Source organism: Embiotoca jacksoni, unplaced genomic scaffold (genome assembly GCF_022577435.1).
Source record: "Embiotoca jacksoni isolate LCO1_2020_lvr unplaced genomic scaffold, fEmbJac1.0.p SCAF_9, whole genome shotgun sequence".
Taxonomy (NCBI): domain Eukaryota; kingdom Metazoa; phylum Chordata; class Actinopteri; family Embiotocidae; genus Embiotoca; species Embiotoca jacksoni.
The window spans coordinates 9623792-9746062 of NW_027185447.1; the positions used below are offsets into that span (position 1 = coordinate 9623792).

The window sequence follows — 122271 nt, forward strand, 5'->3', positions numbered from 1 at the left end:
GGACGGAGTCATCCTGTTAAGTGAAACGTGGAAACGTTTCAGTTTCAGTGCAGCAAGTCAGCACTGGAGATGTGCTCTCTTCTGCTGAGGCTTTTCAGTGCCATCACCAACATCATGTCATCATCCTCACCATCACCTCCCCACATGGCACAGATATTGATAATACATGCGTCTTCTTATTTTCATGTGAGGGTTGTGACAGCCTCATTACCTGGTCGGGATCTTGACCCTAAGATAGCGATCAATTGCAATAGCCAGGAGGGCCAGGATGGAACTTTGCGTCAGCACCAGCACCGTGCACGCCACGAGCAGGCAACTGTAAAAGTGAGTCTGAAGTCCGATGCTGATAGTAATGGCCAAAGGGATGACGAGCGCTCCCACTGCAATATCCGCCAAGGCCAGGGAGACGATGAAACAAAACGTAGTATCTCGCAGCGATTTATTAATGTTCACCGCCCAAACCACCATCACGTTCCCGATCACAGACGCGACAGCGATCAGCACCTCCATCCCTATGTAGAGAGACTGCGTAGATAAAAGTGCCCGTGGCATCCTTGCAGATGATTATGTCCTTGGTAAGAACAAGATTAATTTCACTGAAGCCAACAGAGTCGTCCTTCCCCCCCCCCCTTTTGTCACCACAGTATTTTCCAAATGAGCTGTGCGTTCGCCAGTTTCACGGCGCCCTTATTGTCCTGGTTACCAAAAAGTTGTGGGGAAAAAAAAAAAATCCAGTTATTTTAAAGAGAAGAAGCGCGTTGACCAGAGGCATGCGAGGTTTTTCCTTTGGAGCAGCCGTTATGGTCCAGCGGCTGTTGTGCGCCGATCCTGCTCTGCACCTTGTGTCTCCACTTGGCATACACCTGCTTCTCGTGACAGCAGCATTCTCTCCATGCGCTCCGATTTATCCAAGAGGGTGCCTCGCGTTCATCAGCCTACATTTTTCAGTTTAAAAAAAGCTGCTTATAAAGCTCAGAAATAGAAAGTATCTTCTGAAGAAAAGCGCGCACATTTACAGCTCCTGCGCAGGCGGACTGTGTCTCACTCTTTTTGTCCCTCGATGTGCTTTCAACACGAGCAATAATGCAGCTCCTGGAAATAGCTGTGTGATTTTTCTCGCCTTTTTAGTTCCATTTAGATCTATTGTCTTTGTTTCAGTGGTAAATACAGTAAAACCCTGAGGGTTTCACGCAGCGTCCATTTCGTTTGTTGGGTGCATGCTTAATTTTCCATGCGTAAATAAATAAATGGCAGTCCTGCAGGACCGTCCCAAGGAAGTAGAGCGGAGGTGATTTGAACTCCCTTGATATCTATATAACCATGCACGTATTACTCCCACGCCCTTTAAAATGTTAATGGACCTTGCTCAGTTGCCAGTTGTTTTGATAAAAGGTGAGGCAGTATAAGCTATACAGATGACAATAAAGACACAGATAAAGCTACTAAAAATTGCACCATGTCCCCAAGCGATAGACTGAACATAAACAGTGTTATAAATATGGTAGCACATAATACAAAGCCCATATACGGTATGTTTGCCTCAGACTTCAAGGACCTCCTCTCTTAGTCCAAGGCCAGCTCTGCAAACTAATGAACCCTAAAAAGTCAGGCATGGCAAACATAAAGGAGTAAACTGCAGGCATCTTGTGATCACTCGTTGGAGTTCAAAGATCAATAGCGGTCTGAGCTCTGACCGTGGCAGGATCAGAGCAGGCAGGAAAGACTGTTTAGATGGGATATGCAGGAGTCACTGATTGTGCTCCGTGCGCAATCATTCTAACTTGTGTAATATGGAAGAAAGCAGGGAGAAAGCCCTGGATTTTAATGGAAAGTGGGCATGTGATTCATAGTGATAAAGGCAAAGCAGGGCAACACTGTGGTCAGCATTCACACCGAGCAACCGTGACGCCAGGAGGGCCATCAGTCAGCAGGAGCTTCACTGAAGACAATTTCAATCTGTGACCAGAATTGTGGTGAAAGCATGAGGCGCAGATGAGAGGTCGCCTAATACACACCAAGGAAGAGAGCAGCCATATGGTCACAGGCGGCAATGATTGGCATCCGACCCACTGGGGACATTTTAATGAGCCCATGCATGGTGGTAATTCATGGGAAATCATTATGGAGCGTGTGAAAAATCACACTTGGGTCGAAATAGCTGACCTGCAGAATTCTGAATGTTTTCATTTTGAAATAACCCTCTACTGAGGCTGTTTTTTTCCAATTACATTAATCTGTAGAAAGGCTGTTGTGGTGTGACAGGCCTCAGTTAGGAGCAGCAAAGTGACCCAGACACAATCAATCCAGGTTGTTTTTCTTCCTCTTGTGTTTCTCCTTTAGAGACTCAAAGCAGAGTGGAGTCATGCTTAACATGGCCAACACACACCTCAATACTGTTTGTTCTTGTTCACTGTCAGCGCCCTCACAGAGGACATTACTGCAACCTGACAATATGTGATGTAAAACATTCCGTTTCTCACACAAACTAACTCAAAAAGTCAGAGTTTTCACACTATTAAGGTCTTTCAGTGACACATTTCAGCAACCTTAAAGTACTTTGACAGACAATTGAGTTAAACTAATGGTCATGTCCACACAGTCTGGTAATGAGGAAATGTGTCAGTAAACGTTTGTCCGATTTTTGCCATTTTGGGGATGTGTGACCAGTGAAGTGCGGTGTGCTTCAGTTGGAGGAGACAGACTCCACAGCTCAATGCACTTTTCCTGTGTTACTGTTACAAAAGTCCACGGTATATATACAGTGTATATGTTACAGGTCTCCGTCAGGGACAGATTTGTGCTGAGAAAACAGGGAAAATGATGAGACAGGCAGACGTGTGGCTTCTCATTCAATGTCCTCTCGAGCTATATATTTATTCAACGATATCAACAAATTTCAAATGTAAACAATAACAATTTAATGTACAAAATTATTCTCTAATGTACTGTGTTCCCTGTGTTTCCACTGTTTCTTATTGCCCATGTTTAGAACATGTCTCACAATAGTAAATATTCATCATAACAAAAATACTTGTATCAAACATATAATGTGGGAAATGTCTCTAAACTAAATTAAATCAAAAGTTATCAAAATTAAACTATACAGATTCACACTGTCCTATTTCACTCATTCCTATACGTTGTAATAATTAACTTAAACCCCCCTATTTGATGTGATAAATTGTTTGTTTTTTTTAACCCATACTAGCTGTTTACAGACTTGCAAAATGAACAGATATCTACTGAGAGAATGACTCATACATTTGGCAGCAAATTAGATTTACAATTTATGAATCCCACAGTGGGGAAATTTGGTCGTCAAAAAGGTGCACACAATAAGAAACAATTTACAAATACGTATACATAAATAAGATGGATTAAAAAAATATATATATTTTAGAAAAAAAAGAAAAAGGCGAATGTATATACTTTAGCTGACAGGCCTAACAGAGACTAAAGAACACGTAACTCATTTTTGCTTCACGTAAACGTAAGACATAACATGAAATCAGTCCTTTAAACATATTGAGATGATTCACTTCTTTATGATAAAACAATAAAATGTACAGGAGCCAGAAATCCACCCAGGAATACTCCACTATTATGCTTGAGCTTGCGGCTAGCACTGGACGAGACACAAACGCACTGGCTACTAATACGACTAAAACACAACACAGAATCATTTCAACCAACGTAATTTGTAAACATTCATCTTGAAGTGATCCATAAGGCGCTTTGTGGATTTCACACATCATTAACCTCGTCATCGAGGTAGTGGTTTCTCAGAGCACGAGGCGAACACACACAGCCGGTCGCGAGGCGAAACCACAGCGCTGCACTGCCATCTACTGGCCATAGGTTAGGGCAGACTTTTAAGTAGGCTCATGTTAAATCGCTGCTCTTAATACGTTCATTTCAAAAGTTAGAGATGCAATCAATATAAAACGAAAGAAAACATAGAGGGCTATTTCAAAAACCCAGCTCTAAATGTTTTGATTGGTGTTTCGGGGGATGTTCAGGTTCACTGCTTTTAACCAGACTTCTTCATTAAAACGTCCTGGACGATGATAGAGACCACTAATGGGCACAGGCTCACTGTGTTGCCCTCACAGCTTATACAGTGCATCAACCTTTTTGTTCTGATGTAAAAAAAAAAAAGAAAAAAAATCAAATGAAGGCTTCAGCTGCTTGGATGAAGAACCAAGCAACGGGCCATGTTCATATTCAGATAAGAAAATATCACATGGCATCCTCCTACCCAGTATCTTGTCTGCTCAGCTGGGTTCAAAAACAATATTGCTCAGTCATTAAAAAAAAAAAAGCGCCAGCAATAAACTGCTGTGGCCTTCTCAGTGGACTGCTGAACCAGACAGCAGGAATATTACTAACATACTTGGGATTTCATCCTATTAGCCGAGACTTCTTACAGGAAAACAGTTTAGCCAGTTCAAACAAGACGGGAGCCATCGAGGAATAAAATTGCAGGGTTGGACACTTCAGGAAAGAAGATGGATGGCCCTGACTCTGCTGATCAGAGGACCTTTAAAGAATATCTCAGGAGACAATACGAGACTAAACACTTACATGTATCCCTGGACAATAGAACAGCCACCAGAAGAGCCTCTAAACTATTACAGCCACTGGGAATAGATGTGACTCTGTAATTTACATGGAAATTCTAGTGAAAGTGGTGCCTCTGAAATCACAGAAAAAAAATGTACTCAGGTGTAATAATCTGCTTTACAGAAGCCCTCTATTTTCATACAAATAGTTGCCTGCAAACCTGTTTCCCCTAATAAATATAAATGTGAGAGGTCACAAAAGCAGCTGTACACTACAGAGCGAGGAAATCCACAGAGGGATGATTTTACTACCTCGGGAATAATATATTTGAAAGCATCAAACAGGTGATTTTATGGATAGAAAGACTGCACATTTGATATTAGGACAAATGCATTTGCCATTATTAAATTCTACAATATCCATGCGACCCAGATTTTGGGTTACATTTCACAAAAACATTTAAGCTGGTTTGAGTCAGGACTGTTGAGTCTACGGCTCAGCTGGAGTACATAATCACACACTATACTGTGAATAAAAGTATGTTATTATGTTTTGATTTCCTTTGTGACGTTAAGATTTTAGTGTTAGAGCTCCTGTTAGAGCTGGCTGCGCCACATCATCTCATCTGCTCCTGATCCAGAAATCTACCACTTCTACTCCCAGCTTGAGCTGACAGGGTGAAAATTAAAAGTGTCAACAGCTAACTTGGCTGCTCACTGTCTGGTATCATAAACATGTGGGGTGTCCCCGGAGATAATCCACAGTACTAAATCCTCACCATTTAGAAAATGTGTCTAGCTGGGGACAAAGATTATCCCCACTCTGGGATTACTTTGTAACCTTTTCCAACCTCATATAAACAAACAATTCTTGATTCATTTCTGCTTCCACATGTCTGCAGGGGTCAGTGTGATGTAAATATCGTCATCTCTCTATTTTTTGTAAATCCAAGTAGCCTTAACCCCCACCTCTAATCTTGTTTCACTGTTTGTTAACTCCGGGGAGTTGTTTATGTCATTTGCCAAAACCTTTTCTAGCTTACACTGTGAATGTTTGAATAAAGTGTTCATTATGAATAAGGACAATGATGAGCATGTTTGTGAAAAAAGAATGGGACTATATTTCAAGACAATTTATTCATAAATGGAGATCGTTTCAAGGAGTTTGCTTACTTCCTTTTGCTATATGCTGCCAGCAGCATGTTAATTTAGCACTGGTAGCCAAATCTACCTTTCAGCATCTCGACAGCTCACCAACAACCTCATCACATTTCATTTTCCTCCATACAAAAACCACAGTAGTATTTATACGGGGCAGTACTTGACTGCACAGTGCATTTTGGATTTTGTATGAAATATATAAGCAAGTGTTAAATAGTGCGCTTTAGAGGAGCTGGAGGGCAGATTGTGTTAGCTTTAGACAGAGCCAGGCTCGATGTTTTACTGTTTCAGTCTTTGCTGAAATGCTATAGCTAACATTAATTAATCCTCACATTCCTTTAACAATATCTTCCTCAATATTTGTAAGGGAAATTATGCTTGTTTGTAATGTATGTGTTCAGGTAGGTTGCTTTGAGATTATTTGTTCCTTTTTTGGTCATATCCTTTTAGCTGAAGCATCACAGGGGATTCCCCAGTGTGTATTTGTTTCCTATGTGTTTGGAAGTATAGTAAAGTGTGTGGAGGAGGTCCACTCCAACAACAACAAAAAAAAGAAGCTATACCTAAACCACAGGCTCCCTAATGCTCTCTGGTGAAAGCATCTCCCTGCCATCCAACACCAGCCCCAAATAAGATTACGATGCAGAAAATACTGAGCCTCTCAGAGGCTCTGCTGCATCTCCCACTGCTCTCCACACCATCCGTCTACACATGAACAAAAAAAAACAACAAAAAAACAGACTGCAGTGAGTGTCGCTCTCTGCTCCTCTCAAAATATCAAGGTTAAAAATGTAATTCATGCTGCATGTTGACACTTTTAATATTCATTAACCCTGCTCACTGATGAGCAGCTGATATGAATGGAAACGTTACAGTCAAATGTTCCCCACCAATCACTGAATTACATGGAGAGCTATTTGCAGACGTGTAGAAAAAAATGTGACTGAAGAACCCACATCCTGTCTTCATAAAGGATGGTGAGTTGGCTTTGCGGCGTTGTGCTATTTTTACTTAAATTAGCCACCATGAGCCTGATAACCTAAAGCCAATGCTAACAATGCAGAAAAGACTTTGGATTTGTAAAAAAATTCTCCTTGTGGTTGTGCACATATCGAAGGGTTCTGAAATTGAGAAGGAATAGAGATTGTTTCCCCCCCTATACGTGCTCCTATTACTGCTGCATAACAATAATGTGAAGCACTCTGACAGCAGCATGTAGCCTGCAGTGGGTTTCACATGAAATACTCATTTTTGCATTATATCAGCTGTTGACTGCAAATTTCTAATTAGTCAACAAAGGTGATCATTTGAGCAATACAACATGTAAAGGCTGTGTGTGCTTTGACAGAGTAAACAAGTCTCACAGCATACAATTATAATCACTGCACATTTAGATAACGTGAGAAGAATAAATAACACCTAAATAATTATAGCTTTCACACCACAAGTCAGCACTTCCCTTTGAAATCGGGCTCTCATTCTTGTTTGCCTCAACAGCACTGAGCACTCTCTCAGTTCGGCACATAAAGGCAACACAGAGGAAAGTGGTGGAGCAGCAGTGAAATAAAATTAGATAGAGAAGTAGGATAGAGGCATCAGTCAGGGATCTGTGCAGCTTCTAGATAGATGAGCGAAAAGATTTAAAAAAAAAAAATGGAGGGAGAGGTGGAAAAAATGTGCAGGTTAAAGACAAAATTCTGAACCTAATATTTTCAAGGGGTGTGGTCAAATCCCCAATCTAAGGACTTGATGTGGCCTCTTGTGCATTTATCACTTCAAAATGTGTCTTTTAAGTCAGCCCATTTTGCCGCATGGCTCCTTTGAAAAGGAAAAGCAGGTCCTGATGAGGAAATTAAAACTGGGTCAAACATAGTTTTGGCTCTCTGTGGGAGAGGACGTTGCGCTCCAGCTTTGGCTTCTTTGATGTCGGCTCACTGATATTTGCAGGTTGTCAAGATCCAGTGTAGCGAGAGAAAGAATTAATAATCATGCCTAATTCTATAGCAGGACACATCAAGAAGCAGCAGTATTGAGTGTGCACAGCTTGCTTACTACTAAAGACTGTGTGTTTGAATTCTGGCTGTTCATTTTCATCACTGTTGCACACAATGAAATTGGGTTGGGACTGTGGAATGGGTCCTGCTCTAATGTGAACAACAATTTGAATGCCAATAACCACACTCCAACACACTTTGGGGAATGATGCATCACACACAGACATAGATGCTGCGGTGTATATGGAAGAGGCATTTCCTTTCCTAATTTATTCTAATCTCTCTAATGTTTGTGCCTCAGTGTTTGTCTTATTGACTATCAAGTCTGTCATGCATAATTTATTGTTGTTTCAATTTTAGCTAAAAATATACAGTTAATTGTTCTGGTAATTCTCAAACCTGCACTGTTTGTTAAATGGACTCTGGTGAGGACACCATGTGGTTGCCTTGGTAACAGTCATTTGTTTTTCTTTGGAAATAACTACTGCCAATGCATGACACTTGCCTCGCAGATTCACACCCACATAAGAAAAACACGCTTATCAATTTCGATAGACTAGTGACTTTTTGTTTAGAGCCTTAACATTTTCCAAACTAGGAGCGACATAATATTTGTGACATTCCCAGTGCAAAACCTAGAGAGACCTATTGACCCACACGGCCTCCTTGTGATAAGAGAAGGGTTCCAATGAGTAACTATTCTGTCGGCCGGCAGCTATACTGAATGCAAAAATGGAAGGATAATTCTCCCATATCCTCCAGAAATTATTGACTTTTTCATTCCAGTACTCACATCAGAAACATGACTGAACATGACCAGTTGACATTCAAGTCACAAATCCTTCTCCTGCCCGTAGGACATATTTCCTTCCAAAAGTCAACACTGGTTTCTTTGAACCATGACTGTTTTTAACACTTTAATCAAGTGGTTATTGTTGTAACCATGATAACCAAGGTACTCAAACCTTAAAAGATTAGCAATTTCAACACAAACCACCCAGTTTTCTTAGCCTTCACTAATTCTCTAACTGAAATTACAATCTTTCTCTAACCCTAATCAATATTTAACCATAGCAGTGTGACGTCCTGTAAATAGCGGCATTGGATCAGAAAACATATTGTACTGGGACACGGTCAATTGGTGGATCTTGTCAATTAAATTGATGGACCTTGAGGCCAAGGTACAGCTAAAACAGCCTTCCAGTAAATCTAACCCTAATAAAGGTAATCATTTCCATTTTGTTTAAGAGAGGTGTTGTAGGCTGCAGTATGTATTATGTGATATACTTGTGAGGTGTTTCTCATATTTAGTCTGTTTTCATTGATATAAAAATAAATCCACTACAATTCTGCATTCTTTGTTCGTGTGGAGGTAGCATGTGTGTTCTGTAATTGCTCCTTACTGTATCTGTCAGGCAGCTGTGCTTAAAGAAAACGTGCTCCCCAGTCTCCATAAAACAAAACCCACCAACAACAACCCTTGAGGGTTCGTTGGCGTATAGAAGGCCGACCTTAAGGCCAACATCTGCTCCTCCCACAGAAGAAAAAATAAGCATGCATACTTTTGCTTCACGAGATTGTGCTACATTCCAGCCGGATTGGTTTGCTGCAGCATTTTCTTTCTGGTCAGCACCTCTCAGTAATAAGAATCCCTTGACTAAAATGTGGAGAGGGAGATATGTAAGAGGGAGTTATGTGGGTCCTCTGAAGCTTTAGAAATATCCAGCACGTGTTGTAAACACAGTGGGAAGGACACCATTTTCTTACCTATACTGCCTCCAGCAATGACACATCTCTATGAATAAGAATCACTCCTCAGCTTGGCAGAAACAGTTTATATGGAGGAACTTCAGAAACAAAAACTCTCTTCAGCCTCTTTATTAAAGATTGACAACCGCAGGACCAAAATATTATGATCTGTAATACTTGAAATCAAACAACCACTTCAGTCACAGAGGAGGAGGGACATGAGATTGTTGCAAATTATTTTACCAAAAGAGACATCTCTGTTAGTGTTTTATACCACAGTCAACTGCTTTGCACTCCCTGACAGAGAAACTGAAAATTAATTTTAAAGGCCTCCTGCCTCTCGCTTCCCCGAGTTCCTTTCAAATCATGTGAGGCCTGAGAGGAGGCGTGATAGTTTATTAATGAGATAAATCCCTGCACTCCATGGCCACTTGCCATTTCAGTATAAGAGCAAGATTGCTTACGTAGGAAATTGTTGGTAAAAGGTCTGTGTGTGTGTGTGTGTGTGTGTGTGTGTGTGCTTCCACAAATGAGGGGAGGGCTAAATATTGGTGCAACTACGGGAAATAATTATAGTAATGAGAAATGCATGATTCTTGCTTGTGTTCAAATGCTGGAAAGCACAAAGCAATAAAAGGAGTAGATCAAATCCCACAGAAATATGAGGATGCATTATTGATAATTAGAGGATAATGAGCAGGGACCATTGTATTTTGTCATTTGGATTTTCATAATTAAATTATCAAGGCAATCATCAATGCAGTGCAATTTCCCCTCCATCTTTGAACTGGAAAAGACTTCACTAGATTTAGGTTTCATGGATTTGCTGCAAGGAGGTTTTCATGACCTTTTAAATCACAGAGCAGTTTGATTGGGGAGACTAAAACGTCCAGTCGTTGGCCCTGTTATTTTAATTCACATTTTACTGATGCTGTATTAGATGTTGCTGATACTGTAGCCACCCTTCCTCTTTTAATCATCCATTCATCCTTTCTTTATTCCTTTTATCTGTCATTTCACCCATCCATCCGTCCGTCCGTCCGTCCGTCCGTCCGTCCGTAATATCCTTGAGTTCTCAGTCAGATCGGATTAGATCCACTGCTAGCTCCTTCCCAGCTTGTCTAAAGTTGGTCACTTCTGTCTGAAAAAGCCAAGATGGCAACAGACGAAATTCTGAACTCGTGGCTTCAAAATGGAAGTTCACAAACCAATGGGTGCCACTTCTAAAAAATCTGACCCATTTGGTTTACTGGTCACAGTTTGGGATATATCTCTATTGTTTGATTCTATTTGGAAATAGGCTATGAGCTACGTGCATAAAAAAAAAAAATCAAACAGCTATGGGGGAAAAAAAAAAAAAGCCTTGCACCGATAACCCAGTGAAACTCCCGGCAGCATTGTTTCTATCTGCTGTATGGGAGCATTATTGGTTAAGTGTTACCTATGATGATGAAAAAAAAAATGGAGAAAGCGGCAAACCATCACATGCAGCTTCTACTAGCAGTATTACTTCCATTACGATGAACCATTTACAAAGACATCACCCCAGTGTGTCCTTTGACAGTGCAAGGAGGAGAGAATCGGGTAGGAAAGAGCAGCTCCTTCTCCCTGCAGCATCTGAACAGCCTCTTCATGCAGATTCAGACCAGGCAAAGTCCAGAACTAAAGCAAGGGGGGTGTTTATAGAAAAAGATATGCAGCCCTATAGAAGACCCGGGATGAGCATATGATAAGGAACGTGAGCTGCGGCGTATTATCCCTTCCCGACAACATTCAGCATCACAGTCATTCCTAAACTGTATGACCAGACACAACAACAATTTTCAAAGGATTGTCCAACAAAGCACTCAAAGCTCTTACGACAGAGGGATGGAGCTCCAGGGCTGCTGGAAGTTACCTAACTGACTGCACATGGCATCACTTTGGAGAAGGAGCTAAAAAGCTCCAATTTGCAGATACTACCCCCTAATGAAAAACACAAACTCTTAATGTTGATGGCCTTTACGTGTTTGTTGTGGACATTTTTATTTAAACATGACAACCGTGTTTTTTGTTTGCAATAATTAGAAAACACATTATTTAAATTAATATTTGACAATAAAGAATGTTTCTGTTGTTTTAGCCACTATCCTGCTATTCACAATCCAGGAGTCACAATCTGTATCCCTCCCTCCACCTACCCACATCCCTGTCTATACACCCATCAAGCTATTTCCTGTTCATTCAGCCAGCCAACAATTTATCCATCCAACCACCCATGCACCCTTCTATCATTTCAATTACCCATCAATCCACCCATATATACATCCCTCATCCATTTTTACTCCATCTAGTCATCCTTCCCTTTACCCACCTATCCTGCTTTTCTTCATCCATAAACCAACCTGTATCAATCTATCGATCCAAAAACCTACCCACATTTTTGTGTTTTTGTGTTAGTTTTATATCTAAACTAGTATGAATTGAGCCTACATACTTTTCTCAAAGCCATAAGTTCATACCTGTACACATGACCACCAATACCATTCTTATTCTTATTCTTATTATCCAGTTCTTATTGACTATTGATTGACATCGGTTTTGGTTGATTTGCTCACAAATTGTTTTTTTATTCATTCTTATTGGCAGCTCTGTTACAACAGAGTGGCAACAGATATCAGTGTAGGAACTAATGCATTCACAAATTTTCATTGGCAAGAACATTGCTTTGTGTTAGAATCACTCATATTGACTCAGACAGACAAACACACATACTTATTATTTGTGGTGAAGACAAAGCGGATGTTAGGTTTTTTTTGTGGAATGGGTAATGGGAGGTAAACACCTAGAAAAACAGATGTGACTGCTTTTGCAAAACCACCCAGTGAGCAGTTTCCACTCATTTGCCTCAAATCCATTTCACCCAGGTCTCTGAACCATGGCTGCAAACAACTGAAATGTTTTACGCCTCGGCAATCCGTGTCAATTTACACGGCACTGGAGAGACTAATGCTTGTGACAAATAAAATGAGGTGGTGGTCCTCGGGGATCAGGCCCTCCTATTTGCAGGTGTACAGTATATGGGCCCATTAAAAACCGGTTGAAAAATGGATGTAGGAAAAAAGATACCAGATCAGTGGGGTCATATGAGGACTGCCGGGTTCTGGGGTAAGAAAGATTGAAGAAGTTGTCAATAAATGTGATGTGGTGTGGAAAGAAAAATACATTTTTAACAACTCAGGATTTTGTCGTTAAGAAGAATTACTCAGGGATTTTCTTCACCTTGCAGTTGCTTTTTCCGGTGGCTATTGGAGAACCCATGCTTCATTACACCGAGACCGAGAGAGAGTTTATCAGTCACCACAAAGATCTGCTGGAATGCATTAAGGACACTCCTGGCCTCTAACGAATCACTGCCAATGCTGGGAGCTCACAAACTGCTGACTGACTCTGTGCTACTAAAGCTGAGGTGTAACAAGACTGTGAAACAGCCACTGGCATCTTCCTCCTCTATTAGCATATTCATGTTCATGGATTGATTCTGTATGACACAACTGAACACGGGCAAGCTACAGATGCAGCCTGAGGCTTTGCGTTACCGTATATGAAAGTACTAAACAGAAAGAAAGGTTGTGTTTGCTGGCTACAGAAGCCCTAAAACACACCTTCAGAAAACTGTAAAATGTTTTGCTTGTTGAGATAAAACATTATGCATAGGCTAGGTGAGACAAAATTCATAGTATTACTACTTTAAAAAGTGGCGTATAAAAAAAAAAAAAGAAGAAAAAAGCCCATATGTAATAAGCTTTATCTGAAATATTAAGTTACAAATTTCTGTACAGAAGAAACACATTTTCAGCCCCAAACTGTAAATATTTTAGTACAGGTTGGCTTCAGTCTACAACTCACAATCAGAAAAGAGATCTGAGATAATATATTTATTCATAGAGACGTATGGGTCAAGCAGTTTCTCCTTTTTGTTAAAACCTTGAAGTCACATCTAAAATAAATCGGAAACCAGAGTAACTTACTGCAGGTACCGTAAAGGAGTAGGAGGAGTTAAAATTATCAAAAGTATGAATAATTTGTTTCCGTGGATTGTAAATTTCATTGAGACTCCTACTGATTTATGGCTGCTTTCAGAATGAGAAGGCGGTTTCCGGAAGCAGCGGCATCCGGAGAACAATTTACAGATGAACTGAGGTTGCATCAGAGCAGCTCAAAGTTCCCAAGTCCTGATAACACGTCAATTCAGGGATGTGGACCACTAATCATTTGCTACAGTTACATTTTTACACTCTTCAGTGTAATAATAGGCGGCTTCTCTAAGCACCATGTAATAAATACACTGCAGAGATGATATGTAATTCTTTTAAATTTATGATACACCACCACAGAGAAAGTATGCACATACAATTAAAATCAAATGACCATTTGATAACAAACACTGGCCCGCAGTCATGGTTCATGAAGGCAAATATGCAAACTGGACAGTATTCCTACAAATAGTTTACAGGTAGCATGTGCAGAGACAAAAACATTCATGTTGCAAGCTGTAATCAGTTTTCCCATTTCTTTACTTCCCCCTGATTCTGCTTTGCTGGACTTATTTGTATTATTCTATCAGAAATAAGTTTGAAAGGTGTGTGGGGGTGTTGTGTTACTGTGATAGTCATTAAAAAAAAATTTAAATGTTAATTTTCCCAAATAGGTAAGGGGTTGGAACATACTTGTGTGCAAGGCGGTAAAAAAGTTTATGCTTCAAGATTATGTAGGGATGACTAAAGATTTACGATATGAGCAGAATTATTATAGGTCCGCTGTTTAAAATCCTAATGACTTCCACACAATCTCCAAAGAGCCAACTATTTTCAAGTCCAATTATGCAATTATGACTTTATGTAGTTTATGACCAGTCAATATGTTTAATTACAGTATGTCAGAGTATTTCACTAAATCCTTCAATAATTTTGAGGCATTAGTTTGTGGCATTGTAGTTTGTTGTGTTGCTATAAATGACTGCATTATACCTTAACACATTTCTAATATTTAGTGTTTTTCCTTGAGGTAAAATTTACTGGGCCGTTGTTAAATGGATTAAATTAAAGGGTGGAAGAGTTTTAAGTATTCTTGTTACTCTTTGCATCTTAATTATTGTAGACAATCTTCTTTAATTTGCTGGATTTTACTATTTGCCGTGCCTAATTTTTTTCATTTTATTTTTCCAGTGTGAAACCCAAAGTTGATATTCTACAAAACATTTGTATTGTGGTTTGTATTGGGGTGTGATAAATATTTAAGCCTCTTTAAGCCTCAGGTAGGGTTTTACTCCTCTGGCCTTGTTCAGATATTGTTGTTTGTTGATTCCTGCCTCAAGGTCATGACACAGATTGTGATCTCGTTTCTTTTATGTGCTTTTCTTTACTTTGTAAGGTATAGGTATTTGAGAGTCATATTTCTGCCAAACAGAAAAAAATAAAGATGCTCTCCGTTTTATCGATACTCATTCATCTCATGGGAAGCATATGAACCAGCACACACCATGTTATATATCACCCTCATATATTTTCTTATTATCATTTATACAATTTTCTGTGGCATTGCACACCGTGCAGAGCCCTGCGAGGAGGAAGCAGCCTGTCTTGGCAGGATCAATGCTGTATGTCTTACCAACAAATGAGGGCCCAGATTAAAACACACACACACACACACACACACACACACACACACACACACACACACACACACACACACACACACACAGATGTCATGATGCTGGGATCCAGATAATCCCATTGTGGTTAAAGTAGCAGCTGAGTTTCTTTGATCTGGTCAAGTCTACGTAAGCTGTCTTTACATTAACATCCTCCACTGTTACCCTGTTTTTAAACCAACTGGCTTTAGAGGAAGGCATTTAAATCTCACATTATATCATGTACATAATTATAATGATATATATTTCCCTACTCTTTGTGCTTCATTCAATTATTTGCCCTCAAGTTACAATGGCATTGAGTTTTAAAAGTGCTCTTTATTACCTCTGTAAATGTACATGAATAATACATGACAAGGTCAAGGTCTTCTATCAATTTTCTATAAAGGATCTACTGGAGTGTCGAGGTGCTTACCCAAGGGCAGGACATGAGGATCTTGCTTTCTACGCATACTGATTACTCACAGACCTTTCACAAACAAACTCAGTGACATGAATGTGGAACATCTCTCGTCAGGGACAATCTCAATACTTCAGCTTCACTCAGATTTAAACGCTGCTCAGCTGGCTCGGTGAGTACAGCTGTAAATCTAGGTCTGTTAACCTGCACTGACTCATTAACATAAGGGGTAAACATGCACGTGCTGGTTGCTACAGTGTGGAAAGGGTAAAAGATTTATCCACCTCATCAGAAAATTTTGACGATATTCAGAACCATAATAATGCAGATTTTGGTCAGTTGTAAATTACTGTTTAATTACTGTTTCATATCTTTTTAAAAAATATTCCTTATCTAGACAAATCCAACAGTCTGCAGGCTTAGTACCTGACTTCAATACCCAAAGGTCAAATTGAGTTGATTAAGCAGGCCACCACAGCACTTGCGGAAACATCCTGATTATAACACAGATAAAGACACCAAATGCTCAAAAGCAACCAACTCCATGGGATAAACCTGCTAAATTATAAATCACCTGGACAACTGAAAGTGCCAGTTCTAGTAATGGAAAACTTTTTAGGTAACGCCGATTGAAGGGGAGAGGAAGAACGCTCTTTTTTAAGAAGGAAGCTCTGCATCTCAGTGGAGAGAGGTTTGGAATAAATATTTCATCCTTCTCTCCCTCCATCTTGCACTCACCAGCCTCCTCTATCACTCCCTTTTTCTGACAGAACGAGTTCTGCTCCAACAGTGTTGTCTGTCTATGCCGAGGCGTTTCATGGCCTTGGCTATAGCCTCAATCTCAGCCACTCGTTCCCACTGAGACCAATCACAGGTCATGCCTGCCTTCAAGTCCTAACAGTCCTACGCTGACAGCCAGCTGGTTGAATTCAAGATTTAGCAAGGTAGAGATGTCTTGCCATCCAGTTGTACAATCTCTTCTTCATCACACTACTGCATTCCCCATCTTTATTTAAACTATTTAACCATTTTTATTTTTCCCCCTGCTGTTTTCTCGCATGTGTATATCGGCTTTTCTCATGTAGTCGGTCCAGCCGTGGGATTTTTCTCAAACACCTCTACTTCAGATCTCCTTTACTTTTCGCTCTTCACTTTGAATCCGCAGCACCCTTCTTCCCACGCCAGCTGCCCACAGACTCACGCATTTGCACTCTTGCAACCCTATGTTGTATATTTCACCAGCTGCTGCTATGCAGTTTGAGCTTTACACTTACATGAGGCTAAGCGCCATTTCAAACAGAATACAATACAAGAAGACACTCAGTTCAACCATGAATCTACTCCCAACATCTTTGGAGGTTTCCATTTCAAATTGCCACGAGTTCACGTACTATAATACCGTGGATGTGTGTGGACGTGTGTGTGTGCCCTTTATTTGCTTCCAACATTTGCCCATAATGTCATGTCACTTGCTGATAGGTGTTAAATGGCCAAACTAACATCTTCAACCCTGACATGGTGACACCTGTAACGAGCAGTTCAGTATTCCTCGGAGAGTGTTTTCTGTCTCACCTCCCTCGCTAACAGCTCTTCAGTGTCACTGGGTTGCTCTATGAGGAGCGCTCGGCTCACTAACCTGGAGGAACCTTGTGTTACAAAGTGGATGTGTTTCCCCAAAGAAAAGAAGACATCCACAGGCTGACCGCATGTCATCGCCTCATTCTGCTGGTCTTTTCCCCTGCGCACGATACACACTGGATCAGGTGACCAGCAGTTGCAGAGGCGGTTGGGAAAGTTTCTGCACATTAAACTTAATGTACTGAAGTAATATTTGCTGCAGGAGGAGCACATAAAGTCAGTAAAAACTAAGACATAGTTCAACTTCAAGTTATATATATTTTGTGAGCCTTAAACAACAATTATTGTTTTAAAATCTGACACATGCTGCACAGCTACAAACGTGAAGAATATATATAAAATGCATAAATTGCTCTTGATCACATGAATAATGAATGGCCTCTCATACTGCTCTCAAAATAGTCTACTGTCAACATGGCAGCGTGGCATGACAGAAGGCAGATATTGAATATTGGATTACGTCTCTCATTCCTGCAATCAATAGCTGGCAGGTCAATGTTTCTTCAGTGGAAGAATCCAACACAAAAGGATATCTAAGGTTAAACAAAGACTGGACTGCACATTTCACAGCTCTGACCCACCTCAGAGGGAAAAAAATTACTTAAAGCTGATGAAAGAGAAGAAATCATAAGGAAAAAAAATATAAAACAAAAGAAATGAAAAGCAGAGTACTAATTTTTTTTTTTTTTTAAGAAAACATGTTCTGCTCTCTCACTGCTGCTCTTTAGCTTTTACTCACAACGAGAAAATCTGGCCTCAAGGAAAACATTCAAGCAAAAAGCAGATTCCTGATTAAATATGATTGCAGTCCTCTCTCGTGGGCTCGCTTTGCCGTGACATTAATTGCGCAGAACTCCTTAATGAGTCAAATGGTGTGAGGGTAGATGTTGGAGTTTGGGAGTTTTGCACAGTAAGCTCTTAGAGATTTTCTTTTCAGATGCTACTCTGCAAACAGTGTTGGAGAGAAAAATTAGGAGGTATTTGCCTGAAACAGTCTAAAGGTGAGGATCGGAGAGAGTTCTGCTTCACATCCTCACCCTCAACAAACCGTGATCAAGTCACATCTGGAAATGTTTCCTTCAAACTGAATCTCCCCTTCCTGAAAAGCTGATTCTCCATTACTCCTGTTTGCACACAACTCTCAGCCTCCGTCAGTCTGCATGATTACCGCCTCAGTGAATTTCAAACAATCCACCAACATTCATGGACACGGAGATAAGGTTAACAGCCGTTTGAAATAGCTGAGGTGCTGAGTTCTCAAGCTGTCATTTCTCCCGGTCTTTCCCTCTTTGTTCAGTGGACTTATCTTTTCCAGCAAAGTAAACAAGTAACAGTAAGTGATATGCTTAAAGCTGCTGCTGATTTTTAAAGAAAGAATCTCACTGGCATGAGTTGTCTCAGTGCTGTGAGTAATTCATCCAAGTAAACAACATGATAATAACAACTCTGAGCTAGAACTCGATACCAAACAAGACAATAATGGTGTGCAGCATCGCAGCATGCCAGGACTTATTAACTTATTAAAAAATAAGTTCTAGTAATTTAGATACTGGGCTTCAGTTTCAAACTTGTATTGATTCTATGGAGTGAGATATAATGAGTGTAGGATGGAAGTTTTGGTTCATCTGAGAGGAGAAGTAAATCAAAGTAAGAGTCAATGAATCCAACTTTTTAAACCTGAGCTGTTATCAGCTCTGCAGAAAAGGTCCCAGCTCAGATTTCTACTTTTTCCAGCGGAGTTCTGGACATTGGGTTCGTGCGGCCACAGCCTGATATGATACTAAAAATATTCTCAGGCCAATGCCTGAATCCTATTTTAAATGAATTCACTCCAACAGTATTCTTAGGCGTACAGCACTCCGCCAAACACTCTCTGCCAACCGGACTTCATAAAATGGTAATGAGAACGCTGCTGTCTGCTGACAATGAAATAGACTCAGCCAACACAGATGCACTGGCAGCAGAATGAGATTGTTTGCTTATTTCACAGCTTTGAAAATATATTTATGATAGCTCGGCTTTGTCTCACTGCCTCACTGTCTACAATAGCAAAAACACTCAGCAGCTTCTTTCGCTGACACTGCGGTCTGGAAAGCTATAGAACTGTATGTCCTACTTTTTATGTTGTCACTCCTGACAGTGGTTCATATTTGACAGTGCGAAATCAAAGCAGCAAATGAATTTGTCATAACCTCTCTATTAGGGAATAGGGCTTTAAAAACTCAAGCGCAAGAGCTCTGTTAGCTCCAAAGCATGCTGGCTGCTATTTCTGTGATCTGGCTGCGCTTTGCTGCAGTCCCCGGTGAATAGCAAACATCTTTTGTTAACACTTCGAGCCCTCTCGAAGACCTGAAGTCTCTGTGGGCTTCTGAAGGTATTAATATTTCACTCTCTGTACATAAGATGGAAGTTAAAAGACCTTCAAACTGACAGAGTGTGTTTATTGAAAGGGTCAGCTGACACAATAGATGGAGGGAGATGAATGTGGATCCAAACCTTTTCGATCTCAGTGGAGGACAGTATGGAAATCTGACTTTCCCTCTTGTGCAGCAAGATGCAAAGAATTACATGTCTCCTACTGTGTGAACTACAGCGGAGAAGCTACTGTGCGTGAGCTAAGCCAATGTAGCGCAAGAGCAGGATTTCACAACTACTTAATTCATATCTGACCAGAGACCAGTGATGGCCTCCATGGTCTGTTAAATTAAGCAGCGATAATCAATCATTTTAAAACCGATATTAACAAAGGATCACATGGCTACTTGTATGTTAAATTGGTCATTTGTAGTGATTAACCCACAAAGAATTATTAACCTACAGTGCCGGTTCCTTCAGCCTTACAGAGCTCTTCATAACTTTACGGTTTTGTTTTGCTCTCATCTGCCATCTGTTGTTATCTGCCACAGCAGGTGGCTGCTTCCAATGAAGAAGCTCTAAAAAGGAGACAGATATTTCCTTCAGAGGAGAGCTTAATGGAGAGAGAGCATTTTACTTCTATTCATCAGCTGGTGTGTAAATCAACAGCGAGTTCAGATCATCCTAAATGGTGATATGTATTTGAAGTATTTACAAAAATGTAGTTGTTAATGCAGGTTTAATTAATTTCACAATTTGTTTAATTAATGTTTTTTCTTCCATTTTTCTTCAATAATTTTCCTAATTGTATGGTCCTTTCTTGTCCCTCATTTGTTTCATCATTTTGTGAGAGATTCTATTGTAGAGTATTATCAGAAGTCATTTCATCCATGTATCATCTTGTTCTTATAGTCTGTGTCTATTATGTAATTCTAGAAGGAATATTTATGTCCTAAACCTAATGACTTCAGTGGTTGTAACCCAGACATGCTCTATATCTCTCTTGATTTGAGAGTTTTAAACCGTAACGTAGAAATGTCAAAACATCGGCCTCTCGGGAGCTACAGCAGAGTGTGGTTTGAGCTTCTTTGACCGTAACTTGTCCAGTCTGCTGTCATGTTATCAAACTGCTGAATGCTGCGATGCCTCTGTGGATTTTTTTTTTTTACTTGACTTCAGTCTTTGAAGTCTGTTTAACCAGACAAGAGCTAATGAAGACAAATGAAGGCTCATTGTTGAGCCTCATTATTACCACTCTTTTGTATAAATTTGCAACAGGGAGTGTCTGGAGTTTTTTTATTCACATAATGTACAGCGATTTTTCTTCATGGTTAAGTCATATTGGGAATTTGAGTCCATGTGAAAGACAGGCTGAGTTTAACAGCTATGGATATACCTATATAGTGTATTGCAATCCCATGCAATAGACCAGGGGTGTCAAACTCATTTTAGTTAAGGGGCCACATACTGCCCACTTTGATCTCAAGTGGGCCAGACCAGTAAAATCGTAGCATAATAACGCATACATAGCGACAATATTTCTCTTTGTTTAAATCATTGGTGAAGGTTTTTGGATGATAAACCCTATTTTAAGGTATTTCTACAATAAACTAGAAACATAAAGACCAAAAACTCAGACATCAGCCGACTGTTTATCTGCCCCGGCTCTCCTCTGCAGATTCCCTCGCTTTGTGACGCGTTTGACGTCAAACGCGTCACAAAGCGAGCAGCGAGCGCGGCTGCCTGTGGCACCGAGCGCTTCTTCCTCCGGAGCAGACGTCGCATTTACGCTGTTTTTGAAGCAATTACTGGATCGATTAAAAAAAAAAAAAAAAAAACGTTTGTACTCATAAACCTCCATATTCTCATAGAAATGCAATTTATGTCTTTCTGTAATTTTCACACTTAGCAAAGTCATCTGGCGGGCCGAGCTGGACCCCCTGGCGGGCCGGATCCGGCCCGCGGGCCGTATGTTTGACACCCCTGCAATAGACCTTTCATAAAAACAACTTTTTAGGGCTCATAATCCTGAAAGGAGTTGACTCATCGACACAGCTATCGGTGTTCTGTTGTTGTACTAAACTGCATTACATTTAAAGACATTTAATGTTTTCTTCAGCCCTGTTTATACATGGATGGATGATGAGGGGGAAAGAGCAGTAGACGGGCGTTGCAAACGAGCTGAGGTTATAAATGCTGTGGTATGTGGCATTGGTCAGTACCAATAAACGTTCATTAAATTAGAAAACACTTTTCAATACAGTGCAGTCCACAGCAGCACCACTAACTAGAGCTTTAAAATGACCATAGAGATGAATCACCATGTCTCTGCACAGACTGAACACGCCACAAAGATCAGGCACTTCACATTTATATCTAATAAACTGGTCAGTCAGTCTGATTCTGGAGGTTCAGGTCAGCAGGATCACTGCTGTCATGTAAACTGTCCAGTACTTTCTGTATGCTGGGAGCTACCCTCCAACCTAATTTACTTTCTCTGCCCCTGCCTGTGTCAGATGAAGACTTTGCTGCATGACCTTTAAAACTGTTGTATCAGCTCTCTCGGCCCTTTATAGCCATAACATGTGCAGCGATTCACCTCAGTTTAAACGGGCTATTATTGATGCTGATGCCCATCCATAAGCATTCAATATTAGCATCTGGCTGGTGCAGGGACAGGGGGTGAGGGTATGGGGAGTTGCGGTGAGATAAAAGAGCATTTTTCATTCACTCCTCTCTCTGTGGTGGAGGAACTCTGGATGTTTACCTGAGCATTTCTCTTTTTTTCATGTGTGCACATCTGGCTCTTTTAAGTTTCACCAATGCCATTTTCGGCAGATTTAAAAAGGGGAGAAATCCAGTGAACAAAATTCAACACATATACATTAATATGTCATGCTAAAATATGATCTGCAGTACAATATACAATTGCTTCAGAAAGTATACAGAACCCTGCACTTTTTTACACTCCTTGTGTTGTATATTTAATTTCAATTGAATGAAACTGGCAATTTCCCATCAATCAACACTCGCTAATCAATAATTAAAAACATGGTCACTGAGGTTTTTTGCAAACATTTTAAAAAACAATTTTAACCCTTAATTCAATACTTTGTAGAAGCTTCTTTGACAGCAATTACAGCTTCAACTACAGTCTCAACAGGCTTTGCGCACCTGGATTTGGGTAGTTTATCCCATTTTTCCTGACAGATCCTCTCAAGCGCCATCCGACTGGATATGAAGCATATGTGAGATGCCATTTCAGGTCTCTCCACAGCTGTTCTGTGGGGTTTAACTCTGGGCTTTGGCGGGACTATTCAAGAACAGTCAGACACTCATTTTGAAGCCACTTCAGCGTTGTCAGCAGTAACTTTGAGATTTGATTCACTGGTGTGCTGACAGGTAAGCCATCATCCTAGTTTCAAGTGTGCAAAAAGTGAAGGGGTCTGAACACTTTCTGAAACAGCTGTATGCGTGTATATGTACCTCCACGTGATTTGTCCGGTTCACTAATCGCAGAACTGTAGGTATTGTAAACTTCTACTCAATATAATCACAGTCAAACTCTATTTGTGTATATTTTAAGCACAAAAGGCAAGAGGCGCTTAAAACCATCTGCTAAAGTACCTAATAAGAGACATTATAATTCTTTGCTTGTGTTTTCATCTTATCAGTTAATTCAATCAATCAAATCATGTTACCACTCTCATGATACAATCATATGAGGATGTGGAGATACTGTATCAAGTAAAGTCTGGTTTTTTTTTAAAAAGAATAATACAAAAAAAAAAAAGAAAGAAGCTGAAGTCAGATGAAGAAGGTTGCAGTTGGAAAAGACGACAGAGACATCTAAAAAAAAAAAGAAAAAAAAAGAACAATAGAAGCATCCTGGGGAGAAAAAAACGGGCGAGATGCCATTAAAGTTTTCTTTTATGTCAGCTCAACTGGAGCTGCATAAATAATTTCGACCATTTTTGAATCCACAATTTTGTAAAATGATAACAAGAGCAGAACAGAAGTGGGTTAGCCAGAAAGCCAACTAAGAGGAAAACCGGATGAATCATCTTATTTTTGTGCTGAAAAAACTGCCATCACTCATTTGAATTTGCCTTCAGTTATCTCATAACACCCAAACACATCTCCACTATGGAGCTAAAAGAAGTGTAGCATCAATGTGATGACAACAGCCAACATTAACACTGACTGAACTCATTATTTTCACATCTATTGTCCAGCTGACATGTCTTACATAAAACATACTCTCACATATTCCATAACTGACTTGCTCTCTTGTTCTCTTTCTTTCTGTGCAAATATCCTTAGATACTTCATCCTATAGAGGGAGATAAGACTTAAACTGCTATCAAAGTGGGTGGCACTGCTCTCATATTTGATATTTACTGATGCTGCTTTTAAGTAATTGCAAGACAAAACTCATTGCTACAGTGGCCGACATTCCAAATAAATGGCTGTGAATATCCAGAGCCTGAAATGGCCGTGACTTCACTGCTCGCTTTTGCAGTAAGATGTTCCTTCATTGATTATATACAGAATAAACATGATTGTGATGCCTGCTTTAATACAGTAAATTGATATTACAGAGATAGTATATTGATTATCTCGCAGTCCCATGAGAGTACAGCGCCCATTTAATTTACTGAAAATCAATCTGTAGTTGCAAGTACATGGGAGTGTCCACGAGAATGGTTGTATTACCACATGGTGGTTATAATGAGCCAGCTAATGAAGAGTTGTTGCCCATGGGCTTATATAGATTGACACACTAACACCTGGATTTTCACCAACCTGCTGTTCTGCCCTGATAATAAACTGTAGACTAAGCCCCTTTCACAGGGATACACACAACGTAACACGGTTGAATGAGCTTCAGGTCTGCAGTGTGTTTGTACGCCCTGGTGCTTCATTAGCGGCGACACAAACTATTGTTTGTCTGCTTTACCAAGCAGGCAGCATTAGGCATTTACAAGGTCACCCCCATATTCCGGCAGCTGCTCGGTGCCAATCCCTTTAACGTTGCTGTAGGCAGCTAACCAACACTACACACCACACCTCCACACACAGTTACCCACAAACAGAGTATTTCTCCTGCCTATCCCCATCAGGCAGTGTGACTGTGAACGTGTGAAACGAGAAGGGAAGCACTCACAGTCAAGTTGTCTTGCGGCCTTATGGGTGCTGTAACAATGTTGGAAAATAATCGAGTTGTTGTTCTGCAGTAAATGGAGCTCTTTGCGATCCTGTTCTATACATGCATTGTGCACATGGGGAGCACTTTGGTAAATCATGAGCAAATGCATAATTTGGGGCCATTATGATCAATTATCCATCAGGTCTTTTATTACGGTTTAGTGTACAGGGTGCCATTGCCACGAATAAGCACGTCTTTAGATCCGAGACCTCTGTTAAGAGTAAACGAAAATTAAAGTGGTAACATCCAGAAAATTGGAATCATATACATTTCAACTTGTGGTCTATGAATTTCCCTTAGACAAGGATTTTCTTTGACATGTCCACCTCACATGAAGTTTTCTTGATCATTGTCACTCATTTTGTACTTTCACCTGAACCAGGAGCAAGCAGACTACTTGAAAACCTATCTATTCCAACTGAGTAGCAGTAAATGATGCTCTGACTAAACCATCCAATCTCAGAGCCATTTCAGTAATATACCTGCAATATTAGTTCTCTGCTGGGGAGAGACAAAAAGTGTTTCTAAGAAGCCTCTTTGTGATGAATTCTTTATATTGCTGGGACAATTTAATCCAAGTACCAAATCACTCCTGCAAAATATTGTCCTGTTACATGCAAGAGACAACAGAAGTGACATGAAAGCAATTGGAAATCTGCCATCACAGCAGCAAACCAGTCGAGCAAAACATGCTACATGCACAGACTGAGACAACGTATATAAATTGGACTATTGTATGATCACGTTCCTCATAGTTCATGTTGAAAAATAAAGCTTGCTCTTGTTGACGATACAATTGTGAGGTGTCAACAAGCTGTCGGAGATAGTCATGTGGGGGACAAGAGGAGCTTACTGTAACAAACAAACTTGTCAACTTCAGCAAAACTGCAACAAATTTCAGGACTCCACTAAAATCTTCTTTTTTTTTTTTCTTTTTTTTTTACATGAAAGCTTTCACCCTCTGGTTAGGGAATGAATCGTAAATGTCTGTGCCAGACAGAAACAGATTATTGCACACAACATTACACAAATTCAATGCAGCACGAGAAACAAATTTGCAGCATCAGTGAAGTAAAAATTGCTTGAGTCACCTTTAAAGACCACAGCCTTCAACCACTCAAATATTAAGTTCAATGCATGAGGAGGCAGCGCACAACAAAATGATGTCCGGGTACAATTTCTAACGTTTAAACCTGAAGGGCAGAACTTCCGCACTCCCCTTTGGCTACTGTTGCAGCTGTTAAACGGTGCACAGTCTGTTAATAATTTTAATAAAATGCATCACAACCTCCCCAAAGTGACTTGTTTCAGTGTCAGAATTTTATCCAGTCAAACCGATAATACTTGAAAAGTCTCTAGAGGCAGCATGATTTGATTATTCTATCATCATTTAAGTTAGCATCTCTGCTAAACTGGAAGTTGGCCAGCAAACCCGGTTGAAGTATCTAATGCTCTGCCCATTGAGCACACTTAGTTTGCATTCATCTGGCTGGCAGTCCCTGCAAACACCCGATCTAAAAACGTTGTATACTGTGACATACAAAGAGATTGATCTGTTGGTGACAGGTTTAATCAGCTCTGTGTGAACTCATTTGGCACAGGCTTAAATGTAGTAGACGTTCGTTTACAACTCAGGCATGATAGCTTTTGGCAAAGACACCATCAATCAAAGCTATTACAGCATGTTTCTTATGCACTTTTCATAAAGCTCATTGTGCTATGTTACCTTGAAGGCTGAAGATCAATATCAATTTGTTTACTTTCCCCTTCAAGAGCAAAGGTTCAATCTGTTTTGATTAAAGATTAGTATGGTTGATAAATTGACGAGGACTCAGCTTCCACCCAGATGGAGAGAATTAATAACTGTCAGTCTCCAGCTGCTCAGCTCCTATATGATGCTTATTAGGATAGCACGGTCCATGAGAGCTAACATTCCTCGCCTACGATTCCCCCCCACTCCCGCATCCTAATAATTTCAAAAACATTTTAAGCCCTCCAGGAAGTCAATCAGAGCCATCTTTGTCTCAGTGTGCAGCGTTGCTGTGACAATCAGCAACAAGCTCTTTGCTATACATAATGCAGCCTCTAAAACTGCACCCTTTCCTGGTCCGTGGGGGATCTTCGCCATGGTGACTGCATGCCACAACAATCAGCTCACTCCTGAAAGTCTAATGAACAAACGAATGAATCAGATGAGAGGGGGAGTCAACTAGCTCTTGTAAACCACAGTATTTGGCACCGCAACATGGTTTGAAGCCTGGCTAGAAATAGCAGCTGCTCCACCTCTGACATGAGGTTTTACCGCAGCGTTGGAGGAGGGGGTGGTCACCAAGGCTGGCAATAAGGGGGGTTAAGACAGAAGTCATGCTGCCTTGCTGGGGTATTGTACGAGTGCCAGCGTGTCAAAAACGACAAATAGCAAAAGCACAAAAAGAGAGATCACTGAAAACCTACTGGGCTTGACAGAGTGCAAGAGGATGAAGTCAAGAAAATGAAACAAAGACACATCAATACAGAGACAGAGTGGAGAAACAAGAAACTGACAGTGAGATAAACAGAGAGAAAGACAGATAAGTGAGAGCGCCTGCCAAAATGAGGATATGGATTCACCAGCTTGTGTTCGCCAGAACCTTGCTCTCGGCCTCCAAGGTAAATTTTCAGCTTCTCACACATGTCCATAAATATCTCTGCAGCAGCACCACTGCGTCATCCTAAGACATAAGCTGCCATCACCTCTGACTGTATAAATTTGTTGACTCAGATAAATGGAGGCAATGGTAATAGCTCACATTGCTTTTTATTCATGTTGGATCGATAAAAAGTGAAGCCAGGCATAAGGGAACTCAGAGAAAGCCTCGGATGGAACAGTTTTAAGATTCTAAAAGGGACATCTCCGGATCAACAAATTTAATTTTCTCATTAATGCCATTGCTGGAAACATTACAGCATTTGATACCCAAAAATACTTATCAACACTTTAAACAAAATTGATCTACCAGCATATGAGAACGTATATGGTCACATTGACATATTAAGGTCAGTAAAAGTGTATTTGGAGGATTTAAAGCCTTGCTTTTATCACCATCACTGGGAGATCACAAACTGTGCAGCCATCTGCTTTTCTAGCGTCACTGCTGGTGTCTGACAGCGCTTTTGTTTTTCTCTGCATAACAACAAGACAGAAAAGACAATTCATCCTCCCGACCTAAGCAACCTTTGTCTTGACGCATGGAAACAGCGCTGCTGATTTTATTCTCTTGTCATCGTGCTTATATTCTTATCATTCCAGAGAATAAGAAAGTGCACCTTGGTTTTGTGTATGTAATGTGCTGTGTCTGGAAACGAAAATTTGTTTTTAATCATTTGTGGAACTCATATTGATTGATAATAGTTATTCTATGTAATAATTGAATGTGTATTTCCATTTATTCAGGTATACATTAGAAATATTTGCTATATTAGAAATATCTTACTCAAATCAGGGCACTGATGTAGGTGTTATAGTAGGGTCATTTTTCTTCTAAGAAGTTATGTATCATCATTTTAAAATAAATGTGAATTTGAACACTCAGAATAACATTTTGATTAATTACTTGCCACCTTGTCGTTTGACTACTTAAAGTAACCCTTGTACAGTGTGCTATAATCTCAAGGGCTCCCAGCAATATAATTTATCACACATAAAATGTGAATAGTAACAGGGATGCAGAGACCTGAGTGTGTGTGTGATGAGAGAGATAATTAACTGTAAAGCAGGGTGTGATTAATGTGCTTCTAGGTACAGAGAGAGGGCACATGCAATGTGATAAGAGAGGAGTGTGCTGCAATCCCAGGTATAATCTTGAAAAGTGAGCGGTGTGCAAGTGTATGGGTGCGAGGGTGTGGGGTATGGATTCATACATGTGACAGTGATATTTTTGTTGTTTGTTGAGAAAATAATGTATAACCTGTTAGAATATCTTGTATTGTGGGCAGCCACTGATGTTTGCTCTCTGTTGGCGCCATCATGTGGATATAGTGGAACATAATTAAGCCATTTTTTTTTTATTGTATTTAATCAGGTACTTCAATCGTAGAGCGAAGTAGTTTAAATCTATTGAAGAGTGATTGTTATTTATAAAGTAATATCCACCTTCACTAGTTCCTCACTTCAGGATCATTGTGTTTATGTTTATGTGTGCTCATTTCTTCTTTTTTTAAAAAATTTTGTGTCTTTTTTTTCATTCCTGTCAAATTTAGCATATTAATAAAAACTATTGGTGGTGAAAATGGCCTTTCTATAAATATATAATCATTATTACGCGAGCACTCACTGTTATTACTAGTTCATTGCATCCTGTAAAGCAGCTCTCCACCTTGAGCAGGGAACCACCGAGAGCCACAAAAGCGCAACCTCTAGGTGGCAGTACGGTGCAACAAAACAGGATAGACGTTGCAATGTAAAACGAAAGAAGAAGAAAAACAGGAAGAGGCGTTGAACGTTAAAATTGAAAACAAAAATGGCGGGGTAATGAAGCTGCTGTTAGCACCGTAACTGTGAAAATATAACGTCTGACCAGCTGCTTATTAACCTGAAGGTTGGGTAGAAGATTTGAAAACGCGAATCCAGACCGCCGCCGGGCCGAATAAAATAGTTTGTAGCCCGATAATGATAACTGGCGTCAAAGCTGTATTTAACGTAGTTAGCTCCCACTGAAGTGTCTTTTTTTTTTTTTCTGACTGCGCATCATATTTCTACAGATGTTACTTCAGCGGATCTGTTTATTATTCTTAATCATTTTAAAATGAGTAGCTAGCGACAGTACGGTACGAGCCTGACAGTTGTCAACCTTGCACACAGGTGCACAAACGACGATGACCGTGAATGGGAAAGTCATCCCGCACACCCCGCTGGCCGTGGACTTCTGGTATGTGCGGAAGTGTCCGGGCACCCGGTTGTTTTTTCTGTCCCACATGCACGGCGACCACACGATGGGTTTGACCTCCACTTGGAGCAACCGGCCCATCTACTGCTCACCGACCACCGCCACTCTGCTCAGACTCAAACTGCAGGTGAGGAGAGACACAGGAAAAAGACACATGCTGAGCTGGTAACATAATCGTGTCTCAGTCTGGATGTAACATGTGGAGGGTGGTGAGCCTCACCCAGGACCGTCCCCTCAAGTGTACTGGGTGGGTTATGTGAGCTCATTAGAGCTTGAACCTGACCTAACATACAATCACTGGGGTGTAGAAATAACAACCATCTGCATTTAAAAACTAGAAGGCATTGGTCTCTCACGCCGTCTACAAAGACACTTTTTTCCACTTTAGACACGTTGGAGTTTCCCTGCAGCAGGAAAGACACAGTTATAAATAATGAAATGAATAATAATGCCCGACTTCCATTTAGCTGCTTCCGTTGGAGGGTTCTGGTGTCAGTGACGCTGTCACACTGCTAGGGCTCACTGGGACACCTGAACAGAAGAGAGCCATCCTTACTGTCATGAGTGACACCTGTGCTTCACCTGGTATCACAAGTCAAAATGTCTGCTCTGAAAAAGGTGTGTTGCAGAAACCTACAGACATTTATAGTGCAGTTGGGATCCCACCATGTTATGTAATATTATTTACCATGTCAACATTTGTTGGTGGCTTATGCAACAAGAGGCATAGATAGATAGATAGATCCACTCGATAGATATTAACTACGTCAGTAGAAAACACATGTTGAAGTCATGCTAAATAGGTGGTCAATAAATGTTCCATTTCTTTTCATGAAGCATCCATTAAAGGCATACAAAATAATGTTTTAAATGTCTCATCTGCTTCTTTATAGATTATTCAAGACTGTTGAACTCTGTTGGAGGCCACTGTTCGTCCAAAACAAATCGGCTCCGATGTGCTTTAGCCAACTCTCTTTGGTTTTCTTTGGTTGGGTGGAACTCTGTTGATTATGAAGGCCACATCATATGATAATCATTTTCATACTCCTCAAACCATTCAGTGACCTTGTGCTTGTATACAAAATATATTCATGTGCTGTTCTGTGTCACAGATTTTTTTTTTGTGTAACTCTGAAAGTGTTTCATAGGATTTATGAGATCATTGGAGTGAAGTGGAGGGATAGATGTATTTTTTTGTGTGATTTTATTATCCTCCATTGATCATTTCTATTTCTGCTCAGGTGAAAGAACAGTGGATCCATCCTCTAGAGCTGGGTGAGCCGCACCTGCTCCAATTGGACGACATCGGCAAGGAGAGGCTCTCGGTCACACTGATATGTGCCAACCACTGTCCAGGGGCTGTCATGTTTCTCTTTGAGGCCTATTTTGGCTCCATCCTGTACACTGGTTAGTTTTTCTGATGCTTCTCGGATGATGTTTCTTAAACTGTGTCTTGTTAAAAACTCCTTCCTGTTTAATTTTTTCTTTTGCCTTCTAAGATCATATGGTACGATGTTGAGCACACTATCATGAAAATCAACATTGAGCTCTGACACATTCTGAATTTCAGGTGACTTCAGATATACTCCTTCAATGCTGCGTGAGCCATGCTTTAGGACCAACGCCACTATAGATGTCCTGTACCTGGACAACACCAACTGTGACCCCAACCGCACTCTGCCGTCCCGACAGCAAGCCACTCAACAAATTAAAGAGATCATTCGTCGTCACCCCAACCACAATGTGGTCATTGGTGAGTTTGTTTGGATACAGCTTTGAACTCAACACAACTGCACATTTTACAAAGAGGCGACTTAAAAGAGGGTTTTATTAAGCTCAAACAAACCAGAATCTGATCTTGTATACCCAATTAGGATTTTTACATATTTATATCGGTGCATTCATCCGACATAAAGACAGAAACAGGCAAAAGGTTTAGTTTCTAGTACATACTGGGAATTTATATATGAAAAAAAAAAATCATCAATTTACTGTAGCTTCTCAAAAAACATGTACTGATTTCTCGGGAGTAAGATTGGGCTTAATTTTAGTAGCTAAACTACACAGTCATCACAATTTGGAAAACTGCAAAACACACCCAGCAAATAATAACAGCCTCATGCTGCTTTAAACAAGGAATCAAATGACAGTGTGAAAACATGATAGTGCTGAACTCAGATCTGTTAGAGGCCTCAATAGTCGGTTTCAACTCATTATTTAGCCCTCGGGCGAGCAACTGCGCTGTACATGTTTACATACTCAACACTATCACAGCATCATTTTTGGCCTGAGCAGGCATCTGTTTTAAGTTAAAAGGATTTAAAAAGCACCAAACAGCAGACAAAGTGAGCAACCAGCAAGTAAACATCAAGACCGAAGTATTTCCTTCAAGAACTGGCAGAAAATCAAAACAGTTCTAAAAGAGTGAACTTAGATTCACAAGGTGGTCACAAACACGACGCCTTACCTGCTGGCAGTGTAGATAAGTAACTGATTGCTAACAAATTCATACCGTTAACGTTGAAGGTGATGATGCTGAATGTGAGTGCTGTGTTCACAACTTGTTTCTGCTGCCTCTGAAGTGGCCAAAATATCTTGTTTTTGCAGGATTGAAGTCTTAATTCCTTCTGGTTGCTCACTGCCCTCAGCAGAGACTCAGACTCATTCTGTCCTGCGCTGTCTTACAGGCCTGTATGCACTGGGAAAGGAGTCCCTGCTGGTGGACCTGGCGATGGAGTTTAAAACCTGGGTTGAGGTGAGCTTTGAGAGGATGGAGACCCTCAACGCTCTGAAGCTGCTTGACGTCTTCACTACTGAGTCAGGGGCCGGCCGTTTCCGAGTCGTGAACCAGTCAGAGATTTGTTCTGCCGCTTTGCACCAATGGAACAAAGAACAACCCACTTTGGCCATCTTGCCCACCAGCAGGCCCCTGGTTTCCTTCCACCCCGACGTCCATGTAGTGCCATATTCAGACCACTCCTCCTACCAAGAGCTGGAGGATTTTGTTTCTGCACTTAAACCTACCTCCCTCGTACCCATTGTAGGAAACTGTGTACCTGGAAGTCTTTCTGCCTTACTGCCAACCAAGAAGCACCGTGAAATCCTGGTACCTGAGTCAGTCCGAGACTACATGTTGAGTCAGCCCGAGAGGCAGCTCGCCTCAACAGCAAACACTGGCCTTCGTCGCAAACACTTCCACCCACTTGTTCCCAAAGGGGTGGTATTTGAGTCTCCTGTAAGGGGATCCAAGGGGTCATGTGAAGAAGCCTGGGGGGCAGAGTGCCTGGAGCCGGATGCATCAGAAGAAGAGATGGACACAGAAAGTGGTGAAAACGACTCTAACTGTATCCTTATGGACCTAAGCCAAAATCTCACCCCTCGCAAAAACAGAAGAGGGACTGGAGACACGTGGGATCTCAACATCGTTCAGACAGTCTCTGAAGAAATGGTGATGGCAGAGTCAGTGCCACTCAATCAACTCACACACAGCATCCTTGTGCCAATGGAGATTGTGACAAACACCAAGGCCTGCTTGAAGCCTGTCAGGACAAGAAATCTTTTTGAACCTAATGCCAAACTAATCAATAATAAGCAGAATGGACATGGAAATGCTCAGAACAACCACGCATTGTCAGATAAGGATAGCATGAGTCAGTACAGTGGGATTGATGTGAATGACAGCGTGATAACATTACTGAACAGACCCGATAATCTTTCCTGCGCTTCATCCAGCTCCTTCACTGAGCTGCAGCATGTGGAGGAGCTTGAAAACAGACTTTTAAATAGTCTCCCCTTCTCAGAGGAGGATATTAAGAGCTTTGGCCTCCCGCTGAAGAGTTTTGTGCAAGGATTTTCTCTCAAACCATTTCATGGTTCAAAGGAGGATGACGACTTCTAAAACAGATAATGTCATTTTAAAGTCAAGCTTTTACCTTCTGTTAGAGCCTTCTTGTTTTCCTGTGTGTGTGAACATAAGCACTTTAAAGCACTTTTCTCATTTGTACCTTCTCATTTTATTTATTTTTCCTTGTAAAGCTTCTATTTTGTGATCAAAAGTTCATTGGACTGGAAGGGTGAAGTGATCGATTGATCTCTGGTCAAGTGATTGACTAATCTCAGCCCTTACTTCAGCTGCCTGTATAAATAAATCATGGGCAGAAAATCATTTTCATAACTCATTAAAAAAAAAAAAGTAATTTGTTGTGGTGGAAAAAACTAATCGCTGACTTTGTTTATGGACTACGGATGAAGCTGATGCACAGCTTTCAGTGTTCAGTGATTGATTTGTAAAGTCACATTTATGGTTTTTCCACAAGCCTAGTGTGGCTCACTATAGCCACACTGAACCATAATGTCATGCGTTTTCACTGTGGACTTACAGCAGGAGATCACCACGATGCGCCGTGGTCCTGCTCCGCAGGAGGGCCGACCTCAGCCATCTGTCCTCAGCTCCTAAACGGTGCCGGAGACTACGGAGAAATCTGTAAAAGCCTCTGTGTTCTTAATATTCTTTTAGCTTTTCTCTGGATCATTGTAGTTTGGAATTCAATTTCAGTTCCCGTGTCCTTGTTTGTACATTCAGCCTTATTTGACTGATTTCTGATCATTCAGCTTTATCAGCGCTGCGTTAGGTTGTAGCTCGTGGATGTTGGTGGAACAGGTTGGCGGGACTAACCACAATATACAGTAGATACATACGCTCCTTACTGCTTTTGTCTTGACAGCCATCTTGAAAAGTTCATTATTGTTTTTTCTTTTTACCTTGATCGTTCAAAAGTTGGGGACGGTGGGTTTTGTCGAGCTTTGAATTATCAGTGAAAGGAGTTTTTGTAGCAAACTGAGTTAAAAGCAAACAAAATCTACAGTATTTAATTTAGCTTGGGCCTAAAATGTATGTGATTAGAGGGCTCATCAGTAGTTTTTGCCAAATGCCAGATCAGCCTTTTTAATTTAAACTGCAATTTTTATGTTTTCACTGTGTGAGGATCAGCCTTTTAAATCAAATTAAAAAAATTCCCAACTGGTGTCTGATTTAAATGCATTTACATTACATTACATTAAATGCAAATAGCATTAATAAAGATCGGCAGTGGTTTTGGTATCATCTGTTTTTTCTTCAAGAGGAGGTTGTTACGCTCATTATTTATGTGAAGAAAGAAAACTCATCGTTTCTGTAATTGCCTTTGTAACTCTGTTTATCTAAAGGTTCTCCAAAATAAAGCATTTTACCAACACATTATGTTTCCACTATTGGAGTCTTCTTATCATTGTTAGTCCACTACTGTAGACAAAGTTGTGTGAAACATTGCTCAGTAGAGTACAAACAATTTCACCATGACATTGTAGGAACTGATAATTCTAAAGTAACACTGCAAGTGAGGGACTATGCAATTGGCACTATTGCCTCAGTATTTTTTACCTACTCCAGCTTAATGTGTTTCCTGGTTTTTTGTTCACCATATTCATGACCTTTGCCAACTCCAAAAAGAAGTTACTGCAATCCTTTTAAAAAAAAACAAAAAAATGAATTCGAGGTGACATAAACCAGCAGTGCGCACTACGGCTGCCCCCCTGTGGGAGTTTAGTACTTCACTCTGACAGTGAAGTGTCCCTGAGGAGCACAGGAGGTGTTGGAGGCCTCTACGAATGATAATGATGACTCCCATTACGCAGGCAAAAAACAATTACATGAACTGACCTCATGGTGTTGCTATAATATTGTTTGCATTTTTGCCATTAACTTCTAAACCACACAAAGTAGAAAGTTTTTCTTTCTCTGAATTTTGTTATTTCATTTTTGAGCAGGAACCAACCTTTTCTGATTTGAACTTTGAAAAGTCTTCTAAGGCATCAAATTTAACCGTCACAACATTTCACACACAAGAAGTTCAAGCCACCCAAAGGGTGTCACTTTCTATTTTGATATGCTGTTCTGTTTTGAAGTTTGAACTTTTCAAACGCGTGTTGGGATATTTTGATTTTAGGAGGCGCCAAATAAAAATGAAAAACATTAACTGATGAAATGGTTTCTGAAATGACATGTAATGATCTCTTGTAGTTTGGTTGTCAGTAGGGGAAATCTGACTTTGATTGATCAATGTGGGCTGGATTTATATAGGAGTACAAATTCTAGCAATATAATACTTGAAGAAATTGTGGAAAAATAAGTCACCAGTAGAATCTAGAGACTTGAGTTCTTTTGGAACATGTCCTGTTAAATATGACGAAGCTTTGCTTCACTGACACCTATGATGAATTACCTGTTGAATAATATTCATATCCTAACTCTGTCTCCCCTGACTTCCTGTCAGTTCTTTACTAGAAACTTGGTAATAAAGACATGAAATACCCCTCACATAATTCCCCTTCTTCCAAACTCACTTTAACATACTGATTACCTGTGAATAAAACATACGGATAAAGTTTTACAGGTAATCAGTAAATTACTGCATTGTGATCAATGACAGTCAATGTTAACACTCAGTGTATACTGTTCTGTTGTTATAAAGGTTGTTTTGAATGCTGACTGTTTGTGTGTGCATCCTTTTGTTTCAACTGTGTTGTAAAATCTGTTCATACAAGGGGTCTGTTGATCTTTAAAAATTGATCAGCAGTATATTATCAAAGTATACAACATCACTTATTGCTGCTGGTGGCTATTAATTCTATAAATCTGTAAGCACTGAAGCTTCTTAGAATTTTTATTAGGGAAACAAATAACACATTTCTGTGTATTTTAATCAAATAACTAAAATCCAACCTACACAACATAACATTTCTGTAAATGTATTTAGGTTACTAATAGACAATACATTCTTATTGTAATGAATTACTGCATGAAGTATTTACCTTTAAGAGCAAAGCAGTATTGTTTGTTTGGTAAAGGAAAGCGTTCATCTTCAGAAAGATGCATTTCAAGTGAAAGGAAACAAAATCCACACTCTAATACATGTGAATATGCATGTTGAATACAGGCTGCTTAATTATTATTTGTTTCTTCAGTAAGTTACAGTAAATATATTTTCAGATTAATTTGATTCACAGCTGTTTCCGGTTGTAATGCTATTATTCTCCCCTAAGATGGCAGTAGCTTGTTAAAAAAAAAATCAGCAGATGTTTTACCTCATGTCTCATTTAATTTGAGTTTTTGGTTTTTGCAGTTGATGCTAATCCTGTGAAAAAAAATTTAAAACATGTCTTTGAACAAAATTCCCTCTACAGTTTTACATTAGGATGATTATTATTATATTATAATTTAATATACAAATAAAAATGTTGTATGACAGCAGTAAGCACAAACAGACCATGGCAAATCATCAGATATCTGCAGTGCTCTTATTTCAAAAACCATGTTCATACAAAGACTGGGTTATTGTACGGGAACAATACTAAAGCTACTAAATGCTGCTCTGGCTGAAAACACAGCAGAATCTGTGCTCTTAACCACCACAAATAGGTAGTTTGGAGCTTTGCGTGCTTTCTGCTGCACTAATAACAAAGACAGAGAAGCTTGTCCAACATCCATCAACATTTGAGAGACCAAAATCCACATTCCAACAGAGTGGCGTCCGCTAGACTGACAACTCAGTAATGTTTTGACAGACACCAGAAGAACAAAATTCCTCAAAAACAGCAGGACACAGTATGTGAAAGCAGCAAAGTGAGCATTGAAACAGCTCTACTCAAACAGCAACACCAGTGCAGCTCTAAACACGTTTTTGTTGTCTCTGATCCGACCATGTCCCACTAGGCTGCGCTTTGAAAAAGTGCCTCATGAAAAGTCGTCTCCGTGTGAAGTCCAGAAACCTCAGAGGTGTCATGCTGCGACTTCATAAAGTCACCATCAGTGGGTTGTCAGACTGGCATGAGCTGCCAACAGGAGGCTCCTCATGGGCTCATAAAGGATGAATGACCGGCTCCTGCAAGATGTTTCACTGCATGTGGGAGGAGGGAGAGATGGAGAAACTGTCAGCTCGGGGCTCACAGGCGACTGTGTGCAGGGAGATGATGACTGCTGGTGGAGGAAGTACTCACATCCTTTACTTAAGTAGAAGTACGAAAGCACTAAGATACTCATCATTACAATACTGTAATATACAATCGAGCCTGTGAGTATTTCAACAGCTACACATTTTTTGTTGAAGACTTAAAGTATTCACTGATTGACAAGGATTATATTGGAATATCATGATTTTGTTTGACTGCATGTTTATCAGTTCAGTTTTTACTGAACCCCTAACCTTTGGGCACAATGGGTTAATAATCTCTCTACAATATTGTAAACCTACTCAAATGAAACCTGGGACTTAGTTGGCACTTTAATGCAGCATCCATTATTTCATTTAAATGGATTTAGCTGAAGCAGAGAAATAAAAAGAGTGTAACCATCCAAAGTTTCTGGGCTGTATTGTATCATCAGATTATAATTAGCTCGACCGCAGAGATATTGTTTTCTGTGCTGTTTGTTTGTTTGTTTGTTTGTCTGCAGAATAACAGAAAAACTACCAGCCTGATTTGGTGGAAGGGCAAAGGATGAGCAGAGGAAGAGCCCATAAACTTTGTAGCAGATCCAAATTAAATGGCAGATGAACAAATTACTTTACACTTTCATAAACATTGCAAGGTTATATTTCGCATGTTAATAAATGACATGTTAATCCTGGATCCCGTGTGTCACTTATGATGTATAGTAAGTATAGTATGTAAGTATAATGTGTCACTTCCTGTATATGACATGATGTACAATTCTGCTGCTCACAGATCTATCATAGCTCATGAGTCATAGCTCACCAACAATAAATCTCTCTGCACAGGAGTTAATTTTGATTTATCACACATGCTTTCTTTACTCAGGCACTTGTGTTGCTAAACTTCTTGCTAATTCCATACTGAATGTGCGATTAAACAACCTGTAAAACGTTTTTTTATAGGTTGTTGTTTTTACATCTTAAATCTGTAAAATAACCAAAGAAGGAGTTAAAAAGTCCAATATTTCTAGAGTAGGAGTGTATAGTGGCAAATAAAGAAAATACTCAAGTCAAGTACAAGTACCTAAAAACTTTAGTTTAGTACTGTACTTGAGCAAATGTACACGCAGTGGTCACATACCACGTCGAAGCCGACTCCACAGGACTCTCACAGAATGCAAGATGTTAAAGATTGCAGGACAAAAGGACCACATAGATGGATCGTTTCAGTGTGCTTATTCAGTATTTCAGATTATAGCCATTTGTAATCTGTTCTGGCAGCGAAGGGGGCAAACTCTTGTCCTCCTGAGGTCATTTGAATTGCAATCAGGACAACACCCGAGATTGAATTTGCATTGAGATTCCTGCATATTTAACACAGACCTGCTTTTTCCCTGCAGGCCCAAATGCTATTTGCAGTGTACTTGTATTGTAGAAACAGAAAACATGTTTGTGACTAAAATAATAACAACAATCATTTGGGGGATGCAGCATTTTCTTTGTTTACACTAAGAGAATATGAAGCTCTGGCAGTGTGGCCAGGAAATGAAAGGAAATGGTGTGTCACATGCCCCCACATACATCACAGCAGGGTTTTAGGGCTAAAGTAATGGATTCCTCACACACGCCATTACTTCAAAGTGGAAATCATGAGGACACCGCCACCTGCGAGGCCAAGTTCTCTTACTAGGAGTAAAACTGCTCAGTGAATGACGAGACTGTTGCAATTCACTCAACTCTCCCTTCAAATCAATATTTCCGATGTTTATCGTTATTTTCCAAGGATGATGGAAATACTGATGAACTTCATCGTGTGTCCGATAATTATAGTTTAACAAAAATAAATAATTACTGCGCGAGATATATCAAACAAAATTGACCCAGAATCACAGTGTAGCTTTTCTTTATGTGTTGTAAAGAAGCTGTGTAATTTATGGCTCTGCCCCAGTAAGAGCTCTCTGTATACTCTTAGGCTGTTAGTAGGGGCTAAAATTCAATTTCCCTCAAGACCCATAAATTAAAAAAAAAGTTATGGCACATGACAAGCTAGCACACCCAACTTCTGTTGTAAGTATCAAAGCACTAAATCACTGGGAGTATCAGACTGCGGCCTGCAGACTAACGGCTGCTGTTGTACAGTGACGTCTTTGAACAGGACAGAAATATGATTTGTTGTTTCTTAATTTATTTTTGTTTTGAGAGTCACAATGGCTGCATTGTTTTGTTTTACTTTTTGTTTTTCCTGTCCCTGTTTGTTATTTGAATTGATTTTTAACTGGATGATATTCATTGCTTTGTATTAAATACAAATGGATATATATATATATATATATATATATATATATACATTGGGTTTTCATACACTTGAACTATCAATGTCTCAGTAGCGGGAGTAGGATGTTTACACTATTTATCCATTTGTTTACCATTTTCTTCATAAAAAGCACCAAACCATTTGTACTGCTTATTCAGTAATTTGATCTACTTAAACAGCTTATTCAGTTTTAGCTATTTATTTCAATCATTCAGCTATTCTTTTGGTTGATCATTAAATACTTGTCATGTAACAACACGAAAGCTTCAAGTGCTACAGCTGATTCAAGATATGGATATAGTTTTTGACAATTGCACAAGTACCCCTGGGGTGCAACTACCTCAGATTGGTCATCACTGTCTGAGATAATTCTATTATGTATGATAGTTTTCAGCAACATGGACAGCACCCAGTGAACTCCAAAACCACAAATCTTCTCTGAATGGAAGAATCAGCCTTTAATTACTATAATATGAGGCACTTTTTTTTTCAAGTTTATTGGGGGGGGGGGGGGGGGGGGGGGGTGTCAGGATCGAAAATATTGCCAACATGGAAATGACTGTATTTCCAACAAGGATGGGTTTGGGAGGTTAAGAAAAACATCCATCCGTGATGAGTCCTCACCCCCCAGTGAAGCCCACATCTCAACTGCAGCGGTCTGAAGCAGAGGACAGAAAAGTTGAACCAAACGTGTCAACTTGACAGACCGCTTAACTCGACACTGTACTTTCCTGGAGTCAAAACCAATGAGCCACAGAACGGCCTTTTAACTCACAGCTCAGAGAAAATCTTATTTCTTATTTCATTTCAACTTTACTGTCTCAAAATGCTGAGTCATTACATTTTTCGTGGCTCTTCAAAAACAAAGCCTCTCTGGCGGAGCTGTATGGGAGACAAGCGCCGGCCCAGAGCTCAACATAGGTGACATCAGAAGAGCAGCACAAGTTTTTCAGCAGGGTGCGACAGACAATAAGAAAAAGACACTGGTTTCTGCACTTTGTAGTGATTTCTCTCAGTCCCCTTTTTCCCAGACTGCCGCAGAGAGTTGGAACGATGAAGCTGAGCTGTGTCACACCTACACAGCAGCAGAGGCTGTTATCTTTTTGCTCACAGCCTATTTCTGCTGCCTCTGCCAGTGTATTTGTGTGCGGGAACCTACACACACGTTTATGGCAATGCATGTGTTTGTGTGTCTTCTCAGGGGGTAAACACACAAGGATGAGCAGGAGTAAGACGGATGAGACTGAGCGCGGTAGTCACAAAACATCTCCGTTGACTGGAGAGACGGCAGAAAAGAAGGATTTGGGGGAGCAGAGGTACGAGTTGCCAAACTCAAGCAAAAAAACAAAGCAAAAAAAAAAAGGCAATTATTTTCTGAAATGTAGCTATAGTTGTGTGACTTTCAAAGATTCTTTTTCCGACAAACCATCATTAAAACTGGGAGTTCTCCACAGCCTAATACTGGAAACACATCAAGAGGTGTGCTAATGGATATCATTAAATGCTCTTCGGGATAGTCTGCATGTATCAAGCTTTTGAGCATCACAAGAAGCTATAGCCCTGCAGTGTACAGTCTGATTCATTCATGGCTTTCCTTCACATCAAAGGGCCTCAATCAGGCAGCCTTCAATTTACTAAGAGAGATCCCCCCCCCCCCCCCCCCCCCCCCCCTTCATCCAAGGAGCAGTCACTCGTTACTCTCTCTTTGTTAACAACCCACAAGGCAATAGTAGGGAGTATCTCTGGTTTGCACAGGCCCAGAGCCAGCTGCTTGTGGATGACTCATAGGACAGTGCTTCCCTCTGGGGGGCTCCGTTTTCTCCTCCTCACTGCTACTGTACCTCTCTACTCTCTCCCGCTGTCTCGCCTCCTCGCTCCACTCGTTCTCCCTCCTGTGTGCTCTCTTTAATCTCCTTTACTTCACACTACAGCCCCTCCTCCCTCAGTCCTCTCTCCACCTGTCAGCTCTTTCTCATCTTTAAAGTCACCCCTCGCCTGCCTCTCCTTGATTATCTCGACATATTCTCTCTTCTTCTTTCCTTCCAGCCACGCAGATGATACTGGCTCCAGGTCACTGAGGAGGTAATCCGAGGTGTGAAGTAAATACATGCGGCGGGCACAGCGCAGAGTAAATAGAGCAGTGTAGGACGTGTTATCCGAGCACGACGTGAAAGTAACACCTGCTTTCATTTATTTAAAATCGTAGAGAAATTTTAAAAAGCAGAGCATTATGTGAACTTTTCAGTTTGATACTAAATGGCACACATCAACCGGGGACAAGGTTCTCACTGCTGAAATGGTTTATCGCTGCTGGCAGCACTTGCAGATGTTACAGTTTTTTGATTTGCATGAGATAAAAATAGTGACACCAAAATGTGAGTAATGAGTGCAATGATACAGCTGCAAGTTATGAATCTGATCAATTCTCCAGATGCATTTTCAATCCATGAGCAGTTTGATGACGAGTCCTCAGAAATGAATGACTAGAGGCATTTTCACTCTTGAAAATCCGAACTGAGCTTGATGTTTTTGTTATATTTTATCAGGTTTGTTTCACCTTCATCTTGCAATTTTCCAAGTGCACTACAGAACTTTACATGACATACCTACGTCCCTGTAGGGCGTTTGGTCAATTCAGCCGATAGTCTTTTCAGTTTGAATGGAGAAAAATGAACAGATCCATTCCTTTGCCACCATATTATTCATTGGTCTGGAACCTTGGTCCGGGGCTCCTTTCACACCTGCTATTTTGGTTTCGATCAAACTGAGAAGTCCAAAGGTCTGAACCATAAAAGCTCATTTTAAAAGCAGCCTTTTCTCTGTTGTTTAGCAATTTTTCTCTTATCTGATTTTTATCTTATCTGTGAGCAGGGCAGCCTCATTTGTCTGTGCCTTGCAAAGCTTTTCCCACACCACAAAGATAAGTCTTATTTCTGATTAAAATGTAGCTCTTTAAGGTTTCAAGGTTCAGGAATAAAAGCGTCTTTGTAGGTTTTTGTGCCGGGTTTAAGGTTATTAATGGACAATCAGAATTGTTGAGACTACAAGCACTTCTATCTCTTATTATGTTTTGAAGCAATTTAGACTGTGGTCTTTTTCACGTGCAGGCAATTAAAACATAAACATTCAGCTTTTTAGTTTCAGACTGGGCTATTTACCTCTACAATCTTCCTGTTTTGTGCTGGCATATTAAATCAGACAAAACCCCTAAAATGTTTGTGTTGTTTTTGTGCCTTTTTATGGTGTACAAGCTGTTCCAGCATGCAACAAATAGTAAATAAGGCTCCCTCTGCCAGGATGTAATGATATTCAGTACATCAGACTGCTCTCTGAGAAGTCAGCACCTTCATACTGTGGCTACTCAGCTCCTCTCCATTGCCTATTTGTTGATATTAATGTACATGGCCATTGCTTTAACGACTGATTTTTATATATTTTCCCCTTCAAGGCAGAAGAATATTTATCTCAAGGTTACTGCAAACATAATATCTCCGCTGTGTCCTTTGGTTTAAATGTAAATTGAAAAGGTAAAAGAAATATGGAATTATTGTGTTTCTTTTCAGTAAATATGACCTGATAATTGCGGTGATTCATCACAGTTATTTTCTGAGTGGAGGGCTATCCCAGCTGACAAATCTCCAACACATTATCTCCTATGGGTGGTAATGGGAACACCCACTGCTCCACTCTGACTCCATTACAGTGCACTGAAAACTCACTCATTTTTAAAATATCATTCCTTATCGGTAGCCTAATGAGGATTTATAGGCAATACAAATGCAGCTAGTGAATTGTGGTGGTGAGTGGGTTTGTGCTACTGAGCGAGACCTGTGCTGTAGCCCCAAGGTGAGAGGGGTTCGTTTCGACCAGCTGAGCACAAAGCTTACAAAAGAGAAGTGTACCACATAGTTAACGATCCTTCTTACCAACTCAAAATCCCAATCTGCAAAGCAATAGCGTTATGTTTTCAATTGACCTGAGCTCTACAAATTGATGGCTGCCGTTACACCGACCAAAACCAGACATGAGGCAGCTTACCTTGCTGCTGGAGAACCTGCAGGCTGCTTTAATTGGGCAATGAGCCAGTACAGTGACATACCACGAAGACATCGGGTTCTGGTAGGTTTCCAGGTCAATACTGAAACAGCAGTCTGCCCTGATCTCTGATTAGAGTGGGGAAGGCTCCTGCACGCCTCTATCCTCACCCTGTTGAGCAGATCAAAAACAGACATTGACTCCTGATTATCTTTTGTTAACTGTTGACCACACTGACTGCTGGCCTTATTAATGAAGGTGTAATTTGTTAGTTACAAATTAACTGTTATTGTTGCTCAAATTACAAGTTACCAGCTTTAATCTATATCTGTAGTTATTTGTCTTCAGTTTTATATTCTAGATACAGAAAAATATGTTGAAGTATTTCGATTTGATACATTTGATAACTTACTGCATTACTATACAGACATAATTCATAGCGTACTGGCATTGTGCCGTATTGACAAACCAAAGAATCAAGTTAAATAGATTATAGATTTTTCCAATTTAAAGTTTTAACATTTAAAGGAATAGTTCCACATTTTGGATAATTTGTTTATCGGCTTACTTGTCTGTATGGTAATTATGAAGCTCAGCTAAGCATAAAGAGGAGAGAAAGGAGCCTTTTCTAGTGATAACTGGTCTCCAAGAAGTTAGTGAGCCCTGCCAAGTGGAGGCATTACCCTCTGTAAAAACCATGTCATTTTTACACACTTCAGTTTTTTTAATGAATTAAATAAACATGATGTGATAATTAGTGCGTGTTAGAGGTGCCAATGGGTCGATTTTGTTACCTTCTGTTTCCAGTCTTTATGCTAAACTAAGCTAACCATCTGCTTCACATTTAACAGACAGATACAAGACTGTATCAATCTTCTCATTTAACTCTTGGTAGAAAAGTGAAGAAGTGTATTTTCTTGAACTAGTCCTTTAAATGTACCAGCCCATAAACTATGTATAAAAAAGGTTGCCACGTGGACCAGACAGGTTTTTTTGCAGCATTTATTTTGAATCATAAAATTTTGCCTGTCAGAACTTCAGTGCAATATGTTCTGAGCAAAACTCTGTGGTAAATAATTTTTTTATGCATATTATACATGTTATATACAGTATAAATAGGTTGTAATTCTACGTCATTAGCTGTTGATTTTCTTCCTGGCTGCCAGTCGGTGGTTATTGTTCAAGCAGCATGTGGGTTGGGGCAAGGGAGGTGTTGACTCTATCTTAGGCTGGTAATTTATGGCTCTAGCTGCTGTCTCCCCCTCCCCAGGTGGACATATTGATTCCTCAGCAGTGCATCTAATTAGGGGGTGAAAAACAAATTCCTAAGGGAGACACGCTGTGAGGGGACAGCGCTTGCTGTGATTGGACACCAGTTTCCAAGGGGAATAAATGAGTGGCTACAAATCAACCAACGTGTTAAAATATACAAAGATAAAAAAAAGACTCCAATACAAATTTAATGAGATTAGTTTTTCTAATGCGTGATCCTACAATGACAGTTGTATTTAGTAAACAAGGGAAATGCACTGAAGACAGGTGACCTTAAGGGACTTCCACAGATTTTACAGTTTGTTTACAGGTGTTAGGGAAAACTACTGTAATATATTTTGACTACAGAGGAAGCTGTGTAAAGTATGATGCATATTGGGGTCAGAAAACTATGAGTTTAGAAATAAATGTAAAAAAAAAAATATCTGGGTGTTTGGGCTCAGAAAGACACGTGTATCTGTAGCCAGCTCCTCAATCTTGCTTGAGGTTAGCAGCTTGAGGCTAAATTAGCCAGTACTAGCGTAACACTGGAGGGGGAAGTTGGCCTTCAGGGCTTTCTGCCAGAAGGCCTTTTTAACAGAAAACCAACCCCTTTCCTCTTTGTTATAACCCCATCTCTTTCTGACAGAAAGCCCTGAAGCCAAACTTCTCCCAAAACCACCACAGACCCAGACAGACCTGTCAGTGGTAGAGCTGCAGTAATGCGGTAATGTTGGTGCCATGTTTTGACAAGAAAGAAGAAACAAATATTCTAACATTTATATTTTGTTAATATATCTGGATCTGTCGCATCAATTTTATGCTTTCTTCCATACACTGTCATTGGTGACTCCAATAATGTTGTATGAGCACTAGGCTGAATGGATGGAGTACTCTACAGTGAGGATTGAAAGTTGAAGCAGGTCCATAATTTTATAATAGCAATGTACAAAATGGAAATGTGAAAACAATAACAGAGGGGTCATAATGGTGATGAACTTACACAGAATCTAAAACACCTTCATCTTTTTGGAGCTTCAAAATGACATCCACGTCTCATTTTTAGCTGTGAAGGCCACGTTTTGGTTCCCTCTCACTGCTCTCGTTGCTATTTTCATGCACAGCAGGCAGCTGTTTTCAGCACAGCTCTAAAGAGCCGCTATTATCCAGTAGCATAGCCAGAGGTGACATTGTGAGTGGGCATAGAGGAAATCAGGTGGACCTAAACCTTCAAGACCCTTTGGCACAGTACTGGCAAAAAAAAACATGGCATGGAAGGGAACATAAAACACCAGCAGAGGAACCTGAACAAACCAGTGGTGTAAAGAAACCAAGTACATTTAATCAAGAACTGTACAGTGTTTGATGCTACGTCATACTTCCACTACATTTATTTGACAGCTTTAGTTACTTTTAGATGAAGATTTAACACAATGGATATAATAAGAATCTTTAAAAATACAACACATTGATTAAGATTAAACCAGTGGTTTCCAACCTTTTTATTTTCACTCTGACATCTTACAAAAGTCATTGTGTTGTCAGGGTCACATTTCAGATGTCTATTAATGTTAACAGCTTCAACAAATAGTGATTTTTCCCCTCGAAAACTTCTCAAACGGTATCATTTCAATAAATGTATGAATGATCCAATATCTCACCAAAAATAAAAGATTAGAGAAATCCAAAAAATAAAGAGATTTGTTCATCAGGATTTTCTGTTTTCTTCTTTCCTGTCCTAGTAATAATCTGACGATCCCTCACATGGATCTGCTGGTCATGTAAATAAACCTATATAAAGTAGTTCAAGCTAGCTCCACCTGCAGCAGCTGCAACAGTAATAAGGTGCTTACACAGTGATGCTTCAGTATCAATGGTCTAATGATATATAATAATATATCAGTCAGAGAGACCAAACCAGAACTTTTACTTTAATACTTCAACTACATTTTTCTGCAAATACACAATGTAGTTATATTTAAGTAGGATTTTGTTTCATGCAGGACTTTTACTCGTAATGGAGTATTTGTACATTGTTGTACTAATACTTTTAGAGTGTAGGATCTGAATACTTCTTCCATCATGGGGCAAACAAACACAAGAAATGAATTACACCTGTTGGAGGCCATAGCCTGGCCAGAAAAAAAACCACATAAAGTCACACACCTGGAGAAATGCATCCACTTATGTCAGGGCACAGAAAGAGCAGGATAAAATCTTTGTTACAATAAAAATAAACAGGAAACCCACCAAGGGGACACAGAAAACAGCTTACCTGGAATGACTGAACTGTTGGTTGGTTGGTTGGTTGAAAGCATGAAGAAGATTCAGTTTGCGCTTCACCACCGACACTGTGACGTCTGGAAGTTGAGTGGAGGGACATCACTGCACAGTTTGTCTTGTGAAGTTACCGGGGTCAAGCAGCCTACTTTTCCGGAGAAAGGTAACTCATGGCCAGGTTGGGTTGGGCTGAGTTATCATCCTCATTCAACGAGCTAATTACCGTTTGACGGCGCTCATGCTCAAGACATTACGAAATGTCAAATAACTACAGGGATACCAGCCTCGGCACGGGGACAGTGTTGGCATCTGCCTTGCACAAGTGACACAGATGTCAACTTATTCACAATGGTTTGTTTATGCCTTTTCATAAATCAGTTTCTCAACTTCTTGACGAGTGTAGAGGCTGTACCCCATGAATACTGTACACATGGAATTTACGTAGCTCTGGTTGGTCATGTGACAAGACGTCACTGCTCTCAACTATAAAAGCTTACCTGTCTTTAGGTAGCATTATTTTTAACTAGACCTGGCTTTGTATAAGAATTATGGCTCAATACATTATTATTATTTCTAAGTTTGAATGTAATAACAAACTTTTGGATACATGACAATTATTAAACTTGTAAATGGAAAATTCCACAAACACAAGATTCTCTTAGTCCTTCCCAAGCATTAATATGTTTTGGTAGAATTAAATTTGTCCATAGATACCTGAACCTTTATGGCAAACCAAAGTGAATGCATTGCTATATTTTAAATCATTATTTTCCGAGGCCTCTGATTAAGCTCTACTGACCCTCACTGAAATTGTTGTCTATTCTTTATGTTTACATTTTATTTAACAAGCCTATGGCAAACTTACTAGTGTTAATATTACTTCATTCAGTCCATCCATCATCTATACCCGTTTTATCCTGAACAGGGTTACGGGGGAGCCCGGAGCCTATCCCGCTTAACTTTGGGCAAAGGCAGGGTTCACCCTGGACAGATCGCAAGTTTATCACAGGGCCAACACTTATAGACAAACAGAAACAAAGACCATTCACACCTAAGGGCAATTTGTAGATCCATGGTACCTGGAGAGAACCCACGCAGGCACAGGGAGAACATACAAACTCCACACAGAAAGGCCCAAGCCCAGATTTGAACCCAGAACCTTTTCCCTGCGAGGTGACAATGCTAACCACTGCACCACAGGGACAGTATAATATCACATAATTTGTATATGTAATTAATTTTTTTACTTTCTTATATTTCTATTTATTGATACATAATTATTTTTTCCACTCTAAATTCATGCATTGCACGAGTGACGGTCTTAAGCTAAATGTTCATAATGTTAAGTCAAGAGGAAAAAAAAAAACCTCATGGTCCAGCTTTGAGAATAACAACTAAATATTATTCTTTTCTGTTCCTCATAATAAGTAGCATGCTTCGTCTCTGATTTTTAGACTGGAGGTTAACTACAAGCTCCCTTTCCTCTGAGCAGAGCAGCAGGCAGACACAGGAGGAAGATGGACAGATTTGTTGCAGAAGTGTTGCTTCTGACATTCGGCAGTGGTAAACAAGACAGTCTCATTTCTAGCTCTTACATAATCTGGAGATCATTTAAAAAGATTTGACTTTGAAGCCGAGTGAGGTCCACCCATGGTGACGATTCATCTCATAAAACAGCAGAAAGACAGAGTTGGCCACTATTTAATGAACACGGTGGAGCATTTAGACGCTACCAAGTCAGACATTTTCTTCCAGGAGTTGGTAGAGATAAAAAACAGAGCTTAAAGGAGAATCAATATTGGACTTCCATTGTCAGATTTTTGTTGATGTGTTAACTATTTTCACACAAGTTCACCATAATCAATGTGAGACACTAAAAACCCAGATTGCATTCTGCCAAAGTTGTCAATATTTTATTAATCTTCATTTAAGGCAATCCATTACAAAGCATTTCACAAACCACAGTTTGACGACAATATCATGTCCAACACCTGGTTTGGAAATTATTCAGCATGCAAGTCAGAGACCAAGAGAGGTATGTAAACAACCTGGGATCAAACAGGAGCAGTGGCAAGAAGAACCCATACAGTATGCGTCTCCTAGGAACAGAATGGAACGAAAGCAGAGATGCAACATGCTGGAGGTGGCTGGTAAATGCACTAATCAGGTGAAATGAAGGCAGACTATCACACTTCCTGCCACTTTGGCACAAACATGCACATTGTCTAAAGAGGCCAAGTTCAACAACTGAACACATATGAATAATCTTAAATGGGGCTTATGTACATACAGTAATAAGAGATCAGGCCCAAATACAATTTAAAAAGAAGGGACAAACAATGAAATTTACCCCGAGAGAAAGGAAATAATTCTGTTGTTGGAAAAAAGCATCTTTTATCCTAAAAAAAAAAATTGAATTCACAATAATTTCATGTTTCACAGTTGCATAATTGTCATTGCTGTGTCCACTTCATATTTAGAGATTATTTATTAAATACCGAGGATAATGGTGTCCTAATTTCTCTGAGGGGTCACAGAGTTTACAGGCCTCAGCAAAAAAGACTAGCTGGTTATAATATGAGGAGAAAAGCCTCATACTACTACTACTTTAATCGAGTTACGCGTCATAATAATTAAATGAAATATGTTGGAAAAGTGCACGCAACACCTCAACTTCACGTTTTTGTTTCCTTTTTCCTCAGACATTTTCAATCACACTTTGTGTATGAGCTGCATATCGACGCTGATTTAACGAGCATCACCTCTGCTAAATGTACTTTTCAACAATAAATATCTGTGAGCAATGAAGAAAATCCAACTTACATTTGCTAATATGAATGAAGTTCATGATGCATATTAGCTAAATAATTTATAATACTGAAAAATATTTTATGAGAAATGTATTTGATGTATATTATTCATTTTCTTTTGGATTGAACGTCTTTCTGCAGAGGTATACTGGTATTTATGAGTGTTATGTAACGGAACTTAACAGATTCAAGTGAATTTGGCAGCAGATTAAACTCTGCTTTGTCTTTCGAGGGAGAAATGTCATCACTAATGAAAAATTCAGACAGAAAAAAAAAAGTCTATTGTGGATCTGGACTTGTGACAGAAGGAGCTCAGTGTCTCTGGACTGAGTTTCTGCAGTATCCCAAGACACTGCAGCAGTGGGAGTCAGAAGAACAGTAAAGCGGCTAACAAAGACTGTAAACACAAAATAAAATACAACAGAGCTTTATATTCTCAGAGAACAACACGACAAATCTTTGTAAACGTTGGTTCTCCGGTGTCATTCAAGGAAACACTGTTTAGACATAAAATAAGAACAAATAATGCACAAACAAAACAGATCCAAAATACACTAATTTTTTTAATGGAACCCATGAATGTTTACTTTCTCCTTGAGGCAATGTAAATAGCCACAGTTGAATTGTAAACAAGTCTTGACTGAATATTGTACAACAAGGCTCGGTGACACTGCTTACTTTCATTACTTCAAAGATCATTCGTGAAGCGCTGCAAGTATAAAAAGTACAGAACACTGGTGGAGAGTGCGTATCAGCTACTGGGGCTGAAAAAAGTCCGAATCTTGCAACAGTTTATCATCTCCAACATTTTCTGTGTACATCTTGAACATGAGACCTGCGGCTGCCGGCAGAGTAACACCTGGGTCACTGAATTTGGATATGTTTCCATATAATAGGCACATTTGGATCGTGATATTGAGTGACCGAGAGATACTCGTGAAAAAAATGGCCTTTATATATAGATAACTTATGATGTGCACAACTGAGCCACAATGGCTGTATCTGTCTTTAGAAACATGTATACAGTGACGAAAAATAAAACACCATGAACAAATGTGTATCAACAACTGGCTTGAATTAGATTATAAAAAGAATTGTGCAATTGAATCTTGGCTATTTAATGGGTTATGAGTTATAAAAGGGGCTGTTGTGCATTAGTGTAAAACAATGTTGTCTGGGAACAATCAATGTTATTTGGAGAAAAGTAATATACGGAAGAACAACAAAAAAGAGATGGGCTGGTTTTGTTTTGTGCAATCAATTGTTTTCTTCTGATCACTTTTAAAAATGAAAAGTTCAACATAAATATCTCAAACTCTGTTGAAAGATTTGTGATTGTTCAATCTTCATTCTGGGAAATCAAACAATCAAATCCAATTAGGGAGAAAAAAGTGATAGTTGACATCAGTCTTTCAAAAGTATATTTAAAGGTTCCTTTAAAAGTACTGAAGAGAATCCCAGATAATAAACTGTAACCACAACAGATATAATGGAAAGAAACACAAACAGCAAGATGGCAAATGAGATATGCCAACAAAAACTGTACAATGTACCTCTTTGTATACTAATGGAGAAAGCGAGCAAATGCTTTGAGTTATTCTTCTATTTAGCAACTAAAAAATACAGATTTTTATGATAAATATAATCTTAATATTTCAGTATAATAGTTATTTTATAAACACTCTTCCTGTTGTCATCCTGTTTGAAAAGATGCTGGAAGAGAATGTTAAAGCCATGTTGAAAACATAATGTGGTCTCCTTTCCATTATCTTCATTGTGGTCGGTTTTCTCAAAATAATGGTCATCAGCTTATTAACCTTTGTGCTTTGTATTTGGACAGTAATTAGTGCATTTTGTTAATATAAATATAAGAAATACGTCAAGACATGGTGCTGAAAGATCAGTATGGCAACAGCTCACAGGAGGTCCTCTACATTACAGCTTGCAATCTAAAATTATCCTTCAGTGAAAATGATCCATAAACTGCTGAATAGATTTTTATCACATGCTTTTATATTACAGTCCTTATCAAAGTAGAAATGGGGGTTGTTTTTATTACACTGGTCACAAAATATAAGATGGAAAACTACAGAGGAAATATTACTTTAATCCCCACCTTTTAAAACCCCCTAAAAGGAATACATTATTTCTCAAATAAATAAATAAATTAGTAGACACATGATTTCATAGTTTAACACATATTGATTCCAAAAGGTATCACCAACTGGCACATCCTAATATATGTATGCTTTCAAACAGCCCCTTTTTACAGGTTCACTTGCTATCCATTACATCACCACTTTGACAGGTTTGACAGCAAACAACTAAAACCTCCTTTTACACCAGTCTCCTCTCAGCGCTTTCATCCTCAAGCACCCAGAGAGAAAAAACTCCCCGATCATCACAGTCGGTTCCCTCTCCAAGCAGTGTCACTGCTCCAAACAAAATGGAGTGTCATCATCTTGTTCTTTAGCTAGAATAATATACAAAAGGGCCTTGAAAGGGGGGTGGGGTGGCTGCTAGACAGGGTTGGTCTGGGGGTGGTTGTCTGCTGAGTAAGTTGGAGGGACGGGGTTGGGTTTAATGGCTCTGCTCTTCATGTAGGAGATCAGCTGGTCAGGGATCTCAGCCAGCACGTCTTTAGCCAGCCGCGCCATGCTCAGTACATGGTTACCTGTGCGGTCCATGTAGTCTCTGAATGGGACAAACTGTTGCAACATGGGAGAGAAGATGAATGACTTGTATATGAGTCTGTAAGGTATTAGTCTAAAAGGTTAAAGCTGTTCCTAGTTTTGGACCGAGCAATTTACAGAGGATTTAGTTTTTCCAAACCTGGATTTATACATAAGGCCTACATGTTCACCTCATTACTGAATAGGAGAGGTGTTCATGCTGTGATAGAAACTGGGGATCCTGGTGAACAAAACACTTTCCCTGAATACTAAGGAGGATAAATGCACAAGATGTGTTTCTATGCCATATCCCCTCAATGTAAAAACAGAAATCAAGTTTTGGAGTCTCACAGTTGTGAGGCTACACATGTAAATGAATGTGGTCGTTTTTCTTGTGGTGGCACTAAAGGAGAGGCTGAGAAATCATTCAAATCTGAAGAGGTTACCCTCTTTTGTGCAGGTGTGAATGAGACTGTGTTAGGAGTTTACATTTTAGCCTCAATAAGAGGAAAACAACAGGACAAGTGTCTACCAAAAATGCTGGGGTTCATCATCAAGGGAACATTCAGAGTACATTTCATAGAAAGCCATTGCTCAGTTGCTGATAACTTGTAAACAAAGTTGACATATTGGGAAGAGTAGTCACTGTGGATTAAAAAAACAAAAAAGTCTGAAAGTAGCCAAAATGGAAAGGCTGCACAATTGATGAATGTGTTTAGTAAATTGTTGTGGTAATGTGCTGATTTCATTTTTATATTTTATTTGTACAAGTAAATGGCAGCAGTACATGAAAGACCAGGGTGTCAGCAAAATGACCAGAAATGAATTTCGCAGAAACTTGACAATCCATACTATGTATGCTATGTATGATATCTCACACTGGAATAAAATAAAGAAGTAAAATTGCCATCTACGGTCCAGGCATGGCCACTAATGGGAAAAAAAAGATATACTTCTCATAGATTGTGCCATGGAGAAATGAGCCATTTCCTTCCCATAAAGAGCTGAGAGGGAAACACAACATTAGAAACGTCTCACCTGTACAATGTCTCTCTCTGCCAACTTCCCCCGCGAGGAGATTCTGATGTCATCACCATCCAGCTCGACCATGGCTACAGAGAAAAAAAAGAAATCTCTGGTATGACTTAATATACACGTTTGTTTCTAGTGAATCAAGAAACCAGCCAGGGAAAACATATTTTCATACTGTTAACTGATCATTTCTGAGAATGAACGATTGTTTCTGCTCTTGTGTTGAAAGTCTGAACTGGTTTAATAAAAAATAAAAAAAACATTCCGCATATGAAGAGACAACAAATAGTTTTTTTTTCCCCCTGAAGAAGTTTAATTAATATTCTCACCATCAAACTCAGCTTGGCCAACTCCAACTATGATGATCGACATGGGAAGTTTGGCTGCCTGTCGTTAACAAGAACAAACAGTCGGTTGTCACTCACATGCATGGAATACAATCATTTCTGGAAAAAGGCCCGGCATGTTTTGTAATAAAATACACATTCCAATTATGTGTAATTTTCCCCCAACACACATCTCATCGCACAAAGGCACTATTAACCTGCGAGCACAGTTCTCCAGAGAAGTCACGGATAAAAACAATTATGGATAAATGATCAAATAGACAAATAAAAATGCTACACAGTTTTTTGCTCCCATTATGTTGCATGGTTTCGGGTTGTCCGGGAGAAAACATAAAATACATGATTCAACTCTGGGGCTTTAAGGTTGATACGACAGCCAACATGTAATAGAATATGTTAAGCCAAACACTATGCAGAATACACATTTGTTTTAACAAAGTGGAATATCATACAAACGGTTAAACACTGTTCTTGTAGTTTATATAAATCCTACACACATCACTCAGTGTAACATAATTTTTTCATGACGTTGCATATAGAAAGGTTTCAAACACTGTTAACATTGAACATAAAAGTCCCGTGTCCTGCCTATTTAACTCCTGTCTGAACAAATCTTAAACCGAATTGATGCAGGATTAATAAGGGTTCTCCTCTACACAGTTTGTGGTGTAGAGGTTACTGCACTGCATGAATTTAGACCACAGCCTTGATGTTGAGTTCTGAAAGCTGTGGCATGAATGAATGATATATGCTTGTGGTAGAAATGCATTTACAGGGATAAAAGTAGGTCAGCTTTCCTGGAAAAGCTCCCAAGGGGAGAGGGCCTGTCACAGATAGGAGTGAGGACCACCCCCTTCATGGTCTCTATCATTATTCTCCCTCTATCTCCTTTGCCATTTTATCTTTTCCCTCCATTAAGCCCATTTCTCATGATCTCTCGCTGTCGCCCAAAAATACATATTCTGTTTGCCGTATGCTTGTAGGCCAGACCATACACCAATAAATGCCAGATCAGATTCTGGATGCAGAGTTGAATTATTTAGTCTACACCATTTGTTACTCTGCCCGTGCTGTAAAGTCACTCGGGGGATCTCACACCATCAGTTGGTCTCAACTCGTATTCCCTCCTCTCAGTGCAAATAACTACAATGAATGTACAGAGGCGCAGCAGATACCTGTTCTGGTGATAAGCATCATGCTATAATGCAAGAAATCTGTCTGTATGTATGTTTGTTAGCTTGTTCCTCACATATCTCGACAACCGTTCGTCCCATCGGCTTTACATTTGATGAATGCATTGCTGGGGACTTGAGGTTGTGCATTCCTGATAAAAAAAAAAACAAACAAACAGGCAATCTCAGCACCGTGCAGCAGCAAAGTTGGAATTATGCTGAACAGCTGCAGTTCCAGAGAGCATTGAAGTGGAAGTAGTCGAGTCTTCACCTACATCCACAGCAAACTGTTCTCAAGAAAACTGCACAACAATGCAAGAAGCCAGGCAATCATACTGCCAAACAGGCTATCATGAATAGGCACGGTACTTGTTACTTTTACTATTGAATAACTATACAGACACTTGAGGCGTTTGATCCTTTAATGAAAAAACAACAGGATTGTGGAACTAAAATCATGTCTGTGTCTCCCAGCATCCAAATTGTCCAGCAAATTTAATTAACTTGTTCAAATCCAATTTAGTTTTTTAAAGGAAAGCTTTTTGGCGGAGAATTACTGCATATATGAAAAGTGTTGTATACATCTACAACTACAAGTTTGAAAATGAAAAAACCTGCAGGGTGAGGAGTTGGAAAGAAGAGAGCGTACTAGACCTCTGTAGCCGGCTCTTTAACTCTGTTTGAGGTTAGAGGCACAAAATGACATTCAGTATCTACTAGCAAAGCTCACCTGAACCTCTGATCCGATCTGTCAATAGTCAAATTGCATTGGGGCAATGTAGGTGCCAAAATTTCACTAGAAGGAGAGCAAGTTGATGGTTCTGCAGCATTGATTTTGATCTTTTTGGAAAAAAAATTACATCTTTAGTGACGTCTGAGAGTTAAAGCAGTAAGAGGCACTCAAAACTAAATCTATAGAGTATTTATTTAATTTGCAGTAACTTTATGGATGATGAATTATGTTTTTCTGTCAAACAGCATGGCATATTCTGTATCAACTTGTTCCATCTCTTCACTGACGCTATAAGAACTTTACACTGAGTGAAATACTCAGAAGCCAAGAATCCATGATTTTATAGGTGCACCACTCCATCAAATGCAAACATTTCAGATGTCTTTTGGATTATTTTGTACAGATTTCATCTAAATCATGGCCGGCATATTGGACATCTTTGGAGATTCTGGGCACTTTAGGGTTCAAATGAAGTTTGGTTGTGCAGCGTGAGTTTGTACTGAGGGTAATTATGAAAGCAGTTAAAGCAACATCAAGACATTTTTAATAGCATAATTTAAACCTGCTGACTTGATTTTGTAAAATGTGACAGAATAAGTACTTTCTCTCACAGAGTTCTGATGCCAATGTATACAGATCATGTAGGATATTTTAAACATCCAAATTGTCCATGCAGGTAACACTTTTGCTTCTCTGATGCAGAATGTTTTCGATGGAAAGATAAACTAAATTAAGTCCTTTAAATGCCCCGCAACATGTAAAATATTCATGGATTTTATGATGTTACTGGTTGAGCAAGTCTCCCATCCAGACACGAAATTGACAGCAGTAATTTAATACCTGCACACAAATGAATTTATGTTTTCAGGTTAGAGAGAGACTCTCTTTTATAATTTATAATCCTAAAATGAAATTTGGAGCTTAAATGAAGATAACAAAGGAAAGAGATGCAGTTTTGAATTTACCCCAGAGGCTGTAAGATATGTGGACATGTTAGTCCACTGAAGGCTCAGCTGTGCTGCTTTGGGAGAAAAAAAGAATAAACATTCAAGCAGTTTGGTCATTTGCAGCAGTTTACCAGCCAATAACTGCTGTGTGTATTCTTTAACATTTGCTCAGAAAAATGCAGCACTGAGAAATCATAACTGCAGAGATGAGCTTTGCACAAAACTCCTCGTTAATGATTTAAACCTCCAGGGCTGAGGCTGAAAGTGAAACAGGACATTCAGTCTTCTGCTCTGTAGGCAGAGAAGAGAGCAGCCGCCAGGTCCAGGTGGCAGCAGGAGGTGGCAGGTTCAGGCTGAGCAGAGCGCAGAGCAGCAGACAAGATCTTAAAAGGAAGGTGTGGCTGTTCGAATGGTTTGATTAACAGTCGCAAATTCCCTTTAAACCCAGTCTGCTGGGGGTCAGACCACTGTGTCGCTGTGATGGTCTACCTGGTTGACGATGACTCACTGAGTGCCAGTCTTACTCCAGTGGACAGATTCTAACTACAGGTGAGCTGCAGTGTTGTCAAGACACAACAAAAATGCAGCAGGCAGTAAAGGCATTAGACAAATACAATCAATCCTTTAAAAAAAAAAAAAAAAAAAAAAAAAAAAAAGGGGCAAAACAGGTGCCTCAATTAGTGCGCTGGTTGAGGATCTTGCCTCTGTTAAAGTGAACTTGTTGACCTAAGAGGGAGTCTCAGCTGAGCCTCGCAGCACCTTGAGCTTCTCAGTAAGAAGGAAAAAATATTGGACAAACAGAGCATCTGAGCACAGGGGCTGAAACAAGTGGAGCAGAAAACATCCCATAAATCCTCAAATCTAGTGCTACTGGCTTATAAAGCCTCAAAGTAACAGAAAGCCTGAGAGCAGCGGCAAAGTAAGCTAAAAGCACCTGCAATGCCCTGCAGAGCCAAAGGGAGGGGGGAGGGAGAGGTTATAACATCCTCCTGCTTGTGTTAGAGCAGCACTTACATTCACTATGGCCTCCTTGGTTTGAGCCATGTCTGATATCACACCATCAGTGATGATGAGCAGGACAAAGTACTGAGATCCATCCTCCACTGCTGCTGCATAGCTGGGAGAAAGAAACCATCAGTTAAAAATGTTGGAAAAGATTCAGCATACATGTTCATGGGTTTACATAAGACTTTTAAATTGACTTGAACAACCAGAGACAAACTCTGAGCAGCAAAGTAACCACTGTGTCAGAGATGAAGAAAATATATTAAAAGAACACGTTAGGCAAACTCCCCCTCTACCTACATTGTGACACAAAGGCTTAATATTGCCCTGTAAAGCAGTGAAGCATGTTGTTTAGCTGTTCGTGTCTGAGAGGTCTATCAAGACACTATTATGATATCCATCAGACACCACAGTGAGTGTGTCCTAGTTTCCCGCCCATCGCTGTCTGCTCTATGAATAATTTATTAAACTGTTTATGCAAGTGCAGCAGTCATATTCTTTCAGAACATTATTGATTGCCGAGCACTTATTTGACCAGACTTGATGAGCGAGAGGAAGGAAAAAAAACAAAAACGTGGCAGATCATCGTGAGAGCCAAGGACAGGTCGTTGGTGAGCTCTGCTCTCGCCCTCATATTGGTGAATTTAACTGAGGTGCTGACGTTTTAATCAAAGAGCATGCCCAGTCAGTGACAAGAGCAAGAGCGATGACTGGTGTTTAGGGGATTGAAGAGACATTTGCCTTCCTCAGCTGCCTTACAATAATGTGGGCCATGCTCACTGGAGACAGTTGAACATATTTAGAGCATACTAATTGTAGCACCGAAGTCAATCCCGTGTGACAGACTCCTACACAGGTGAGAGCATGGAACAAGCACAGTGGATACATTAACCATTTAACATCCTTCTGTACATTTAGTGTTCGGTATGCAGCTTTCAACCCTTCAACAGCATCGCCTGCTTTCATTAAATGATCAGCTTTCTGCTTGTGATGCATGTAAAATCAAAACCGAATGCGAGCTTCAAAACCATCTACTTATAAGAACTGCTAGTTCTGCTCAGACTGGAATATTAAGATCGGTTTCTGGTCATGTGAATAGTCATTTTAATCTTTTCATCACTTTTTTGGATGACCTACTTCACTTGTTATAGCAGCGTCTCCCTGCAACATCTTTGTGAATAACTATTTCACTGCACCCAGAGTTATACTGCACACTGGGCAGAGAGAGACTAAAAATGTGATCAATACGTCTCCAGCTGTTTTCAGCCGGTACAATTCACAAAAGGTGGGTCATTAATATTCAAGTCCACGCCAAGTAATGGGTAACAGCTTGAGTCTAAGAGTCCAATATTAAAACAGAGGACAGAGGAGACACATTGTACACCTATGCTTTTAATATAATAACTTCACCACTGTTTGAACCATGTGATGACCATTTTCAACAAAGGATGTCTGCTGTGCATTTAATGTTTTACAGACTTTTAATTTACTTTGTGTACTTATTCTATTTGCAATGACAGGAAGTTTATGATGGTGCCCTATTTACAGTAAAGCTCATTTATTGAGCAGTGTGATTCATCAACACGTCATGAAAGGCTACATGACATGAATGCAATTAAAAGTCCCCAACCAGTCCCGCCACCTCACCTTCCCATGTTCACCCAATGTCTAAAACATAATGTAGCAACTGCCCTCTAAGATGTCTCGCCCTACATGTGCCTTAATTACTATTCATCTTAGCCCGGCAGTTGATTGTTCATATTCCTTTTATTAGTTCTGCTCAGTTCATAGAGAAACCATCCCTCACTGTGGCTGCCTGCTGAAGATTATTCACAGAATGACTTTCAAATAAAGGGCGGCTGCGCTCTGACGTATTCACTGGGACAAATCTCTGTAGTCGTACCTTGCCACATGATTAACAACGGGAGCGAAGTTGGTGGGTCCATACAGCTGAACCGTCTTAAGGCTTTGATGGTAAGCTTCAAGAATCCCCTCCATACCGTTACAGTACGGGTTCTCAACGTTCCCATTCTGAAGAAAACAACAAAACACGAAAGGTACATAAACTACAAAAATGGCAGTCAGAATGAAAAACACAATAAATCTTTACATTATGATTTATCAAAAGTGCTTTAAATTGTACCAAAAGGAGTTAGACCTTAAATAACAGATTTGATTTGATTGGCCAGTTCAGGCCAGCAGAAACAAGTTATGAACACTGACATATTATCACCTCGATATGGTGAACTTGTTAGCAAACAGTTGCTTATTTACACATCAAGCAGTTACAGAGCAACACTGTCAGACATTTACAGTCAAAAATGTTTCATTTCATTTCAACATCTGCCATCTCCTGAGGGAAATAATGTCACTCTATCAGCTAAGTGCTCTGCTGTGTTCACCAGCTCGAATCGAACTGTGTCTATCTCCCGTTACGTGGTGCGCAGGATGGACCAAAAGCAGTACCATTGCAGACTGGTGAACTTAACAATGAGCTGAGACTTTAAAGCTGTGTAAGGCTGACTTGAGCTGCAAAGTTGGCTTCTGTCAGTAAATGGTTTCAAACAAATTCCTCACACTGTGATTAAATTCATTGTAAAACTATAAACTACTGCATAGTAACTTTAAGTTAAGGAGTAACTAGTCCACGAGTGTTGAGCTGCCTTTCATAACCTGCCCGCAACAGCAATTTAGCAGAAAGAGACGACTCATGTTAGTACAAAACCACATGAAGTCGTACCTTTTACCATAAAACACACTGGACAAAAATAGAACACAAGTAATAACTATTTACTTAAATGCAGATTCCAAATAAATAATTCAATAACATATATATATGCTCAAAATAATTTGGTGAATCAGCATTGCCTCTCTCTTTACTCTTCCTTGTTGCAATGTTTTTTTCCTGGAACTGATCAGCAGGTGTTTGGGCCTGCCGCTCTCATCCTGCTGAGGAGACAACCGGGAAGAGAAACAATATACGAGTTCTAAACTATCAGTGCTAATTTAAGTTTATTTTTTTCTACACAGGCAGGATGACCGGCTCCCCTCTGCTTCTTAAGTCAACCTCTGCAAAATCACACCATAAAATAATGCTCGAAAGTAAATAAAGAATAGAAAAATAAAAACACAAGAGCAGATATTTATTCAACATGCATTATGTGTTATGTGTCATACCCATGGATTAATACCACTGCACCATGTACAGATAATAGAAATCATTGTCTCCATTACAAACTGGGTTTATCTTTTATTGTTGAATATTAGTTTACCTGGAGGTGGCTAAATGCTTTTCTCACACACCCAGTGCAGCAGTGATGCAGCAGCTGGGTGCGTTCTCAAGTATCACAGATGTTTATTCTCCGTGACAGATACAGTGTGCAGTTGAGGGCTGAATGATATTTTGAAAAAAAAAAAAAAACACTATTTTTTTCCGCCAGAGGTGAGCTTGTTAAACTTTGTTTCAAATATTAGCTTCTTTCGCTTCAAGGCAAAGTTCTACCCAAATATATACATTATAACAAATATCTCACCCGGGACTGTAACTTTACTTTTCAACCTACTTTCATAACTACAGCATGAAAGCGTGAGCCTTCAATTATATGGTAAGATAAATCTTAATTTGCAAATCTTAATGGAAACGTGGAGTGATGCGGACGTTACCCTGTAGACACACTCCTCATTAGGCTGTACTATGCAGCAGGCAGAGCACATTAGCTGGCTGAGAGAAGCTAAATCGATTTAAGAATCCTTCAGCCTTACAGAACATAATTTGCACTATAAAAGGTGAATGGATTTCATTCTGAATTATGCATATCAGAGGTGTTGCTGCATTTATCTCAAAATGCGCACATCAAAACAGCACACCCATACATGCAGGGAAAATAAGCACACAAGTATGCAGTCTGGAAGATAAGATCCACTGGGCGGCTCAAAATCATCCTCACATGAATTTACATAAACTCAATTACAACCTCACTGGCCAAAATAATCCCATAGTTTACTCACCAGAGGAAACTCATGGGAAACCCTCCCATCAGGGGGCAGCTTAGCACCGAATCCCAGGGCTGGGAACATCTTATCACTGTCATAGTCCTGGATGATCTCTCCAACCGCCTTCAGGGCCATGGCGTAGGCATTCATCTGGTAGGGGTTCATGTAGTGTAGTGAAGTGGACTGCGATGGATTTCCTTTCAAGACAAGAGAAGTGGGAGTCAATGATGCAAACCGTGGCACTGAGAGCGAACTCACAGCTGCACCAGGAGAAACGAGAAACTAAATTGGATGTTTTCAATCATAGGTGTGATTCGGTGAGGCTACCTGCCTCATCAGCAACACCAGAACTCTGCAACGTTACAGTAGCTGCTGCATGAGAGTAACAGAGCATATCAGTGTTTTCTGTTGTATGTTTTTAATGTTAGTGAAATTTTGAACTCCAAAACTGGATGCTGTTGTATATGTTTGCTGATTGACTATATGGACAAAACCTCTCAACAGATCTATGCTGCACCCTCATTGCAGGAAGGAGCGCTACCGCAGCTCGTTTGTTCCGACGGCCGTCAGACTTTTCAATACCACAATAAAATAATGTTGCACTGGTCATCTTATTCCACAGCACCTGTTACTTTACAGTCATCATTCCAAACTGTATTTATTTTTATTTTATTTCATTTGTTTTTGTGTATATAGTGTGTGTGTGTGTGTGTGTGTGTGTGTGTGTGTGTGTGTGTGTGTGTGTGTGTGTGTATTTTTATTCAATGCTCTTATTTTATTTTATTTGTTTTCTAAAATAATTATTTTTTTATCTATCTTATTTCCTATATCTCATAAGTATTTGTAAATTTGTTCATATTGTGTGCACTTTTTTGGTCTTTCTCTATGCTGCTGTGACAAGTACATTTCCCCACTGTGGGATTAATAAAGTCAAAATCTAAATCTAAATCTAAATCACCTTGCATGTCCTGCAGGATCTTATGCCATCATGTCAGATGGATACAGTAAAAGCAGTGTGCATTAACAGCACTATATCCAATACAGTTGGATTTAATTACATTGAACAAGTGAATTTGGCTGAGATGAGGCGTCTGTGTTTGCTTGATTAACCGGCACTTGCAGGCTATGAAGCGAGAAGTCAGGTATATCAGCGCTTTCAGGAATATCCAATGTTCCCATTCACATTCATGAATCAGTAACTCGTAATAACATCAACTGTGACGTGACATGAATGCGGTATTAGGGTTGCATGCCACCATAATGCTGCACTGATTTGTTTCAGAGTTAGAGGATGTACTTAGCGGGGGGTGACAAAGAGCATAGAGGTAGATGTTAATGTTATTTTTTCTTCCCATTTATCTAATTTCAATTATCATTGTTAATAGATTGTATTTTTTTGCACATATACATTTTTACACCTGTATGTGGGTACACCCGATCATCTTGTGTAATTATGAATGACTTGTTTGTATCGTCAACATACATTACTTGATTTCAAACTTTGCAAAATTTGATTTACAATGAAGTTTGCTGTCTTCTCTCCTCTCTGTCTGTCCAAAACCACCCCTGATAATGTTCTGTGAACACTTCAACAAAAATACTTTAACAGTAAAGAGGAGAGATGATCACAAGCAGGAACGAAGCTCTAGCCCATCTTTGACTTGTGGAAAATGCCTCAGTCAAACATGGGAAGACAAATGGAAGCAGAGCGGGGAAGTGGTAGTTGAAACACTCACCATTTGATGCAGTGAAATCAATGGCCACTGTGAAGTGAATCTGAGTCCTGAAACAGATGAATACAGGAAAGGATGTTGTTAACAAAAGAGAGGCAGGAAAACTCAACACTGCAGTTTAATGCAGCTCTCCCTGGTTACAGCGAGCTCCCTGCTCCATCTCTCACATCTGAGAAAAAGGTGTGACAAAACTAAACCCCAGTGTTGATCATGCAATCGCATTGCCTATTTTCCCTGCTGCTTCTTCACAACTTCTGGGAGTCAAGCAACGCAGGATCTAATCAGGCTTTTTTACTTTAATTTATAAAGCGAAGAGATACGTACAGTGCATCCATTGCTCATGGTCAAACTGAATCCATAGAACTGTTTTGATCTTTAAATAAATGTCTTACTCAAAGATTTAACAGCACAGTGGCAGGACCACAAACACATCGCACAATATCTAGAGAACTGATAATGGCACAGTTATTTCCCAAATGGTTTCCACAAACACAATGAGTTGGTGCAGCTGGCTTAGTGATTAACAGCACACCCCGAGGAGAGATATGAACCAGTCATAAAAATAAAATAACCCAAATCCCTCAGTCGTTGAGTAGTTACCATGGTTTTTTTTTCCAAGAAATGTGTACATTTACATGAACATATAGCCATTACAGCGACCGTACTCTTCTTTCTCACTGTGTTATTGTTTTTGTTCAGCTTGGTTGCTGTTGTATGAACAATAGGAAAAATATGTGAGATCTGCTATTCCCTGCATCAAGGCTGAAATGGCAGCCATATAACGTTTTCAAAAACTACCAGAGATTTTTTTTTATTCATGAACCCGTAATGACAGCCAAAACCTTGAAAGCAAACTAAACATGGCCTAACCAGTCTCTGCTGCATTCGCCTGCCTCCCAAGAGAGACAAATGAAGAGTGAATCTTAGATCAAAGTGTGTCCTCTTTCATTGTGATTAACACTGATTGCCTCTTCCTGACTTCACCTCCATTCAGAAATTCCCACAAGCACAGTATCAGAGATAATGGCGGCGTCCTCCTGGGGAGACTCTGACCTCAGCTTATTAATCAGCATTGAGCCGGACTACTCGGACGACAAAGTGGAATTTATACTGCGGCATGTGGCCTCAATTTGAAAGTCTCTCCTGATTTCTGCAGCTAGTTTTGAATATTTAGCTCGAGAAGCAAGGTGGTGAGTAAGAGTTAGGGCTGAGTGCAGGACAGTAGAAACGGACACAGGGGAACTGTCAGTTAAACTGCTGATGTGCATCCTTGGACATTAACGGCTGAACTCTGCTGTAAATTTAACATGATCCATCTTTTTTTTTTTACCGGGATGTTTACAGGGATAAGTACACAGCATTGACCAGTGTCACATTCATAACAGCCTATTGCTGTGTTTTCTCAATCAATCAGTCAATTAATTAATTAACAACTGTGATAATCATCTGTTTTCTTTCCAAGTAAAGAGTTTTTGATCCTGTGTGCTGACACTATGACTTTATGACATCCAAGAACAATTATTGTTTGACTTTTCATAAACCTTCATAAATCTTTATTTTAATGATCTAATCCTAACCATAAAACCACAATGTTTTATTTTCCATAGCTACTATTTCTCCCAAACATTAACCACCAGCTGACAGGTATGAAGGTAATGCTGGCAGTAGATAAAAAAACAACAACAACAACATTCATTTAACAAAATCTGGTGGTTGATGTACCTGCCCGGTGATTGTGATGGTGGTGGTGAAGTCAGCTTTCTACCAGAAATTTGTGTTGCATGATTGTATATCATTATATATTATATCTAAGCATGGAAAATATTAGCCTTGTGAGAACCAGAGCCCAATTTCTATTTGGGTCTAGGCACCCTCCATAGCGAATCGTTTGCAGTTGTTCCATCCTGCTTGGCCTCCAGTTAATTTAAACCAATCAGCATTAGCCGAAGCCGGCCGACACTCTGCCAACAAAAAAAACACTTTGGTGAACAAAGCATTTTTTCCTGAGTACAGCATATTTAAAAAATTGTTTTAATGAACACCAGCAACTTGACGAGGTGCTGAGCGTGTATTCTGCACTGAACGCTTAATGTGCAGCGATTTTTTTTTTTTTTTTCGGTCAATGACAGTTAGAAAAATGTTGGCACTGCGCTCGTCACTGTCACCAATCATCCAATCACAGTGAAGGAGGGGCGGTATAGATACGGTTAACCACACATACTGCTTGCCGATTGGTCCTCCCTTCAGAGTGGCAGTGCAAACGATAATAGGAGTCGAGTTTCCAGACGGTTATCACAGCGAAGAAAACTGAAGCTGTAAGAAAGAGTCGGCGCAGCCAGGCTAGTAAAATATACATTCTAGAAAAAAAAACATAAAGCATCTATAAAATAATGACTTTTCTTCTTTATTTGGGTTGGGGTTAGGATTCAGGTTGCTAATGGTTAAAATGAATTACTTAGCATCCCACGCTCCCTTTCTGTACAGTAGTTTTCCATGAGGGTTCACTGGTTGAACAAATTCAGAAGTCAGGGGATTCCCAGTGATGCCACTGTCTATTAGAGAAAACTACTGAAACAAACAGAGCATGGACACACGGAGCTCTCTTGGGATCCGTTTTTGCTGGAGTCTGTCTGTGGCTTGCTGCAGGAAGAGTAACATCTATGAATACACATACACTACTCTGCAAAGCAAAAGTTTTAAGCACTAAAAGTAAAGTGAGGATGTTTTCAAAACAATGCCACAAATAGTTTTTATCTTTAAAATAATTAAACCAAATCAGGTGAATAATTGGTGTGACTCCTGTTTGCTTTTGGTTTCAATAATTGTGTGTTTTTATTTAACTTATGCGGCCCAGTGGGGATTTGTTTAAGAGATTAGCCCAAATTGTTTTGAGACTAAGAAATCAATTTAGATTCACGTTGACTGATGCTGCAGAATTGCCTGTTTTGTAAGTCCCATTGTAAACAACCAGTAGCTGGTCTGGAGATGCTATTTTTTATCCATACTAGCAGGTCATTTTTCAGTCATTTTAAATTTTTAGACTCTTCTTTGAGTGATGTATTGCACAACGGACAAATTAATGTGCGATCATCATTTCCTACATTCGGCCAGCAGTTAATAAATCTGACACCGGCCTTTAAATAGCCTGATACAATCTGATTCAGTACAAATCCTTCAGAACAACCAGTTCAATAATTCCCTTACAGTGTCCTTTAATATCACCACTCAGTGTCACCTCTCAGATTTGTTCTGTTTAAGTGACAGCTCTCCAACCAGTTTCTGCATCACCTTGAATTACTGCAACAGTTTAGAATAGGTACACATGTAACGGTGCCATGTTGACTTTCCATTTCCAGTAAGACAAACACCATATGGCAAGAGTCTTTGTAATGTAAAATGTCTGCGGTCTTGGCAATCTGGAGAGGGTGAGATATTGTATGTAACGCACCCAGTTACAATCTCATTAGTGTGTGCTGGGAATTGGACGACACGTATATCATGGAGCAATGTAGGTAGATACATACAAGGGTGTAGGTCTGGATTCAGTAACGTGGGGACACAGTTAAGACATCAGTTGTTACTTTATTGCCCGTAGCTAAAATGAATGTAGTCTAATTGTGCTATACCGATGGAAAATTTTACAACTTTGTCCCTTTATATCAATTATTCTAAGCTAAATTACAGAAATACCTTTATGTATAATGCAAGACAGTCGACCAGACCACAAACTGCCTCCTCCAACACGTCCATAAAGGTGAATCAACACCTCACAGAAGGGTAAAGAGAGGAACAGATTTGTTATCTGTAGGCCTGAATAAAAATGCAAGACTAGCAAGACTCAGAAGAAAGAAAATGACAGTTGCGGTGATTACCTGGACAAAACTGAACACAACTGTGTCATACATAAATTAAAAGTGAAGTGTTCTGCCTCTGCTTCCAAGAAAAAGCAAAGACGAAAAGGACCAACGGTGGGCCAGTGTCAGAACAAAACCCCAGCAGCACAAAACCTAGCAGGCCAACACACAATATCTGAAATCATTTAACATCAATGCCATCTCTCTTCTGTTGTTTTGCAGAGCTGAACAAACAACAAACCATAATGCGTGCAGTAAACAAGCTTGCAGAAGAGTGACTTTCACAGCTAAGAAATACCTCCCTATTTTCAAAATCACTGACTATCAAAGGGTAGCAAAAAGATGAAGCGAAGAAAATGGTGTGTTCCTGTTGAAGTGCCATTTTTCAGTCTGACCACAAAACAAACCTAAATAATAAAAATGATAATCTGTTTCTCCTATTTCAGGATAACAGGATATTTTGGGATGAAACCATTAAACTTTAATAAGATCTCCACACAATAAAGGCTCCACATGAGCTATTACACGGCCGATCTCACTGCAGATTTAATTTAAAAAGAAACATTTCAACGTGATGAAAAGAATATAAATCTTTCATTAGCCTCTATGAATCAGAACAGTATGTGGCTCTTGGACTTTAATTACCTCTATTTGACTATATCTCTGCCCCAGTTGAAGGTTCAAGAAAATTAATGAAAAAACAATTCACTGTGTAACCAGTCAGGATGCAATGGTGGCTCTGGAAAAGAAATTGCTTTCTCCCTCCGCTTCAGAGACCATCTAAAATGCATTGTGTTAGTTATCACCTGTTGGAAAGGGAGCAGTAAAGCAAACACACATGAAAGGAGGGAAATCAATAGCAGAGATCTAAAATATCAAATTTGGGTCTAAGATCAGATTCATACAGCCTGCTGCTCATACACCCAGCTCCTAGTCACATTTCTCATCATCTGTCTGAATGACAGTGTTGGCTGACATTCAAGCTCAATCTTTTTATACATTTGCATGAGTTGGAGAAAAGTCATCTCTTTCACCCAGCAAGTACAGATGCCAAATCAAAACCAAGCAATCCACAGGACAAACACTGCCTCTGTTCAGTGCCAGAAGTCATGAATTTCATCTTTTGTTCTTGCACATTGGGGATGCACGAAGTTTAAACTAAAGTAGAAGTAAATCTGAATCAGATTCAAGAAATTATTTTTGGAAAGTAAACATCTGCTGAGGACACGAACAGACTGCAGGGTATTGTTCAGTCTGCTGACAGGGTGATTGGCTGCCGTCCCACCAAGACCTGCAGGCCTTAAGGACACTGAGGCGAGGCCCGTGGGGAAGGATCATGTCCAACCCCTCTCAGACTAGACTTTTCAAATCACTCCCCTCCGGCAAGAGACCGAGGTCTTTATTGACCAAAACTTTACACCACAAGAATCGTTTCTTCCTGACTGCAGCTGGTCTCATCAACGAACATCTGAGATCCTCACTGACATATAATCTATCCCACTCATACACTCTATACATCATCTTAATGTGAAATCTATATTCTTTTATTGCACATCTCTGAACTCATCTAACACAGCGCATTACATTAACCCTATCATTAGTATTCTTTGTGTTGTTACACTTGCGTTGGGTTTTTGATTGTTCTGCACGACTACACAAAGATAAATTCCATGTATGTGAAAACGTATTAATCTGATTGTGATTAATGATGAGAAACCATCCTGCAAAAAACAGGGTATGGTCAAAACAATAGCATTCAAAACTGTAAAAAAAATGTTTAGGAATATCTGTTGAAAATGTTCAATATCTGTACTTGTTTTCTCATTTAGAAAACATCTTATCTTTCTAACTTGGCAACATCGTGGGCTGCTTGTTCCCTATGTAGCGAATTTAAACAGCAAACATTATATAATTGGTGGAAACACATTTATCTTCATTGGTCCAAGCATAGCAACCATTAAATGTTTGACTGTCCCAGAGGGGCAAAACCTTCGTTGCTAATGAGCGTTTGTAAGTGTATCTCCATCTTGGTTTAAAGGTTGAGGTTACAGGGGAGTGGTATAGTTATATATTTTATAATGTGGCTGCTTTGAAACCCTTTCAGATACTTACTAATCATACATCTAAATCCAAGCTAACTTGATGAATGTTCAGCAGAGAATAAGCTCCAAATGCAAATACTGAAGGTTTTCTGGTATAATTGACCAAATGAGCAGCTACTGTTCCTGAAGTGTCTTCAGTCTGGTGTGTCATTCTCCATGGTTACAGTTCATCTTTCCCATCGTGGATAAGCAGCTCGCTCACTGTTTCTTCACTCCACTGCCAGTGCAATCTTGTTTATTTTCTTCATCAGTCTGTCTGCAATCTGCTCCAAGCTGACAATCTGTTAAATGCAGTGTATTTAATTTTCCTTTTCTTATTTTATAAATTAGGTAATTTATGACCGGGGAGATTTTACATAGTGAAATCACAGTCAGGTGGGAAAGTAAGGCCTTTTTGAATCATTCTAGCACATACTTGATTCTCTTTGATACAAGCCAACAGATACCCAACACTACAAGGAAAATATACTTTTTCAATAATTTAAATCAACAAAAATATTTATAGATGTCATAATCTTCTGTGGCCTCAGAAGCTTGTATTGCCCTCTTCAGTATAAATCATTTAATGTTGTTCATAACTGTTCATTACTCTCTCACATTGTCTTGCTGAAATGTTTGACCACTTTTCATGCAAAATTGCTTCAGTTGCAAGATGTTTCAGAGTTTTTTTGCATTTACAGACAGTTTCAAATTCCCCCACAATGGGATTGAAATATTTGACCAGGCCAATTCATAATGGTCTATTTCTTCTTTTCGAGCCATTCCTTGGTGGATTTGAGGGTGTGCTTCGGGATCATTATCCTGTTGAAAGGTCCACTCTCAGTTCAACTTCAATTTCTAGACAGATGGCCTCACATTATCTTCAAGAACTCTTTGATATGATGCAGAATCTGGGTGAATCAATGAGTTGAGTCCCTCAGGCAGCAAAGCTACCGCCAACCAAAACATTTCCACTGCCTCAGCTGGTGTGAGAAGTTATCTTTGGTGTTTGCCAAACATGTCTACTGTCACTGTGGCCAAACAATTCAATCTTTGATTTGACTGTGCAGAGAACATTATTCCAAAAGGCCTGGTCTTTGCTGAAATGTTCATTGGCAAAATGTTCCTATCGCCTCTCCCGCAGGTCAAATTTGTGCTAATTTATCCGACTGGATACTCGTGCACTTTGACAGCAACAGTTACATGAGGTTCCTGCAGATTCAATGATGAAATATGGTGATTCTTGGATACATTTTTCATCTCTTGGGCTAAATTTGATGATCATCAGATGATTTTCAATGGAGATCTTTTTAAATCCCTTGTCAGACTCATAGACATCCACAATCTTTTTTCTAGAGGCCTTAGAGAGCTCTATAGATCTTGGCAGGATAACACCACACATTCAACACCAAAGGGAAAACCAGACCCTATAAATGTCAAAGTCTGAAGTCGTGATAAATTTCGGTGTAGTTAACTTTTCCGTGTGACTGATTTTTTTTTTTGGCTAGTGGAAATGACTACAAAAAAAATTTAAGTTTCAAAATGAATCAAGTGTTGCTTGTTCAAATGTGTTAAAAAATGTTTACAGTTTTCATGGGATATACTTAGTTTTTCACATGACTCTTAGCCTTGTCTTACTGTACATAGACATACAGTTTAATTCTTATGACTCCTGGTTTTTATCCCAAAAAAGGGCTGTATGTTTACTAAAACATTGACTCACACTGTATCAACCATTGTTCAGTGTCGTTGTCATTCAGTCAGACCGGGGGAAAAAAGGATGCTATGGGAGTCAGAAATATTGCAGAAAGACAGTATTTTAGTTTGTCAGTCTGTTAACATCCGCTAGTGAGAAACTAAAAGAAAGTAGGAATTAAAATATGAAAAAAAAAAAAAAAGTCATTGAATCATTGAATTTTATATTAAATACAGAGTTAATTTCTGGATCCATGTGGCCCCTCACATTTGAAAAGTGGGGGTGCTTTGGGTGCAGGGCCATTCATTAACACAATGAGTCAGAGTTAATGTAGCGTTAAATCCTTTACATGTAGAGGATTTACTTCAATGTATCATTCTCAAATTAATTTCGACAGCTCGCTCTAATGGCAGCCAGAATACATCTATGTTGGCTTATGTTCTGCTCTCTGCCTCCAGAAACGATTAAGCACAAAATCCAGAGAGACAATTTACAGACCAAAGTTAGAGAGCCTCAATCAAAACAGAAACCAAAAGTGTGAGATAGCGTTGACTTTCTGTACATGGAGAAGAAGATAGCACTGAAAATTACTGAATGTATCCGCATCCCCACCGCCCGTAACTGTCATGATGATATCTTGCATATTATATTTGTCTCTGTGGCTCCTTGGGAGAATTTTAATTCATGACGACTTCCATTGTTATGAGCACGGCTCAAAGAAAACAAAAAGGAGTCAATGACAACAGGAGACACTGAGGCTGCAGCAAGTCTTTCATTATGATATAAAAGACTCCAAGAGGCAAAAAGAAATCTGTATATGAATGCTGGAGATTTTCTTGCAGGATTTTCATTATTTTTTTTTTAAATGGTTTTAAAGTAAGTCTTTGTCATCAGCCTTTTTTAAGGCATGGCACTGGAAGCAAACAAAAGAGCTGATGAGCTTACGACATCTCTAAATGTCTGTGACAAAAAGATGAAGTAGCACTACATATTGCTTTACTCCCCTCACAGGGTCACATTACTTAATGGAGTAATCTCCATCTCATTTCTGTGTCAAACAGTTTCATGTGAAGATCACCACTTTTCATTTAGCATGATGGATAAAAAGCTGTTTCAAATTTCAAAGCGATAGCGTTATTAAGAGTTCAACAATCTGATTTTGGAGCACTGAATTTGAATAACAAAGAACAGCCCTTTTTAAAAACAGGCTCAGGTAAACATAATACGTGAAACCTTCAACCGTTTCAAAAGTGTCACTTTTTCTACTAATAATCATAATTAGAGCAAAGTCAAATTCATGTTAACACCTCGATCAGAATAAAGCTCTTTTACAATGAAATTCAACTTACTTAATATCAATCATTTAATCGTTGAAACATCTACAACAGAAACCCATACTTTTTCCAAACATATTCACTCACTTGGGTTGAGCCTTTTGCTTTAAATACCTAAAGTTTGCTATTGAAAAGAGGGCACATAAAACTTTAGTAAAGGCACACAGAGAGAAAGAGGAATTTTACTGCTTGAAACATTTTTAACTAAAAAAAGGTTGTCTTTTACTCAGCCCTTTGAGCACAATGTGCGGAGCCATCTGCAAGGGATTTGGGCAAGATTTTTGATCATGGCGTCTTTGATCAACAGGTTTGTGGTGGCGTTTTTCTCACAATATTTGGGTAACGTAGTTTTGCCAACTGAGGAAAAGCAGTCTATGATACTCTTTACTTTGTAATAGTTCTTCTGTAGGTGTTTTTCTTTTCTGTAAAGTCAGATGGTATATAAAAACAACACCCAATTAAATGGCAAAATGTGTGCTTAAAACATTTGCAGACAATTTAGGCCTGTTGTTTATCTTATTTTACTTTTTTGTCGAGTTTTATTCCTCTAGTGAAGCTCTAATGTAATACTAATTTGTGAATAGTGTACTATCTCTCACTTCTGGTTATAACTTTCCATTCTTTCAAATGTCATGTAGAAGTATGCCTGCAGCAAGTTAGAGACAAAGGAGTAGTTGGATATCATGCGTACAAGCCCCTTTATTGTCAGATCCAAGCAGTCTTTAGCAGATTTAGGTCACTGCGAACTTGGAAAATTGTAATTCTGGGTTTGTAAATATAAAATGGTGTTAAGTTGCAGCAACATTAAACATTAAACACAAGTAAAAAAAAAACACTAAAAAAAACAATTAACTAAAATTTGTGAGTAAATGGAGAATATCACTTTTTGATCTTGTGTTTTACTATTAGGAGCCTTATTGTTTTTCCCCCTTCCTACATTTGTCTGCAGTGTCTCAAGGACGAGTTAGAATAGTAAGTAGAAAAGGTAAGGAGGAAAACACTGTTATTTTGAGAGGGTGTCCTGTATGTGCCGGTACAGTATGTGTGTCCATGTGTGTGAGAGCAGCAGGACAGATCTGGGACACTCAGCCATCAGTAGCAAAGCAGCAGAAAACTAAAACCAGGGCAGCCACTGATCCACAGAGAAACATTTCCATATGACAGGTTGTCCGCTCTTAATTAAGCTCTCAGATCTTCTCTATATTTTATCAGTCATTCATATTCATTTACACTGTTGTTGTGGCTGTGGACATGACCGTCTCCTCTGTGGCCACACTCGTACTCATACGTGAAAAATTCAAGGCCACTCAATAACTGCAGCCAATAACACTGAAGAAAATGTGGATGGGTGCTTGTACTGCAATGAGCAGCAGGGGGACTGAGACCAGATGAGTCAGAGGAGCCGAGGTAATGCATTTAAAGGCACCGCATTAAATCTCACAGCACTGATTTTATACCTTATTTCCATGTATTAGTCAAAGCGGAGCTATATCTACAAAGCCTACAACACTGGGTAATGTTCTCCGTGTCACTTTAAAAAGTTTCAACTCCCACTATTGACTGATATTCTAATACAACAGTTATGTGAAGGTGAAACTAAAGACTACAGGAAGGTGTGTTTTTGTTCTTTCTCTCACTGCCACCAGGTGTGCAGGGTTTTCTTATCAATTAAACTTGTTTCCTAGCATACTGTAGACTCTCTTCCTCTAATTGGTGGCAAAAAGTTGAGATGAAGGCAAAAACTGGGGATCCAACCACTGTCCCCAGCCAGAGGCAAACCTCTAGCTTTGTTGTTAGTACTGTACTGGTCACTCGCCCACTGTGATGCCCCTCATCATCAAAACATGCCCACACTCAACTGGTGATACAGTAAAGTAAAAGGAGGCAGGGGTTGAGGATATTGCCACTCGCGAGTCAGCAGCACTTCTATCTATAACAATGAACACCAGCATAATAAACGAGATAATAAACGCGCCAAAGACTTTTTAACAGGGCTGTTTTTCTCAACGACTGCACAGATGAATTGTCGGTGTGTGAGAAAACAGGGAGCTTGAAACCACTTTATAGATAAACAGTCACAGCCAACCGGGACAAGAAAGCTGCTGGCAGCTGGAGTTATTACATAGATGCTAAAGAATAACAAGAGGTTGTGTTTGTGAGCCAGGCAGAAATGGTCCTTTTTTTAGTGGGTGGATTTTATTTGACGTTTATGCTAACAGTGAGATGCTGTGTTCACTTCAGATGAGCTGGATGGTGCTGGTAGGAAAGATTTCTATGTTAAACAAGTTTTCACATGATGAACGGTAAATGGTTATATGATTACTGCGTTGGTAATGTGAGGGCCAGTTAAAGTGAATATTGGTGATTGACTACCTACTTATTAAATGCAAAGTGGAAGATGTTAGTTTTGTTACAGGTTGTAAGTTGATATGTACACGATTTACAACTCAGAGACTTGTGATCATGATAATTTAAAGGAGCAGTGCGTAGGCTTAATGGGGTTCATTTGATAGAAATAGGAATCATTTTTAAATCTTGTTCATAATTATGTTTTTGTTGTTGTAAAATCAACTATAATAAATAATCATTGTGTTTTTGTTCCCTTAGATTGAGACCTTCATATCTACATAGGGAGTGGGTCATCTTCCATGAAGCTGCCATGTTGCACTGCCATATTTCAAAACCACACTGTCTCTAGAGAGGGCCTCTCACATTTTTCACAAATGTAGTTGCCGCCATAGATGCCTGGAGGGATGTTGAGGAGAGATCTGTTCAGTCAGTTGCAACCTGCAACCTCGCTGCTCGATGCCACTACATCCTACACACTGATCCTTTAATATGACATGAACATGGCATAAATAATCACCCTGGAGAACCTTAAATGTGGTGCATGCTGGGATATGCAGTATATTCATAATAACTGCTGCTCATTTTAAATGGACAGAGACCACAAGCATGACAGAGATTACTTTCACCAGCAGCTAAATTTATCCTTTACAGTGAGCCTGGGGTTATAAAAGGAGGCCTGTTTTCTAATTTTACTGTCAGGCTGCTTAGACTCCCTTTTTGTGACCAACTTTTTGTTAGCTTTTCACGTCATTCACCTGGGTTTGCAACAGCTGTGTGTTTATATATATAAAAATATATTTACATAAGTGCTAAATAATATCAAAGTAATTAAAGATCTTAGTTAGACATGTTAATGACATAAAAAAATATTACGCATGGAGCAATAATCTGGTTTGTGTTTGATATGGTGTTTCCCAATAAAAGTTGAATTACCTGCTTAAGAATTTATAAATCACATTTACTGTTGTTCTTTATTCATTAATACAAAATTAAAAACATAATTATGACAAGGCAAGTCATAATTGTAGCTATCCAGTTAAAGTACTGGATAGTTTCCTCCTTCATTGTTAAACTCATTAATACCCTCAGGTGCCAAACTGCACATGCTTCACTCTGCCCAATGAAACTGAAACATTAAGTGAAGTACCAATAGGCAAAACCCATTTCTGAGTAAAGGGGGACTAAACGATTTAATTATTTGTTGTTAAACTTTGTGTTGTTGCCCTAAAGAGCCTGGCACAAAGGTAATACTGTGTGTACATAAACAACAACGGTGTAACTCACCCTCCCTTAATGTAATCCAAGAAGGTGTGCTCCGACTCTACATTGAATGACAACAAGGACACCTGGGAAACAAAGTACAATCAGATTAACTCATGTTTAGTAATTACGGAAAACATATCTACTAATCTGCACATTAACACTGACCTCTGAGCTAACCAACCACAAAATAGTTTATCCATGCAGAACGATTTTGTTTCCTGAGCAGCATATTAGTATCACTGAACATCAGTGTGGCTGCGGAATGACGGATGATCAGCATGATGGATAACAGATCACCGATTTTAATTACAGAGTCACAGCGGCAACAAAGCTGTGGCTCATTTATGAACATCTATCATTACTCTTCACTGAAAGAACACGGACAGGAGTCATTTATTGCATTTCAACAGACTCGGATATTCACCCCATCTGAGGTCATGAGAATGTTTTCCCTTCTACTTAAACTCACTGTCTGGATCATAAGCTCAGAGACTTGGGAATGGACCAAAACCTTAACCAGAGCTGAGCGACCTCATGTAATCCATTTAGTGGAAACTTCCCGATGAATACAAAAGGAACGAGGCAGGAGTGTGAAAGCACCAGGAGATTTCCTCTTATCTCAGATCTTAGACTCACCGTCCCAGAGTTGATGTATCTCTTTTTCTTTATTTTCTTCTTGGCGTTCACCACCTGGTATGAAGGCAGAATAGAAACGAAGGATAATGCTAATGTAAACCTGCAGCACAATTCTTTTCATCCACCCTTGGGCAAGTAATAAAAACATCTTTGTCCTCCTACTCCATGTCTGTAAGGGTAATGGAGCATAGGGAGTGAATCCAATAACTGCAGTAGGTAAGAGTGAGATACCATTGATCATGCCTCACAGCGAGACAGATTATTCAGAGGGATGTTTTTAAAGCACCTACACTCTACTGAACATTTCACATGCACACTGCCAGTTTTGGTGACAGTGGAACATATGTAATAAACAAAGTGATAACAGATTCTACAGAATAGATGATACTGTGTGCACATTCACAAGTGTACAATAATGTGCAATGTGTGCAGATACATACACAAAAACGCACAAACATAGGGGCAATAAGAAAGGCGAGCAGAGCAATTACAGCAATCCCAGCTTTAAATGAAAGTTATAAATAAGGCTTGCATGCATGCAACAGCAAGCAAGGTCAAATATCTCTACAGTTTATCCTACGGGTTTGCACACAAACATAAGGCATAAGCCCAGAGGATACTGAGCTGCATAATAAAGCAAAAGGTATCCAACTCTCTTCTTCTTCTCCTCTGTTCTGCCTCTGTGGTCTCTAAAGCTACTCTTCAACCTGTCCTACAAAGATGATGCCTCATAGTTCTGGAGCCATCACTCAGTCCTTGCTTATAAAGGCATCACATTCAATTACACCAGCCTCCGTTAGGATTATCCTGCTGTCATCTGAACTCAGAGCTAACGTATGCAGGCCTTGTGCATGTCAGGTTAAGTAGGCAGAAACCTAAACATTGCTGCCTGTGACTTATTCAAAATCTTTATTTGTCAGCAGCGAAAAGGTGGCTTTACGTCCACATTCTGAAAGCTATCCAAGGTCACTGAATTGGCAAAGAGAGCAAGAAGAAACTGCTGTATTCCATCTTCTTATTAAAATACAGAAAGGTTTAGTGAAGGGTAATGGATGCACTTCCTTCTGCCATGTCAGCAGTGTGAAAGGGCAGCTTTGCATGCCACTCACTCTGTCTGTCTGTCACTGTGTGTCTCCTAACCTATCCCATCATCCTCTCTCCTTCTCACTTTCTTTACTGTCCCTGTTCATTTCTTAGGCCACCTCCATGACTGATTCAGAGGCTAATGTAATATGGCAAGTGTTTTAATGAGCAGGGACCAAAAAGGGCCCCAGAGTGCCTGATAGCAATACCTTATCTACCCTTCCAAGTACCATCCAAAAAAATCTCTAATCAGTTGCACAACTCTGTTGCATATCCATTTGTATTCTCACCACAGAAGCACCATTCTTCAGCCTGTCTGCTGCACCACTTAACCTCCCAATGGCAAGAAGAGCTGGGACAGACCAAGGAGGCTAACTGTTTATCTCAAACAGTCACAACTTGACTCAAACAAGCAAGTCCTGAAGAGTTTCCTGTTATTAAACAAGACCTTGCTGAGCCAAAGGGCACACTGATTTGCTCTTAAACTGAAGTAGGTGTCACACAGTGGCCTCCAGAAATGGATGCGGCACGAAGAATAATTTTGCGGCAAAGAGGCTCCCACAATTCATTCGTTAATAGGTTGCACGTAGCCTTGTGCGGTCATAATCACAGGGTGTGCTTTACTTGACTTGAAACACATTAAGCAACAAGAGTCAAAACACAAAGACTGTTTTTTTTTTTTATCTCTACTCACCTCGAATACGTTCAACTGGTTGTGACCTCGACAAAGCTCTTTGTAGCTTGTAGTGAATTCACCGATGAAATCGTGGCTGGTGGAAAAAGACAAACAACAGCATCACAAAGAATTCATTCAGACACTGTAGGTAAAACCTTGACAAGGTAGATCAATTTAGCTGAAGGAATTATACCCATTAATGCAGAGATGTATTAGAATAATCTGTTTATGAAAATGTAATTATAATTCTTAACAATTAAGTCAGAGAAACTGAGTGTGGTGTGAAAACTGTTTCTGAACAGATGCAAATGTTATTTACAGAAGACTTGAAGAAGAAACTCACAAACAGGAGTCAAGCACTGACAAAAGTTTAATCAGTTCATAATTGTCAATGTGCTGTGTGTGTGTGTGTGTGTGTGTGTGTGTGTGTGTGTGTGTGTGTCCATCACCTCCCATCTCTGTCCCAGTCATACACTTCCACCTTGATCACCCTATGAAACGAATCAAAAGAGAACAAAAAGTGTTTGTTTGTGGGAGCGTATTTATGTAACACATGAGCTTTGACCATAATGTCCTTGAGAAACTTCACTAGTTGCATTTCTGAAATGACGCAGCACAAAACAAGCCATTCAAGCTCATTAATCGTTAGTGAAGGCTGAATTAAATCAATCAAAGGGAGCCTGCACTGTGTTTTGCATTTGAGAGATGCAAACATCTTACCTCTTTGAAGCTGAACTGTGCTGCACACTGAGATTACATTAGCCAATAACAAATCGAGACCAGTCTTGGTGAATGTAAACATTTCACCAAGACTAACACCCAATACAAAATCACAGAACTCATTTGGTTTCTGTCTGTTTCTGTCATACTCCAAAAAAGCAAAGAAAGTTTAAATTTTTAAAAGACTGGCATTAAAAATTTAAATGAATTGTTTACGGCTGACTTTTCATGTCTTACACAGGAGAGAGCAGGTTGAGAGAGTTGCCAAAATTTTGGGTGAAGCGTTTTCTCAGCACATGCCAAAGATAGAAAACTAACCTCTGAGGAAACGGCATATTTTTCAAGTTACCGAAATACATTGGAAATACGTAAGAAAGTGACGCCTCTTTTCCTCTTGATCTGATGGAAAAACTGGTGGCTTGCCACCCACGACTCTCCCGTCAGCTGCTGTCAATCATGTGTCAGTGGGTCCAGGAGGAGGCACGGTGATGGAGGGCTGCCCTGTTATCCTGACCTGAACTCATTCTGTCTGTACTTAACCTTATTTTCCCGCGTAACAAACATGTGCAGTCCAGGTGATACAGAAAGAGATGAGACAAGAAAGGTGTAGTGAACCTGTGCTAAAATCAGTTGTTGTACTACAGTAAAACAAGCAAATATTCAGCGTCAGAGTAAGAAAACAATCAAATCTTTCTTGTAGTGTTGACTGAGGAAAAAACACTCATGTGTGTTGACACTCAGGCGCCCTCATGGCAGATGATTCCCCACATCAAAATGATGACCAGGGTCATGGGCAGCACTACGACACATCCTCAATCCCAAAATCAATTTCATCTCAGCTCCTTTCCCCTGTGCATGTTCGACTGAAAATGGTGGGGAGATTTCACTTTCTGATCACGATTAAAGCTAGATGATTACAAGGGATTTATGAGATTCATATGAGGCTGAAAGACATGACTGCAGAGAGGCCGTGAACATATCACCACAGCTTTACGTAAGGAACCTGGGAATAGACAAAAAAGAAAGAAACATGTGCCTGTTCAGCGCTGAATCATCTGCCTTCCTGTCCATACATGTAAAAAATGCCCAAGTCAAGAAATTATTAAATCCCTACACATACTGTGGGTCAAAACCAGGCCACGAGTGAATCTCAGAGAAATTATGTTTTAAACAAGAATTCAAAATTTGATTTGTCGAAAAGTACTGGATGAAAAGAATGAAAACTGCAGTGGTTCTGCAGTATAGAGCTCAGAAATAGAGCACGCCAATAAAATGTCAGCACAGGAAACTGCAGATATTATACAAGAAAACTCAAGAGACTCTAAATTGCTGTAGATTTCTCTTGCCATCAAAATCCTCAAAGGGTATCAGGCATCTGTCATGCTTCTGCTCCATCTGTCTGGCCCAATTAGCTTCTCCCAGCAGGTGAGCAGAGACCAGATCGAAGCAACGAACCTTTGTTGACATCCAGTGTGATGGAGAGGGCAAAGATTGAGGTGTTCTTTGACTACTTCCACACACACACACACACACACACACACACACACACACACACACACACACACACACATACATACACACAAAGCATAAAGCAGGGATCCTGTGTTGGACAGGCCACTTGTCAACATCTAGAAAACGATCGAGTACAGCCACACCCCCCTTTTTCATTTTTTCTCTTCTCATTTTTTATCTCCCTGCCAAAAAAAACCTTCCTGCTTCTCAGGTGTCCTACGAGGCCCTTTGCTCTGAAGAGATTCAGATAAGATAGAAGATGCCACTGGGGCAGCCAATCAAACCCTTGAAAAGGCTCTCGCTGGTTGTGGGCAAATCAATGAACAGCCGGGTAAAGTCGCAGAAGTTTTTAGATAGGCCTCTCATAATTATCTATTTCAACAGCAGATACAATAACAGAAGAAAATCAATTGTGTCTAAATTTGACGCACCGATCCATAAGTACACCACAAATTGAAACTCTGCGTGGCTTTGATTTCCCCTCGAAAATTTGAGTTTGTGTGAGTATGTGTGTTCAGAAGACTTACAGTCATTCAACCTACCTCTCATAGTCTCCGTTGCAGAGCGCTCTGACAGGGATGGAGAAGGCCTGCCACATAGGGTTCAGTGTGCTTTTCACCACCTCAGTCTTGTGACAGATGGTGAACCTGGGGAGACGCAGGTCAACAGGGATTAAAAAGCCTAAAACTCACATCTAAAACAAAAAAAAAAATTATTAAGTCTTCTCACTGCAGTATGGCTTTCCTTGGGACCATGTCTGCATACATGTATCTGTGTGCAGCTGAGTTCAAGAGGTCACAATCTAATTCTCTCAACCTTGGTTCCCCTTCCTCTCAGGTCTTCACGCCCACCAATCTGCCTCTGATAAGCCCAAACCCGCTGGGATGCAGAAGCAAGAGGTGAACTCACGTGCCGTCTTCGTTACTTCTGTAGAAGACCATGAATGGGTCTGACTTTCCAAAGAAGTCCTTTTTATCCAGTTTGTTGGCACAGAATTGCATGGTGGCGTAATCCTACAGGCAGAGCAAAGAACAGTCAGGGAAATGGGAAGACAAAAAAGTTAAAGACACTGTAAATCCATGCTGTTGCCTCTCATTGCCTCCTGTTGTTTTTTTTTTTATACATGCTGTGCACCAAGATATAAAAGCACTGAGGCACCAAATAAAAGCAAAGTGCTAACTGAATCCTAATAAGAGCAGGGAGAAACCAACCGCTGGGCTCTAGTTTCAGAAACCTGCAAATGCATTCATTACCATTTCTTTATTATGCAACACCCGCATAACAATGTGGCTGGGATAAGGAATATGAAATTGAAAATACCTTGTTGTGCTCAATATAATAATAGTAACAATATGAGGCACCATGCACAGGCACAGAAATGGATTCTAAACCCCTGCACATGGAAGGGATGGGGGGCCATGTACAAAAAGGATGTGGAGTGCAGCTAATGATACATTAGAAAGGCTGGTATTATCGTAATTACACTCATTTAGGCAGCATTTCAATGTGTACTGCCACATCAAGGACAATGAGTATGCCCTTTTAAGCTCTTGATTCCAGATAGTCTCCCTGTGGTCAAGGTATTACCATAGTCTGCACTGTATAATAATGAGGCTGCATAGTGGCCACACTGGACCTGTAAATGTCCAGAAGAAACTCTGCAGAGTTCTCCATCACCAACAGCCTCCACCTCAATGCTCTGTGAGTCTTTTCAAAATACTCTTCAGCCCTGAAACACGCTGCATATGCAAGTCAGGCATTGAATCATCATATCTTTAAGTGTGAGAAGGTGTGAAGACATTCAGAGCCTTCAGCTAGAAAAAAAAGAAAAGCTTTTTGCCTCGCTGGTCTCCCGGGCATTTAGGTTTTGAAGTGTCGCTATTAGATCTGAATCAGCATGGTGCCAGGCAGGGCCCCTATCGATTGCTTTGACCCACATCAGTGTGCAGTGCTCTGCCTCTGACCTGCCTCGCACTAACCCCCAGCACATCACTTAATGCCGTGGACACAGACACAGCGAGGACCTGACACTATTTCTGAGGCAACTGCTGAGAGAAAAGATGGATGCCAGGACATATATAGTACAATTACTCTTGGCGTATCCACCTGAAAATTTTGCTAATTTGATTATTGCCGTTCATTCTAAGCTCAATTTGTCTCCAACCACCATAGTAGAAATGTTGAAACAGAGGGAAAGCTGATTAAAACTGTAAGTGGTGGCAGGTAAATGGGCTGCTCTATATCTATTTCCATTTCCTACAATAATGTTCAGTTATTATCTGTGCTTCTAGCTAGTCTGCAATATAGGTAGAGAGCATAGTGATGGAAAATTATCTTTTTCCAATTTGCTTAGCAGATACGGATCAGCCAAGTTATGGAGCTTTCCACTGTGCATTTTGTACCTGAGGTGCATCAAGCTCTCCCTGGGTGGCTTTTCACAAGAGGATCTCATTTTCCAAGTTCCCATTTTGTGAATTCAAGAAAAACAACACATCATGGTAAAAGACTACTAAGGTCAGTTATCCAAGCCCTGAAAACAGAACCATCCTATCATTGTCCTGCTTAACCCTGACACAGCCTCTACAATTACACTATCATGGCAGCACGGTGCCTTAAGCCTTCATTAGGCCGAGATAACACACCCACTTTGGTGCCTCGCAGTGTTCTCTCATTAAGTGGGGAAAAGGCAGAACATTCATTTCAGACACTGAGGTTTAGGAACAGCAGGGGAATAACAGAGTGCAGACTCCATCCTTCTACCTACAGTGGGTACGGAAAGTATTCAGACCCCTTTAAATTTTTCACTCTTTGTTTCATTGCAGCCATTTGCTAAAATCAAAAAAGTTCATTTTATTTCTCATTAATGTACACTAAGCACCCCATGTTGACAGAAAAAAACAGAAATGTAGAAATTTGTGCAAATTTATTAAAAAAGAAAAACTGAAATATCACATGGTTATAAGTATTCAGACCCTTTGCTGTGACACTCATATTTAACTCACATGCTGTCCATTTCTTCTGATCCTCCTTGAGATGGTTCTACTCCTTCATTGGAGTCCAGCTGTGTTTAATTAAACTGATTGGACTTGATTAGGAAAGGCACACACCTGTCTATATAAGACCTTACAGCTCACAGTGCATGTCAGAGCAAATGAGAATCATGAGGTCGAAGGAACTGTCCAAGGAGCTCAGAGACAGAATTGTGGCAAGGCACAGATCTGGCCAAGGTTACAAAATAATTTCTGCAGCACTCAAGGTTCCTAAGAGCACAGTGGCCTCCATAATTCTTAAATGGAAGAAGTTTGGGACGACCAGAACTCTTCCTAGACCTGGCCGTCCAGCCAAACTGAGCAATCGTGGGAGAAGAGCCTTGGTGAGAGAGGTAAAGAAGAACCCAAAGATCACTGTGGCTGAGCTCCAGAGATGCAGTAGGGAGATGGGAGAAAGTTCCACAAAGTCAACTATCACTGCAGCCCTCCACCAGTCGGGGCTTTATGGCAGAGTGGCCCGACGGAAGCCTCTCCTCAGTGCAAGACATATGAAAGCCCGCATAGAGTTTGCCAAAAAACACATGAAGGACTCCCAGACTATGAGAAATAAGATTCTCTGGTCTGATGAGACCAAGATTGAACTTTTTGGCGTTAATTCTAAGCGGTATGTGTGGAGAAAACCAGGCACTGCTCATCACCTGCCCAATACAATCCCAACAGTGAAACATGGTGGTGGCAGCATCATGCTATGGGGGTGTTTTTCAGCTGCAGGGACAGGACGACTGGTTGCAATTGAAGGAAAGATGAATGCGGCCAAGTACAGAGATATCCTGGAAGAAAACCTCTTCCAGAGTGCTCTGGACCTCAGACTGAGCCGAAGGTTCACCTTCCAACAAGACAATGACCCTAAGCACACAGCTAAAATAACAAAGGAGTGGCTTCGGAACAACTCTGTGACCATTCTTGACTGGCCCAGCCAGAGCCCTGACCTAAACCCAATTGAGCATCTCTGGAGAGACCTGAAAATGGCTGTCCACCAACATTCACCATCCAACCTGACGGAACTGGAGAGGATCTGCAAGGAAGAATGGCAGAGGATCCCCAAATCCAGGTGTGAAAAGCTTGTTGCATCATTCCCAAGAAGACTCATGGCTGTACTAGCTCAAAAGGGTGCTTCTACTCAATACTGAGCAAAGGGTCTGAATACTTATGACCATGTGATATTTCAGTTTTTCTTTTTTAATAAATTTGCACAAATTTCTACATTTCTGTTCTTTTCTGTCAAGATGGGGTGCTGAGTGTACATTAATGAGAAATAAAATGAACTTTTTTGATTTTAGCAAATGGCTGCAATGAAACAAAGAGTGAAAAATGTAAAGGGGTCTGAATACTTTCCGTACCCACTGTATTTCTCAGTTCTACCTACTGTAGATATCGCTGCATGGGGTAAGTGGCAGAGCGATGCACGCTGTCACTTCCAGAAAGTGGGACTGGTCTTTCAAAGGAACAGAAAGCATGTCAGGAGTCCGGTTTTTTTCCTCTGTTTTGCCCCTGATCACCTCTCCTCCTGTGTCCCCTCAGTCCCCTGTCTGCTTGTCTGTGGCCACGCCCCTCACCAGTCCCAGCAGATGCAGCCACTCACCCCTGATCACCACCTGCAGGTGTGCTGCATCTCCCTGATCACCTCCCCAGACTATATGTACCCTGCCCCTGCACTCCTCTGGTTGTTGGTTCATTTTTGTTAGTCACCCGTCCGTCCTCCGTCAGCTCTCCGTCAGTCCTGTCCCTGTTCCCATTCCCGTTCCTCCGGCCTCTGCGCCTCCTGCAGATCTCCCTGTCAAAGTCACCAGTCGGTGGAGTTGCCCTCCCGACTAGGGGGATTGTTGACGCCGTCCCTTCCGCTGGTCTGCCGGCTGCCCTGCCAGCCGTGTCCCCCTGGATCTGTCGGTCGAGTTGCCCTCCCGACTGGAAGCAAGTGGACGCGATAGGTGCCACCTTTTTGGTTTGTTTGTTTTTTATTGCAATAAAGACTGTACTTTGGAACTGATACCTAAGTCTGTGAGCTTGCATTTGGGTCCTTGTAAACACCACCACATAACAAAGCAAGGCAGACAATACTGGAATTCATGTTACATAAAGCTCTTCGAAAGGGTTATATGGACCAGAAATTAACACCGCTCCTTTGATTGCTTCACGCGTCACCCCATTCATTTGAGTGTTTGTCTGTTACAACTGTGAGCCTTAGGTGAAGGATTTTCGCCAGTGTGAGGGTCAGTTGGAAAAAAGATGGTAACAAAACTAAGTTTCCTTTTTTTTTTTTTTTACTTCAGTGATAAGCCAAATAATATTTGCTTGGGGTAAATACAGTACATCATACAATCCAAAATGTCAATAGTATTTTAGAGTTTGTGTGAATGAATAGTAACCTACAGTAGTGAGGGTAAATTGTGAATAAAAACACAAGATGGACTTATATATTTTTGTGTGTTTTTAATTTTGTTTTTCCTTATTCAAACTGGGGCTCTAGGATGAAGGGAGTCCTGTACAGACTATGAAACCCCTTTGTGGGAAATTTGCAGTTTTAGGCTCTATAAATAAAATTGCCTTGATTTGATTTATGCTCGCTTTGCTAAATCCCGGCGGTACACTAGGGTTATACAGTCATATGTAACATTATGTGCAGTTGAATTAAATTTAAATCAGCCAGAGTTGCAGCTGGACCAAGAGGACGATCTGAAAGTGAGCCAGCCACTGCTCAGCAGTCATATGTGCCAGAGATAATGACAGCCAAGAGGAAGCCTTTGATCCGTACGGAGGCCCCTGCTCTGTCTAATGATACCTGGCAAATCCACCATGAAGGTGAAAGCCAACCCAGCTCACGTTTAACAGTCCCTACAGAACTTCGCCAGTTGATTCCCACTCCGCTGGTCTCCGTTTCTCTAAACAAGAGTTGCTGTGTTTACCTCAGGCGAGGCGGCAACTCAGCTGCCTCCATTTACTGGTCACAGGTGGATTGTAGAATAAACAACATCCAGATGGATGGTAGCAATTCCAAACTGCTATAATTCACAGATGTGGGAGTTGTGCTGAAAGCAGTGTCTTCAGAGCCATCTTCTATCATCCGTCTGTTCCTTCATTTTCCTGTTCTCAACTCAAACCTGAGCTATTCCCATTCAGGGTTAAATTCTGTGTAAACATGGCAAGTCTGGAGTGACATGTCAAGTCCGTGTCTCTCTAATTGAGTCGGGGGAAAAGGAAATGGTCATTTGTACCAGTAACGATCATTTGCATTTATATTACTAAATCGCTCGTTGAAGTGGTGCTTTGCAGCGACAGTGGTAACGCCGATCATCGCAGATCAGATGTACCTGATGACTCGCAGTAGCCCTTCAACGACTCTGCACTGACACTTCAATTCAGCAGGACAGAATCAGTAATGGCTATCACGGAAGTTTCATTATCTGTGTGACTCATCTGTCTCACTCTAACAGGAGACTCTTTATATGTCAGGGAATAAACAATAAACAAAAAACCCTCTGAGTCAGGTACAATCACTGTTAAATCACTAAATACCACTAAAAAAGTATGACAGAAAGAAACAAAGCCTTGAATCATTAGATGCTTACATGTATTAGGACATGGCTAACATTTATACAGAAGCTCAATGGCTTGCTGTTCAGCCTCTGAGGGAGGCCAGTTGTTCAGGCCAATAAGTCGCACCACTTTCTGCAGCTCCACTGGCAGCAGTATAATGTGATTATTTACTATCTTCATTTAGCAGTGTGGCGAGAAAGCCAATGGGCATTAGTGGACACAGGTTATTAACGCAGACTCATGGATTAACACTCCACACATAGAAGCGAATGCCTGTTTTAGTGATTGGAAGGAAGGCGGTCTCATTAACCAGCCATTTAAACTCATAGCCTATTCAATATGTACACAACTTCCAAATGACAAAAACAATTGCGTAGAACCACGGCGTACCCTGCTCGTTTAATAGGGACATTTATGATCCAATATATCTTACCGAAGTGAAGGATATTAAACATCCCGTTTCACTTCAGCAGGCTTGTGAACATTGCTAAACATGCATTACGCACCACTTCCCTCCAACACGTATAATTTCACAGAGACGTGTCACAATCTATCAGCTGCAGTACACATGATCAATTAAACTGTGATTGTTAAAGAGCCCAGTTCAAATTGGATCAGTGAACACTGCAAAACATTTACTCTGAGATTTACAGCATGAACAAATTGAAAAAGTATACTGGTGAAAACTTTTAGGACTCACCCTGCAGTTTCCCAGCTCCTCAACCGATAGGATGATGGTTCCACATTTCTTCCCAGGGATGCCACTATGAAAACAAACACATGTCATTCACTCTTCCAACAAAATGATGATCCATTTGATAATTTCAAATTTTAGTAGTTTAACAATGGATGGCATTATGGTGCACTTTATAAAACCTACTCCAATAAGTCCTATACCAATTGGGGCCAATGTCTTTTTTTTTGTTGTTTTACCAATATTGGGGAGTAAAAACATTAAAATATTAATATATCAACTGAAATGTGTTCATCAAAAACTTGCGACAAAGATATGTAATGGAGGCAGGTATTTAACAATACATTTTATTGTCCCAAATGATATCAGTCCACTGAAACAATGAACATCACTGGGAATGTATTAACTATATATATATATATATATTTTTTTTTTTTTAAACTCAAATAAAACAATTTCAAAATTTTGCTCTATTCTATAAAAAAATATGTATTTATTATAGTATATCAGGTAAAACACACAGATACTGATATATCTGGAATGGGCCATATTGTCCCTAATATTGTCATTTTGCTTTTATTTCACAGTTTTTTGATGTCACCTCCTTGTGCCCCAAGAAGAACCCCCATCTGAGAACATACCAGACACAAAAACTAATAATTTGAAAGATTAAAGTTTGTAAAGCTGTTTTTAAAGTCAAATTATATCTCAGGCTCATAATACAAGTGTACTTTCACATAAAATCAGAGCAATGTTACGTGAGTGTGACAGTTTGACAACTCTAATGTGCACATTATTAGTTTCTCACCACCTTAAGTGAATCAAGAACACGTTATAAATAAAGGCTCTGTATTTCTTTAGTACAATCTGGAACAAAACTGCTGAGACATAGGACTCCTCTGATCCCCCTCTGCCAGCGCCACTCTGAGACTTTAAAGCTCGGCAAGCCTGCGGTTGTTTACCGCTGATTCCCGCTTCAGCAGATGATCAAGACGTATCACAGCACAAGCGAGGTTCCCCGCATGTCTGTGTTTCTGTACATCACCTCTTTCAGTAAGTTGCCAATCCAGTGGCTGTCTATGACAAAAATAGAGACAGCAGTGCTCCACAGTTTGTCCTAAATGTTATGTGGCTATATTTTTTGAAGTGGAACAAAATGAGATTATTTTTTGGTATCCAATCACCCCAACCCTCAGCATCCACTGAAGCTGTGAGAAAAGGCTGAGCCCATTCCACCCCACACAGAGCAGGACACAATACCTACTTTCTAATCATACAGTAGCTCTCCAGCTGCTCACACTACTGTCATCTTTCCGGACAAAAAAGGAAATTACACGAGAGTCCTGCTGTGGCCTTCGCTGGAGACCAATAATTAGAAGGTCAGACTTGCTGCAGATCCTCATCAAGCTGTGACAGCTAATCTGACTGTCAGTAATTCTGGATTCCACACTGCTAAACAGGAGGCAGCCTTTGACTGCAGCCACAAAGGCTTACATTATTTACAAAGACAATCTAAAGCACAGACATGCACTGCCTGAACCTCCAGTGCTGGACTTTGCCAGGGGACCTATTAAGAGACAGAGTATGGTTTCCTCTTTCTTATCTACCTGTGCGGGAAGTGTTTGTATTGTTTGTAAGACGTATGGTGCGGGGTGTTTCCATTAACCTCTCTCAGGTTTCCCCGGCCTATACCACATACAGTTTAATGCTCCATAAGAGCAAGTGTAGCCCCTGATGTATCAACTTTGATCGATACCTCAATACAATTTTATTGACCAAAGCATCCAACCACAACTGCTGCAATGTCTTTAATGAGACAAAATGTAAAATGAAGCCATTGCATGCTCAGAGGGCATGCACACTTCATTCTTGGGCTCGATCTTCAAGGTCCAAGGAGACTTGTCTCAAGGTGAATTAACTATCCTTGAATTATTGATGCTCCAAGTCGCCACCGTGCAGTTTGATGACGCCTCAAAGAGGCAGTAAAGCCCTCACCGATGAGGCCAGTAAACCCTGCACACTCCACAGGTCAAATTATCTCCCTGAGGTCACACTAACGGCTGATACTCCTATTAAACTGGGAAATGAGATCCAGTGATTGTTAAAATATCAGCTCAAGACACACTGAGATGCATATCCCTGTTCTAATCTCTGCAATGGAAGAGAGAGCAGGTACCAAAAGGGCAATGGTCTTTTAAATTAGACATGCATTATTGAGTGCGGCATTTTCCCTGACAATGACTAGTTAACGCAAAGAGCAAGCACTGAATGGACAAATACAGTTCCTGCCAATTATCTGTGGCACATGACTTCCTTTTTACTGCTGAGACTTATTCTGCGAGCTCGAACAGCTTCTGTGCTGCAATGTGACTGCTGGTGATATGAAGTGTCCTGCATCAAGAGGCCTCCTTCTCTCAGCACTCATTCACTGACGGCTACTCAGTGGGAAAACGCTTTGATGATGAAATTATGTGAAATGTGCCGCTGTGGTCCTCCTTCCTGTACTATCTGCAATGAACAAGGTCTACCAGTCCGACTGCCGGGAAAACTGACAGGATTTAATCAGCTGGTCATGTAAATGTGTGTTACAGATGTAAGATTTGAATATTTAAATTACACCAGTCAACAAGCATCAAGGTATTTTGGCCGAGCTAAACAACAACACACTGTGACAGCTCATCATGCATACATAACTATATACAATATAAAGCTGAATATGTTTTTATTCTTTTTTCTGCTCTCCACTTCAATTTTGATTCAGTTTTGGCACATGGAGTAGGGCTGTGTTTTATTGTATCTCCTGGAGGAGGGGTGGGACCAAAAGACAACGCAGAAGCGCCTGAAAGTGCAATATCACTGAGGGCCGCTCGGGGCTGGCTCTAAAAAGTAAAAAAAATAAATCATTGCTCCAGTAGACTCACATTCAAAAAGCATCAACTTCATTAAATACTGAGTCAATAAAGTCATTAATGTGTAATTAGCTAAATTAACTCTGCTGGTCTTGCTCTGGTGGTCCATCTAAAAATAATTTCATAATTAATTAGATATTAGGCCTTAAAGAGAAGTATGCTTGGGGGTGTGGTTTCCAGTATAGGTGGACATTCATCGTGTCCTCGAGTTCTTACAGTCAGACCCACCCCTCCCTCCTCCCAAGCTTCACCTTTTCCTCTAAATATGGTCAATTAGGCTCCAAAAAAAACAACATGGCAAAGGCCAAATTGTAAGACGCGAGGCTTTAACATGGCAGTTCACAAACCGATGGGTAACATCACAGTGGACATTATCAGTTCTCATATTTTAACCAAACAAACTGATAACCAGAGCATAATAAACTGACCCTGTTTAATTGTAGGTAGAACAACAGTAAAGGGTGTACTGCCATCTAAATTCAGAGTTTTGCGCAGAGAGTCAAGAAGAGTTTTGACATGGCAAACTTGGTCAGAGAAGACTAATGACAGCCTGCTATCATCCATGGCTTCTGTGCTTCCAGTGAATGATTAATGTGTTATTATGAAGTCTTTCTGCAATACAGGTGAGTGGGGACTGCGCTAAATACATGCCAAGTAGCTCTGATATTTTACACCATTCACAATTCTCCATAATTCATACAGCCACTTACAGGCTTCCCTTGGCACTCGACATACACCGAGCCATATGGTCCTGTCTCCTGACCAATCCAATGCCTGTTTTCTGTACTGATGCTCCATGAAGCCTCAGTGGTCCTCATATTTATAGCCACATTAGCATCTTGTCTGCGTTTCAATTGTAACCAAAATTTTGTGAAAAAACAACAAGCAGAGTCAGAATTGAAACAGTGGCTTGTAGCACAGTGTCTTCCTTTACCCATAGAGAAGCACTGTCATGTCAGGCTCCGAGCTCACCCTAACAGTGAGTTAGCCACAGTTGTCTTGACAGATCCCCTGTTTGATCAGTTGAATGGAAAGAGATCAAGCAGCATATTTCAGCATCACCACAATTACTTGGCCAAAGTTTCTGATAATGTTGTTCTACAGAATACCAATGAGAGTACCAGGTCTCCCCGTTCGCTAGGGGACAGTGCATTAGAGTAATTTATTCCTCCAAAAAACAAGCATCAAAGATAATTGGGCATGACATGCTATATTATGAATGTTCAGGCTCAATGTATGTCCTCTATAATTTCCCATCTAGAGGCATTTGCTGTCATGAAATGGTGATTCACAGTGTGTATTCTCCATTACCGTTCAGTGCAGAGGTGAGGTGGGTGGAGGTTGGTGAGATTAAAGTCCAAAGAGGGAGAAGGAAGCAATTGTTGATGCTGTTCACATTAGGTCATTAGGATGAGGAATGGTCTTGATATTTAACAACGCTGCAACGTGTCATGCATATGAGAGTTAGGGAGGGTTTTCTGCTCAACAACACGAGAGCCCAAGAAGAAGATAAACGATTTTTTTTTTTTCCTCCACACTGCAGCTGTTGCAGGGTGGGTCTACATATTTTACCACGAGGCAAAATGACTGCAGTATTATCATGGTAAGAAGAGTGTTATTTAGCAATTTCACACCTAAGTGGGGATAAGCAAATCAAAACATACTTTGGAAGGTGGAGTGCAAGAACAGCAAGAAATTAGATGAGAAAAGGATGACTTTCTCTACACAAAAGAACTGATTGATTTCACTGAGATTGTCCGAGTCAGTGAAGCCAATGAATCAGTCTGGATGACAAGAGGATTGGGATACATTAACAAATCTGACTGGTTTGAGTCAAAGACCAACAGAGATGGACGGTAGACAGATAATCTGGCTTTGTGCCACTGTAAACGTTTGAGGCAGTAAGCAGATCATAGTTCAACAGAATTAGACAAGGTTGCCAAAACTCTATGTGGGTTCAAATGGGATTATACCACTAATCCCCTTGATTTTCATACACCGATAAACATTCATAATCCCTCACCTCAGAAGGATTAAACATTTTTGAAAAAGGGAGGATGAAAAGCACCCCGGCTAATTCAAAAGGACACCAGAATACCTTTTCAGAGAGGAAGAGGGATCTGCTTCCTACTGGTAGAGGAGCTGGAGTTTGTGTACAAAGAAGGTAGCTAAAGGCAACCTGTGCGAAGCCCTTTGAAGCTTTGTTAGGAGGAGCACAAAGCAAGTAAATAGGTCAAAAAATGTGGTGCAAAACATTGTGAGATGGATATTAGAAAAAACCAGCACGAGGAAAAACAATGTGTGCCTTTTTTCACCAGTGGAAATGAGGTGCAAGGCGAGACCACAATACCACCAACATGTCATCCTTTTGCTGCAGTCACAGTGTAACCTATGGAGGATTATTTACTGGGTACCACCGATGGATAACAAACAATACCACAGTCCCATTGAATGAAACTAATTCTTTTATTTTTATAATCACTAATTATAAACACTAAATATGAGATCTGATTAAATGATGAATCTATTCCATTTTATGAGTGTGTGACTTGGGTTGACATCTTAATTACACATTACAGCACAGGCTTTAATTACTATAACAATGTTTGATTTATTGGGATTCAAAATAAGTGAGGCTTCATCAACCACCTGCAAGCTGGAAATCGCTTGTTTTGACAGAGAAATTGAGGATAAGGAGAAGCTGTCAGTAAGACGGAAACTTTCTCCATCTGTCGACAGGCAAAAACTGCTCAAAGTCATGACGGTGAGTTCACTCCAGTCCTTGTGTTCTCACCTGCCAGTAAGAGAAACCTTTCTTTAGAGAACATAACAAGCCCATTTCAATTTCCCTGCGGCAAGAGCAGAACATCCATCTCTAACACGGGCCAAAAAGAGATTCCCAGTTCTCTTTGTGATTACATTAAAATGTAAGTTGCTATTTATCCCACGTTCCCTCTGCTGGCGTGTGACATCAAATTACAGTGGGTACTCCTCTTCCTTATCCCTGCTGTGTCACTGAAGGCCTCGACACCTTGACACGCACCTTCACCCGGCGCTGGACACAGCGAATAGAATTCATATCGTGTTGCACTAGGTCGCCCTGACCTCCTCTGTGGTGGTTACTGCTGACTATAAATCGCAATATGCATGCCGACAGATTGTTTTCGACTGCTGATTTTAAAATGGGGAAGCACAGCGCTCATTCAGAGCCTTTGGAGTTGCTCTCTCACCTTTGCAGCAGATACAGTGCAGCCCATGGTCATGACAGAAATGAACACTGTCTGCTTGGAGTGCAAAACAAATCAGCTAAGCTTACCTCCAGAGTAAAAACCTCTGCTGCCCTTTCCCCTCTTACACTTATAGCCTCTGTTATCAGTGCGAAGACAAAACATCGATTGCCTTATTATCTACAGGGCTTTAAAACCTAATACTTTTAACAACCATATATATTAAATGAACTGCTTCTTTTAATAGCAGAGTAAAGCAGACATTTTCAGAATTTGTGGAATGCCAGAGTCCTTGAAGACTCATAAATAGAGCAGTTCAGCTGACAATTGGACTGAATGTGTGGGAAGGCCAGGTGCCGTGAGAGCTGTGCTGCCGAGAGGGGAGGCTTTAGGGATTTATTAGGTACCAATTTGGTTCCATAAGAAGCCAGTTTCATCAGACAAAAAGAGGTTTTGTACACTCAGCACGGTTGGGGGTTTTCCACATCTAAGCAGGAATACACATTATTAGAGAGGGACCCTTGTTAGTGTTCAGTCTTGGAGCCCAAATTGGCATTTAGCGAGGCAGCAGAATGCTCTAATTGTGTGTGATGTCCCAAGGCAGAGGATGCTCAGCTGATTACTGTGAGCCGTCTGAAACACTTCACCTCCCAGTTAAGTAAAACAGGCAAACAAGGGGGTAAAAGTGAAAGACACACTGTACCTGCTTCTATCTCCCCATGTATAGCATCAAGAGTACACGGATTTTGGATTTTCAGTTTCACCAACAAACTAACTTCTTTCACTCCCACTCATTATTTAAATCTGCAAGTTTATTTCATCTCAGAGGAAGTGCCGCTGCGGAGCCCCAAGTCAGTCAGCCAACTACATTAACCAACAACTTTAAAAAGAGCTGCGAGTCTCTGAAGTCGAGATGAGACAAGTGATGGCGTTTGGTTCAGCTTTCTCTGAGTAAAGTTATGGTGAGTTACAGCGCTCTGCAAGTTGATACAGTGGTTTCAAAGCTTGCGAGCATGACATTAAGTATTTGATCTGTTAATAAACACTTCAACTGTTAATTTGGATTACTGTGTAATAATAATTGAGGACCTGCTGCTTAAGAAATTACTATGATATTTGATAGTACATCTGCTACTACTACAATTATAATCTGTGGCCTGCAAGAACTGAAAATGTGACTCCTATTGCAACCGTAACTAAGGGGTGGAGTTTAGCAGCTGTCATTTACAAAGTAATGTACAACTTTCTGACAGTCAAAAATGACACTGTTCTGCTTTTTCATGACAGGTGTAAAGGCAAAGTGGGGAACTTGTGAGGCACAGTGACGTCGGTTGGACAAAGATATTCATTCATGTTTGTTTGTTTTGTCAGGAAATATGGAATTTATGACACAACTGTTGTGTTGGACTGAAACAAATTACATTGGTGTCACTGTATTTCATACTAATACTATTTTATATAACTTAAAACAGTTTTTTTAGACATCCTAAATTTTGCGTTGCTTTGGCAGAGACATAATTTGATAAAAGCAGAACTGAGCCTTGTTTAAAAAAACATCATTATCATGACTGCTCGCTGTTTATCATTCAGCATCTGCACTGGTGTGAGCGGATATCATTTAATAACTACATCAGATAATGTCTCAATCAAAGCTTTATCTTGAAAAGTCAGTATTGTTGCTGAGGCCTCGTCGCACATGTCGGACACAGTTTGCAGCCAACTGAAGCTCCAATGTGCAGAAACAGTGTGAGGTGGATTTGTCTACTTTTCTAACAGGACTTTATTGATGATAGTGGTTCATTAATCAATAATGCAGCAGAACACAAAGAGGCAGGCCGAGCAAATGTATGTATTGATAGTAATCAAAACTGATACTTATTCAAAACAGGGATAATTATTATCACCAGACATTAACGTGGTGAATTAAGCCATGAATTTAAAACGAATTGATTAACAGCAAAGCTTTGATCAAATCAAAACATGATATTTATCAAATCAAGCTGCTCGTGATTTTAATCAAATGTAGACTCTTTTATCAAATCTGGCTAGTTCTAATCAAATCATGTCTTTACCAAAAAAATAAAAAAAATCCAAGAGAAAACTTATCAGTTTAACGACACTTTCATCTTCTGTGTGTTTATTTTTTTTTTTTATCTCAACCCCTGGGCTCACTTAGTCTAATTTCTGCCTGCCCTTTGAAGTTTTCCAATTCAAGGTACGGCTGCGGTGCTGACCCTGTTGAGCTGTATAAAGATAATGTAGAACTTACTTTCAACTACATTGGTGGGAGAGGCTTAAAGACAATACAGGTGCATACAGTATGCTGTCACAGTGATAATGGAACTAAAGGCATAAAATCAATATCATATTAAAGCTTCATGGTACTGTATCTCCACATCCATGGAACGTGATAGCAGTGTGTGAATTTTACTTAGCACCACTGTCTTCATATATATATGGAGTCATTTTGTATTGTATTTGCATTTTGTATTAATATATAGTTGATGTTGTATATTGATTTACTGTATCAGCTTATTGTCTGGATGGAGATCTTATATCTTTCTTCATGACTGCTTATAATAAAAAAGGTGACTCACAACTGAACGGAGCAATAAGTTGTTTACAGTACCTGGTGTGTAAAAAGCTTTGTGCTCAGTTACCCCTCTGTATTCAGAGTTGTAGAAACAAGTGAAAAGATAAAATTATTCCTTTTCATTCACGTCCCACAGGTGGGAGAACAGTGCAGGTGACCCTTTGATGTGAGCTATAGCTCTCAATTTTAATTCATTCAGCACTCATCCTTTTTCATATGTTATTTGAAATATTTCCACAGATCCCTTTCCTCCTGTGGCTCCCGTGGGTGCAGCCAGCACACCCAGGACAGTCTTTGCGTGTGGTTCATTTCCAGTTTCAAGCATGCAGCAGGAGGGCACAATCTGTGAAGTGGGCTAATGGGTCTAACATGGTAATGTTGTGCTGCATTCATATGCTACAGTGTGTGGTATAATTTACCACAATGACAGAAAAGTTTACAGCTATTTGTTTGATGAACGTAATTATTGTGTTACCTATACAACTATATCATATTTCCTTCCCGCAGGCGATACACACAATCACAGGCTTGAGGGCTGCGTCACAGCTAACATGTTTTTCTGTAAAAGATGCCATTCACCTGCATTAATCATTTTGCTTTGCATTTCCTCCTCTACCAATAACTTTGATACATGCCTCTCATTAAAAACAGATTATAAACAGAAAGATTTGTACCACTGTCAGTTCTGTGCTTCGTTCCTGACATTCCCTCGACTGGTATGTTTCTATCTTTATAAGAGCATGTGGAGAAAGGCCTCTGAACTATTATTTTCCCCAAGATAAATATGTCTGGGGAAATTTGCTGTGAAGGGAATGCCAGAACATGACTTTAGTCCTCGTGTGCACACAACATACAAATTACATATTGAGCCAAGCGCGAGTGGCAGGTTATGTTTCCACTTACATGAAATGGAAAGAGAATAAAATGTATATGTATGGCACAACGTATTCATCAAAGTGTGGCTACAGAGAAACCACCAACATGATCAATATTGAGAGCACATACATAACATGCAACCTGAAAATTCAGTCCGTAAATAGTAAATCATTTATTTTGGAGACTTTTTAAAGTTATAGCTGACTTCAGTTTTGGATGAGACTGTGATCCAACACAGAGTTATGGTTGATTTCTCAATCTTTTATTTTTTTTTTTTTTTTTTTTATTATCAACTAAAAAATGTTGATGTTTACATTTTGAGGAATATTATGATTTTTGTGAAATCTAATTAAAAGTCTTCAAAACAATTAGAATCTTGAAGTGTTAGGTTATTGGGTCAACAAAAATTCCCGATACTGGTACTAATAATTTGACTTTGAAACCGATTTCTGTGCACAGAGAAGCCTCCAGTTACTTTGGTGCACAGACAGGTATATTTCCAAAAAGTTCTTAGATAAGAGTGAAATAAGGCCTTCTAAGAGCAGAAACTGAAGAATGTGGACGGGTGGCCTAAGTAGAGACACAGCAGCTTAAACACAGCAAAACGTTTGTCTTTTAAAACTAGAACAAGTAAATTTGGATGTCACAATGCCGGGCATTTTTTGATAGAAGATAGTAGTGAATTCGGTCATGGCCATTAAAGTATCAAAGTTCAGTACCTATCCAACCCCAGTCCTCACTCTAAAGAAGTCATATATTACGCTACACATTTTAAGTGATGAATAGATTTCTACTTGGTAAACACTTGAGTAGATTAGCACAGAACAGCTGGCGAAACCAGTTTCTGGTCTCCAGTGTTCTCAAATGTTCTCCATTAATTGTGTCTTTCTCTTCTATCTGTCAATATAGGCTAAAATGCCAAAATAATATTTCAACTTCCTCCTGCTGGCTAGTAAAAATCATCACTGCTTGTATACTGTTTAACTGTGTGAAGGACAGGGTTGATGCCATATATTTTTCCACATTAATGGGACACAAATTTGTACATACTCTTTAATGTGGGGACAGTACAACGCTTCACATGTACATGGATGTGTGTGCTGGATGGAGGCTGTGAAAGGCAAAGTAAAAGAGTGGTTTGGAGGAACAAAAAGAAACACAATGGTGAAAAAGGTAGAAAAGAGTAGGGAATAAGGTAGATGGAAGGAAGAAGAATAAATGAAAGATGAAGTGTGGAAAATAGGGAAAGGGGTGTTGATGTGCTCCTTAAGCAGGTCATTGGATGCAGTGTGCCTTGGGAGGGCTCGTTTAAGCATGACTAACAGATTTCCTCAGTCCCTACAGAAGCCCTTCCTCAAAGTCCAGAGAGGCACTTCAGGATGCATGACAAGGAAATGGCGCACATAGCCATTAAACAACTTCTGGGTTATCAGCAGATCACAGGAGGGAAGGAAAACTCCATTATCCATGGATAGTGTTTAGCTATACAAAGAGGACAGAGCTGAATAAAACTGTAACTGACTGTCACCAGGAACAGAAAATGAAAACCTATTGTTTTCTTGTGTTTCTGAATAGCTACTCCCAAACTGTTGGGAAGGATAGTTAATAGAAATACAAGGGAAAGTTTTCATTAGGGCTCATTTCTTCAATTTGTAAACTGTTGTCTGTAACAACCATCATCATCACCCTCTGGTGATTAAGGTGCCCGGCTGAAGCTGTGGATACCATACTTTTCTCCATCATGTCTGACTGGGGCTCCTGCTCTCCTGCCTCTCTCTCATGTGGGATGTGAGGCCTAGTTTACAGCATAGTGGTGAGCACTGTCTCTTGATCCCGCTCATCCTCTTATTCAGTACTGAAGGGCACCAAGCTCTGTAATCCACCAACAGTCCCTGGCAGAGCTCATGGTCGACACCAAAGCCCTGCTGTTCTCACAAACCCCCCCACTGCATTCGCACTCCGCTTCACAGTCTCACACACAAACACAAGCTTCCCAGTTTGTCGAACCCTCCTCCTCACTCTCAGAGAGACACATAACTCAAAGGTCTGTGGGTGCCAGTGGCTTCGGGGCTCCATAACTCCCAATTTACATTGAAGCGGACTTGATAGTGCCATGTGTCTCGCGCTGAATTCAATCCACCCTTCGTGCTAGATCACCTCCCTAATGACAGTAATTGTATTGAGGAAGCCCCCGGTCATGTTCAATTACCCATTCCCATCCAAGCACACGGGTCTAATCTTTCGCTGTAATGTGCAATACAGATGGTTCTAGAGGGGAGACATATTCATCCCCGCCTCATCTTTGCTGGGATGTATGAAATCCGGCAGGAGAGCAGTGGCACACTTCAAGGGGCTGAGAGGTGGCCCTGAGTTATCATTATCTGATAATATCTGAAAACCTGGGTTTGCTAATTAAAATTATTCTATTTGTCTGCTTGATGGGTTAACTCATCTAAAAACCTCTTCCTAGCATTGAGAGTCTCTTATTCCTAACACACTATGAAAATCAGTGACCACAGCAAAAATGTACACTCACCCAAGCTGTTTCTCCAATCGACTGGCAGGTGAGCCCACGATCTCTCCCAGTGTACAGTGGACCTGACCCAGGAAGTCCTGTTATGGGGAGGAGGGCATAAAGTGGGATGGCGCGAGACAGGGGCGTTCAAGTGGATCACGGGGGGGTAACAAGGAGAGTCGGTGAGCAGTTAAGCATCATCATAAGCATTGTACGGTTATGAATTAGGACGTCCGAGGCAGACACGTACGTTAAAGTCGGTGGGCTTCCAAGGTGGAGGAATAGGAGGAAAAGGAGGAAAGAAGAGAGACCAGGCAGCAGCAGTGACACAACAGAGCATATCATGGAACAGAAGGAACACAACTCAAATACCAGACTGTCATCACCGAAGTGCAAGAAAGAAGAGCACAAGTGTACACATGAAAACAGAAAAAAGGCAGAATGGGAACGGCTGAGGGTAAAGAGTCAAGAGTCTCAGAGGGAGAGAAGAGGAAAAGCGAAAGAGCGCAAGAGAAAGAATGAGACAAAGACAGAAGGGGTATCACACAGGGTACAATCTGCGTCCACAGTATGGAGCACAATGCAAAAAATACAACAATCAAAGCATCACGTGACAGAAGCACATTTGATGATGAAAACTTCAGCCCTATGCAAACCAAGTGCTGCAAATATATTGCCGGGTGTCTGTATTGTATGACTTTATTCATCAAAGCTTTCAGCATAAAAGATGACACCAGCACACATTCACTTTAATGAGCTGTTCCCTGCATGTATGCTCTACGATAAATAATTTTTTTTTTAAAACGACTCCTTTTAGACAAAGCTGTCATTTTAAAATCTATATTATTTTTAAAAAACTAAGCCGTCTTGGAAAATATTACATTTCATTTAGCTGCCACTTTTATCCAAAGCGACTTACAACATACCGATGGTACACCATCGGGAGCAATTTAGGGTTCAGTGTCTTGCTCAAGGACACTTGGGCATGTGGAGCTGGGGAGGTGTATGTTTTTGGATGGTGGGAGGAAGCTGGGGCACCTGGAGAGAACCCACGCAAGCACAGGGAGAACATGCAAACTCTGCACAGAAAGGCCCAGGACCAGATTTGAACATGGAACCGTCTTGCTGTGAGGCAACAATGCTAACCACTGCACCACTGTGCCCCCAAAATACTGCAAAGAGATCTGCATAGCACACAGGGAAATGTGTTGATGAGCTTTGATAATGATATGCAATGCTTAATTTCTCATTTAAAGAAGTGGTAATGAGTGTATGACAGATGCAAATGAAATTTCGATTATTATTGCCCTGGAGGAATAAAATAACTCATTTTAGAGGAAGGTGGAAGGTACGGGAAAATAAATACGATTTCAGCAGATGAGCGACATTTCACTCATCATTTCAAAATATATTTGAGCGTTTATGTGACAAACTTTGATTTGCATAGAACCTAAATATCAGACATGCATTGATAATTCACATGTTGAATATAAAGTTGAGCTCCTGACCCATAAAAAAGTTCTTCACTTACATGCTTTGCCAGATCTGGACTTTTAGAATCAACATCATACCTGAAATCGCAAAGAGACCACAGAGGTTAGGATGTGGGCAACACAACAGCGGACGTTACAAATTGCTGCTGACTTTAATAAAGGGTACCAGCTGCAGTGCGGACATTTTTCGCCTGTCAATCACACACCTGGGTCATTGGGGGACGCCCAGGATTTTAAAAAAAAGTGAAAGCAATAATGTGACAGTTAATTAAGGAAGTCATTCTATAGTTTATGATTGTAATTTCTATACTGGAGCAGGGGGACTATACTGAAACGATCTACCAATGAAGAGAAAGTTTCAAGCATCTGCCAGTCAAACTTACTGTAAAAGTAATTAAACCTGAGTACACCCCCTGGCTCCCACCTCTGTGATAAAAAGAGAGATGTAAATGAGTAGCACTAATTGTGAGGGGATGCACTCCCTTCTTTCCTGTTCCACTGTTACATCATGATACTTAATGAATTCATTAAGTGTCTAAAAATCCTCAGAGACTTCCAGCTCAGTCCGGGATACATCCTGGAAGTCCACCGGAGATTTCATGCTTGAAGGCTATAGATCTTTGGAAGCATATCTCCTCTCCTTGAAGAAGGTGGGAGGGGGCGGAGAAAATAATACTGACTCTGTTCCAGGGGACCTCAAAATGAAGCTGCACCTTCTTGACCCTCTCAATAGTCTGGCCTTTTCAAAAAGAGAAAGGCAGGACAAAGGGAGGACAGGGGTCTTCTATGGGACTTCTGGTTTCAGACATTTGCTTTGATTAGCAGCGGAAAGATTAAGGATAAAACTTCATATGAAATATTTATCACCCTTATACCAATCTCCCCTCAATGAATGACTACTGAGATACGGCGCCAATGAAAAATTCCTCAGGAGAGAGCCGAGCTGGAGACAAGGAAGAGAAAAGGAGTGATTCAGGGAGAGAAAATGAGAGACAGGAAAAGGGACGAAGAGCTAGATGGAGGAGAAGATGTTAAGCTTGTGGTAGAAGGAATTGGAGGATTGGGTTAGAAAGAGGGTGGCACATGTGAAACACACACACACACACACACACACACACACACACACACACACACACACACTTCTGTGTGTGTCCTCAGAGAACCAGCTCAAATGGAATAACTCACACGTCAAAGCGCAGGTTCTGCTTCTCCTCAAAGAAGTAGTCCAGGATGTACTTTCTGATAAAGTCTGGGTTTAGTGTGTTGTCTATCACCTCTGTTCTCCCAAACTAGATCAGAACCAAGAGAGAAGAGAGGAAAAAGAAAAGGACGATGTGGGCACAGATCTTTGAGACGACACACAACGCAGTCAACTAAGGTATTGCGTCTACTGGTCTATTGGCATTAAGGAAGAAATGTAAGCATAGGCACCAAAAAACAACTCCATCAGTGTTACAGAGGAAGAACTTCTGATGAGGTGATGTGCTGACAAATCAACAGACAGACGCACACACAGACACACACACACACACACACACACACACACACACACACACACACACACACACACACACACACACAGTATCCAAAATGAATAATTCAAAGTCAGAGAACTGATGTTGAGCTGCATAAATAAAACATCCCCAGTAAAAAGTGTTACCATAAACTGACACAGTGAATTAATAATAACAGTGTTAAGGCTTAATGAGGAGATGAAACAGCAGGATTACAGGCTCACACTTTTGTGATTACATCCAGTGGAGGTAAAAAAAAAAATCCCAAAAGTGAGGCCTAACAGGGTAGCACACAAGTAACGCTGCAGCAGCAGGATACTTTTAGCGGATGGACGCCAATGCTAATGCAAAGGCAGTCAAGCTGGACTGTGTGCAACGTATGACAATCAGAGAGTGGGTTTGCTTAAGTGTAACCTGGCATCAAGCATAAAAGTGTGTCTAAGTGTATTAAAGTTTAACTATTGTGTGGCACGAACTGCTCTCTTGCTTTTCCTATCAGAAAGTGTGAGAGCTCCGTTCCAGCAGACGCAAAGGAGGTGAAATCCCCACTAAGCATCGAGCCTATTTCAATGACAGCAGCTGAATGTGGCAGCAGGAGGGCGATAGCAGATTCACTTTGGTCCCAGGCCAAACTTAACAAAGGAAGAAGAATCAGCACCAGAACGGCGAACAGCCACCCGAGGAAATAACAGATCTCCCACTCCGCACATTATCCCTGCCCTGGCAAGTATACGGCCAACCTGTGAAGCCAAGGTTGCAAAGGACTACAATTACCTGTCAACAGAAAAAGAAAAAAAAAAACAGGGATATCTGGGCCCAGGCAGTGTGCAATTCTTTCCTCTCCTATAACCTTAACTAGAATAAATTGTAAGCTAGAAAACTCATTTTGGTAAAAAGATTATTGCCTGAAGAGTTTGATTGGAAGAGAAAAGCCAGGCTTTGCTTGAATTTGGGGAGGTTCTATTGAGTCAGCTGCTCCGTTAAATGAAAGTAGCAGACAGCGGAAAACCTGCCATGCAATAGGAGTACAGACGAGAGAGTTGAAGATTAAGGGCTGCCGCTACGCTTTTATATACTGACCACAGATGCTGACAAAAATTTGTCATAGGGACATGGGTCCCTTGAGGATCTGAGGAAACTGGAATCAAAACACAACAAATCTGGAACATTTGTCTTTCTCTGGCGATGAGGAATGGGAACGACTAGCAGCTGATGGTGGAGTCTCTTCCATAGTAAAGTAATTGGATTACAGGCAGTTGGTAGCACAGTGATAGGTGCTCCAACCAACTGTATCTACTCCCCGAGAACAAAAACACATTACTTGACAGATGGGCAAAAGAGGCATTTAGCGTTATCAATACTGCGCAGCCTACAAAACCAGCAGTCATGTGCAGTGAAAACACGGAAAGCCCGTATCTCTTTCAAGGAGAGACACTCAGGCTGCACCCACAGTTTGTAATCTCGAGGTGTGGCCCTGTAACCGGAGGTGACAGGTGTAGGAGGCTCTTCTCGCCTGAACACTGCACTTGATGCCCGTCTCAACATTTACATGTTAATCAGTAAAACTCCTTTCTGGCTTAAGAAAATTAAAGACTGTGTTGCTACCATTATACTGAAGATTTTCTGTAAGCCAAGGACAGAAGACCCTCGAAATACATGAGAGAGAAAATATTAGCCATCAGGCTCAAGTATTATTTGCTGTGCAAAAATATATCTTTTAAAGTTGAAGCTTAAAGCAACAATTTGATTTCTCAGACTATAAGCTTGTTAAGTTTTTTGCGGACAGTTAGATGAGAAACACTCTGGAGTATCTGGAGTCACGGAAAGCCAGAAGTTACAGCTCCAAGCCAAGAAATAAACCTGATTCTAGCACATTGAAACTGCTACTTGTTATTTCAAAGCATGTTAATAATGGTGTTTTAGAGGTTCCAGTGAGAGCGGTATTGACCTTCTCATATAACACTCAGCAAGAAAGCTGTAATGTCAAACTCATCCTTTAAGTTCTCCAGTACAGTTTAGATTGAGGCTGTAGTTGCAGTGGTTTCACTTAAGCGATAACATATACAGTAAAGAAGAGAATTATTGTCTCTCATCAACAGTGGCTGCAAAAACTAATTGGAGACTTATAGAGGATTTATGGTCTGTCTGAACTGTGTGTGCAGTGGTTGGCAACTGTCAGACTCCAACATCACTAACACCTTTCTAATGTTGGATTTTGGGTGTTTGTGTCACTCGTTATCGGTGTTTTTCAAAAACCGATGATCTGACATTCACACCCATTTCGTGCTGTGATTAACCGGCTGTGTGGAGCCCGGCGTTGTAGCGCCTTTCTACCCCATTTTTGTCAGAACCCAACACTATCAATGTCTCCCTGGAGAGATTGCCTGAACATTTGGACTGCTTTTTAACCAGTAACATGCCCATCAATCCCCACCCCTATGACAGGCGGCCTTTTATTCTGCCACCACAGCACTTTTGATTTCCAATGGTCAAGACAGCCCATCAAAATCCATCCCTTAAAAATCTATGAATTTCATTGCATTACAAATGCAAGCACACTTGTCAAGTGAAATGTTTTAATATCAGTTTGCCGTCCTTTAGTTTGCAGAACTGTTTGACAAGGTCTGGGCATTGACTCACCAGTTTCCGTAGCAGCTGCGGAGAAGGTTTCCTCCATGTTTCAGCCAGCAAAAAGCATCAACACACTGAAATGTTTTTTTCTGCATGGCACCCATGGGTGCTCTGTGTGATTTAGGTCAGGGCTCTGGAAGCGTATTCATACATACAGCTGAAAATATTCTTTCTACAGGCGGGTGGTGTGCTTTAGATCATTATCTTGGCTTATGAATGGTTTCCTCCACACATCCCTCTCCCCCTGTTCTCTTCCTCCTATTTGAAATAGTCTTTGAAGTGAGAACTATCTGGTAATTCTTGTGGGTCTCTGAGGTGATCCCTGCTGCAATTTATTCCATGTTTGTCTTGATTTTACTCCCATAATGTAGTAAAAACCCCTGCTGATCTTTCTGGGTCTGCCTGTGTTCCTCCTGTTCTCAGTCACAGGTCCTCCATTTTGACAAATCTTTTTTTAACAACATACCCATCTGTGGAGGATGTGTTGAGTCATCTGCATATCTGATGAATATTGTGGCCTTCTTTGTGCAGAAAAACAAAGCTTGACCTTTTCTTTGAGCTTGCTTCACATGTGTCTGTCACTTTCTTTTAACGAACCAGGTCCAAGTTAATATGTAGTGGATGCACAGTTTAAAGGCAAGAGACCTTTTCATAACATTTTGACTGGTCATTGTAAGGAAAAGCACAAGTGTATTAATGATGGCTCAGTTCCATTAAGTGTCCCGGTAAACCATGACAGTGAACAAAGATGCACAAATAAAGGTCCTCCCCAAAACACCAGAGCTTTCCGTACAATGACAAGCCAAAATGTTTTAGTTCACCCGGAGGAGGCCAGCAGTGTGACCACAGTAGAGATGATCACATTAATGATGGTCCAAATTAGAGGGTTATCATAATTTTTTCATAATCCTGAATGATTTATTTTAGCAGAAAATATTTGTTTTGAGTTGTACTAAAAAGGTTTTCCTATAAAAGAAATACCAGTTTATCGAAAATCATACAAAATAGCCTCATTAAACTGCTGGATATTTGTGAACGGTTTAACCGTCCAAATAGTTCTTGGGTCACAGTGTAAAAAAAACCTCAGATGTAAACTACCGTCCCTTTTTGGGAGCCCACACCGACCGAAACATTGATTATAACTGAAACCTTCACTTTGTATCGAGGCGTCAAGTGTTTCACACTCCCCCTTAAATGTGGCATGTCACACTACTGTGCACCAACACCACCAAAGTCTCTGTGGAGTCGATAAGCATTGCACTATTCAATCAAACATTGTTTCTGCGTGACAGCAGAAGAAAAACATTTAGAGGTCTTGCAGTTTAAACCATAGAGCACTGATTCTAATAAATAACAGTTGAGTTGCTTTGGACCCAAAAATAGGAAGAATTTTGATGTAATTAAAATTGCTATTTCTGTGCATGTCCATCCACTGAGATTAAAAGGACAAGTAATAATCCCGGAGAGACCCTCTGTCTTGCTGCAACCTCTGCTACTTTATTTGCAACTCTGGTCTAATTAAGGCCCAGTGGCCAACTGCCAGAGGGGACTCTAATGCAGAGGCAAATCTTTATCAATACATGTAGCTGCCACCTTAATCAGACAATCAGTCACAGCTAACGCAGTGCTGACCAGCGCACCAGTGGTCACAGGGTCAATCAATTGCAAATGATTGGCACTCACACCATTTACCGAGAGAGAGAGAGAGAGAGAGAGAGAGAGAGAGAGAGAGAAGAGGGAAGGAAGGGGGGTTGTAAACACAGAGCGGAGAAGAGATGGGCTGACTTGAGTTGTGTTGACAGAAAAACGTTGGAGATCTCTTACCTCTCTCCATTGTTTGCACTCCACGCCCTGGGTGTATAACACGACCACTGAGAAGTGAGTGGGTGGGGTGGAGGTAAAGAGAGACAGAAAGTGGAAGCAGAGGAATACACCGTCACCAAACATTCTCCATCAAGCATCCTGCTTCTTCAAGTGTAGTTTGTTTTTTTATTTTTCTGCCATCACTCATCATTAATTATCCTGCCACGCAATGACAGCATAATGAAGTGCTCAGCTTGATGATTCTGAGTATGATGTCCGCCTGCAAAGAACACATTTTCCCAGTAGCTTCTTTACACAAAGGGCTTGAACCTCCTCCCTATTATGGTAAATGTCTCCTCCATTCTCTATCCTGCAGGGAATATCAGAGAAAATGCCTTTTTGGCGTTTCCCCATGCATCTCACCAAAAAAAATAACCATTTGTATTCAAAGGCTGCCGTTTATACATGCATTGAGGTACTTTAGCTCTCAGTGAAGAAAGGTTGTCACATTACTGTGCAAATGATATGCAGATATTGAAGGAACACTTTGAAATTGCAGAGTAAACTGAATCAAAGTTGACCTCAGCAAAAGTAAAAAGTAAAGCTTCGGAAAACGAAAAGCATCGATGAACCAAGTAGGTAAGAAAAATCATGGAGAAAAAACTAAGCTGCAATTATCATTGTAAAAGCTGAGAACTTACATGGGTCAGATTTGGAGAAAGTGTCTCGATCCAAAAGATTCCTGTAAGAGAAGAAAACATTGACACCTCAAAATCTCTTTCAGGTGCAGCATGTGTTTGATAGTCAATTAAATTTCCCGAGAGAGTGTGGCAGTTGTGAAAATCCATTTTATTTTGTACAGATATGTAAATTCTTCCTCTCGTGCAGTTTAATCACAACATACCATATGCAAAGAGCTAGATGCTAATTGTGAGGTAATTCACGACCACATAAACTCTACTGCCCTTGAGATTTAATTTACAAGTGAGCAGCACAGTAAGCACATTAAAGCTCGGTGAAAGGACGAAGAGGACACAGAGGCGAAGATGCCAGTGAAAACATGGGCACACAAGCTGTTTTGAGAGTGCTTATATTTGCCAAGGCAACACAAACATGAGTCCTGCATGGATTAAAAAAAAAAAAAACACTTGAAAGATGGACAATCATGTGAGGCACACGCCAGATTTGTTTCATTTATGGAAATGTAGTACTTCAGGACAAAGGAACAAAAATGTCGATCGGAAAATGAAGCATTCTCGAAAAGGAATTAAGTTGGATAAGTCAAAGAAAAGAAGACAAGTAAACCGGACCAAAAACACTCAGCAGCCTATTTCAAATTTCTGACTAACCAGCGGAAACAAATGAACGCTTCATAAGTGACATATAGTCACTTGCTGCTGCATCCTTATAGGACTGCTACCTATTGAGGTTTATCAATTGTGATTTAAGGTCTGATTCACAAAGGTTTTGGCTGGACTGCAACAACGAGGCTTTCCCTATGGCTGACGAATGTCTGTCACTGACTGACTGATATAATTACACCACCGGTCGGCTAATTGACACAAGTTCCAGTATCCATTTCAAAATAATAGCCCTCGTTTCAAATTAAAAGCATTCTAGCTTTTCATGCACGACCCAGGCGTACGCCAGGTTTTGACCCTGTCTTGTTAGATGCTATTTTGACTGCCGCTACAGAAAAGGGGGGACAATATTTTAATAAACCTCAAAAACAGCATCAGGCTGTGAAGGAACTTTGGAGTAATGGTGACAGTCAAAACGGTCGGTTATATAACGCGAGATGCATTTTCCTGAATACAACCTTTACCAAAGAAGCAATGGTAATACAATTAAGACAATACAATACAATGACACGTATTCAGAAATTACTGTTTGTCTTGCCTTGCTGATACAAATTACAAAGTTTCAAAAAGCTATGTCAGTGAATTATTTGAGACAATTATGTGTGCCTGTCACTACATACAGGAAAGGACTCAAAAGTAGATTTGCAACAATTAACTAACAAAAAAGAAAGTATTTTTTTAAAGCCAAAATAGAAAACACTCAGGTCACAGCCTCTCAAATGTGATTTCCTGTTTTTCTTTTGTCTTATCTGAAAATAAAGTCAATATACTTGCATTTTGAATTAACCTTCAGCTGTGTGAAAGCTCTGGGGCATTTTTGACTGCCATTTTAAAAAACAAAATAATTAGCAGATTAAACAGTAATGAAAATAACACAAAATATTTGCAGCCCTAACTCATCAGGTCAAAACATTTAGAATTTCTCTTAAGTCCCTGACAACACAAAGGAAGGGCTGACAAGTTATCAGCTCTTTTGCAGATGAGCAGGTTAACAGAGAAAATGAGACGAATGTCGCTCTTTGCTCTGGTGACTCTGTCCACAGGGCAAAAATCAACCAGCTCCACCACATACGGAGATTCATTTCACCATTCTAAGCAACATCGTGGCATCAATACATTGAACAGGTCCATCAGTATGCAGGCACTAGCCAAATCTCATTCAGTGTCAGTGGAGGTCAACGAATGCACCATGAGCTCATGATGTTCGTCTCAGTCTGATAACAGTATTTGTACAGTTCTATGTCCAAGTAGGTCACAGTCACTCAGACCAGTTACCATTCAGTTTCAAAGAAACAGGTCTTCTATTGCGCATCTGCATTTCCCACAAGCTAAATTATTCAAACACTCACCCTTTCTCCATGTAAAAAAGGTTATTCAGTTCCTTAATGCTGATGATCACCCAACGCATTTTCAGGAAGCCAGACGCTCTGATTGGCTTATTGACTTATTCAAAATAAGAGGTGCAATCAACTTTAATATTATTCATGCCATATTTAACTCTAGCCTCTTTCAGAGTGTTTTTTGGGGGCTGGAGGGAATTTCTGAGTTCGAGCCATACCCTTTAATATTTCCTCCTGGAACTGCACAAGATCTAAATAGACCTTTAAAATATAAGAGATCAATCATGTCATTTAACATTTTAGATGAGACATTTTCCTGCTTCTTTCAATGATCTTATTAGCATAGCAGTATAATGTAAAAGCACATAAATATGTCTTATTTCTGGTTCCTGATTGTGAACAGCGTAAATAACTTGAACACAGTGTGGAATAAACTTCATCCCTTTAGGGGACAGCAGGATTTCAATGAATATAGATGAGAGTTCAGGACTGCATCCAAGCAACAGGATATCATTCATGTGTATTTAATTCTGCATTCATTCCTGGACACAAAATCTTATGTCACAGGGAAATGTGTGTGTGTGTGTGTGTGTGTGTGTGTGTGTGTGTGTGTGTGTGTGTGTGTGTGTGTGTGGGGGTGTGGGTGGGTGGGGGTGGGTGGGGGTGGGGGGGGGGGGGGTGCAGCTTCGTTTGGTTATAGCCTCGGGCTGACCTGACTACCAGTTGGAAATTTGTCAGTGTAATTATCATTGTGGATAACAAAGCCATCCATGACTAACTGCCTCTTTGTGTCCACCTGTTTCTGTATAATATATCTGGCATTCATTACCCTCCAACAATTAGCTTGTCCATCACCTGATCCCATCTAAGAAGAGAGTGTGTCACTAGATGAAAAAAAGAATGCAGTAACAACATGACATCCGGTTTTAACATGTGCACCGTGTTAATGCAGAGCACAATTTGTTCTCCAAGAACATTTTTATTCCAAGAAGAAATTAGTATTATTCAGATTCATACACCAATACAAATTAATTCACTGTCTTACTGTGGACATGGCCAGAGTGCACACACACCAGCGCCGCAGGGTGGGTATTAACAGCTCAGATAATCCGTCTGCTTTCACTGAAGTAATGCTGCCTATTTCAAAAGTTAACTCCTTCCGTCTACAAATCTCAGCGGGATAAGACAAGATCATTATCCTGAACGCTGATGTGGAAAAAGTTGGTAGATGAAGATCAAGTTTATTGAAAGTAGGACAAAAGTAATTAGATACAGCTACTTTTCATTCACATCACATTTCATGCATCAGGCTCGTTTCATAGCACTTTTGTGGTCACTATGACCACCCGCTTTGAAATATGTCAACAAAAATGGCAAACATCATTTCTATTCCTCTTGATCTCACCACCTTCATTAAAACTCTGAGTCCAAGAAGCTTCTCTTTTCAATTGAGCATTTATAATCATATTGCTTGTGAAGTAAGAGTCTGGAGTGCATTCTTAAATGTAGAACAAAAGAACAAAAAGCTAAAGTTCTATTCAACTTGACGGAAAAATAAATACAATTTTAATAGCTTTGTTTCTCGGCCTAATCATCCTTAACAAAGTAATGATTGTTTATTCAGCAGTGAATTAACCTCATAGTTATTGGTTATGCACCCTTTAAGTAACTGATGCATGTGTTCTTAAGACAAATCGACACAATCTCTGGCAGTATAAATGCATAAAAAAATAATTTAGTTGGACTAAAACACTACAGATCAAGTGTGAAGGAGGTTTGACCTCTACAGCCCGGCCAGCTGCTGAACTCTAATCTGAACGATATAATAAGAACACGCACTCCCTCTTGGTTGCACCCTGGAGATATTTTAGCAGCTCTCAGATCCATGGGCCTGATCATTAAACTAAGAAATGTAGGAATTAATTCCTGCACCAAGAGAGCCTTATTATCCAGCACTTTCTAAGAGTTGTCGAAATCATAATTTGGCACCTTGAAGTAATAGCATCTAATTCAGTGGAAAGTGGTTTTAAATAGTCGTGAGTCTGGCTGGCAGAGGAACTGCAGCTTCATTGGTTCTTAAAAGGAAATGAGAAATGCACGCTTGAAAGTCAAGTTTCTGACAGGGTAAAAGAAATAAAAAGACTCTATATTACATTAGAGACAATGGAGATGGCTGCGAGGCAAAAGTGAAAGATGGTTTGAATTTTCAAGTCTACTCTGTCACGGCCTATGGCCCTCTCTTCTTTCACTGAGGAAAGACATAATCTTTCCACTCACGCATCACAGGGTCATTAGGTCTACCTTTTGTCTAATACACCCTTAAGCAGCTCTTAAGGGTCAAAAGGTCAGAGAACCGAACATGGGACGTCTATGCTGCTGCAGAGGTTCGCCGACGCTTTACAAATAACAGGAATCCCATTATTTAGACTGAAATATTCAGCTTTCCTTGGGGGAATTTTTGTCACTCAAAACATGTTCTGTGCATGGACGTTCATACAATACAAGCCTGCAAGGAGCACCTCCTCTGAAATAAAAACAAATCATTTGAAGCAACTGAGGCAATCTGATGTACAGCTGTGTTTCATTACTGGAAATGATTTGTGTCTAGTGACAGATGATAATACAGAGTAATGTGTTTTTTTTCTGGATCTCAAAAAACTCCCCTCGAATATATGAAGCCCAACCCGGTCCTTTTTATTCGTGACAGACCCATCTGCTGACTATCACAGTGATGGCACCAGGTGTCTTCTCCTCCTCCATGTGTTTAATTATTCAGTTTCAACCTGGGATCTGTCCAGGTCGACGATACCTGCAGCACAGCACTCACTGGGCAGCCATCCCGCGGGCAGTGACAGAATCTCAGTCATAAACCTGCTCTTCTGCTTGTATAACAAATGAAAACACATATACGCTATGGTTCCCTGTTTTGGACTGGCTTTTGGTGTGTAACTAATGTTCAACCTGGGAATAGTATCACTGCTGTGACAGCTTGAGGTTTGTGCAAAGAAAGCTTCTTTTTTTTTTTTTTTTTGTGAGGAGCAGAGGGAAATCCCGACACCGATACAATATGGCTGTTATAACTCTGGCAGGACACTTTGCACTTAGTCTACTGTGAATTCACTCCAATTTCACTTCATCTCTCTGTTCCATCTGATAGAAACCCAAGCTGCAAGCATCTTTCCAGACACACTACCTATGTACTTCCCAAACTGGCCACGTGACGCACTTGACAATTGTACACCAGGAACCGAATCAGGCAGAGTAAAGCATTCCTAAGCTCCTCCGGCTTTGAAATGGTTGCAACTGATCATTAAACAGCGACCGAGTAAAGAAACTCCGCCTGGATTCGGTCTAGAGTGGAGTGGAGAGAGCAGGGTCAACCTCAACAGTGATCACGATAACAAAGCATGCAAAAGGGTTGGCTCATTAATTGATGCTAGTGAAGGATGAGATCTCTGAGGGTCCCATATAGTGTGGAAATAGAAAAACGAAGCTGTGTAATTGGTGGTGGACCACTGTTGAGTCCCGATAGGTGGTGAAAAAAACAAACACACAGGAAGCAGGCAGTGATAAACCATAATGAGCATGAACTAATGAACGCTAGATATTGAGAGTTAAGACCACCTTATGACACACACCTACTCGCTCAAACACGCACATTAATTGACTGGGCTGGAAACAAATATCCAATGTGGTTTCCCTAGAAATAGTACGATTATTAGACTGAATTTCTCTTTAATCAAATTTCACAAGATAAAAGCTACAGTAGCGGTTCATGGAGATCAACTCTTTTTACATTTATCAAATATGTTGATTTAAAAGTCACTTTAAACAACGTGGAGAGCTTCATCAATCTCATTCACGCTTTGTTGCTGTTTTTAATGACACTCTTTTTCATAAATGTAGATGCAGCGAGCTGGCTATGAAAGAATAATGTCCCCGTTCTTAAAACATAGCATACCTGGCTTTCTTCAGACCAACTAAACTCTTATTGGTCAGTTGCTTCTCAGTAAGCACAACACCAGATCTATTTAAATCACAGAACAACTCAGAGATGTGAGCAATGGCCCATAACAGAATTCAAGGTATTCAAGGCTAGGTGAATAGAAATTTTATGAGAGCTCCATATTCAGCAGTTTTGATGTCAGCTTTTTGTTACTTTGTTATAGACATTTTCTATCTGCCACCATGACATTGAATAAAAAATAAAAAATAAAAATAAAAAATACATTTAATCTATTTTTATAACTTTTTTATTCAACGAGTAACGAGGGCTGTTATGATCATAAAATTGTGTTTGACAATTAATTGTCATACAAAGAAGTTCAATTCACAATGTAATTGTCTTTTTCTGTTCATTTTACTTCAATTGCCCCTTTTTGCTGCAAATCCAACAGATCACTTCCTCACAGTTACTAGGCTCTCTATTTTGAAATTAAATTTGAAATGTGATGACAGCAGAGCTGTGGTGTTTGATTTTACACCAAATCCATGATGTTAAAGTCTGAATGCTCAATATTATAGGTTAATGGCCTCAAGATAAACAGCTGGTGGCGCTAATTCTTCATTCATGTGACATTAAACCACAGCATTAGATGAGGGCACAACAATATTACATCACTGAAAGAGCTGACGTCAAACCTTAAACGGTGGAACATAACGTGAAAATAGTTAAGAAAGATGATGGAAACAATTTCAACAATCAAGTCAAATAATTGCAGTCAACTCAAATAATCACAATCAGGCGAACAAACAGCTCTGTTCTCATGACTCAAACCACTTCAAGCATGTACTTGGACTTTTCCATGTAAAAATCACCACCTTGCATGTTCCATTTTAAGCATCTATCAAAAAAACTTTTTTTTTTTTTTTTAAATAATTTCTAATTACACTGACAGCTTCTACAGTAGCTTACAATCATTTCAGTTTGGTATCTTCATCTTGTAAAATACGCATATTTGGACTGGTAATCCATTTCCCTACAGAGAAAACTGATTGTGTTTGTCGGGAAATCGTCCGTACACAGATTTGTAGCAAAAGCACACACTCGGGCAGAAATGTTCCTTGTGGTACAACGTGTCAACTTTGGTATATCTTACAGGGAAAAAAAACAAAAACCTCAGATGGATCTACAGAAATGACAATAACCTGACAATGAGTAGCTTTTTCAGCCCTTTGGATATGACTGTCAACAAGTGAAAGACCTTTAGCGTATGCAACAGGGTGTGATGAGATCCTCACAGAGCCACCCGTCACACATCTGCCACCAGCTCTCACATTTCCTAGACAAGCTGTGATGTTAGGTCAAATATCCCCCGACACATCAAATCTAATCTACTAACATACTCTGCTGACCCTTAAGTTTTTCTGAAAATAGTGACAAAAGCAGCTTGATATTTCTGAGCCACAAGGGACAGCTTTGAACTCTTATTGCTACACCACACTCTTGACTTTTCCTGTCATTCCAATCAACACTTTCACATGACACAAGCAACATGCAGTGTTATAAACCTCTGGCATGCCACCACAACTGTGCTTCCATGGGATCCCCCTCTGCTGACATACATGCCGAATTAGAATATATTAATAACACTGACACCACCACTAGCCACGTGTCTGGGATCCAAACTCATTTTCACTGTGTCAGGGGTTCATACATAATTATCCGCTTCATCGGGCTGTGAGACTCGCCTGCTGCAATCTCAACATCCCCAAAATTGGAAAAAAAACAACAACAACAAAAAAATCTGCCTCCTTTTGGCACCCTGGTGTCTCTCAGCCTTGATCCCCAAAACAGATGCGACAGATCGTTCACAAACACAAGTCATCCTCTGAGATAAAAGCTGTGAGGTCGCCCCAGGTCTGTCTCTACCCAGAACGCAATATGAAAAGAAAACATGGTAAAACACTGCAAACGGAAATTTCTCTCATACTCAGAGAGATCCATTATTAATATTTTATATTCTTGCACAAAGCAAAACTAGTTCAGTTGAAACTTGCAGCCTGTCAGGGCAAAACAGAAAAATGTTTCAACCAGAGAAAACAGGTCACAGGGTTTGACTGAATGGGTAGTAGAGACTGAATGAGAGCAACAGCAATTAACACCACAACAACAGCAGAGGTACAAGCCATAACAGCACATTCAAATAAACAATAGGTTGGTTGCACAGCTTGAATCCCAATTGCTCTGCTCAAGCAATTGTTTTTGACAGATCGAGCAGCAACGCCACACATCCTAATCGTCCTGATGATTTCATTAGGCCTCCCCCTTCGCTGCAATGATTGCCTCAGGAAGATACCCGATCAAGAAACATGCCACAAGTTTTCAGATTGACCCCAGGGAACCGCAATCAGTGGCTTTGTGCACCCGGGAACCTCTCCCACACGTATTTGTCTCAGGATGCTGGCAGTAATGTGACCTCCTGTGCGTTTCACCAGGTAATGAATCCCTCAAGAGCTGAGTGGCATGGTTGAGTTAGATCACCCCCAGCTATGGAATGCATTGATCGGATGCAATGCTGCTGTGACCAATCTATCACAGCAAATGAATGGTTAAAGCCAGTTTAAAAAAAAAAAAAAAAAACAGAGAACACAGAGGGGACAGACAAGATGCAGCGTCTTCATTGCGATAAAATGGGCGATGGGGGCTGATAAAGTCTGATGTTCAAGCTGCCAGATGAGAGGCTGAGCACAGGGGAAGAGAGGGTGGCTTTGTCAGCCGATTTCACTTTTAACAGCATAACTGGTGATGTTTTGACACGCAAGAGAGGACCATAAAATGTCTATTATATCCCCCCTTTTGCTGAATGGAAGTGAAATAAATATTCAAGCTGTATCCTTGTGCTTGGTGGTTTTGTTGGACTAAATCATATATCATGTTCTCACAATAATACAATGTCCTGAGGCATTTTTTTTTTTTTTTTTTTTTTTTTTTTTTTTTTTTTTTTTTAATAAATCAACTAATTCGGTTGTTTTCTTTCTGTGTCGCTCTCCCCTGGATGGTAACTATCTAAAAAAATGAGATTCGAGGAAGTGATCTTTCAGAGGAAAGATTTTTTTTCTCCTCCTCGCCACCATCCTGATAAGGATTGTAAACCTTTGTCAGGGTTGTCAAGCTTATCAGCATCATTCCCCTCCCTCATTCTGGTCACAGGCAGATTCAGTAAACACTACATTTACAAATCATTACTAAAACTCTGTACACAGATTTGTACTGTGACCAGCCATAGAAAAATAGGGAGAAAAATGGCTTCTTTAAATGAAACTTTGCGTGTCAACCCTTTAGGGGCTCTGCGGTTTTTGCCAGTGTGCACATTTTTTCCAACATTCATTTTTAAAAGTGTGCTTTACTGTGGAACCAGAGCGCTAAAGCCCCAGTTCCCCTAAAGTCATTGTACATGGGAACTCTGAGACGGTCTGGTAAGCTGTGATACAGAAAAAGGGCACATTCAACAAGCCAGCAGAATCCACATTTAGAACACTACTTTGCTCATAATTAAAGCATGATGCAGCAAACTACATAGACAACTTATGAAACATTCATAGAAGCTGCTTAAATATTAACTAATGAACACATTCATTACTGTCACATAAGAGGGAGGGTCAGCCTTGTAAAAACACAAGGGGGGACCACTGGCCATAACCCACTGATCTGTATTCACTGGTATGTGTTCTGTAACGAAAATTGATGTAGGAAAAGAGGCCACTTGAATTTGAAGAGCCATCTTATCGCTGAGCTGGAGTTTCGAAGCAGATGCTCGGGGTACGGCTCAGTGGCTGACCTGTGAGCGAAACCAATCAGAGCCATAGACGGGGAACAATGTGCTATCACAGTGATATGCATTTGTTTTGATAAGCGGCTGTCTGCTTCAGTCCCTCCAGTTTGTCAGGGGGGCTTGCTGCAATATTGGCAGAGGGTTATGAGAATGCCTGCAGGGCTGCACGGCGCAGTTCAATTCCATGTGTGCTGCAATCTCGGAGCTTTCAGGCTTAGTAAATCAATTACACAGAGTTGTGGAGCCTGTGCCTCTCCACCACATAGCACCCAATGTTTCAGCGTGCTTAATAGTGGATAGCCCAAATATACACTTCCTGATAAGCGTAAGGAATAGCTACACGCATGGCTGTGTATTTCATGTGTTCAAATTCTGAGCTGTTCAGTTCTTGATCTTAGAAGCAGTCATCACAGGTCAAACTGTAGCGTTGTTTCAATGTCTCAAGGCCCAGTGAAAGCAGGAATGGGTTTTTCTTTTCTACCAAACTGTATGCAGGGGCGAGTCTTTGTTTGCAGAGAAATGAATGACAAACAAGGGAGCTGCAGGATGACAGATCCTGAGGGCATCAACACAGATCCCAGTTTAAAGTATTATGGTCTGAGGGGAAAAAAAAACAATAGTGTGTACCAAGAGGGAAACAACTCAAGTCCAGCTGCTCTAACACACCCACAAAGCCTAGACTGCATACTCGGTGTCAGCCTTACACACACACTCTTACTATATTTTATAGACATGAGAATGTTTCTTGATACATAAACAGCCAGCAATATGCAAAGGGATTTGATGCAGCTCATCTTCCTTAAACAAAAATCCCTCCACAAAGCTGCATCATCCTCCCACCTGTCCACCACCTAAAGGTTAACTGACTTGTTTTGAAATGCAACTCATTAATCAATATCCATAATGGGTTATAAGGTCATCTGCATGGCAACAGCTTTGTTAGGCTTGTGAAAAAACTTTCAATTTCAAAGCCTTTAAGAAAAACCTAAAAAGCAGTGTTTTTATCAAGATAGACAATCAGTCAATTTCCCTTCCAGACAACTGAGTGAATAATACAGCTAAGAGAAGAAAGCCATGGCAGCAGAGTGTCTGGATGATAAATCTCTCCCCTGTAGCTTTACTTACTTCATTTACATGCTTATTGCACTGCACCCAGGAGGTACACAGAGCTAACACTGTGGATCTGGGCAAAATGACGCACATCTGGAGAGCCCATGGAAACAGACATTTACACAGGAACATTCATTAAAATTGCACATCCTGTCCTTGTCGACTTAAAAGCCACGATATGTGACGGCGCCAAACTGTATACGGAGTCTCTCCACCTGCAACCAGCGCAGCCCCACCCTATCCGAGCGAGGCTTCTGTCATCTCCGTGGTATTTTCTCCCACAAGCCTTCAACTGCATCTTCGTGGGATCCGGCTGAAAGCTGATGGGAGGAAATGTTTAGTGCTTAACTAGTCTCGTTTACGGAGCCTGACAAAAGCAGTCGCACAGCTCCACACATGACACGCCGCCTCAGGGGGGAATCTCTCGGGCACGCCAATAAACTCTGCGACCGTCGATATCTCCTGTGGCACACGACTTGATGCGCAGCGCACAACACCAACACAGACACAGCGCAGTGATCAACCTGACGGAGGTTAGGATTTATGTAAATAGACAGTAAAAATGCAAAACTTCACAATAAGTGTTAAAGTTTAGGGATGGCCGCATTTCGTCTTGCGTTGTTTCTCGCACTCACGCGATTGGGGGGAATTCTAGACATTGTAGCATGGCCAATAAGGCGTTGCATGAATGGTTAATTTACATTTTTCTAGTGACATCTAGTATGCCTGTGGGTCTACGGATGGTCGAGGATTTTATAGCTTTTGTAAAGTTTTTTTCTTCTTTAAAATGTTATTCTTTTTTTTTTTTATCCATAAATGACGTTTAAAGAATTAAAATGTTATATGCACGGTAGTCTTTACAAACAATGTCCAGTGTAAGTGCTTCTCGCAAAAAAATGTCACCAAAACGCGAGGAGCTTCCCAAACCCTGACTTAAGACACAGCAGCATCAGCACCGGAGTGCGCTCACCTGCAGGACACGGTGATCTCCACTTTGGTGGCCGGGATGCTCGCACTGATGGGGTCGAAGTCACAGACCGGCGGCGTTGCCTCCACTTTGTCCATAACGTCCCCTTCCATGCGTGCGGGAGACCCAGGTCAGCTCCTCTGGCTGCGTGAGTCCCTGTGAGCCTGGACAGCCGAGGGTGGAGAGCCGGAGCGCAGCGGACGAGCGAGCAGCGGCGAACACGGTCCAGACAAAGCTCCTAAGTGCTGCCCGCTGGACGAGTAACAGCATGGAAAGTTTGATTGGAGGCTGCAGTAGTGAGGCGACTGGTTTGACTGAAGTGGGGTTTTCCGCCAGGACGTATCAACGCCAACTCCGCTGTTTCCCGGCCAAAAAAAATGAGCTATTCTGCCAGAGGAGCTTTGAAAAGTCAAAGCTGTGAACTCCACCCCCCTGCTTTCCCCCCACATGCGGAGCTGCGACTGACACTCGTTGCAGATTCAAGCTATTGATCTATGGCGGACGGATCGTTATTTTGGTCCAAATTGGTTTTAGGAGCCTCAAACAGAAAATAAATAGGAACCGAGGGGCTTGAATAGACTCGGATTGTTTGTCTCTCCTGTTATAGAAAAGATGAACGAACATAGGTGGAATCTTTTTGACTCAATTGAAACAACTAGTGCACATTTCGTTTCTTTCTGTTGAGAAATATGCAGGGATGTGTCGTTGAAATAAATCCTCCAATTAATGCCAAAGTAAAATGTTCAAAAGGAGCCTTTGGGTCACATACTACAGAACAGTTTATTTTTGCCTATAGTGTTAAAATTACATCAGTTCTTTCAGAGCCACAAGCCCTTATTATTAACCAAGAGGCTGCATGGTGCTCTTTCAGCATCTGGACAGCTCCTCAAACTCCTGCAGTTTCAGTCACAGCCTCGTTTCTCATATATCTTGCCAATAAAATAAAAAGAGACAGTTTTTCTCCCCCTCACCTACACCGTATATTCATCTTCCAGGGGAGCTTCATTTCTGTTTCATCGTTTCCCTGATTGAACAACCTGGAGAAATGTGGAAGAAATCAACCTGTCAAAAGAATAACTCAAAAGTAAATTGCTATGGTTGTGTGAGTGTGAGTGCGTGTGGCGGTGACCAACTAACAAGAAATCTCCAAGAAAGAAAAGAAAAAACACTGCATGAATCTTAAAGAAATCACTACATAAAAATAACCTACATCATCTGTTTTTGCACAAACACAGATCTCTACCTCAATTTGTGACATGTAATAATGACACTCCATATATGCTTCACACTGAAACGCCTGCATATATTCCATAGTTCACACATAAATACTCATGTGGCCATAGAATCTGTATGTGGTCCTGCTACAGGCTATCCATCCCTCTCCAATGTCTGAGCAGGAAGCACTGTGAGGGATCTGTGCGCAGTGGTAATGCACTACTGTAGCTGCGCTTACGCACTTGGGAGTCAGACTCGGGCTGATTGGGCGATCACTGCTGCATATTTTGGACACCGAGCACAGATTTATCATTTGTCGTGTTCAAGCTGTAATTAGGCCCCGCAGTGGCCTTTGGTTGGCTGATTTTGAGCTCCCTTCAGTGCACTGTTCCTTATCGTCTGCTGAGATGCTCTCCTCTGTTTCCACCTGCAACCACCACCCTTCCTATAGCAGTATAGTGTAATTACGGCTGCAAGAACCCAC

General features: G+C 40.3%; 3 protein-coding genes across 6 annotated transcripts in view; 1 reads left to right on the top strand and 2 right to left on the bottom strand.

The window, feature by feature from the left end:
* Positions 1–1228, bottom strand: part of adora1b (adenosine A1 receptor b) — a 6216-nt gene extending 4988 nt beyond the window's left edge. Inside the window, exon 1 of the mRNA XM_069141006.1 lies at positions 212–1228. Coding sequence (XP_068997107.1) covers positions 212–552 — 341 coding nt within the window. The 5' untranslated portion in view covers positions 553–1228. The remainder of the gene's footprint in view (positions 1–211) is intronic.
* Positions 1229–29242: 28014 nt separating this feature from the next.
* Positions 29243–34921, top strand: dclre1b (DNA cross-link repair 1B). Of its 3 annotated transcripts, none has more exons than XM_069141191.1 (4): positions 29243–29812; positions 30927–31092; positions 31256–31438; positions 32373–34921. In XM_069141191.1, exons 1-4 carry the CDS (start codon positions 29615–29617, stop codon positions 33581–33583), a joined length of 1758 nt encoding a protein of 585 aa, XP_068997292.1. In that variant the 5' UTR covers positions 29243–29614; the 3' UTR covers positions 33584–34921. The 3 variants fall into 3 exon arrangements, with proteins under 3 accessions (XP_068997292.1, XP_068997293.1, XP_068997294.1); XM_069141192.1 differs by having other exon boundaries at positions 29726–30303; positions 30579–31092; XM_069141193.1 differs by having other exon boundaries at positions 29741–29812; positions 30579–31092.
* A 14508-nt stretch (positions 34922–49429) lies between these two features.
* Positions 49430–121013, bottom strand: cpne5a (copine Va). Of its 2 annotated transcripts, XM_069140705.1 has the most exons (21): positions 120576–121013; positions 108721–108761; positions 108041–108087; positions 103257–103360; positions 102110–102149; positions 100829–100843; positions 100600–100676; positions 88465–88528; positions 82090–82193; positions 81723–81827; positions 79398–79439; positions 78967–79042; positions 77190–77243; positions 76575–76636; positions 63980–64026; positions 62259–62440; positions 60154–60281; positions 58260–58362; positions 54376–54433; positions 54053–54126; positions 49430–53050 (listed from the first exon to the last, which is right to left on the bottom strand). In XM_069140705.1, exons 1-21 carry the CDS (start codon positions 120683–120685, stop codon positions 52862–52864), a joined length of 1722 nt encoding a protein of 573 aa, XP_068996806.1. In that variant the 5' UTR covers positions 120686–121013; the 3' UTR covers positions 49430–52861. The 2 variants fall into 2 exon arrangements, with proteins under 2 accessions (XP_068996806.1, XP_068996807.1); XM_069140706.1 differs by lacking the exon at positions 100829–100843.
* Between the last annotated feature and the right edge of the window lie 1258 nt (positions 121014–122271).

Coding starts and splice junctions, on each gene's coding strand:
- dclre1b (XM_069141191.1), top strand. CDS start 29,615: ATGACCGTGAATGGGAAAGTCATCCCGCACACCCCGCTGGCCGTGGAC. Junction 29,813..30,926: donor TGCTCAGACTCAAACTGCAG/GTGAGGAGAGAC, acceptor ATTTCTGCTCAG/GTGAAAGAACAGTGGATCCA. Junction 31,093..31,255: donor TGGCTCCATCCTGTACACTG/GTTAGTTTTTCT, acceptor TCTGAATTTCAG/GTGACTTCAGATATACTCCT.
- cpne5a (XM_069140705.1), bottom strand. CDS start 120,685: ATGGAAGGGGACGTTATGGACAAAGTGGAGGCAACGCCGCCGGTCTGT. Junction 64,027..76,574: donor TTGGATTACATTAAGGGAGG/GTGAGTTACACC, acceptor CATCTGTTTCAG/GACTCAGATTCACTTCACAG. Junction 54,434..58,259: donor CCAAGGAGGCCATAGTGAAT/GTAAGTGCTGCT, acceptor TGTTAACGACAG/GCAGCCAAACTTCCCATGTC.